This window comes from Coptis chinensis, chromosome 8 (assembly GCF_015680905.1).
Source record: "Coptis chinensis isolate HL-2020 chromosome 8, ASM1568090v1, whole genome shotgun sequence".
Taxonomy (NCBI): domain Eukaryota; kingdom Viridiplantae; phylum Streptophyta; class Magnoliopsida; order Ranunculales; family Ranunculaceae; genus Coptis; species Coptis chinensis.
This window is the reverse complement of record NC_141463.1, coordinates 89,863,729-89,986,295: the sequence shown is the minus strand read 5'-3', so window position 1 is coordinate 89,986,295 and position 122,567 is coordinate 89,863,729. Positions and strand designations below refer to the sequence as shown.

General features: G+C 36.6%; 8 protein-coding genes and 5 long non-coding RNA genes across 24 annotated transcripts; 4 read left to right on the top strand and 9 right to left on the bottom strand.

Moving 5' to 3' along the window:
• Positions 1 to 4,748: 4,748 nt before the first annotated feature.
• LOC147484185 (uncharacterized) lies at positions 4,749 to 28,931 on the bottom strand. The gene is made up of 11 exons (XM_086576383.1): positions 26,497 to 28,931; positions 26,092 to 26,331; positions 25,596 to 25,725; positions 24,731 to 24,883; positions 24,358 to 24,581; positions 24,187 to 24,256; positions 23,390 to 23,596; positions 22,118 to 22,353; positions 5,389 to 5,460; positions 5,166 to 5,303; positions 4,749 to 4,885 (listed from the first exon to the last, which is right to left on the bottom strand). The coding sequence occupies exons 1-10, from the start codon at positions 28,854 to 28,856 to the stop codon at positions 5,204 to 5,206; spliced, it is 3,792 nt and encodes a 1,263-aa protein (XP_086432509.1). The 5' UTR covers positions 28,857 to 28,931; the 3' UTR covers positions 4,749 to 4,885; positions 5,166 to 5,203.
• A 4,303-nt stretch (positions 28,932 to 33,234) lies between these two features.
• On the top strand, positions 33,235 to 35,557 carry LOC147484184 (uncharacterized). Its single transcript, XM_086575673.1, has 3 exons — positions 33,235 to 33,415; positions 33,865 to 33,950; positions 34,939 to 35,557. The coding sequence occupies exons 2-3, from the start codon at positions 33,920 to 33,922 to the stop codon at positions 35,376 to 35,378; spliced, it is 471 nt and encodes a 156-aa protein (XP_086431799.1). The 5' UTR covers positions 33,235 to 33,415; positions 33,865 to 33,919; the 3' UTR covers positions 35,379 to 35,557.
• Positions 35,558 to 36,025: 468 nt separating this feature from the next.
• LOC147484183 (cytokinin dehydrogenase 1-like) lies at positions 36,026 to 39,537 on the bottom strand. The gene is made up of 5 exons (XM_086575672.1): positions 37,687 to 39,537; positions 37,451 to 37,578; positions 37,081 to 37,341; positions 36,708 to 36,970; positions 36,026 to 36,627 (listed from the first exon to the last, which is right to left on the bottom strand). Exons 1-5 carry the CDS (start codon positions 38,342 to 38,344, stop codon positions 36,306 to 36,308), a joined length of 1,632 nt encoding a protein of 543 aa, XP_086431798.1. The 5' UTR covers positions 38,345 to 39,537; the 3' UTR covers positions 36,026 to 36,305.
• Positions 39,538 to 44,718: 5,181 nt separating this feature from the next.
• Positions 44,719 to 52,684, bottom strand: NADK1 (NAD kinase 1). Of its 3 annotated transcripts, none has more exons than XM_086576759.1 (11): positions 52,469 to 52,684; positions 52,258 to 52,377; positions 51,900 to 52,066; positions 51,597 to 51,704; positions 51,286 to 51,380; positions 49,399 to 49,505; positions 48,470 to 48,543; positions 47,352 to 47,430; positions 45,925 to 46,232; positions 45,222 to 45,547; positions 44,719 to 45,114 (listed from the first exon to the last, which is right to left on the bottom strand). In XM_086576759.1, exons 1-10 carry the CDS (start codon positions 52,614 to 52,616, stop codon positions 45,239 to 45,241), a joined length of 1,515 nt encoding a protein of 504 aa, XP_086432885.1. In that variant the 5' UTR covers positions 52,617 to 52,684; the 3' UTR covers positions 44,719 to 45,114; positions 45,222 to 45,238. The 3 variants fall into 3 exon arrangements, with proteins under 3 accessions (XP_086432885.1, XP_086432884.1, XP_086432886.1); XM_086576758.1 differs by having other exon boundaries at positions 44,719 to 45,093; XM_086576760.1 differs by lacking the exon at positions 52,469 to 52,684 and having other exon boundaries at positions 44,719 to 45,093; positions 52,208 to 52,377.
• A 5,665-nt stretch (positions 52,685 to 58,349) lies between these two features.
• LOC147484181 (uncharacterized) lies at positions 58,350 to 59,229 on the top strand. The gene is made up of 3 exons (XR_015204238.1): positions 58,350 to 58,422; positions 58,908 to 58,978; positions 59,093 to 59,229. It is a non-coding gene; the product is annotated as an uncharacterized LOC147484181 (long non-coding RNA).
• Positions 59,230 to 67,266: 8,037 nt separating this feature from the next.
• LOC147484180 (uncharacterized) lies at positions 67,267 to 67,683 on the top strand. Its single transcript, XR_015203890.1, has 2 exons — positions 67,267 to 67,420; positions 67,526 to 67,683. It is a non-coding gene; the product is annotated as an uncharacterized LOC147484180 (long non-coding RNA).
• A 1,078-nt stretch (positions 67,684 to 68,761) lies between these two features.
• LOC147484179 (uncharacterized) lies at positions 68,762 to 71,640 on the bottom strand. Of its 2 annotated transcripts, XR_015204200.1 has the most exons (5): positions 70,576 to 71,640; positions 70,334 to 70,486; positions 70,094 to 70,153; positions 69,524 to 69,926; positions 68,762 to 69,426 (listed from the first exon to the last, which is right to left on the bottom strand). It is a non-coding gene; the product is annotated as an uncharacterized LOC147484179 (long non-coding RNA). The 2 variants fall into 2 exon arrangements; XR_015204199.1 differs by lacking the exons at positions 70,094 to 70,153; positions 70,334 to 70,486; positions 70,576 to 71,640 and having other exon boundaries at positions 69,524 to 69,977.
• An 8-nt stretch (positions 71,641 to 71,648) lies between these two features.
• On the bottom strand, positions 71,649 to 78,102 carry LOC147484178 (uncharacterized). Its single transcript, XR_015204201.1, has 4 exons — positions 77,964 to 78,102; positions 76,829 to 76,866; positions 76,641 to 76,667; positions 71,649 to 71,674 (listed from the first exon to the last, which is right to left on the bottom strand). It is a non-coding gene; the product is annotated as an uncharacterized LOC147484178 (long non-coding RNA).
• Positions 78,103 to 86,199: 8,097 nt separating this feature from the next.
• LOC147484177 (uncharacterized) lies at positions 86,200 to 88,465 on the bottom strand. Its single transcript, XR_015206655.1, has 2 exons — positions 87,421 to 88,465; positions 86,200 to 86,460 (listed from the first exon to the last, which is right to left on the bottom strand). It is a non-coding gene; the product is annotated as an uncharacterized LOC147484177 (long non-coding RNA).
• A 4,806-nt stretch (positions 88,466 to 93,271) lies between these two features.
• Positions 93,272 to 95,008, bottom strand: LOC147484176 (UPF0481 protein At3g47200-like). The gene is made up of 2 exons (XM_086577074.1): positions 94,769 to 95,008; positions 93,272 to 94,659 (listed from the first exon to the last, which is right to left on the bottom strand). The coding sequence occupies exon 2, from the start codon at positions 94,633 to 94,635 to the stop codon at positions 93,355 to 93,357; it is 1,281 nt and encodes a 426-aa protein (XP_086433200.1). The 5' UTR covers positions 94,636 to 94,659; positions 94,769 to 95,008; the 3' UTR covers positions 93,272 to 93,354.
• Positions 95,009 to 99,077: 4,069 nt separating this feature from the next.
• LOC147484175 (protein PLASTID MOVEMENT IMPAIRED 2-like) lies at positions 99,078 to 105,375 on the top strand. 9 transcript variants are annotated; one of them, XM_086579993.1, is made up of 8 exons: positions 99,078 to 100,725; positions 100,846 to 100,986; positions 101,492 to 101,662; positions 101,885 to 101,986; positions 102,807 to 102,932; positions 103,974 to 104,241; positions 104,771 to 104,898; positions 105,022 to 105,375. In XM_086579993.1, exon 1 carries the CDS (start codon positions 99,828 to 99,830, stop codon positions 100,551 to 100,553), a length of 726 nt encoding a protein of 241 aa, XP_086436119.1. In that variant the 5' UTR covers positions 99,078 to 99,827; the 3' UTR covers positions 100,554 to 100,725; positions 100,846 to 100,986; positions 101,492 to 101,662; positions 101,885 to 101,986; positions 102,807 to 102,932; positions 103,974 to 104,241; positions 104,771 to 104,898; positions 105,022 to 105,375. The 9 variants fall into 9 exon arrangements, 8 of the variants coding, with proteins under 8 accessions (XP_086436119.1, XP_086436118.1, XP_086436113.1 ...); XM_086579992.1 differs by having other exon boundaries at positions 104,771 to 104,944; XM_086579987.1 differs by having other exon boundaries at positions 100,846 to 100,975; positions 104,771 to 105,375.
• An 11,437-nt stretch (positions 105,376 to 116,812) lies between these two features.
• LOC147484174 (uncharacterized) lies at positions 116,813 to 117,607 on the bottom strand. The gene has a single exon (XM_086579721.1). It carries the CDS (start codon positions 117,605 to 117,607, stop codon positions 116,813 to 116,815), a length of 795 nt encoding a protein of 264 aa, XP_086435847.1.
• A 345-nt stretch (positions 117,608 to 117,952) lies between these two features.
• On the bottom strand, positions 117,953 to 118,507 carry LOC147484173 (uncharacterized). Its single transcript, XM_086579720.1, has one exon. The coding sequence runs from the start codon at positions 118,505 to 118,507 to the stop codon at positions 117,953 to 117,955; it is 555 nt and encodes a 184-aa protein (XP_086435846.1).
• Between the last annotated feature and the right edge of the window lie 4,060 nt (positions 118,508 to 122,567).

Genomic DNA, 122,567 nt, shown 5'->3' with positions numbered 1-122,567 from the left:
TTTCCACGTCTCTGTAAATATTGGTGCAACAATGGAATTTACGCAAACAATTATCCCAGAGCATCCATGCAATGGATTCCATACCTTATTTGAGGTGCAAGTGAGAAGCGTAGAAGTTAGTTACAAATATTTGTTTTATAGAAAAGAGAATCTGGAGTGATTTTTTGCTCCCAGTGGGATTTGCTCCAAGTGAAACAGGAACCAACCACGTGTCCACTAAAAAGAGATGGACCGTTATCAAATTCCTTACTTAGAACAAACTTCCTGATTTGCCCCCACCAAAAATAGAAATAAAAAAAAAATTAAAAATTAAAAAATCTCATTGTAAAATATACAGGAGTTCTTTCCATCATTAGCTAAAGATTTTTTTTTTATCTTTTTTAGTTTGAAAGAAGTGTCACTAGTTCAGCACTTCAAATTTTTTACTCCTTTTTTTTCCCAACAATTAAGACCAAAAACTAGATTTTGTAACTCGTAAGTTTCTTTCTTTTATTTTTTTTATAATTGGGGGTAAATCAGGAAACATATATTAAGGTGGAAATTTGATAACTGTTGACCCTTTTTCAGTGGACAGTTGGTTGGTTCTTGTTTCCCTTGGAGCTCTTGGAGCACATCCCGTTGGGAGCAAAAAATCACTCTAACATCTGGACCAAATGTTATAGCGCTAGTCTTGAATCCTTCTCAAATTTACCTCGACCTATCAAAAAGTTTAACAGTGTCAGATTTGTTGGCACAAGAGGAGATATTAGTAGCACTACTACTGACTACTCAGACGTTGTGAAGATTGTCATGCGACATGAAGATAAGTTGTTTTATTATGATTTGAAGAGTCATGAGTGCAAGAATATTGCACACTTAAACAACAAGGTAAAGCTTCGTACTGCAGACATAAACAACCAATGTGCACATTTCTATTGAATCACAAAACTTGTGGATGAATAATAAAAAATGCTAGAGAATGAGGTTGTAGGTGATTATGCAGTCAACCCGTATGGAAATATTGTTACTGTATAGTAGTGAGTTCGATAGAAGAAGATCCGAGAAAGATATTAGATTTGAAATTGAATGCAATGGCATATCAGTAACAATTTCATGCTTTGCGAGAAAATATGTGAATCAGAATTGGTTGAAGGTGACAACTTTGTTATCACTTTGAATAGAGAAGAACTTCAAAAGCCAAGAACATTGGGTTCCTATGCCATAGAAAATGGGGATCTCTTGCAAGTGGTGATGTAAGAGTTTGGTAATAAGGATGATTAGTTTTGTGTGGTCTTTTTATTTCTTGCCTTAAAGTCTTCTTATGTTTTTGGCTTAAGATCGAGTCCTATTATCTTTCTTGCTTAAGAGTTCAATTATGTTATGTTATCTCCAATTTGCTTAAGAGTTCAATTATCTCCAATTATATTAAGAGTTCAATTATGTTAAGAACAAGATGATTATCCACAAATAGCAATAATATTATTTCCCAACAAAATTATTAAGAAAAAATAATAAAACAAAAAAGAATAAATACCAATTGCAAAGTGTCCACAGCAAAAGAAAAGCTAACTCAAATTTATATATGATTCCACTCTATTTCTATAGTTAGCTTGATTTATTTGGGCAGAAGTACATAACATAATTGATGACTGTTTATTGAAACATAACATAATTGGAGATAATTTAACTCTTAAGCAAATTGTAAATAACATAACATAATTCAACTCGACTCTTAACTTCTTTAACCAAGAAACATAAGAGAAATCTTAGGACAGAAAAAAGTAAAAACCACACAAATAAAACTAATGTGTCACCACCCATTTCCTATACCATAGAACTCCACTCCTAAGAGAGCCCCATCCCCTATACCATAGAACTACAAAGTTCTTGCCATCTCAAGTTTTTCTCCGTTCCAAGTCACAAAGAAGTTGTCACCATCAACTCTTCCTGATTCACGGATTTTCTCGTGAAGCAGGAAAATGCTGTCATTCTTGGACATAGTGATGTCTTCTGTTATACCATAACATTCAATTTCAAACCTAATTATATCTATTAGATTTCCTTCGACCGAAGATATCATAGTAACAATATCGCCATGCACATTGACAATATAATCACTTAAGAAATCCTGATTAAACATTTTTTTATCATGGATCCACAAGGTTTATGTGTGATGGGAATGTTCACATTTGCATGATTGCTTCTTTCAAATCTCCCACAGTAACATTAGTCGCAATTTCGAGACTGAACTCTATATTATCATATATTACAGTGATCTCAACTTGTATTGAGAAGAGCTTTGTGTACACTTGCATGTCATATCCCATGAAAATATTTGTGGCATCCGAATCTTCCATGATTTGATCATTTTGAATAATTATTTGTTGATCGAAAAAAAGAGAGTATTCATTGTGAATAAAGGTCTTTAAGGCTCCAATGGTGTTGAATTCATTTACCAATTCATGTGTTTCATTATTACTCATAGATCTAATGGTGATATTGGCCATTGTGAAAGTGTTAGTGGCTTTGGACTGATAATGGTCTATGTTTATATACTCGGCCATCAAGACTGAAAATCCTAATTTGTTTATAGTTTGCTTGTTAGGAATGGTTATTTTGTGAGAGATCATACTAACATTATGTGTGCTTGTGTGGAATAGTTATGTAGAGCCAAGTGTGTTTGTGTATAATATTCAATAACGCCTAGTGCAGGGACGGAGCTAGGAGATTGTGTACACACCCCACTCCACAAAAAAAAAATTATATATCTATATATATATATATATATATATATATATATATATATATATATATATATATACAGCCCTCCTAAAAGGACCTTAAATAAGTACCAAGTCTAAAAACACCCACAACTTCACCTACAAAATGATTTAAACCCTAATCTTTTTGTGCATATGATCTACTAACCATAAAGAACATCTCTACAAAAAATTCAACTCGTTTGATATCCTCTAACTTAGATAAAATTGTTTTCCACTTTTGAATATATATATAAAGGTCCGTAAATGTCTAGTTTTTGCATTCATCTTTTTGCCGGTGTTAAAAATTGTCAAACGAGTTGAATTTTTGTAGAGATGTTCTTTATGGTTAGCAGATCATATGCACAAAAGATTAGGGTTTAAATCATTTTGTAGGTGAAGTTGTGGGTGTTTTAGACTTGGTACTTATTTAAGGTCCTTATTTAAGGTCCTTTTAGGAGCCGGGCTGTATATATATATATATATATATATATATAATTTATTTATTTATTTTTTGTCATAAGGTCTAAACAATAAAAATCAACAAAATTATATTTATTTCAATTCACAAAATTAGAGTGCTTTGACTACTAAGAATTTAATATGGACTGATGAAGTTAATTACTTAAGCACTTAAGCCATTAATTGATACTACTATGTCTATATATATCTACATAATATAATCCATAAGTCTACAATAATTCAACAAATTGTTAACTTTCCTATAATGTTATAAGTCTATATAACCCTACTATTATGTTGATAAAACTATAAAAGATTAACATTGAAAGTTAAAAAATTACTTTGTTTTGTTTTGTTTTTTGTTAAGTGAAAATTTTATTGATAATGATAACAAATTTTACAAATAATTACTATAACAAACGTGCAACAAGCTGCGCCACAAGTTCTTTCTGAATTTGTTTTTTATTTTTTTGTTTTTTTTAGGTTGAGGTCTGATGCTTGTTTAAGAATTAAGAGTGAAAAAAAAGAGAAAGAGCTTACGAGTTTGTTATGGGTGATTAGAAACTGACCGGTTAGGCTTTGGATCTTTGGCTATTTGTTTTAGTTTCATCAATCCATCAAACATTCAAATTTCCTTTTCCACCCTAGTGTATATCCACCCTAGTGTATGTGTATAGTTGTATATATTGCCGTCAACACTGAAAATCGTAATTTGCATTAAATTTCCTTTATACAATTGTTGTTGACATTTCAAACTAATATTATGTGTCTGTTTAGTATGTTTCACCAGACTAAAAATCGTTATTTGCATGAAAATTTGCTTTATACATATTATGTTTCTGTTTGGAATGTGCATTTGGGAGCCAAGGGGGTTTGTATGTTTCGCTTGTTGAGAGAACAAATCGCCCAGTTTACTCGACATAAAATATTGAACTACAGCTCGCTGGACTTGTCGGATTTCGGACGTCAAATTATTCACATAGATTCTGCATTGCGCATAGCTTCAAATTGTTTTTCTATATTACTCAACAAAAATAAAATGAAAAATCTCAAATTGGTTTAGTACTAATAAATAAGAATTGCCCCCTTCAGCCATAGACACTGTATTCTGTTAATTGACGGTGATCACAGATGAACCAAACTTGGTCACAATAATATAACAGAACTCCTTTCTTCCACGATATATAAAAAGACATGGTCTAAACTCGAACTCGGCCTTGACCATTAAAACCTCACGACAGAAACTTCTGCCCAAATGTATATACACACAGCTTTTAAAATCCTTTAAAACCTTGCGTTTGTTCAAACACATCAACAGATTCATCCTTTTCAGTTGTTGCTCTCGCACTCTGTCTTGCAAAGGTTCAATGGCTTCCCTTTGGCTGAACTCTGAAAAGAATGGTGCTTCTTATCTTTTGGCAGCACAAACAAACCACAAGGCTGTATAGCCTTAGGCAATTTTCAACACCTGTGAGCCTTCCATATTGTTTTCAAAAATACCTATTTGAACGAGAAGTTTCTGACCACTGCGAATATTGGTTTCTATATGACCTCCGCACCTCCTGCCATTGTTTCCTGTTGCCATTTCTCTCGAAGGGATAGCTGTGAACATCTGAAGCTCTGGAGGTGCTGCATACATTGTCCTTCTTAGTATACCTAATCTCTTCATCATCATACTGGGAGCGCTGCATGCATAATTAGTAAATTAGTACAACCATATCCCTGAAGAAATACAATAAACAAAGTACCATTACCAATGAAAGACAAGGAAATCATCAATTGTCAAATCCTTATTCATGAAAGAGTGGAGACAATAATTCAAAGCACAAAAAGAATAAATGCTTTTAAAATCAAGTGCCTGAATTTTGGCTTAAAGATCAGACAACGTCAATATGGTTAAACATCGGAATCACAAAAATCCAAGTCACATCACAAGATCAGATACACTTAAAATTAGCTGCAGACCTTAACAGGGTCCGAAATTACGGCATATGCTTCACCAATCATTTTAAAAAGCCGGTCTGCATCTTTGTGGACCTCTTCAGCAACTTCTTTCCACACCCCATCATTTCCATTCTCACTTCTTGGCAAGATCTGACCAGCCTATACCAAGACAAAGCGTGTTAGCGGGTGAACCAGCATAACACTTGGAACATCAACAATATAAGTGTATCTGAGGACTAAATACCGATGATGTCTAAGTGCTGCTCTGCGGTATGCTTTCTTGATGTCTGAGGCCATGACTGATGATTCAATCCCCCTGCATTAGAAATTGATACCTGAATATTTAAGACAATCCCATAAAACCACTTTCATCCTCACTGATTTATTCTGCCCTCTTTTCCCTGTGTAAGACTTTAATTTAGTATCTTCTCACCCTTATAATCTATTATCCCACGCTCGTTCTTTCACATCTTCCCTTATAGTCTATTATCCCACGTTCGTTCTTTCACATCTTGCGCCGCCAAAAGATAAATAAAGATAATGGAACTACAGAGTACAGACTACTATTTCTTGTCGCAAACTCCTAGTACCCCACTATTCAGCTAAGCCAATCCTTAACAGAGATCAATTCACTACTAGTGAAAAATAATAGGTAACCAATGAGTTATTCCTCAAGGATTCATCTGATCATTTAACGTCAGCAAACGAATTAGTAACAGCAATTTTGGATTTAATTAATTATAAGCTGTAAAGTAAAAATGGTGGCAGTATAGTGATAAAGGAAGCAATGGGAGGATAATTGGGCAAGGAAAAATATGACCACCAAAGCATCAGTGCATGTGTGCAGATAATCAGTTGTACGTATAAAAGAGTGCCATGCGACTGTGTGAGCATATTAGCCTGACTATCACACTTTTGCAAAATTTAGAAACACAATCTTAGGAGTTTGCAAAATTTAGAAACACAATCTTAGGAGTTTGCAAAATTTAGAAACACAATCTTAATTAGGAGTTAGGAGTTATAGGTGAGGTATGAGTCTATGACTCTTTACATAAGATCTTTTTTTTCGATAATAAGATCAAACTGTTCAATCCATTGAGAAGAATAATTGCTATATCGACACATCAAGTTTTATTTCCTTCCTAAGGTAAATACTATTATGTTCTTATCATGATTGTCTTCGTTGTTCTTGTAAATATGAAGTATAATTGTTTGTAGGAATTATTAGGAAGTATAATCATATCGTTCTTCTTCGTTGTTATTAGGGATTATTCCTGCAAAGGATCTTAAACTTATACTTTAACACTATTGCCTTGTACAAATTGATACTGTAACTTTCACAGCTAATACTATGTGCCTATGTAATATGTCACAGGTGTGAATTCCCAATGGTTATATATTTCTCTCAAGATATAATCTTTGAGATATTGGTAAAAGTTCCTGCAAAGGATCTCTTAAGAGCAAAGGTTGTATGCAAGCTATGGCACTCAATTATCTCTGATCCTAATTTTGTGAATTCCCAGCTTGCTCATTCTCGTTCCCAACCTGCAGAGATAATCTTCAAAATATACTCGGAGGAACTTGGTGATGATTATTTCGAGAGGTTAACAATCACCACGCAAAAACATGGTATTATGCAAGTGGAAAAAATCTGTGATATGAAGTTCCCTTCTCTTCAGTTTCCTTGCACAGAATCAACAGTGAAAGCTTCCTGTAATGGATTGTTGTTGATCTTCCACGGCAAACACCCATTTGAGACGCTCTATGTCTATAATCCTGTCACCCGTCAATACGTGGCTCTCCCTTCTATGACTGAACCACTCGGTATGAGTTGCAATCCACCTAGGCGTTATTACTCCTGGACTTTGTTTTACAACGACTCTGTTGGAAAATATGTTGTGTTTGGAACGTTTCATTCGAGGTGGGTTGTGCTTACTGTTGGTGACAAGGAGTGGAGCAGATATCAAAATCCCTATCCATGCGGTTCCTATCGTTCACCTTATTCCCAATTGATATATGTAGAGAAGAAAGTGCAATGGCTGAGAAGTGAAACTGAAAATGGTTGTAGTATTAATCCTCTCGAGTGTTTCCACGACTCAGTAAATATTGGTGCAACAATGGAATTTACGAGAACCATTCTCCCAGAACATCAATGCAATGGATTCCATACCTTATTTGAGGCGAAAGGATCTCTATGCTTTGCAAGTCAGAAGCGATATTGGTTACAAATATTTGTTTTTGAGAAAAGAAAAGGTAATACTAACTGGAACAAATGTTATAGCACTAATCTTGAATCCTTGCCAAATTTACCTCAACCTATCAGAAGGTTGAACAGCTACATATTTGTTGGCACGAGAGGAGATATTGATAGCAGGACTACTGACTACTCAGACGTTGTGAAGATTGTCATGCAACATGAAGATAAGTTGTTCTATTATGATTTGAAGCGTCTTGAGTATATTGCACTCGTAAGCAACGAGGTGAAGCTTCATTTTGCAGACTACAACCAGGTATGGCTTGATATTTATCCTCTTTTTTATGCAAGTAGTCTTGTGAAGCCGGAACAAGACATTGTAATAGGTTAGTATTTGCTTTGGTCACTAGCTTATGTCATGTGGTATTCATAATTATTTTCTTGTGTTCTTCAAATTGGCACTGCAGTTGTACCAAGCATGTACAAATTTTGTGAAGGATAGAAATCCTTCAAATTTGACGAGTTATTTATGAAAGCACATAGATTCGCTCTCTAACACACAGTTTAAGTGCGTAGCAGTCTTTGATAGTTGAGATTTATTATCTGCAAAATAAAGTTTAATGTAAGCTAGTAACTGCAATTTTGGCCTTATAGGTTGAATGTAAAAGAGGTGGCAGTATAAAACTGTTGTAAATGGCATCTATCATAGAAAATTTGAGGCTAACAAAAGCATATAAAGAGGTTAAAAATACTGTTTTCATGTCTAACAATTACCACCAAACCCTAGATTTTCTTTGTTGTTTACTCCTTTCTAACTTAAGGCAGTAAGGCACCGTGTTCGCGAATCAAGCTTGGAAGGGCTACAACGTGCACTACAGTAGGTATAGGTAACCAATGAGTTATTCCTCAAGGATTCATCTGATTATTTAACGTCAGGAAACGAATTAGTAACAACAATTTTGGGTTTAATTAATTATAAGCTGTAAAGTAAAAATGGTGGCAGTATAGTGATAAAGGAAGCAATGTGTGTACCATGAGTTAATCAGTTGTACGTATAAAAGAGTGCCATGCGACTATGTGAGCACATTAGCCTGACTATCACACGTTAATTATTCGCCTGACTATCACACGTTAATTATTCGAGTAGTTGACGTATGAGTTATGACTCTTTACATAAAATCCTTTTTTTTTTCGATAATAAGATCAAACGGTTCAATCCATTGAGAAGAATAATTGCATATATCGACACACATCAAGTTTCCTTCCATAGGTAAATACTATTGTGTTCTTATTATGAAGCATGATTGTCTTCGTTGTTCTTGTAAATATGAAAAATATGAAGTATAATTGTTTGTAGGAATTATTAGGAAGTATAATCGTTCTTCGTCGTTGTTATTAGGAATTATTTATTATCTTCTTATTGTTTGATAGTTGAGATTTATTATCTGCAAAATATAAAGTTTAATGTAAGCTAGACTTTGGGACATTTCACGTAGTCAGACGTAGTCCACCAACACAATACTAACTAACACAGTTTGAGACTTTGAGTTGTGTGCTTGTGTTACATGATGTATGTGACATATTCTTAGTGTAATTCTTACTAAGAAATAAATTAGATGCATTTAGTCAGTACCAACCATTTTTTTATTTTACTTACAAACAGGGGCTATATGCTATAGCATCCCTTTTTTTTTTCGATGTAAACTTTCTACCCTTTCATTAGAGCCACCTAAAGGTGAGCAGGAAAACAAAAGTTGTCCAACATACACTTCGGAAGATCAGAATTTCCCAGCTGATGGTTAGCCCATTTTGCTAGGGAATCTGCATCCCCATTGTAAATCCTACTAATCCAAAAGAACATGCAAGAACTAAAAGTCTGAGATAAAGAGTTAATATGTGTCTTCAGCACCTCCAGGGTCCAAGGACATGCTGCCCCTTGAAGTGCCTTAATAACATCCAGATTATCCCCCTCGAACACATAGCTATCGTGTTTAAGCTGCCTTCCCAGCAAGACTGCCACCTCAGCTGCTCCCATTTCTGCTGCTCCAATATCCTGGGCCTTGAACCTCCGCACTGCTGCTCCAACCATATCCCCTTCACTATTACTAGCAATAGCTGCAGCTCCAGTCCACCCTGTATTCCTGTCATAAGAAGCATCAAACCTAATCACAATGCTATCAATTGGGATTTCAGGGAACAGCTTTTCTAAAGAATTCCTTGAAAGATTAGAAGGTAATTGAGATGATAAGGAATCTTCTCTGAAGGCATCCAAGCATTTGTCTGCCATGACTCTACTCTGTCTGATGATACGATCTCTGTTAGCATTCCTTTTGTCGAATTTCAGCTCATTTCTAGCTCTCCATATGTAATGGAGCAGGTACATGATATGGGTCCCAGCCATGCATTGGTCCCTGTCCTTGCTAGTGCACCAAGATAGGTAGAGTTCTATTCTGTTCCTCAATCCATGCGGCTGCTGAGTTGTGTTGATTCTTAGCCCCACTTGGGAGCAAAACCAAACAGCTCGAGTCCAATCACATGTGAAGAAAAGGTGCTCTGCTGTTTCCATTTCTCTATTGCAAAAAGGGCAAGAGAAATCTCCTTTCATGTTCTTTTCAGCTAACCTATCCCCCAGAGGGAGCACATGCATGTATAGTTTCCATAGAAACATCTGTAAATAAGAAGGCAGGGGAGCTGCCCACAGATGCTTGAGAGCTATATAGTTGACACTGGAACTTTGTCCCATCTCCTTTTCATTGTTTTTGAGGTAGGCATAAACTGTCTTAACAGTTAGCTTGCCAAATCTTTCCATGGCCCAAATCATTTTATCAGCTGGAGCAGTAGCAGGCCTAACTACAATCTCCTGCATCAGCTGGCTTAAGAAGGGGTGGAACCAATGATTAAGCTTAATCAGTATCCAAACCCCGCCATCGGCAAAAAGAGATCAGATACATGAAGGTTATTCAGGGAGTTGTCCACCACCCCCAGCTCTGCCAGAGTCATAGGTTTGTTAAGACACTTGATCCAGGGATCCTTAAGGATGGAGGTGGTAGTTCCTTTCCCAATTCTCCACATCATCCCCCACTAATGGAGTTAAACACTTTATGAATGCCTTTCCAGAAGTAGGAGGCTTGATCTGGTGGCTTAAGGACATCTCCTATCCAGTGTTTTCCATAAATACTAAACATAGTCTGAGTCCACAGAGAGTGGACATCAGTAGCTGCCTTCCATGGGAGTTTTGCTAACATAGCCTTGTTCATATCTCTAGTTTTCCTGAGGCCCAGCCCTCCTTCTTGTTTACTTTTGCAAATTTGTTCCCACCCAATGGTGTGAACACTTTTTGATTGTTCTGTTCCATTCCACCAGAAATCCCTACATGCCTTATCCATCTTGTTGCAAGTTGCCATTGGCAACAAATATGTCGACATGACATATAGGGGGGTAGCTTGTATCACAGCTTGGATAAGAGTGGTTCTCCCAGCCTGTGATAAAGCCTTAGCTTTCCACCCTTTAACTTTTCTATGGATTCGATCCACTAGATAGTCAAAATCTTCAGCTTTCTTCCGAGAAAGCATAATAGGTACTCCCAGATATTTTTCTTTGGGCTGAAAATTCTTCATCCTCCAGAATCTTTTTAACTTGATTTTTTGTCTATAGCTAACATTCCTACTGAAGAAAACACTAGATTTCTCATAGTTTATTTTCTGCCCAGAAGCCCTACAATAACACTCCAGGATATGTTTGAGCTGGCCACTTTCAGCAAGGTTGGCTTTAATGAACAGAATCAAGTCATCCGCGTAGAGCAGATGGGTAAGAGCAGGAGAATTCCTCCTTATTTTGACCCCATGCAGCTCCTCCTTAGCCTCAGCTTGAGCAATCAATCTGGAGAGGGCTTCTGAGACCAAGATGAAGAGATATGGGGATAAGGGGTCCCCTTGTCTCAGCCCTCTCTCAGGGTTAATTTTCTCCAACGGAGAACCATTAAGCATGATCTGGAACGAGACAGTGGATAGACATTGGTGGATCATATGTCTCCACTTATTGCTGAAGCCAAGCTTTTCAAAAATATTATCAACAAAAGCCCATTCCACCCTGTCATACGCCTTTGCCATGTCCATCTTGAGGGCACACCAGCCCTCCTTTTTTGACTTCATATTCTTCATATTATGAAACACCTCACAAGCAAGCCCCACATTATCCCCAATGCTTCTCCCCTTAATAAAAGCCCCTTGAAACGGGGAAATAATCCTGTTCATGAGACCTTTCAATCTGTTTGCAAGAATTTTTGATACGACTTTGTACCCAAAATTGCAGAGACTGATAGGTCGAAATTTAGACGCATGGTCAGGATTCACCACTTTGGGAATAAGGGCAATGTAGGTCTCATTGAATTTGGGGTTAAGGTACCCCGTGTTAAAAAAATCTTGGACAAAGGAGACCACAGCAGGCCCAACTATGTCCCAGCATTTCTTATAAAACACCCCTTGAAACCCATCAGGACCAGGGGACTTGAGACTGCCCATCTTCTTAACCACTTTCCAGATATCCTCCTGGTCCGGGGTGCTTATGAGAATCTCATTTTCCCTATCACTCACAATACTTTTAAACAAGTCCATAATCTGGTTGTCCCTTACAGGAGAATCAGTAGTGAAAATGTCAGTAAAGTATTGATTGAGAGAGGTACCCACATCAGTTCTACCTTCTCTCCACTCTCCATCATCATCTTTAATTTTATCTATCTTATTTTTCCTTCTTCTATAGATGGTGGAGAGATGGTAGAATCTGGTGTTTTTCCCCCCGTCCTTAATCCAATCAAAGGTTGATTTTTGTTTCCAAAAATCCTCCTCCTTTTCATACCAACCCAACAAATTAGCCTTAATATCTTTCGCTTTATTGTAGTTCTTAGTGGAGAAAGGTTTAGCTAGAACAGTATCCAGGTCTTTTTGGGCAGCCTTGATGTTTGTAAAGATGTTCCCAAAAACAAACTTATTCCATACAGATAGGTCAGTTCTGGTCTTGTGCAGCTTATGTATGAGATTGTGGTCAGGGAGGTCGTGGGTAATGGCATTCCAGGCCTTCTCAATCACAGGTTTGCAAGCATCATTAGCAAGCCACATATTAAAGAATTTAAAAGGTCTAGGGTTCCTTTCTTCCTGATTGTCCAGATTGATGATTAAAGAGATATGGTCCGAGGAAGCATTAGCCACAGTTTGAACAAGAGCATGTGGGAACAGAGCTATCCACTCAGTAGATGCCATAGCTCTGTCCAACCTTTCAAGCACATGATCCCCTATTCTGCGGTTATTGCTCCAGGTGAACTTTGGGCCTTTAAAACCCAAGTCCACCAGCCCCAGATCATTGATCAGGTTATTAAACTCGTGCATACTTTTAGAAATAGTGCTTTTTCCTCCAATTTTTTCATTTAGTTGGGCTATAGCATTGAAATCACCAAACAAACACCATGGTCCAGGAATCAGAGGAGCTAATCCCCTCAACTCATTCCAGACTTTATTTCTATTGTGGGCAGCCGGCTCCCCATAAACAAAAGAGAAGAACCAATCATCAGTGCTAAAATAATTCGCAAGTTTACCTGTGATTTGGTTCTTTGAGGCCCCAAGGATCTCCAGTTCCACACCTTCTTTCCAAAGCACAACCAACCCTCCACTCTGTCCTTGTGCTGGAACCGCAAAATGTCCCTCTAACTTGAGCTTTTTACTGAGATAGCCGATTTTCTCTTTATTTGCTTTAGTTTCTGCCAAGCACATAATATCTACATTAAACCTACCTATCAGGTCCTTTAGTTGTTGAATTGCCGTGGTGGTGCCTATCCCCCGGCAATTCCAGGCGTGAATCGTCATGGGTACCAAGGCAGCTGTGATGGGACAGCTACCGCTGGAGGAGCAGACAGACCCCCACTGTAGTCATCACCCTTCTCTTGGCCCCTTATAGTAGACTCATCATCCATCTTCTGACTCTGGTCTACTGAGCTTTGCCCTTCCTGCATCTGAGCCTTCTTCTCTGTTTGTCCCCATTGAGAGCTTCTCCTATCCACACTTGAGTCATCCATTGCCAGAGGTTGTGGTTGGCTTGTAAGTTGTTCCCCATCCGCTTCGTAACCCACCCTCTCATTACTAAGCTGCTTTTCTGTATCATGCACCATCCTATCTTCATCATCATCTGAGAAATATACCTCCATAGGAGCCTGATGTTCTACCATAATTTCTTCTGAGACCCCTGATTCATATGATGTTACTGAGTCATGTGTACCCTCAGACTCAGTTGGGCTTGGATCTGTTGTAGAATCAATATCAATCAGTTCCTCCGATGTAGTTGGTGTTGCTGAGTCACTGGATAGTTGCACTATATTTGCGTTCCTTGGTATCAGGAGATGTCCTTTTCCTTGACTCCTTAGGTCAGTTGCCCTTTGTTTTGCTTTCTTTGATCTCTGCTCCCCTATGCGTTTGCTTCTTCTTATCCATCCATCTCCTCCATTCATAACCATATCGTCTTCCTCTTCTTCACTCAGACTGTGTTTCCTTTTTGGGTTTTTTCCTTGATTTTGTGCTTTTGGCTCTCTAACAATACTACCCAGCCTGGATTTATTCTCTGATTTAGACACCTTTTCTCTTCTGCCTCGGGAAGCCATGATTTTGTATCCTCTGCCACGTGTGGATCTGTTATAGCTTTGTAGCTTAGGCTTTTCTTGGAACTCTCTCTGAGATTCACAGCTTGTGCGGCTCGAGACTCCATGGGAACCAGGTATTTCTTCTGTAATTGCTTGAAAACAGATCTGAGTCCTAGCCTGGTCATAACTGCTGGTAGCCTCTAACCCACTAGGTTGGCACCTGTCAATCATTCCTTCCTCCTGAGTTAATATCTGGTAGTTTTGCAAAGAGTCTATGTAGGGATCCTGATATCTACCCCTCTCTTCTGTATTTATCTTTTCAAACACCACTAGGCCCAGTACATCCTTATGCTCCTCCATAGCCAGGTCGCAGCCCTGCTCCTTCTCGTTCACTGTCTCTATTGGGCTTTGATATATCGTTAGCCCATGATCCTTTGCCAGCACTAGCCCATACCTCGTCCCATCTGGGCCTTGGGCCTGATTAGCAGTCTCTTGTGCATTCTTTTGATTCGGTAGTCCCATCTCAAAGCCCTTGTGGAAAGTGACCGTTGAAGTAGCCGTTGTGCCTGATTCCTTGATTCCATCTCCAGGCCCCACCTCTCCTCCCTTGGTTTTGTCCTTTTGCTGTCCTTGCTCTGTTGACGTGGACCCTTCCCATCTGTTCTGTCTTACTCGTAGTTGCGCTTTCCAGTTTCCGGTCGACCTTCTCTCCCTTTCCGGTGCCGGAGTTTCCTCAAACCGAAGTTTTGATGGTGTTCCTTCTATGGTATACACTTGTTTTCCAGTGAAGGCCACCCCATTGTAGAATTTATTAGCTTTTATTTGACTTGTGAAGTTTGGCTTGATATCCTTTATGCTTCCTCCACATTTCAACAACTCATATCTGTATTGGTTTCTAATCCGGCACCTCAGGTGTTCGTGGCCAATCACTCCACAAAAGTAGCAGAATGTCTCCAGCTTTTCATACTTGAGCCTCACCGTTAACTCTTCCCCAGTCTCTAGCTTGAGCTGTTGTTCTTTTGTTAGTCTTTCTGTTACATCCATTTCTACTCGAACCCGCGCTACCGGATGGTTAAATTCAGGTGGACAGGAAGTATCAGCTTCTATGACCAGCCCTAATTCCTCACCAATTTTCCAAACGTTTACTTTATTGATTCTGTCTTTTGGGAGGTCCCAAATCTGGACCCAGAAGCTGACCAGCTCGAAGTTATACTCATCCAGTCTTCGATCTCTCTCCCATTCCTTTATAGACAAGATAAATCCTCCCACCATCCAGGGTCCATTTGTCTTCACATGCTTGCATTCTTGACTATTTTCAAATCTAAACTTGACATGGTCTCTATCAATCCGTTCCAGCTCTATATTCCCTGTTGTCTGCCAAATTCTATGTACTTCCTTTCCAACTTCCTCTAGATTTGGAGAAAGCCCTCCATGTAGCTTCCCAATTAGTGTAAGAGCATCGTTGGCCAAAGCTTCGGCATTTAGACAGTTGATCTCTATAATATGCTGTTTTTTTTTTTCAAAGAGAAGCTTTTTCATTTTTTGTTGTAGTTCCTCTATCTGGTTCTTACTACTACTGTCTTCTTGTTGGTGGGGTATAACTAACACTGTTGATTTTTGCATATTTCCTTTGCTTGGGTAAAAGCATAGCTGTATAATAGAGGGATGGGATTGTTGGTGTTGGATGAGAGATAGAGGGGGGGGGGGGGAAGGGTTGGTGATGGAGAGGAGGGGGGATCAAGATCGAGGTTTTATTTGGGGTATTAGGATCTCAAACTAAGGTGGAGAAGCAAGGAGAGAGGGGGAAGCTCTGCTATCGCCCGCAGGAGAGGGTTGCATCCAGATGCATAGCATCCCTTGAATGAACATTCATGATGCATATATTAAGGGCATCTCCAATGGAGGGTGTAAACCGTATAGAGTGTAAGATTTATACTCCAAATATCAAAAAAATATTTTCAATAGGAGTGGTATACCGTAGATAATAGAGTATTAGTTGATAGAGGAGGTGAGAAATTCTCCATCTCGCTATCAGTTGATAAATAACTCGGGCGACACTTTAACCAACGTCCCAACAAAAAAAAATTCGGACGTCATTTTTGTTGGAGTTATCCCTCACACGAGGAGAGAAACGGAGCTGATTCGGCGTTGGAGATGTCAGAGCGCGCCTGCGCTCAGATGGGGCGCACCTGCGCTCATGGCTCCAGTGTTTGGGCGCAACCCACACTCATAGCTCAGTGTTGTTTAGGCGACCAGCTCAAAGGCGCACCCGTGTCTAACTTTCGTGGGCTTCGCTATAGTAACCGCGAAATTTGGTTTTTGGAGATAAAAACCAAAATCAAGGTTTTGGAAAACCTAACCTAACCAAGTCAGAAGACTAAGAACCAAACAAAAACAAAGAGTGAGAAACCCAATCTTGAAAGCTATCAAGATTGAGAGATAACCTTTACAGAGATACAACCCTGTAAAGAGATAAGAGTGATCTAGTAAAGTAAAAGACTGAAAGGAGATATTGTAATCTTCCTTCCCACTTTATAAAGAACTGGCTCTTGTGGAAGTAGGCATCATTGGCCGAACCACGGTAAATCTTTGTGTTGTGGTTTGCCTTTACTGCTTTACATTATTATTTGTTGTTAATAGTTGTTTAACGAGTAGGGCATGTTAGTATAAGTAGTTGGTGATATTTAGAATTTGTCTGGAGTTGAAGTGTGTTCAAATACAAGTTATCTGTGTAATGGGGGAATCGATTGGTATTGGTATAATCCCCAACAATTTTAAGTAACGTCCCTTTCTAATTCTATTAACTCGGACGAAATGACGTCTCAGTTTAAATTAAAGAGGGACGTCACTTAAAGTGACGTCCGAGTTTAAAATCTAATTTTTTTTACACTTCACCATTGGGGAGTATAGAGTGTGGATATTTATAGGCTATACAATAGTATACAATTAGAAGTGTAAAATCCTAATGGCACCTATGTAGAGCCTAAGTGGAGGTGTAATTTTACACCCCCCATTGGAGATGCCCTAACAAATTATGTCTCATGCTTGTTTGCCTTTTGCTAGTTGCTACATTCATCATACATATATTGCTTGCCGTTGGAACCTTCAGTCCTTCACAACCTTGTGGAAGCTCCACTTGACTCAGGCACTCACCCGTCAATTACGTGGTACCTTCATTCAAATATCATCGCAACACACTTAAGGGTCTGTTTGTTAAAATTTAACTAATGGAAATGAAAGGAAATAAGTGGTCTACTATGGAAAGGAAAGGAATGGAATGGAAACAGTTTTAAAATTGTGTCTGTTTGGTAAATTGTGGAAAGAAAAGCAAATTGTGCCTTTCTTTTTTTTTCCTTTCCTTTCCCTAAAATTTTTAGGTCTGGACCATGGACTCAAAACCATTTCCATTTCCCTAGTTTTGTTTCCGCACGGAAAGCAGCCTTTTCTTTCCATGGGTAAACAAACAACAAAAAAACTATGGAAAAGGTGGACCACACCTCTTTTCCTTTCCTTTCCCTAGCATTTCCTCCAGAACAAACAGGCCCTAAGTCATGAGTGCGGATTTCCTGTCCAAAGACTTTTGCGCTTAGCTACCAAGCCAATCAAATTTCAAGAAATAAAGATTGCCTTTGTAAAACGTAACTGTATGGAAATCTTTGAATTTGGTTGCAGATAATAACTTCGTAAAAATGGATACAATTTACAAAGTTTAATTTGTTTGTTTTTCTTTTGCTAGTTTACAAAAAGAAACCAGAGTGTTAGCTGAATGACTAATATGTTCAGGTCTAGTGAAAAGCTACCAACTAAGAAGTGAAGAGAAAAGCTTCGATCCTCAGCGCTTAGGACCGAGGTGCGTCCAAAGCACCTCGACACCACACATTTGTTGTCCACATCAGTAATTTCACACATAAATCATCAACAAATAAAAAAAAAAACAAACAAAAAAAAACGAAATATGTGGTGTCGAGGTGCTTTGGACGCACCTCGGTCCTAAGCGCTGAGGACCGAAGTCTTTTTCAACTAAGAAGTGTTAATTAAGTAGCTACAAATTGTATTTGTTGTATTATTTTTTTCCAATTATGTACTTGTTATGTACTTCTGCCCAAATAAATCAAGCTAACTATAGAAATATAGTGGAATCATACATAAATTTGAGTTAGCTTTTCTTTTGTTGTGGACACGTTGCCATTTGTATTTATTCTTTTTTGTTTTATTATTTTTTCTTAATAATTTTGTTGGGAAATAATATTATTGCTATTTTTGGATAACCATCTTGTTCTTAACATAATTGAACTCTTAAGCAAATTGGAGATAATATAACATAATTGAACTCTTAAGCAAGAAAGAAAACCCACATAATAGGACTCTTAAGCAAGAAAGATAATAGGACTCGATCTTAATTGAACTCTTAATCTCTAGCATTTTTTTTTATTCATCCACAAATTTTGTGATTCAATAGAAATGTGCATTTTTTTTTATTCATCCACAAATTTTGTGATTCAATAGAAATGTGCACATGCTGCATGATGGTTTCTTTTAAATCTCGCACAGTATCATCAGTTGCAATTTAGATACTAGAGTCTCCCTGTGAACTATTACCACACTTTACAGTGATCTCAACTTGTGTTGAGATGAGCTTTGGGTACACTAGTATGTCGTGTTGTTCCGTGAAACAATTTGTGCCATCCAAATCTTCCATGATTTGACTCTTTTGCATAATGATTTGTTGATTGAAAGGAATAGAGTATTCATTTTGAATAAAGGTCTTTAAGTCTCTAATAGTGTTGAATTCATTTACCAATTCATGTGTTTCATTATTACTCATAAATCTAATTGTGATATTGGCCATTGTGAAAGTGTTAGTAGCTTTGGACTGATAATGCTTGTGTTTATATACTCGGCCATCAAGACTGAAAATCCTAATTTGTTTATAGTTTGTTTGTTATGAATGGTTATTTTGTGAGAGATCATACTAACATTATGTGTGCTTGTGTGGAATAGTTATGTAAAGCCAAGTGTGTTTGTGTATAGTATTCTATAACACCCAATGCAGGGACAGAGCTAGGAGATTATGTACACACCCGACCCACCCAAAAAATAATAATAATAAAAATCAACAAAATTTTTGTCATAAGGTCTAAACAATAAAAATAAACAAAGTTTTTTTTTTTTTTTTTTTTTTTTATAAGGTCTAAACAATAAAAATCAACAAAATTATACATTTATTTCAATTTACAAAACTAGAGTACTTTGACTACTAAGAATTTAATATGGACTGATGAAGTTAACTACTTAAGCACTTAAGCCATTAATTGATACTATTATGTCTATATATATCTACATAATCTAATCCATAAGTCTACAATAATTCAACAAATTGTTAACTTTCTTATAATGTTATAAGTCTATTTAACTCTACTATTATGTGGAGAAAACTATAAAAGATTAACATTGAAAGTAAAAAAAATTATTTTGTTTTGTTTTGTTTTTTTTAAGTAGAAATTTTATTGATAATGATAACAAGTTTTACAAATAATTATTAGGACAAACGTGCAACAAGCTGCGCCACACTTCCTTTCTGAATTTGTTTTTTTTTTGGGTGAGGTCTGATGCTTGTTTAAGACCAATTAAGCTCTTTAATGGTTTTGGACTCAAAATAAATGATAAATAATAATTTTGTAATGGCAAAAAGAAAAATAGAAAAATCTCCCAGTTTACTCGACATAAAATATTGAACTACAGCTCGCTGGACTTGTCGGATTTCGGACGTCAAATTATTCACATAGATTCTGCATCGCGCATAGCTTCAAATTGTTTTTCTATATTACTCAACAAAAATAAAATGAAAAATCTCAAATTGGTTTAGTACTAATAAATAAGAATTGCCCCCTTCAGGCATAGACACTGTATTCTGTTAGGTGATTACAGATGAACCAAACTTGGTCACAATAATATAACGGAACTCCTTTCTTCCACGATATATAAAAAGGCATGGTCTAAACTCGAACTCGGCCTTGACCATTAAAACCTCACGACAGAAACTTCTGCCCGAATGTATATACACACATACGTTTTAGGAACGACCTTTTGAAGGTTTGCTAGCTTTTAAAATCCTTTAAAACCTTGCGTTTGTTCAAACACATCAACAGATTCATCCTTTTCAGTTGTTGCTCTCGCACCCTGTCTTGCAAAGGTTCAATTGGCTTCCCTTTGGCTGAACTCTGAAAAGAATGGTGCTTCTTATCTTTTGGCGGCACAAACAAACCACAAGGCTGTATAGCCTGAGGCAATTTTCAACACCTGTGAGCCTTCCATATCGTTTTCAAAAGTACCTATTTGAACGAGAAGTTTCTGACCACTGTGAATATTGGTTTCTATATGACCTCCGCACCTCCTGCCACTGTTTCCTGCTGCCATTTCTCTCGAAGGGATAGCTGTGAACATCTGAAGCTCTGGAGGTGCTGCATACATTGTCCTTCTTAGTATACCTAATCTCTTCATCATCATACTGGGAGCGCTGCATGCATAATTAATAAATTAGTACAACCATATCCCTGAAGAAATACAATAAACAAAGTACTATTACCAATGAAAGACAAGGAAATCATCAATTGTCAAATCCTTATTCATGAAAGAGTGGAGAATATAATTCAAAGCACTAAAAGAATAAATGTTTTAAAATCAAGTGCCTGAATTTTTATTCTTTTTAAAATCAAGTGCCTGAATTTTGGCTTAAAGATCAGACAATGTCAATATGGTTAAACATCGAATCACAAAAATCCAAGTCACGCCTCAATCAGATCAGATACACTTAAAATTAGCTGCAGACCTTAACAGGGTCCGAAAGTGCGGTATTATGCTTCACCAATCATTTTAAAAAAGCCGGGTCTGCATCTTTGTGGACCTCTTCAGCAACTTCTTTCCACACCCCATCATTTCCATTCTCACTTCTTGGCAAGATCTGACCAGCCTATACCAAGACAAAGCGTGTTAGTGGGTGAACCAGTATAACACTTGGAACATCAACAATATAAGTGTATCTGAGGGACTAAATACCTTGTCTGGATGATGTCTAAGTGCTGCTCATGTATGCTTTCTTGATGTCTGAGGCCATGCCTGATGATTCAATCCCCCTGCATTAGAAATTGATACCTGAGTATTTAAGACAATCCCATAAAACCACTTTCATCCTCACTGATTTATTCTACCCTCTTTTCCCTGTGTAAGACTTTAATTTAGTATCTTCTCACCCTTATAATCTATTATCCCACTCTCGTTCTTTCACATCTTCCCTTATAGTCTATTATCCCACGTTCGTTCTTTCACATCTTGCGCCGCCAAAAGATAAATAAAGATAATGGAACTACAGACTACTATTTCTTGTCGCAAACTCCTAGTACCCCACTATTCAGCTAAGCCAATCCTTAACAGAGATCAATTCACTACTAGTGAAAAATAATAGATAATGATGCTCACAAACAGTTTGAAAGGGTCACCTAGGCCAATTTCTTTCATTTGGCTATGATTTAGGCTATCAGTCAACAAAACTAGTAATCTTTTCTTGAAGGAATGCAAGAACTTAAAAGATAAGGTGATTCATCCAAAAAGAAAAATATATAAAGAGACAACTTTAAAAGAAAGAGATGGTTTGTCAGGGAAAAAACTAAGTAAAAAAAAAATGAAAAAAATACAAACAAAATATGGCTTATCCAAAAAAAAAAGGGATTAAGCAAAAGAGAAGCTGATTTATCCAAAACAAATGCAACAAACTTAAATAGGAAGCTGGTTTATCCAAAAGGACAAATTCAACAGAAGCTTGTCTATTCTACATTTGTTGTAGAAAAAACCTGGTTTACCCAAGACAAAACACACACACCGGGGAGGGATTATCTAAGTATTCTTTTTTCAAATAATGTAATTGGACGGAAAGATCAGTTTAAAATTGTCACTTCAAGCATTTTTAGTAAATCCACCATCAAAATTGCTCCAAGGCTAGGAAAGATTCAGGCTAAAGGCAAAACCGTATGTAACACTAAACGTACCTTTTCAAATTTCCTTAAGACTTTTATTCACAAGAAAATCAATAGTCTTCGGTATTCTAGGTGGTTGGAATGATACAAATTTAGTAGCTACTGTTGTAGTGAACAGAATACTTACAAGATGAGATACAAATCCAATGGAATTCCTTTTCTTGCTTCTTCTTCCATGGTTGATAATCGAGAATGAGCTTGTCTTAAATCAATGATTCCGCTAGTTGATCTGCCTAACTTTCCAGATTGATTGGATTTCTCCTCTGTTTGTCTTTCAAGAAGAGATGCAAGTCTCTCAAGATCAATAGCTGCTTGACCATAATCTCTAATCATCTCATGTAGAGTGGCTCGTCTAGAAATTGCCTGTAAAAGTAAAAAGGCGCTTAGGAGAAACAAAATAATGATATGACAGCCTTAAAAAAAAGGATCCCATAATGGTGGATACAATACAGTGAATACACAGAGACTTCCAATGGGAAAGAAGCTAATGAATGAAATATCCTACAATTTAAGTTCTGAAAGATTCCAAGTTAGTCTATTTAAAAGACAACACTTATTGGAATAATAATCATTTTCAGCCAAAACAACTACTACACCAAGAGGACACAGGAAACTAAAAGAGCTAACTTTAACTCGAGAATTAATGCATCAATAACTTGCAAGGACAACATTCAGTGACTATTTTAACAATTTAACTTTATTGTTCTTGTGTGTAGTTTAAAAAGACGTGCATAGATAGACCATAATTCATGACAAGCATACTTCGGATTTGTTAATGATCCCCATATAATTGCCACCCAAATAGTCATACATGTTAGTATGCATAGACTGCCAATAGTACTCTCGACCGGAACTAAAAAAGGATTTAACTATTTGAATAATATTAACTTTGAATACTGAAGTCTATATGATAGACATTATAACTTATATTTTTATAAATTCACACTGAACCACGTACCTAAGAAGCAAATTGTGAATTTGTAAGGAGTATGATGTTTAAATAGTTAGAGCAGAGTATAAACTTGAATCCTGGATTAATTGATCTGAATTGATCTGGAATAACACCTAGAATCTAATAAAGATAGATATTTTTCATATGGTCACAATCAATGGTTTTTCATAATTGACTTCCTTTCCAGAATTGACTTCCTTAAAACACTGTATAATCAGGAGAACCATTTCTACTTTCTTCTTTACTGACAGTTGAAACTTAACAATTTATAATCAAGACAGTTATCGTGGCAGCTCCAGCAAACCAACATTCTTCACATGTTCGATGGATTAATCACGATTATTTAACTTAGCGTTAACATGTTTTTAAGAGCAAAAGAAGACAACAAACTAAATTCTACCCCGTATACCAACGTATCTCAATCATGACTACTATGAAATTGCATACCTTTGGATAATTTCCATCAAGAGCTATTGCTAGGCTACAATCGGCAATGGCATCAGTAATTTGGCCTAAAGCTTGGTGTGCAGCAGCACGATTACAAAAACATATTGCAGCAAAAGGACGTGACTCAAGATTGCATGATAAGGCAGATGTGTAATGTTCAATTGCTTCAGAATGCCTTCCTGATTGAAATGCTTCATTTCCTGCTGCCTGCAGTTAATAGTAGTGTCACTACAACTAATACCAAGAAGTCATAAAGGTATTAGGTAATCCATACGGTAGGCTACATCTTCAGTTTAATGAACTACACTCATGCTTACACTAGCAAAATGGACATTAATAAACTCAAGGAGAAAGTCAATGTTAATCAGTTGAACTAACTGCCATCACACAAACAAGACACCTACCTATGAATTAAAGCCCTGAAGCGAAAGATACAAGATTAATTTTAATATTTTACGTTATGTTTGTCAGTACAACTACCATTTTACTCTACAACCATGAGAAGGAAGTTCCATGTCCAATTATCTTACTCCTCCCTACATGTATCATGCCATTGATAACAACAGATGCTGCTTAAATCCATTGATAAGAGCAAAAGTAGGTTGAGAACTCCATGGTGTACTATATCTTTGTTACCTTCTCTTATATCTATTTCCAATTCTCGACTATAAATAGTTAAATACAAGTGAAATTCATTAAGAAGACCCATGAGTTATCCATATAAAAAATCAATAGACCAAATAAGTTTCTAGTCATGCAAGTCGCTTAAAAAAATAACTTATAGTGAATGACCAGACCTTGTGGCGCAATAGCTCCCGCACAGTAACAGCTAATTTACTCCATGGTTCTGTAATCTTGTTTCCAATCCTATAACCGAATATGTGAGAAATACATACTGGCATCAATAAGAATACCATGATTGTAAATAGTAATAGTAAAATGTTAGTATATACAAAAAACAAGATTACCGTTGTGCTTCAGATTCTGCTCTTTCTAGCTTCTCCATCAAAGTAAGAGTCTCCTCAAGCCTTCCTAGGTAAAAATAGGACTTGGCCATCAGATGCCACCTCCATAACCTTGCAGGACAGTTCTTTATGCTTTCAGAACGATCTGCACTTGTTGAAGAAGAATTTTTATCTGCAGAATCAAGAGACTGCTCACATAGCTGAATCACCTCTTCATACTTCCGTAGCTATTAGATACAGTAAAAAAATATGACAGTGCTGCAAATTGATATACTTGGTGTAAAACAGATATGATTAGCAGGCTAATGAATTCCAAGAGTAAATGTATACTGATTTCTCATTTAGAATCTGAGTAGTGAATGAAATATGAACACACCGTCAGAAAAGCTTCTGCCTTCATTTCAATCAGTCTCTCTGAATAAGGACTTATTAAAAGCGCCTTGGCAATTAGTTGCAAAGCACCTTCCGCATCATCCAATGTTCTTCTGTGCAAAAGCTCAGCACAACGATTAAGACACTGACCTACTTGCTGCCAGTTAAAAAGGAAGAAACCAAAGACGTGTCACTACATTTGTACACAAAAGATACGATCAGGTAAACTATACAGCAAGCAAAATAAAGTATGAAAAGCCTGATGCAGAACAGGTGATTCTATATGTTTTGATGTGCAGATAGTACAATAGGTTCTTAGTCTTCTTCTACTTTATTGCCTCCAGCTTCTTGCTCAAAGACTAAACCTTCATTCAGTTTAACTGAGACTCGTCAAGCCTCCGCAACGTGAAAACGGAAATCAGATAAAAGCTTATCATAACTGTCAGTATAACAGGGTGAGTTATTATAGAGTGAAAATGCTTGCTAACTTGAATTGTGCAATATGATCTATGACTTGGTCAAGATATTCATTCTTTACAAAAGAAAAGATTTCAAAGAAAAATTTATTAAGTGACACTGTTGTATGTTAAGATATCCAAGTAGTAGAATGAGCTCTGATGATCACTTCTTGTATTAAAAAAATTCAAAGAAAAATTGCTGAAGAAGCATAATTGCTTTGCAATTGCACTTTATGTTTCAATGTTCATTTGTTCATTTGTTCTGCTATTCTGTTTTTATTTCATACTCAAGAAAGTAGCCTCCCTAGATATTAGAAGATCAAAAGTTTTTATCTAGTTAAAAATTTGGATGTCAGCATTGCAAATATATGAAAATGAAAGATTAAACTCACGAAAAACGGGTGCAAATACCTGCGCTTTCTGCAGACCGTTAGAAGCTTCTATTACCAATTTACGATCCAAGCACAGATCAGCTCCTGGTGGTAAAGAATCCTTGAAATATTTCAATGCGTCTTCAACTTCACCAAGCAACAGATGACAACTGGACGAAAGCATCAAGTGATTTAGGGAAGAAAGACATGCCATCACTGTGATATCTTAATAGCAAAGAATTCAGTAACAGGTGCAATGACACAACTATATTAGAAAGCTACTGCAAATATGACAAACAAGAAAAGATCAGGTGTCATCTAGTAACAAGATACAACAAAGTTTGGCAGATGACAAGCAAGAATTATATGACCTGTTCACAGATTTCCCATTATATTCATGTTAACAACAAAACAAGTTTCAAACTTGCCACTAACTATAGCTGAGATATAAGAGTTCTCTTAATACATTTTTACACATTGAAGAATGAGCAAGTCTATCACGATTAAATAAGAGAATGTCCGAGGGAAATCCTTACTTTGCAGCTCTAACTTGAACCTTGCGGAAATCTGGATTTATTTCAGCAGCCTTTTTACAGTCATCTAGTGCTTCTCTCGTTCTTCCAGATGACATCCTTGTGGCTGCACGATTGCTATAGCATAACATCAGAGCAGTGAGGCAGCTTTCAGATGTCTCATTCTCAGGCACACAATTCAATCCACGTGTGTAATAATCCTCAGCATTGGATAGCTCCCCATTAGCATAAGCTTGGTTTCCCCTGATACAGATAAAAATGGACTGACTTTAAACAAGAATGATGAAAACAATGATCAAACATGGCAATGGATACCCTACCACAGACACATGAAGAGCAAACATCAGCCACCGAAAAGTCGATAAGCACAGGAGAAATAATAAGAGGCAATTTGATTGAAAAAAACACCTGAGTCGCCATTTCTCGCAGGCTTCATGAGCAACTCTGGCAACTGATTCAGCTCGATTCTCTCCTATGCTTTGAGAAATCGATGGGTCTCCTTTTCTATTCATGTCAACTACAGAACCACCAGGAAGTGGGAAAAATGGCTTATCTGGAGAAGCAAACTGTAGTTTTGCATTTAAAGTGGACGTATAAGAATCTTGACCAACTTTCAACCAATTTTTCTTTTTATAGTGACGCTTTGCTGCTGATGTATGTCCGTGGGTAGTAGTTGCAGCTGCAAAGGTGAAGTTAGTACCACTGGCATCTTGAGAATTTGATGCAAAGCAAAATGGTATCCTTCCATCATCTCCTTTACTCTCTACATGTGTATGAAGATCCCTGTCAGTTCCTTTTGCAGCGACACTAGCATCAGTTTTACTCCCAGTCTCAGTTTTGGATCTCGGACGTCCACCTTTTAGCCCTGAGACAAACTCATCTGAATGACATTCAGCACTGACATCTTTTTCTTTATCTGGATTTCCACAATTTGACGTATCTTCGTTAATATTCAAACTCTCTTCGGCAGTGATCCAATCCGCATCTATTGCATCTACACCAACAGAAGAGTGTGCATCAGCTAAGGGACGATCTGCATCAAGTGGGAAGAAATCATCTGATGCCATAGAAGCGTCTCCGTGACTCTTATCCACTGCTAAGGTTTCTGGATAGGGAGAAACATCCATGGGGGAATAACATCCAGAGGATTCTAGGCTTTCTTTGTAACTGTTTTCACTTGATATATTGTGCTCTCCGGCCCACAGGTGAATTTTCACAGGCTCCCTCGTCTTTCCTTTCTTTTTCTTTGTCCTTAAGTCCTTAACTGCTCCCTTCTTTGCACTGAACTCCAACTTTTGGTTCATACCAGTGAATAGTTTCTCTGTAGAAGAACGTGAAGAATCCTGGGGTGGTGTTCTCAAATCTGCACGAGGTGCACCAAACGCAAACTCAGCCTTATTTACAGCACTATCCACAGTATTTACAGCACTATCCGCAGTAGACTCTTCAAAAGCACTTCCAGACGATTGAAAGCTAACTCCAGCCGTGTGAAATGAATACGATGATGTGGAAGCTTCACTTGATTTGGAATCATCATTCGGTTGGAGAGGATGATCAGACCCTACCGACGAACTTCTACTTGGCTTTGCCGCCTGGAAGGAGAATGATCCATGCATAGTATTGCCAATGCCAGGATCATTTGAAACCCTTTCAGTTGACTTATTAGCTTGGGCATCAAAAGAAGAGGTAGAGGCTGTATCTGCGAATGCATTAGAATCTCCACTTTTGCTACCCACATTCAATTTATTCATCTCATCAGGCAACATATTGACTGCGCTACTGCTGAAAGAGCCAGTCTCTTTCTTATCACTCCCAAAACCAAAAACATTCGTCCCATTAACCTTATCGTAGCCATCATTGGACTCTTCAACTTTGTCACCACCCTTAAGGCCATCTATATTCAACTTCTTCATCTCATTCGGCAAAACAGACAATTCACTAGCTCCAAAAGAACCAGCATCATTCCTATTCTTTCGTAACACAAAGCTTTTCTTCTCACTCCCTTTAGCTTTAAACTTAACATAACCTGCATCCTTAACATTACCAACACTCCCAGTGTCTCCTATATTCAACTTTCTCAGCTCACCGGGCAACAAAGACGATTCACCAACTCCAAACGAACTAGCCTCATTCTTATTCTTCCGAAACACAGACCTTCTCTCATCACTCCCCTTTGCTTTAAACTCAACATTCCCAGTAGTATCTCCTATATTCAAATTCTTCATCTGATGAGGCAACTTAAAATCCACACTTCCACTTTGACCAAAAACAAATGTGTGGGCTGCATTGCTACCTATATTCAAATTCTTCATTTCATATGGTAACTTCATATCCACACTTGAACTATTACTAGTTCCAAATACAAACACACCACCACTATTAAAAAAACAATCTTTTGAAGTTTGTGGATCAATTTTCAAATTCCTCATTTCATTATCAACTAATTTCTCCATATTAACATGAGATGAAGATGAAGAAAACTTACCCAACTCGAATGAATCCACATCACTATGATTGTTGTACTGATTATACAATTCACGGAATCTACTATCATCGTTTACATGAATTGAGCCTTCTTCTTTTGAAATTTTACGAAATGGATTGAAATTGAAATTGAAATTTTCTTCTTGTTGTTGTGAATTTGAATTTGAGGATGATGATTTTTTTTTATTAGAAGAAACAAATTTCCGAACTTTCACTAATCTCGGTTGTGCCGAACGTCGATATTTCGGTTCGAAATTTGGGAATGTTTCATTTGCATTTCGCATCGATAATGAGGATGTGCAAATTTTTAGGGTTGTGAAAGAGAGAAGAAGAAAGAAAGGTGGTGTGTTTTTTTTTTTCTTAATAATGATTGTTTTTTAATTAAAGTAAGTTAGATCTACGGTTGATAATGAGTATTGAGTTTTTTGTTTAGTAATTCGATGAGATTGGACGGTGGAAGAACGTTGGATGTTTTAAAAAGCAACAGAAAGTTCTCGTGAAAATCACGTTTTTATTTTAAACAAAGCCACGTCACCTATGTAATTGGTGGTGCTGTTAACGAAAGTTATTATTATATATTAATTGGCTGGAGCTAGTTTCTATGTGGATTGGGAATTGAAGAAAAAAGAAACAAGATGTTCAGTGAACTAGTACTAGTGTACTACTACATAACTGCTAATAGTGATGGTTCGAACATCAACATCTGGACGGAATCTTGGGTTCCTAAATATGGAGGTGTGGTATGCATTTAGGGCCCTAGGCCTAAGATGGCGCCTGAGAGAGTCTATGAACTATTTCTGCCAAACACAAAGTCCTAAAACATCCACCTGTTAGAAACTCTTTTCCCTATCTTTATCGTCCAGTATATCATGAATGTTTATGTCAAAGACGATGCTACTGATGCATCTTTGTTTTGGGGGTACGAAAAATAGGTATTTTAGTATTAAATCCTTCTACGAGTACCTCAGTCATGCCAAGCTGAGCAAACCCATTGTAGATATTCCAAGTTTTTTTCTCCAAATATGGAAATCAAATGGGAATCTATGGACTGAGCTTTTCGCATGGAAAAGCATTCATGATATTGTCCCGACTAGAGAGCATATCAATCGCATCTTTGCTATCAAAGATCAGCGTTGTGTTTTCTGTAGAACATCGGTTGAAACTTTACACCATCTGCTCATAGAGTGCATGTTCACTAGGGCAGTCTGGTTTGTGTCTAGATGGCATTTCAGGCTTGATTTTTACAAACATTTAGCTGTTAAAGATTTTGTTGGTCTCTGGTTTAAACCACCCCCTGAATGCCCGGTGGCGGTAGAGGAGTGAAAATTAACATGCTTGTATACCTACTGGACCATTTGGAATGAAAGATGTGCCCACATTTTCACGGGGGAAACTTTTCCTTTACCTATTGATATAGCCAAGACTGCAAACCACCTCACTTCTCAACACCTCTGTAAACATCATAAAAAACCAGCACAACCGTCCACCCATTTACCTATAACCAAAACTTGGCTTGCTCCACCATCATCCTTTGTCAAAATTAATATGGATATAGCTTTTTATTCGGAATTTAAACCTGTTGGTATTGGTTATGTTATGCAAGATGACAATGGAATTTTCTTAGCAAACAGTACCAGAGAGCATGTGGAAGAAATGCTTAGGGAGGGAGAGAGCCGAGGGCTCAAATCGCCATCCAATGAGCGTATGTCTTAGGCTACAACAAGATTATCATTGAAACGGATTGCAAAACAGTAACTGAGTTTTGGAATCATCAGGCTACTAACATCGGGAGGATAGCCGCTAATATAATTATAGATGCACAATACTACATCTCCTCTTTTGCTTTCCTAAGTGTAACACATGTAGATAAAACGTGTAATAAGGTCGCACATCTGTTAGCGACCAATGCTCATCATCTTAGAGACTGTTTTTGGGAGATGGAAGCACCCACTTGGTTACTAGGACTTTTGTAGGAGGAACTTATAACATGTAATAGTCAGGTGTCCTGACGCACTTTAGTTCATATTTATATATATATAAAGTGGTTTTACCAAAAAAAAAATAAAAAATAAAAATAATTGCTAAGCAGTGGGGGTGTGAGCAGAGGGTGGAGAAGAGAGAGAGGGAGAAATGGGTTTGTAGGCGGGGAAAGAGAGAGAGTTAAGGTTTGGTTGAGAGAGAGAGGAGATGGGAAAGAGGAAAAGAGAGAGGATAGGTGAGACAGATGCATTTAAATCTACCAACAGGGGCCACCTGAAAAAAAGCATGTGAGGCGACCGCACATGGCCCCTAATATATAAGGCCTAAAAAAATAGTTTTAGCGGAAAATGCTTATTTCGCAAATCAAAAGCCCAAACCCATGAAAAACCCAAAAAACCGAAAATTTCACAGTAAACAGTCGATGATTTTCATATTCTCTTTCCTCATTAATTATGTTTATAAAAAAAAATCAAATAATAATAGAAATAAATCAAATAATAGATGAGGAGATATTCTCAATGACTAGATCTCTCTCTTCCTAATTAATAACGTTTTCTTTTGGAAAATCACTCCAATTAATTGCTTGAGTTGTCCTCAATTACTCAAATACAAAAAAAAAAATAGTAAAAAAAAAAAAAAAAACCCTCATTCACATTATGACCATCTAGTATCTTCTTATTCTCAATAATTTATTTCTTTTCAATTGTGGATTTGTATTAATGTTCACTTCGATCAATCTCAATTATTTATTTACCTAAATTTTGATTATTTTTCAAGTAAGTTAGAGATTAAAATCAAATTTTACTTTTCTTAAATATTATTCCAATAACTCAATTTAATTCCAAAGTAATCTAGTCTAATATTAATCACCTAACTTGATTTCTTGAATCGACATGATTGTTTTCCTAATACATTTATAGCTTATAGAATTTTGTTGATTGTTCCCATTACTGTCACGTATGCAGAAAGAAATTTTATAAAATTAAAATTATTGAAATCATATCTTAGATCGATTATGTCACAAGAAAATCTAAATAGGCTAGCGTTAATATCTATTGAAAATGAATTTTTAAATAAAATTAACTTTGAAAGTTTCATTGATGATTTTGCAGCAAAAAATGCGATAAAGGAAATATTTCGATGATCCAATTTGTATTGATGGAAGATTGGAAGAGGGCCACATTTCGCCATTTGTACAGGCCTTCCTACCAAACTACCTTTTGTACCACGTACCCCCATCCCTCCCAAAAACGTTCGCTCCGCTCACTTCACCATATTAAGACTACCAGTTAAATCTTTGACGGTTTCACTGGCGTATCAAAGCGTGGAAAGCGTTAGTGAGTGATCATGGTTTTATCGACGTGCACTTGAGACATACGGAAGAGAATAAGAACAATGCGATACTTATGTTGGGAAGGTATTATGACCAGCCACTAGATGAAGAGTTATGGGATGATTTTGATAGTGAACGAATTGGTTATGTACTGAAGTCTGAAGGTTCAGATACTGCTCCTATAGGAAAAAAAATTCTATGCCGTGGATTTGGTTTGGTTTTGGTTACAATACTTCTTCTAAGGACTGTGAAATCGTCAGAGTTGTGATGTATTTTGATGGAGATAGTTCATGTCTACTCACTATGTTATAATTCGTGGAGAAGGATCCAAGACATTCCTTACCAAATATTCCAATAATCAGCAGAAAACGTTAATGGTGCACTTTATTGGTCAGTGGTTCACCATGCTAAACAAAATCTTTGTGTCCTTGGTTTTGACTTGGGGGATGAAAAGTTCCAAGAGGTGCCATTGCCTGTGTTTGAGGATGAATATTGACGTTGCCAAATTAGATGAATACCTTTGTATGGTCTGCTACAATTGGTGTTTTGAGGCATAGGTGATGACAGAATATGGGGTGCCTAATTCTTGGACAATGTTGTTTAAAATAGAAGGTTGGAAAGATATATGTGTGTTCAATGTGAACGTCTTACTTTCGACAAAGGAAGGTGCGCTTTTTGACATGCGCAATAACGAAGTTAGAAGTCCTAGAAATCTTATGAATAAATATGGACTCAGATGTCGAGTTCAAGAACTGATGCATGGCTAAGGCTAGAGGGAAAAGGAAAGATTGAACAAAACTAATTTAAGGGAACTACGTATTCCTTTTCTTGGTGATGTGAGATACAAGTTGGTGACTCATAGTGAATATTGACTGGAGAGCAGCAGCAGTAGCAGTCCAAATGTGTGGTGCTAAGCTAAGTTTGGTGCATTGCACAAAGTTAAACAAAACTAAGCAGCGTGTAGTGGCACTTTTATGATTCTACGCGCTATTGTAACACATTGACTAAGAGAGTTTTAGTTACTTTTAAGCCAGCCACTTTTTTTCTTTTCTTTTCTTTTAGCATTCAAAGTTTTCAAACGATACTTATGAAAATGATGTGATTCTTTGTTGAGAATGTTTTCAAAGTCGTGGTCTATTTCCACTTTTGTTGAAAAATTTGATACCCTATGACAATTGACAAGCAGACCTTATCATGGTTTTGTATCTCTCCACAATTTATAACCATATTCATTTCAAACTAAAGAATAAAATCACCAACATGGCTACACTCCAACAAGTCAACTTTCCGAGAAGGAGAGGTTGGAACCTTCGAATATGATGTATCTATGGCAGTATATGGCCCATGATGTATATTTAGTTTTAGTGCACCAATACTCGAAAAGACTGAAACTTTCGTCGAAATTTCGGTCACCGTTTCCATGCTGGATCCTAACTGTGCTCCCTGGACTAGCTGATTCTAACTCAAGCTTCACTTGTACTTGACTATGCTTTGTAAACAGGAGTCATCAGTTTCTTAACTTAGTACCAGGTAAGTAGTACTGTTTTTTGTCTGATTATTTACTTGTACCAATGACTAGTGTATCATCATGTTATATTTTCAGTATAGTTTTGTTTCTGTTATGGTACTATTATGTTACTGTGTGTGTGTGTGTGTGTGTGTGTGTGTGTGTGTGTTTTTTTTTTTTTTTAATCCAATATTGAAGAAGTTGGGGTTGCTTAATTTGTTGTTTAGAATAGTAACTTTGAAGAAGTGGGTGTGGCTGAATATGCATGCTCAATTATGTTGCTTATGGTTTGTTTATATAATTTGTACTGAGGACTACATTTTGCCTAATTTTTATATACTGAGAATATTGGATTAGAGGAAATAGAATGTCTGTTGAAGGTGAAATTATTTGATTGAAATTTTGGCATAATGCAATTAAAATGTTTTTTCTATGGTTATGCAAATTGCTAATTCGTTTAGTTATTTTCTAGGTTTGTTTGGAAGAGATCAGATCAGTTTCAATTGGGGATTTATTTTGATCTTTCAATGGAACGTAAAACGGTGGAACATTTGCATGGTACTAGCATTTTATCAGTCGATTAACTAACCATGAGTTTAAAGTTTTGCATATCTTCCTTGAAAACTTCCTGGTTTCAGGGCTTTGGTATTTGAACTTCTTACTGGCTTTTTAAGATTTTTTTTCTTGAAACCAAAGACACTCCAATACCTAGTTGTCTTGCTAAGAATAATTTTTGCACTGCTCATCCTAAGATTATATTTGTATACACATAGAAAGTCAATCTTGTGTCCTTGTTTTTAAAGTATATTTGATGGTTACAAATGAATCCTCAAGACACTTTACACGGAAAAATTTCACATGTACGGACTTTGGAGTTGTGGCCATCCAGATTTTAGTGCAAGCATGAGTACTTTTTACAATTTGCTCATAAAAAATGATGATTCTCCACAGTCCTCTAATGCTTAGGAATGTATGGAAAACAATCGTATTGATAGTAGTTCCATCGGCATGTCCCATATTTGACCAAGAAGCTGAATAAGAGTTGCATAATCTGTAATGCTCCTATTGCCAACTTTTTTATTAGGGTAAGGTTTTCACCTGATTCCTTCTTTCCAATTCCGCGCTTCACCCCCCGGGAGCTTTCACGTATATGAACAAATCACATGCTTATTAGTTATGCACATACTGTTGATACCCAATTTTAACATTCTAAAAAAACATATATACAAATGAGTTTCAACTATAGGTATCATTAGTTCACTATATCCTTGGTGTCCTTAGTTGAAAATACAGTTATTATTGAGCTATAAAAGAAGAAGAAAAATTGGCTGGGAATTTTGTATTTTAATACCATAGAAAAAATTTCTAACTGGTGACTACAAGTTATAACAGTGGAACTCTCTTCTTCTAATCCTTTTTTTTCCTCGCATATTCACTGGAGATTGTGTCTGATTCTGTTTCTTGTTGACGGGGAAATCTATGTTCAATATGCTCTTTTGTGCATTACTGCTTGCACTGAGGTATGTGTGTGTCTTGATTGGATCAGATAAGAATGGAGACGGAAGGATGAGTGGATCAGCAGAATTTAATAGTCCGGAAGGGTATGCCAAAGATGTGGGACAGATTTCTGAGACCGGAGAAAAAGTAGATGACAAGAATGAAGGTATCAAAGGTGGAGAAAGCAGGCCTCAAGCTTCTGGTGTTAGTCATATACAGATCACAGGAGAAGTGAACATGGAAGCCGCTATAACATCTGACGATGTTGTACGAGCTGGTGGCTTTGGAGCTAGAGATGATATAGGTAGTTTTCTTCCTGTTGCAATTGATTCAACTGACTTTGAGGCTTCTCTTCGTGATGCTAGAGATTATGAGGAACCACAAGGAGAAACAAACAGGCCAGGTCTTGGCTGGGACGGAAACTTTGGAGTTGGAAAAACGTTGACCTTGTTACTTCATCCTGAGTTCTTGCAGTTGTTACTGCTGTAGAGGAAATAATCACTTTACATATTCTAGTGTTCTGAAGTTGGTTCTACCACTTGTTGCTTTTATGGCTTGATGCAACAGTGTAATCCTTGATTTGTTGATATCTTGCCGTTTATACTTATATAGAGCAGACAGTCAACTCATTATAAGTTAATCTTACTTCTTTGAAGTGGCTTCTGAAATTTGTCGGTGCTGATGCAAGGTACGCTTGTTGTACATTTTCTTAATACTTCTCATATTCATGTTGTGTTTAGGCCCTGCTTTACAAAGAAAAAAGTTACATAGCAAATCAGCGTCTTACATTTCACACCAGTGTTTTGAGGTCTGACTGTAATAAACACCCCACATCAATATCATGGAGTGTCTCTGGAAAAGTTTTTGCATCTAATTGTAACTGCAAAGTTTGGATGAAATTTGCTTCCATAACTGAATGATTTCATTCGGGAAAGGGGATTTTTTTTTTCTTTTCGTTCTTCTGTAAACTCCATTATCTAACATTACCTGGAGCTTACTTCTAACATTACACACCGCTTACCTACAGATTCTAATCCATAGTGTTTTTGCTTTCACCAACTAGGGCCTTATATGTATTTCAAATTCCAAGTCTTATTATCTTTAAACCACTTGATTGTAATGATGCTTCTCATTCCTTTTACTAGTAAAACCACAAAATTGTAAGTTGATTCAGTTTCATGTACTCGACAAAGCGTCATTTAGCATGTTATTTACACTTGATATCCCCTTGGAGATGGAAGAAAGTATTGAATGCATCTACTACTAACAGTATTTGACGAAATGATGAGTCAGCCCGCCATGAGCCTCCTGTTATGCTTAAGATTGTTTGAACGTTGATTTTAGTTATAGTCAAATTGTCGATCTGCCTCTTTCACTGTCCCTTTTTGTGGCATGTGCTTAATGTGGAGATTAATGTCATGAGAAAGGTATTGCCTTTTGAAAAATTCTTTGGCCAGGAGCAAGGATTGCAAGAGGGTCATAAGTGGCTTTTCTCTTCATAAAAGTTTCCCATCGAGGGCCAAAATGGGCTTGCCAGTCTTCGCGAGTCGTATAGTGGGCCAGATATTGCTTCATCCCAATGTGGTTCGTTTTGCAGAACTGTAGAATTTCTTGGTTCTTGTCTAGTATGTGTCCAATGCCATCAGTTCCTGTGGAAGTGGGCATTGCAGATGAAAGGAACGCAACTAGGTAGAAAATCTCTTCTTCAGGAATAACTGCAGAAGTTCTATTGTCCCACCTGCCAAAGGAGGACAAGAATGTTACTCGTGATGGCTTGAAGAAATTTTTATCAAGTAATGGTTCAAGATGATAAAATACTTGGATCTGTTAACTGGGTAGATAAGGACGGGACCATTGCTAGTGTCTGTAAGAATGTTGCCGAAGACTTCCTCCGCAAATTCATGAATTTTGGTTCTGGGAATGAGAAGATTTAGCCATGGGTGTGGAACATCCCACAAGCCTTTGGACCGAAGCTTTATCTCGGACATATGTACTCTATCCAGGAAATCCAGGTATGAGACTTCTGAAAGGAACAGTGTTGAACGAATATAATTCAATTGAGACAAAAGGTTCTCCACTTCCTGCAACCAAACAAGGGGAGCATAAGGGATAAGGATGAGAGTTAAAAGAAGCTTTGTATACATGCTTTGGGAGGCAGGATGTGAGGTATGTGGGTCATGGCTTATCTCACCTGGTCTACCCTATCGGCTTCGTCTGGGTTGAAGCTTTTAGTCATTTCCAGACAGTATAGAGTTTTTCCTTCTGAGTTGAACCGCCTGGCTTGAACTGGGTCTTGGGGATTAAATGATGACCTCCAGTTGTTAAGGAGACCTGTTCTGTTAATTATAACAAAGCCTTCAATATAGTCGAACGTCTTCTTGTATGATATCAAATGTTCTTGGTCGTTGGTAAATGAGAGGAAGTCTGAGTATAGAACTCTAATCCATTTTACCTGTCAACAAAGTAGGGACGTGTTTATAAGGATGAGGAATTGGTTCTGCTAAAATATAAATCAGAACTTCTTGAAAAGTTTACTGTTGATGCAGGATATTTATTATTACCATTTTGGGTGCTGGTTCAAGAGCAATTCTGGCTCGGGTGATGATACCAAACTGTCCCAGTCCTCCAAGAACACTATAGAAAAGGTCAGCATTCTGTTTCTCTGAACAGTTCACCACCTCTCCTTTTCCTGCACTCAATATTATATTCCACACGAATGTACTGTGTCAATATACATATAATCACAGGGTGAGAAAGTAGTCGTCACTCTTCAACTTGTGGTTTTGATATAGCATACCTGTAACAACTTCGAGCTCATAGACATTACTGATTTGGGGGCCATGGCGGAATGCCTGCCCACTAACTCCGGCGTTAGACAAAGTGCCACCAACCGTAAGATGAAGGTAGTCTGTCCAAGATTTTGGTGCAAGCCCGTATTTCAGGCTCTTGCGCAGGATATTTATCCATAACTCACCGCCAGAGACATCTATGTAAGGAAGCTTCTCAGTGTAAATCTGAATGTCCGGTCTCTGTAATGATTCCATGCTGATGACTACTCCTCCATGAACTTGTGCCTGGCCTTGGGTTGAGTGACCATGTCCTCTAGCAGCAACCGTGAGCTTTGAAGCTGGACCCATTTGAAATATATGTTTTATAGTAGTGGAAATATCCGAAACTGACTTTGGACGTAAAATTGCCAACGGATAATATTGGTATTGATTTCCAAAGTCTTTGGCTGCATGGTGAACATCATCAAAGCTGAAATGCCCGTGGAGATTCAATGTTCTTAATGTAGAAGGACCATCAAGAGGATTGAAGTCTAATATATCAGAATTGGTATAGGGGAGTTTTGAACCAAGGTTGATTCTAGCTGTCATACAACTCAGGAACATGACTATGAAGTATCTAAGGAATTTGTTGTTTTGTTTTAGAAAGCTAATGGGTGGTGATCCCATTTTGGTTTTCTATTCTTCTGAAGGGGTGGGACAATTTTTGGAAGAGAGCTGTAACTCTTTTCTTATGTTCTTTCTTAGGTGAAGTAAGAAAAGAGAGGATGTATAGAAGAGTCGAGGAAATGAAGGGAAGTGAATGAAATTTAAAGGTGAAGTTTGGGTGGCATAGTCAACCCCATCTTCAGTGGTGAGAATCCGTATGGAGACTGGCTACTTTGTGTAGGATTGTTTAAGATATGTTTTAGTTCAACTTTTTGGCTTCTTTGTTTAAGGAACCATTCGTTCCAAGTTGAAGAGAAAAAAAAGTTCAAGAGAAAAGATTTTGCATATCCTCCCCACTTTTTAACTGTTTCAACTTCCAATGATAGTTACAACTTTTTCATTAAAGCCATGCGAGTCCCAAATATGTTTCTTAGCTACTGGTGGAGCAGAGGTTGTTAGGGACCCTATCCCTAAGTATGCATGCTCATTAACACCTTGAGGTTTCTCTGTGGTAGGGTTGCTACTTGCTACAGTTTCCGAAGAACCAATATGGCTGAATCTTTCTTTGGAATTACGGATATGCCCTGATTTGTCAGTTATATGTTTCTGTTGTCAAAAAGTAGTGTACAAGTTTCAGAATCCAAGGGAAAGGTGGCCAAGGACCCCCAGCCCCCTACTGATTTTCTTGTGAGGATGTTAACGTGGGTGAAGGTCTGGATGGAGCGGGTCCGCATTACACGTGAACATCAGGTGGGTGTTTTTGGTTGGGGCTCGGAAGGGGGTCCAGACTCTGGGGCCTAGCAAGGAAGAGAAGCGGACTTGGAGATGGCACACACTAAAAGGTAACTCTGCTTCTTCTGCACTGGCTGGCTTGGAGCCTTATTTAGTTCCCAGCACTGGGACAAGCTCACAAGCCTCAGAATACTACTGCTGGAATGATTGCGCCTGTTTATTTTTAATTAATTTGAGGAGCAGATTTTTAAAACCTTCTTTAGCTGCATTTTACATTGCTGAGGAGTGAAGAATTTAAGTGGGAAAAGGTAAAGTGGTATCTAGAATGTTTTGTTTAAGTTGGGATTTATTTATTTAAATGTGTCCTATAAATGTCTACTGAGAGACTCCGTTTACAGAAGGTGAAATACTTGAGTAACTGGAAATATGATTCCACCTTTGTTGGATTATATCACAGTTTAGCAGATGCCACCACCTTTTTTATGAACAATTCTCGCACTGTACGTCGATCTGGACTTCTCAAGTCCTTAGGTAGAAGTTATCTTTAAACTGCTTTGCCATATGTATAAATAAGCAACCATTGATCCAGTTGGAATAAAAAACTTTGAACATTCTGATTTCAGTTTCAGCAAGTGGATTTCAACTTTTAGTTGTTCAGTAAAGGATAGATAGTGTTTTGGTAGCCTAGGTTCTAACTTTTTTAGCTTATATATGCTAGTAAAGATTGTCATGATTTAAATTTAGATTTTGCACTCGAATCCTTCTATTAAGAACTCAAAAAGTGGACTATGTGTACTCATTGTGCAAAATACCAAATTAAAATGTTTTCTTGAATGAGACCGACAATAATAAAATAAAACTGAAAGCTTAGGCCAATTGGGTGCTTTGTAACTGTGGCCAACACATCAGCTGCTTTCATGGTTCCTTAATTGTTGCTCGTGGCGCTTGGTAAACGACCTACCGAAGCTACCATAGAGTTGCAACTTGCAAGTGGGCAATTGCCCAATAGGTTGTAGGGACCAGTATCAGAAGCATCAACGATTCACCGACCCATTGTTACTATAAGTTGAACTTACCTATCAATCGTTCTCTTTAGAAACAGGTATGAAATGCTGATAAATTGCTGCGTCGCAATTTCCACATGTTTACTTTTAATTTGGTTTTAATTTGTTGATTAGAGTCATTGGCTGAGCTCTTTATTTAGTGGGACTCAGAAGTGAAAACCAAAATATTTGGCCTAAAAGATCACCGATACTAAAACTTAAGAAGCCACGAACAAGAACTTTCTGTATTATTTTAGCAGCAATGTCCCCATATTCTTTTGGCACAGTTGTTCTCAATGGACTTACGTATATCAGGGGCCAAATCAAGTTCTGTGAGAGAATGCCACGTCATGATTTTCATCATCATGGTGTGGGGAATTAAGCAAACAATTAGGGGTGTATAGAGTGGCTGGTTGGGCACACATTGGATCCTCAACCCAGTTAGATCGATTACTAATCCATTATTCTTATCATGTCTCCTGAACCATATACATTCCAGTTCTATTATGTCTCCTTGTCTCTTTAAACCACTTCTTTCCTTTATTTCTTCTCTTTGTCATGATCATCTGGAGTTGATGCTTTAACTGTTTGCTTAATTTTTAATAAACCATATGATAGGAAAGGAAAAAGAGAGACCTGTACCACTTATACCATACAACACATTTGATTGCCTATGTTTAGAGCGTACAAGTGTCGTAATGTCCGATAATCAGCTTAGGGGGGGCTTTATATTATTTGTCTCGTGACCTTAAACTAATTCATTATATCCTGATGCATAAATGTATTGAGCTTCATGAAGCCTAGCTGGGAAATAGTGAGCATCGATCTCCTAAGCAGTTTCTAAAATTGCGTTGGGATATACTTAGGAAAATCTCCAGTACCTAGAGCTGCAGTTGGTAGTTTCACTATGCCTCTTCAACGCAAAATGCACCAAGCTGCAACTGCTGAGTCGTCTGACATATTTTCATTACCAACTATGAGAAAAAGTATAATTGCATATTCCCGTGTTGGAATTGGTGGTACCAAAACCTTTGGCATCAACAAATCTTGCCTTATTGTTACATGTTTTAATTTAAAACCAATACACTACTGCATTACCTTGAAGACATAGTAAAATATATTAGTATTTTATCCCCGTTACAAGCTAATATATCCTTTACATTATCGGTACATATCTTCCTATATATCAATGGAGATAGATGATACTGGGAGCTTTTGAAAAATAATAACAAAATATTTAGAAAGTATAGCGGCAGAGTCTTCCAACATTTTAATGTTGATAACTGCACAAATTCAAGCTGCGTGCTTCTTCAACTTTGCTACAAGCTGGTAAAACAAGAATTCTGCAAGATATTCTTTAGCTTTGTTTATGACAAAAATACTTAAATATACTTGACGTGTAGAGGTCCAAAGATCTAAGATATGAGAAGTAGAGCAACAAAACTCTCTACGGTGAGGTTTACGTGTAAAGAATTTTTCATGTGAATCGTCATCACATGTAAAGCACAGAAATGATTAGGTAGGAAGTTGGAAGTACGATTTACAACAACAGCAAAAACAGCGAAAGAGTTCGATCTCCCAAATTTTTCAGGATTAATACGTGTAGGCATTACACCTGATTCTTCAAAGAAAATGGCACATGATCGAAAAACTGTAGGGAACATATTTTAATTTTGGACAATAAGACAACTGTGATGACAACCAAGAAACGATATGGGAATGAGCATATACACTAGTCACTAGCTCATACGTAGCTAAATCCTTCCATCCCTACGTCACTTTCATGCAAAAGTTAGGAATAATGTACTATTTTAGATCTCAGAACTTATTTTCTCAACATGGGCATCTAAAAATAGATCTTTCTCACTTGCCTTCTTTGAACATTCAACGTGTAAGAACCCGTGAGAGTAAATGACAAGTTATTTGAAATTGCTTCTATCCATATCCAATAACTACTACAAAGTCAGAAGTCAGAATTTGTTTATTGTACTACACTACTACGGATTCTCTTTAACTACCACATATCTTTGGCATATTATTGAGCATCATCTTTAGGATCTGTCGTTCTCCTTGGAGAAATGGAGAGGGACTTAATGACTTATGCCATATATATATATGCATCTTTAAAGTGAAATGGAGAGGGACTTAATAACTTATGCCATATATATATATGCATCTTTAAAGTGAAATGGAGAGGGACTTAATAACTTATGCCATATATATGCATCTCTAAAGTTAGCTCTAGAAGTTTTTCCTTTCTTCTCATTGATGTGGTCATGTGCCTTAATAGAAATGCTTCCCAAATTTATAGGGAATGTTGGTTGGTTTCTTTTTTGGTTGAAACTTTACCAAATTCATATTTGACGTGCAGTATACTAGTATCTGAATAGAAGATATTTTGATTGAGTTGGTCATTTCCTAGAAAAGAAAGATATGCTATCCAATTATCCAATTAACATTGCTAGCCATTTTAAAAGAAGTCAATCAACACGTGATTTACATATATAGTGTATGATTGGTGAAGAATTATGGTGGTGTTATATACAAGTTCTTAAATCTGAGATTATATATTATGTTCTAAAATTATTGCAGGTTTGATTTTCGGTCATGTATGAGTTTACTAGTGTCCGTACACTCCGTTCAAATCATTATAGTGCTATGGATCCTTGGGGCGATGGGATCTAGAAATTGGAATTTCTGTCACCCCGACCAAATTTGTTGTTACTCAAAAAAAAAAAAAAAAAAAAAAATTGAGAAAACAAAATATTAATCAAAACGACAAAAGCAAAGACTCCCACAGCACTGAAGTCACTTCTTCGTTCACAAATTTTCTGACACATACATGTTCACTGATGACATACATGTTTTATTGACTTTGTTAATACACTTTTGAGTGGATGAGGATGACATTTCCATGCTTAGAAAAGGGAAATTTTCTGTTCATTATACTTGGCGGATGTCGACCTAATTTCTAGTTTATGTGAAAATGATGTCCACCTATGGAAAAGAAATACTCAAAAACGATCACTTCCTTATAATCATATCTGTAGTTCAATTATTTGTATAGATGGAGAAGTTTATGAAGAAATTAAACTCTCTGATCAGGAAAATTGGCATTCCTATTAACTGAAAATTTAGATTTTCTATGACACCACCAGTAATGGATGACAACGAAATAGCAGAAACACCATGTTCACATATGCATGACAGCAGGAGATGTGGATGTGCATATGATTGACATGGTAACATCATGGTTTCATTCTTATTTTTTTCGTGCCGTCTACGGTAGTGAATGTATTGATTTGGGTCAGGTTTTGAAAAATCTGAATCCGAACCGATAATATATATTGTAAATCGAAACCGAATCGAAAACTATATAATCAATCACACAATTGATAAATATATATAAAATTAATAGTAAATATTACATATTACTAAAATATTATCTTTTCGGGTCGGTTATCGAAACCCATTGACAGCCCTACCTATATATGATTGAGTGGCGGAGTCAGGAATTTGTTACAGGGTGAGCCGGCGGTGAACTCCAACTCATATCAAATAGTGTGTACATGTGATTATTAGTTGGTTTTATTTTGGTTAAACAATTGCATATCAAATTGTTTGACAAATTGTTAATTTCTCTAGTTAAATTAATATTTTGAAAATCAAAAGTATATATATATTTTAGATAACAGACATTTCCTTATTTTGAAAGTGTTGGATGACAAATCGAACCTACTAGTTTGGTTAATTAGACTAAATAAAAAATTTAATATATTTTTGGCTTTAAATAAGGTGTTTAACTAGTAGTCTTATATTGCCCATAATATGTTTTTTTTTCCCTCTTCATTTGTGAATAAATAATATCACTTGGGCGTAATGCAAAATACGCTTGTGTAATGCGGCAACAAAGAAAAGTTCACTTGTAAATTTGTCATGTCAGCTGTTCTAAATTCTAACGGCAAAATAAGCTTGCGTAATGCAGCAACAAAAAAAAGTTCACTTGTTCTAAATTCTAACTACCAAGATGTTTTGTAGTAATTTAGTTTATACATGAATATAAAACAAAGCAACCGAAAAATACCTTTTGACCCAGCAGACTAAAGCCTTTATCTATAGGCAAAATAGGCAATTCATGAATATAAAAGAAAGCAACCCAAAAATATTTATGCCAAAATCCAAAATTCAGGGTGAGCCAGGGCGTACTCTGGGCCCCCCTGGCTCCGCCACTTTGACTATTCCCCCACTCACAAACTGGTGGGTATATGCAGGGCAATGCACCCTTCCACATGTGCTTCGCTAAAAGCCTAAAACACAACTCCAAATTAGTTGTTTGTTCTAAGTTTACCTTATTCTGAAATGTGTAGAACTGTAGGAGTTTTCAGGCGTGAGATCCGCCTATAATAGTTACGTTGATATGACCTGTAGGAACTGTTACCATCCCCCATTCACCCCTATCAAAATATACAACCACACACAAACAAAGGGAACTGAGAAAGAGCGTTTTTTTTTTTAATTTTTTTCGATAAGAAGCGAGAGATAACGTTACTCTACACTTCTGTGTGCCTAAAACACACTCGCAAACATTAAAAAAATATATATAGAGGTAGAATCCACATCTAAGCCAATAATCATTTTATATCAAGTACATATTTTGCCCAGCGATTCACATGATTTGCATTTACCATGTCAAGATAACACCTCAACCAACATAATTTTACATTAAATACATTAAATACATTTAACTGATAACAACTGCCCCTACTTTCTTTTTGAGCCAAAAAATGTTGTTTGCGTTAGATGTTCATACTTCATACACACTGTACTGCAACAGTATGTTATAACACATTTGCTAAAGTTTTTCAATGCTACACTCCTGTGATGTGACTCCGAGTTTTACAATTTCCACGATCCATAGAGAATGCAGGACTGGAAGACCCAGACTATGATCTGGAGCAGCTTGTACATAACTTCTTGATCAGTTGCAGATCAACTCTGCAGACCAATTTTACCAAACTATCATACGGCATAAGTGATTATGTTACAGGCGAGATAAATTGCAGCATAGAATAAATAGTCGCAGACACGGAAATGATATATTATCCCATGGAAACTTGCTTTACCTCACTGGTTTTGCATATTACGATTCTCGAGGACCATCAAATGATTGATTCTTTCTCAAGTTCCAATGAAGGCCTTCATGGATGCTCCGCAAAAAATCATTTGTGGAATCAACTTGGCACGCCGTTGGAACAGGCCAAGGGGCCATGCTGCAAACAAGTGCATCACCAGCTCCCAGTTTTTTCCTGTCCTTTCCATCAAAAGATGCCCATGCTTGCCCCCTGCTATTGAAAGGTACTTGCACCCGTACTGTCACATACTCGGGTAATATCAAAGGTCTAAAGGATAGAGAGTGTGGACAAATTGGGGTAAAGAGGATGCCAGGAACCTGCATTTAAATAAACACATGGAAATATAAGCACAGAAACTTGAGCATTTACAGTTATATACTACTGAGAATTTATCAGTTGTCACTAACACATGGAAAGGTTTGTTGAGTTTATATCTTTTTTGTAAATAAATACTTTAAAATTAAACAAGCATTTCAATGGCCATATGATGACACAGAAGATAATCAAGTCAATGGAGCTGAATCATATAGCTATTTCGTTTGACCTTATGTCTCCTACATATATCTTGTCCATAAAATTAACAGTACTAGGAAGGTCCAACTAATCGCTTCAGAATAAGAAAGATAAGGAAAACGCAAGGGCAGTGATAACCAAGTAGCTGTACAAAGTAAATACATATGGTATCAAAACATGCCTGAGGATGGACCATTGACCCTCCAGCTGCCAATGAATATGCAGTGCTTCCTGATGTTGTTGATAAGATCAACCCATCCCCTTGTACAGAAGTCACAAAAGACGAGTCGCAATAACATTCCAGATTAGTCAGGTAAGATGACATACCACGATCAATCGTCACCTCGTTCAGGACAAGAATAGGTTCTTCTATCTCTAGTTCATCCTTCGCTGCATCTCTAACAACATAGCACTGCAGCCGGTGACGCAATGTGATACTAACGGGACCCTTTAGGACTGAATTGAGGCACTCCCTATAATGCTCACATTCTGAAGCTTATTAAAGATCACTTTGGCACAATTCCATCAAAGCACAGTTGATTTTACATATTCAGGAATAATACCTAACCAGCAATAGTAAACTCATGCATGGTAGGAAAAAGTTAAAAAAGTTGATGTTAGCCTAAATGTCACAGGATCCCAACTTCAGTTGAACCTTCAGAAAACATCTTTTATAGTATGGTTTTACCCTTTTGTGAAACAAAATCTTTAAAAAGGACAACCTCATTGAGAGTTGATCGGAACTAATCATGGGAATGGGATAAAACAAGTTAAATTAGTATCGATAGAATCAATTGGTAAAAGATTCCCTGCAAGTACGGGTGACTTCAGTCTTCGGATCGAATCAAGGGATTTTGGAAAAATTTCCGATTTTTTTTTTTTTTGAAGACAAGATGCTTTCCGGTTCTAATCCAATTATTTTCTCAAAATTCGGAAAAAAAATGGCAAATAATCAAAGATTTCAAAATTGGACAAAAATTCGGCAAAAATAATAAAAAAATTGGAAAATCTTTTTTTCGCAACCATTTTGTACATGTTAATACATTCATTCAGCAACCACTTTGAACTTGTTAATACACTGATTCGGTAAGCATTTTCAACATGTTAATACATTCATGTTCATCTTGTCAAAAACAGATACAACCCAAGTAAAATTCCAAACATGTTAATGAAGTAATAACTAAAACATAACATAACATAAAAGACCGGCCAAACTAGACTTATGTTGTATATGTTGCAACTTATAAGTTGGATCGGATTTGAAAACTCATCCAATTCCGATCCAATTTTTTTTTTCAGAAAATCAGAACATCAGAACAAAAATATCAGTGCCAATTCGGAAAATTATCGAATCAGTTTTCGGAAAAATGGGAATTTCGGAAAAAAAAAGTGGTACCCCTATCTGTAAGGCAAGAGTGAAACCAAATCACTATTGAGCCTTATTTTAATCTCTCACTAAGACCAGCCCCTAATCTGAAGAACCACACAGAATGGTCTTACTCACTAGGCAAATCTCCACAATGATATATCACATACTGGAAAGAGGAATCGAGATCTATATAAATCTATTAAACAGTAGCGACATTTTCAAGCAAATATGAAGGATACGAAATGAGGTCATAAAGCCCAGAGACCCAAGAGAAAATGGGACGACAGGAGGAACTGGTCCTTTGAACATTGATGCTGCCTGTAATGAAGAAACAAATAGTCAGTACTCTTACTATATTCACAATAAAAACAATATAATTTGAGTAACAAGAATACAAATTCAAAATGGTACTAATCACATTGGAGCACATGAGATGAATTCCCAGGATTGTGTAGTGCGGTAATCATTATGACTGACAAATTTCCACTGAAAGACTAATAGGAGCCCAAGATGCAAAAAACAATACCACACAAAAGCACTTGCAGAACAGAATAACTTTTATCTCCTGTGGACTCCAGTTACTACTGGTCTTCTTTCACTTTAATTTTCTCCACAAGAATTTGAAGTTTTCTGAAGCAATATTGAAAAGACTCAAAGGAGCATCATTCTAATTTTCTAGCACAAATCAACTTTGATTACCTCTTTCAGCTGGGATGATAAAGCATGGCAACATCCACTTCTAATTGCTAGTAAGTACATTGTGAAAGCCTTAATATATGTATTTTTCTCATATGACAGACAATGAGTAGTTTATTAGCTTTCCTATTTTCCTGCATATTTTAGCTGATCAAGTTTAGCACCAGCTTGGTTTCTTCAAGAACTGTTGTTATTACTTATTACCCATAATTTCAAGATTTTGTTTTCAGAACCACTAAATGTATGGGTTAATCAGTTGCATATAACTATTTCCTTTAGAAATCAAGACGGCCAACGCTTATTACATCAACTGCATCACCTGGCTCTAACGCCAACTTATTTGCAGGATTTAGTTGAAGTAAGAGGTCCAAGGACTACAATACAACCAAGATGGTGAAGGTTTAAGAACCTTTTCCATCTCTGTAATTTCAAAATTGTGCTCACTGTCTTCATATTTCTAATGGTCAACAGTTAATACTCAAAATTTCTTAATACAAGTTGAAAAAACAGCTCCATATGCATGTGTTTCTTAGCACTTTAAGGAACCACAGTGATGCAGTGCATTCTTTCTATCTAAAAGAGAAAATTATATTGTATATGTTTCTGATATGCAGGACATACACTAGTAGGCCAGTCATTGTACAAAAAACAATACACGTACCCAAAGCACCGTTCCATCTCCCCCGAGAGTTACAACAAGATCAACTTTCGTATGGAGAAGAAATATTTCCTTCTCTGCAAAATAATAGAAAAATAACAAATACTTAGAATTCATAACCATGACTACAATATAGTGACACTAATATTGAAAATTTATAATGTATCAAGTGGTGACATACCATGAAAGAGCCATTTTTTTTAATCATTTCGTACACCTATAAGCATGAAGTACTGATATTAAAGCAACAAAGATGAGATACACTTGTATCTTACAATACATTCCTCTGAGGGCAGCTAATTATGGAACACACCACCATTTGCAATCATGTGGGGTATTGGATTGCAGAGGAGCTGAAGACACTTCAAGGACCAATCTCTGCCTAAGCACAGTGTTGTGGAAAATTCATATTCCTCAATCTCCGAAAAGTTCACATTCATACAGGCATCTAGTCTCTTCTGAGATTTATCTCCATATGTGAGAACTTATATTGAGAAGTGAAGATTTCTACAACCTTTTTGTATGTGCAGGTGTGATCATGTGGAGATTGGTGGGCCAAAAATAGAGACAGTAAAATCACCTTAAAACCCATGTCAAATTCCTCTTAAAGTTTCATACTTTTCTGGTGTACCTTCGTAGTTCCTCTTAATCTTTCTTAAACTACCTATTCCAATAGTTGTACCGAATGAATCATCGATTGAATTTCTTGATAGTTTATAGAAAGTCTCTTCTTGTATACATAGTAACTCTAACAGATAACCTTTTTCCAAAGAAAGCATATGAAAAATCAGGATAACAGCTCGGAGAGGTTTATTAGCAAATAAAAAAGTAAGTGAAGACTGAAGAATCACAGTTGTAAGAAGTGTATTGACTATTGAGTCTACAAATTCCTACTTAAAACAAATTAGGAAATAAAGCATCTTATTTTTTACCATCTTCCCAAGATTTTACAAAGCTGAAGTAAGAAGACTCCGTTAGAAGTTCAGTTCTCACACGTGGTTCCACAAAAATGTCTATTTTCTTCTGATCTTTCAGCCATCTGATGAAATAATTCAGTAAATGTAGATACTAATTAGATTTGATATTGACGAGAAATTAATCAAAAGTTGGACACAAGTATTGAATCTTTAAAATACGCTACAGGGAATAATTATGAAGAGGGTCTATATATAAGCTCCAGCATGGCTCATGCAAAAGACAAACATGAAAACTTGTCTGGGAATAGAAAGCCTTATAAGCATAAAGGCACAAGCATGACCCAGAAAATTTATACTGAATTTGTTATTTCTTTTAGACAACAATTCATAGAAAACATAGGGAACACTAGTTGCTTATAAAACCAACAGCCTCAGAAAGCCCAATTATAACCAATCTAATGACAAAGCATAAATGGGACTGGATATTGTATTTCATAATGGTAATCTCTTTCTTCTTGACAAAAGTCCTTAAATCTATAAACAAGGTGCTTATACCTGTTAGAGTTCTACGAGGACATATCCCGAGGTGCGGACTTGCCCCCGACCCAAATATTTGAGGAATATTTGAGGCTGGCAGTTTCTATTATTGTAAACCCTTATTTTTCCTATATATATTGAAGTGATACAAGGCCAAAACTAATAAGGCCGTATCCTCTTTTTCTCCAACTTCTTCTCCATTAACAACAATAAATGAGTGATATCCACTCCAAACTGGAACTATTAACTCTGGCTCCAAAACTGGTAACCAGGACTGCATCCTTTTAATGTAATAGAAGTAGTACTGAATAGATTTGTCTTCTGATGAAAACAAAATTGCTAAAACCTGAAAGAGCCAGACACCCATAGGCCCAAGTCCATGAAGTAATCAGTTCCTCATCTCATAAGAGAGCAGCGTTTAATTTGGTGTACTGATAAGGAACAACATTCTTAACTATTTACAGATGAAGTAGGTACACTTAGACTTGATAATTATTTTATATACACATGAATGCAGAACCATATTACCCACACAGAGATGAACTTCAGGATACTCAATGGGTGCATCCTAAATGGTAAAGACGCATAATCCTCCTTTAAATAGACTTAGAAGTTAAAGAGATGTCTGATACAGAGTGTCAATAATCTCCATTATATAAGACTATCCGCTATCCGGACTCATCTTCATGTAGTTCAGAACCCCCAAGTTCCCAACACATGCACATGTACAAGTCAGGCCATTTTGTCTCTTAAGTATCTTAAGCAATTGAACTAAAACAATATTTGACATCATGTTCTGACTCAAGTAATCAACTAGGGGGTTGAAGAACATTATGAAGCCATTTTTTCACAATATATCCATCACTTCAGAAAATTAAGCAATATTTCACACTGTCGAGATACTACAGTTTCTACTTTCTACAGCATTACAATTGGCATGATATTTCATATGAAATCTTTCTTAGGATCATATTTATTGTTGTGAATAATAAAATAAAATGCCTCCAACAAAACCAAATAATTGTTTCATTTACTCTTCTGGGTTAGAACAGATGGGAAGGTAATAGCTCTCCCTTGGACTGAGGGTACATTTGAAATAAAAGCAGTTGCATGTTCCCATTATTGATTCTAGCACCAGAAACCACAAGTCCACAAGTATCTTTTATTTGGATTTTTGGTCAATGTGAACATCCTATCAAACAAAGTAGGACACCCACGGCATATTGATTAGTTTTTTATTTAGAAAGATACTATAAGACTCTTAAAATCTATCACTAAACACTAGCATAAAATTGATAATTGACTCCTGAATAGGTCATATGGAATGTGCAAATTAAGTAACAATGAGTACTTCAACAGCCACACCTGACCATTTCTGCACAAAGGATTCGAACAGAATTTGAGTTCGGTTTGGTCAACACAAGCACAGTCTGTGGGGGTGATTCCCACTTCAAGGAAATCTGAAATGGAGAGGTGATTTTAATTAAAGGCGCATAAATTTAGATAACAAAACAAAAAGAAAGAACGAAAGTTGGGTAACCGATGGGAGAAGTAGAAGTATTCATGAAACTGTTACTGATTCAATTAGACGGGTAACAATTAAGAAGCCTCCTGACATATAACCTAAGCTAGTAAGTTCTATGCTGTCAATTGAAACCAATGATTGTTATGATTACCTGCTTACTGCTGCGCTCTGCGGTTGTTATGTTTCCTCTTTCGAAAGAGACAATGTCATGCTTGTGCTGGCCGCTACCATTGCATCCCCATGAAAGCCTAAACGATGCCTGCCAAAAAAAAAAAAATTAAAGATTGTCCTAACATCTAATGGTAGTTGTACATTGTTGCAATTAAGATTTAAGACTGTTATGCTGTTCATATCAACTTAAATACCCACAAGAAAAATGGCAATTTAAAACGAAATACTTCAGCTGAAAAATCATATGTGAACATCATATCAGAGACAAACAAATTGAATGTACCTTTTTCCTTAACCTACTGTCCACGACAATGGAATTAGACTCTGTTTCTTCTCCATCCCGAAGAACCTCGTGGGAGCAGATACCATGCTGTCCACAGCACTTCTCAGAAACCAGATACGGCAGCACTGTCCTTTTTACCTCAGTATCATAGTCCTGATATAATGCTTCTGTAGTATATAAGCCAATACAAATCTAGATTATCTAGATGCAGTTGTAAATTCCAAACCAGAATCCAAGACAAAATGAATGCAAAGTTGGTTCTTAAGTCCTTGTGTGTATTTTGATTTGGTAATCTTTGGGCCATGTACCTGTAAAATGAAGCATTTAACGAACTTGTAACTTAGATCACTTGTCAAACCTTTACGTTCCAGTTGCAAATTTCGAGCCCTCTCTAATTCATATTTACGCTTCCATTCAGCTGCTTCAGCTTGAGCAGAAGCCTTTCCTTCAGCCACCCTTCTTAATGCCTTTGCAACAGCTATACCAAATAATAAATAATAATAATAATAATGTAAGCAACAGACATCAAAACTAGCCCCGTAAAAAAAAAAAAAAAAAACAATCTTTACTTCGCATAGCTTCTGAGAATTCAATAAGATGGTCATCAGCTTCCTTTGCAGGTAGTTGTAGAAGCAAATCTTGCATTGCCTTGTCAGAATCCAAGGAAGAAAGTGAGTCGTCCATGTAACCATTCTCTGGCTGCGAGATTGAATTCATAACGAGTCGATGATTGAATCAATGAATGTTATGTTTGTTTGTTTGTTTTTAGGCTGGGAATTGGGACCCACGTTTTTAAACGTGTCAGCAATATTGCAACTAGTCTTTACATCAAACTTCACTAAAAGATGTCAGATCTCTCGACTCGCGACCTCTCTCTCTACGTTGACTTCGACCGACCTCACGTGTTTATAAAAATATACATATATTATATTTGATGCAACACAAAATTAATAGGTAAAATTTCAATCACATTATTTTATATCTTTTATTTTATTCAACCTTAATAACTACTTTGCAATATTGAATAGATTTATGTAAATAAATGTGAAATCATATTTAAAAGTTTCGTGACTATTATATAAATACTAATATTTAGCTTTCTAAGTACTAATATAAAATACACGCAATATATATTTATTTGTTTTTCTAAGTATTTAAATGTAATAATAATCAACAACCAAATGATGGAAATTAACTAGTTAGTGAGGTCTACTCATTTATTGTTGTTGCCATCGAAAGAGCAATTATAGAAAATAAATCCACGCCATATAAAATTTATATCACCGAGCAATAAAAAATACTCTATTTCTTATTTCTTATTTATTATTTTTTTTTTCTCTCATTTTTTTCCCCTTTTTCTCCTAAGCAAACTATATGTTTTAGATTTAAGAAAATGAAATAGTATTCCATAATTATAAAATCTCTATACCCATTCGCTCCCATATTATCTCACCTTAATAAAGAAAATATTCATTCTAGCTCAAAAAAATTCTATGTTAATAAAATCCCCAAAACTTAAAAACTTTTTTATTAAACCCTTTTCAAACTAAACAAATTATTTTATCTCGTTTTCAAAAAGTCAAACAAAACACGCATCTTAATACTAAATTACCACAATATAGATCCGGATCTAAAAGAATATTCTCGACGTTGATGTAGTTCTATTGAGCAAATACTTCCGAAAAATATTTTAAAATAATTTGCATTTAAGGGATACAGTTGTTTTCCATTATTTTGGAAGAAATTATGTTCGGAGTTGCCGAAATTATCGAATACTATTTTATAAAGCTAAAAAAAATCAAATGAACTAGCTACCCAAATGAAAACATCCAATTAAAAAACTCGTAGGCCGGTTACTTCATCAACTTTGTAAGAATGATCTCTCTAATACACATGTCATTTTCATTTTTCCATTGTTATTCATATTAATATACCATTCACAATATCTTACATTAACTTATACATCAAATCCATATTCATGAATTTTTTAGCACAAAACAACAAACAAAGTATTTATTTCATAATATTAATATTATATTTGATGCAACACAAAATTAATAGGTAAAATTTCAATCACATTATTTTATATCTTTTACATTATTCAACCTTAATAACTACTTCGCAATATTGATTAGATTCATGTAAATAAATGTGAAATCATATTTAAAAGTTTCATGACCATTATATAAATATTAATATTTAGCATTCCAAGTACCAACATAAAATACACGTAATATATATTTATTTGTTTTTCTAAGTATTTAAACGTAATAAGAATCAATAGCCAAATAATTGAAATTAACTAGTTAGTGAAGTCTACTCATTTATTGTTGTTGCCATCGAAAGAGCAATCATAGGAAATAAATCTACGCCACATAAAATTTATATCACCAAGCAATAAAAAATACTCTATTTCTTATTTCCTATTTATTCTTTTTAATCTTATTTTGTTTTTTTGTTTTCTTTTTCTCCTAAGCAAACCATATGTTTTAGATCTAAGAAAACTAAATAGTATTCCATGATTATAAAAATCTCTATACCCATTTGTTCCCATATTATCTCACCTTACTAAATACAATATTTATTCTAGCTCAAAAAAAATTCTATGTTAATAAAATCCCTACACCATATTTTAAAACTTAAAAACTTTTTTTATTAAACCCTTTTCAAACTAAACAATTTATTTCATCTCATTTTCAAAAAGTCAAACATATTGCACTCAAATCAATTGACTATTTAAGACATAATAAATAATATATTACAAATTATAAAATAAATTATTTTGGATATTAATATACCATTCACAATATCTTACATTGACTTATACATCAAATACATATTCATGTATTTATTAGCACAAAACAACAAACAAAGTATTTATTTCATAAATATGAATATTATATTTGATGTAACACAAAATTAATAGGTAAAATTTCAATCACATTATTTTACAACTTTTACGTTATTCAACCTTAATAACTACTTCGCAATATTGAATAGATGCATGTAAATAAATGTGAAATCATATTTAAAAGTTTCATGACCATTATATAAACACTAATATTTAGCGTTCCAAGTACCAATATAAAATACACACAATATATATTTATTTGTTTTTCTAAGTATTTAAATGTAACTAGCCAATTAGCCCACCCGCGGTTGGGTCTACTACATTAATAGTTCAATAGCTTGTCCGTAACCGATCCATAGTCATCTCAATCTAAAATTGTGGAGTTTCATGAAATTCTAGCTTAATTACGAACCATTATTATGAAATTCTAGCTTATGGACCATCCAATTGTGAATTACCATAATTAACCACTTCAATTCTTTGCCAATGGTAGATAATGCTACATTGGTAGTTTACAATTTAAAAGCCCAAAATCCACTTGAATAAATAATATATGCATATTGATAGCTAATGATTCAATAGCCCCATGTCCACTTGAATAAATAATAGAAACGGAAGTCCTAGTGAATTCACAATAGATACGTACTCTAATTCTTTGTCAAGAAAAAGAAACAAAAATAAATAAATATATATATAATAAATAAATAAAACAAAAGAAAACGAAATCATGCCTCGTTAAAACAATTAATGAAGTTTGAACTTGAACATAAAAACAATATCTTGGATAATCTACATTAATAGTAAGGATCAAATTGTTTTGTTCAAAGAAAAATTCCATTTAATGTTAATGTGATTTTCCACATGCTATTATTATACCGAACACATACTTTTACATTTTCAGTGATAGAGTGTCCCTAAAAATTTCAGATAATTTTCCTCCATATCGACATTTCCAGAGTTATAAAGAACACAACTCTGCACGGTATGTACACTTCCAGAGACATCCATAACATAGAGCTTCTGCTATCGTCATATAACTGTGTGTATATAGTTGTTAGACATCTGCAGGCACTACCATCTCCAGGCATCGAAAAGTTCCACGTTAATGGATTTTCTCAATCATCTCCAGCTTCTTGTAATTAGCATTCAGAGCCACTGGCTGCTTTCTTGCCAGTTTCTCCTTTTTAGTTGAACCTACAAAAGGACCAGTCCAATTATTGTCTAAAAATTGAAATACCAGCTAAGAAAATAGAAATCCAAGAGAACCCATGCATTGGAAATATCATTTGTATATTTGCCTGCCCTTACTTGCCATTTGTTTTTTTAAAGTGGAAATGGAAAATAAACATTCTATATACCTTAAGTTGGCTGGATTCTTTGCATGAGGGAGACCAAAAGCCCCTGCTGCGCTGCGTAGACATATTCAAATCATCAAAATGACATTTAGGAGGTACTAAGGATGGATAACTCCGGCAAGCATACAACTAGTTTTGCAGTAAGCAGGTGTATAAACGTGACCCTGTTCCGAATAACAAACTCTTAGAATCCAACTGAAATGAAAAAGGACATATATACCTTTTAAGTATGATTGATAACATCTACATCATTAGCTAATCAAATAGTAGAATCATACCACCTACTACAATGCCAAGCTTGTTTGTCATTTGTTGGCTCAAGACTTGTGTTCTTATCGCTCATTGCTATGCAGCCATACCAAATGTCATTGAAGGGGTGTTCTTTATATATATATATACCACTATTGCCGACATTAAAAGAAAATCAACTTAATCAGATATTAGATTTCAAGTAGTAAGATATCATATAGATATTACACTAAAGAAAGACTAATAATTTGATCAGATTCCAATTAAACATGTTGTTGATACATTGGAAATGTACATCCCTACTATAAAACAAATTTTCTACATGCTTGGCTTCATATTATTTATTCACGTCGGAACTTAAACCCCAGTTGATCAAATCTATGGCATGCTCAGCATGAGGCTTCAAAGATCAACATGACCCTATTTGATAAAAACTGGGTTAAGCTCAAATATTTATTAAATGTTTCATGTAAATAAAAACTATTACCGATAAAAACTACTTCGCAATATTGAATAGATTCATATAAATAAATGTGGAATCATATTTAAAAGTTTCATGACCATTATATAAACACTAATATTTAGTGTTCCAAGTACCAATATAGAACACACGCAATATATATTTATTTGTTTTTCTAAGTATTTAAACGTAATAAGAATCAACAACAAAATAATTGAAATTAACTAGTTAGTGAGGTCTACTCACCTATTGTTGTTGCCATCGAAAGAGCAATCATAGAAAATAAATCCACGCCACATAAAATTTATAATACAAAGCAATAAAAAAAATACTCTATTTCTTATTTCTTATTTTTAATCTTCTTTTGTTTGTTTTTTTCTCTCATTCTTTTTTTTTTTTTTTTTTTTTTTCTCCTAAGCAAACCATATGTTTTAGATCTAAGAAAACTAAATAATATTCCATAATTATAAAATCTCTATACCCATTTGCTCCCATATTATATCACATTAATAAAGAAAATATTCATTCTAGCTCAAAAAAAGTCTATGTTAATAAAATCTCTACACCATATTTTAAAACTTAAAAACTTTTTTTTATTAAACCCTTTTCAAACTAAACAAATTATTTTCTCCCGTTTTCAAAAAGTCAAACATATTGCACTCAAATCAATTAACTATTTAAGACATAATAAATAATATATTATAAATTATAAAATAAATGATTTTGGATATTAAATAAAAATAGGAATATTACAAATACTCTAAATTAAATCTCTCTCCCCCACAAAAATTATGAAAACTGAAACTATATCTCTTTTTTAAAAAAAATCTACCCAACTCTAAACCCTATTTTGTTTCAATATTTCCTCTCTCAAGAAAATAGTTCACCCAAAGTAGTCACGAATCATTTTCAATCTCTCGATTACTCGATACCAAAGCCTTCCCTAAAAACAACAGCAAATTCCGCAACTCAAACAAAACATGAATCTGTTATAAGCTCTCTAAACCAAATATTTCTATTTCAAAATAAAGTGTTTACTTAAGTTAGTGCTAATTAGGCCCAACATTGTTAGCGCCTGGTTGGATCATGGGCTGGGCCCTAACTGGATCATGGGATGGGCCGGACCTTTTTGTCTTAGTTGTTCTATATAAACCCAAACCCAAACACGGCATTTATCTTTTGTTTAAATTTTTTTTTTGCATGTAATCACCTTTAGGATTTAGCACTATCCATGCAACAAAAAGGGAAGAAGGTGTTCAATCTGAATCACTATTGGGGAAGGTCAATTTGAAGCGCCCTTAGTCGGCTCATATACTTGTCAGATGCTCAAAACCATCCATCTCACTTGTTCAGGACTTCAGGCAACATGCTTATTGATGCAAATCATAGTTATTTCTCTTAATACCAGTTCTCTTAAGCACTATCCACCTATTGTTCGTCCACCATTCACGCCTATATGTTAATAGTCCCGTATAAATGTTTCTATTACTTTGCGTGGATTATGGTTTTTATTTAAAACGTTATATCCTTTCATTCAGGTTGCGAAATTTTTCCAGAAAATTCAAGAGATGGTGGAGGAAGAAAACAGCCTGGTATTCGTTCTGATTGGTGATGAGCTTAGTTTGTAAATGATTGAACATGCTTTCCATTTGGCTTCTAACTGTTACTCCCTTCCTATGTGGACTACTATTTTTTCATCCATCGATCATTGTCATACATTACGTACGGTAGCAAATAAACTATTCTTGGGTGATCACTTCATCTATATATATTGGTTTATATGAGAAATCATACAAAAGAGTAAAAGTTCCAACATTTTCATTTTGGGACCAGACACTGAGGATTTACAAAGTCCAAAATTGGTAAAAACTGAAATTAAGACTGCAAATCTATGTGTTTGTGAGCAAGTAGTACACAGATAGCTATACATTTATGCAAGTAATTTATCCTTAAGCTCTAGTTGTTTTGATTGTGGGACCTTAATACGGAGATATCCGAAAATTTGTTTAATTGTCATCTTGTCTTCATGGAAAACTGAAACAACTGTACATAAACATAGATTGATATTTATCCTCAATGAAATACTGCTACAGATGAAGTTGAAAGCCTTGCTGCTGCAAGGAAGGCGGCCTTGTCTGGATCTGAGCCTTCTGACTCTATTCGGGTATTACGTAACGTAGTTGCGCTACTGCATATATCTAACATGTTGTAGTCCTTTCACATAAAAACTTGACCTAGAAGGTTAATGCTTCCTGAATATATCCTCGTGTCTTTTCAGGTCGTGAACGCTCTACTTACTCAGATGGACAAGTTAAAATCCTCACCTAATGTGATCATCTTAACAACGTCAAATATAACAGCTGCAATTGGTATGCGTAAGATATTACACTGTTTTGGTATTGCACTATAGTAACGTTTTTCTTCAATTATATAATTTAGTTTGTATGAGTGCATGGGCTTTGAAAGTTTGAAGTCAGATTTTTCTTAGGAATATACACTACACCAGATCTGTTGAAAAAAGACATGACAGATGCGATGTTTTCCGAAAAAAAAACACTTTTGGGTGTCGTATGGTGACCCCTTTTTTTTGCATTCATTTTTTTTCTACGACATTTGACATGCGTCGTTTTTCATTTTTTCACTTTTTTTTTAAAAAAGTCGAATCAAGATAAAAAGCCCATAGCCCAAAATCTACTGAATCATGACCAAAAAAAGCCCACCCAGTATAGGGTAATTGGATCCATTCTTCCCTGACCCAAAATCTCTTTAGAAACACAGCCATACCCAAATATACCTTCCATAAAATACAAATAAACTACACAAAGTGAATAATGGGTCCATACTCCCACAACCACTTAACAAGCCCAAAAGGCAAAATATTACTATTTCTAGGAACATATTTATCACAATGCATTGAAGAAAACCAAAACAGATAAACCTTTTCAGCGTGTCTCTTTATAATCATTCTCAAAATAACCTTTGTCATGGTCAGTTGTCTTCTCCTTGTAGTCATCCCTCAGATGATGTCTGGCCTCATCATTGCGATCCGCTTCACTGCTCGACTCGGCTCACTAGCTCGTCTACTGGTCCCTTTCAGCCTTCATTTTGTTCTTCTTTTCGGTTAACATTTGAAATGCGCTTGACAAACTCATTTGCCCTAAATTAGGGTAGCGGTGTCCCGAACGGGAGTTTGGACAAATTTTTGCGGTTCCTCCAGTTGAGTAATCAATGGGAACCAAGGGCCTCATTTTCTTGTCTTTACCCCCATCATCTTCATCTTCATCTTCATCTTCTTCATGAAATATAGAAGGTATAGCCGTTTCGTTTACCCGAACCCACCGCATCAATCCCAGTTTCTTAGTAGGAGCATTACTACTCGCTTGTGGCCGCCCTAGGCCTATGCCGCCTAAGCCCTTGCATAGGGCCCCCAAATTAAACCAAACTAAAGGCCCCATTAAGTTATACAAAGCCCACTATGGTATTAAAACCCCAAACAATAGCCCAGAAAAGTAAAACAAATATGCCCCATGTTCATGGACTTTGCATTGGGCCTTTGAAACTTAGGGCCGCCCCGACTCGCCTCGGTATCCGTAAAGGAACCGGCATGACGGTTTGAATCACCCCCAACGTTGTTTTTCATTATCACATCATCGTGAAAAGTAAAGTTGAGATTATAAAACAAAATCATACGCTCGTGATAGCTTCCGAGAATTCAATAAGATGGTCATCGCCTTCCTTTTGCGTAGTAGTTAGAAGCAAATCTTGCATTGCCTTGTCAGAATCCAAGGAAGAAAGTGAGTCGTCCATGTAACCATTCTCTGGATGCGAGATTGAATTCATAACTAGTCGATGATTGAATCAATGAATGTTTGTTTGTTTGTTTTAGCCACTTTTTAAAACGCGTCAGCAATATTGCAACTAGTCTTTACCTCAAACTACACTAAAAGATGTCAGATCTCTCAACTCGCGACCTCTCTCTACATTGACTTCGACCGACCTCACGTGTTTATAAAAAGATATATATATTATAGTTTATAGGGAGTGACTCTCAAATACAAAAATGCATACAATTTTTTATTTTTGTAACTCTCAAACACCGAATATATTAAAGTTCAAATATACTCTTGATACGAAATAAAAAACGGATTGGATAAATGAAATATCAAGTATACTCCTGACGCGAAATAATTAACAGCCCGGCCCAGACGAAACGACCTGGTGTATTTAGTATGAACATTGAATGTTCATAATCTTTGGGTATGAACATTCAATGTTCATACATCAATATATTGTATAAAGTACATTCACCTATTTGGATATGAACAATCATTGTTCATACACCAGCAGAAAATATGAACACTCGTTGTTCATAGTAAAATGACATAAAGGGTAAAATTGGAAAATATTTATTTTAAATCCAGATCATTTGTCCTTGAGGGTTATTTTCATGAAATGGTATACTGGCATTTAAAAAAAGTAAAATGGTCGGGCCAACTTATTTTGTCCTTGAGGGTTACAAAATTTGAAATCGTGGATTCGTAAGTTATTAATTGCTAGAATTTGTCCTTGTGAGTTACTCATCAAAAACCGTGTCCTCTAGACTCCATTTTCTCTAAAATTAGGTGTTAGGGGCAATTTCTTGTATAGTTTAACTATTGAAGGAGTCAAATTTAAGTATTCCCCAAGGAGTGGATGAATAAACACTTGGGATAATGGACATTTGCGTTTGTCCAAGATTTTGCTTTTGATTCCTGTTTGAATTTTTTTTTATGAAGGGTTGTTGGAGGGCCTCTACCACAAACCCATAATAAAAGTTGGAATACTATTTTATAAAGCGGAAAAAGTCAAATGAACTAGGCCCGGTTACTACATCAACTTTGTAAGAATGAGCTCTCTAATAACATTTTCATTTTTCCATTGTTTTTCATATTAATATACCATTCACAATATCTTACATTAACTTATATATCAAATCTATATTTATGTATTTATTAATTAGCACAAAACAACAAACAAAGTATTTATTTCATAATATAAATATTATATTTGATGCAACACAAAATTAATAGGTAAAATTTCAATTATTTTATATCTTTTATTTTATTCAACCTTAATAACTACTTCGCAATATTGAATAGATTCATGTAAATAAATGTGAAATCATATTTAAAAGTTTCATGACCATTATATAAACACTAATATTTAGCGTTCCAAGTACCAATATAAAATACACGCAATATATATTTATTTGTTTTTTTTAAGTATTTAAATGTAATAAGAATCAACAACCAAATAATTGAAATTAACTAATTAGTGAGGTCTACTCACCTATTGTTGTTGCCATCAAAAGAGCAATCATAGAAAATAAATCCACGCCACATAAAATTTATATCACCAAGCAATAAAAAATACTCTATTTCTTATTTCTTATTTATTCTTTTTAATTTTCTTTTTTTTTTCCCTTATTTTTTTTTTCCTTTTTCTCCTAAGCAAACCATATGTTTTAGATCTAAGAAAAATAAATAGTATTCCATAATTATAAAATCTTTATACCCATTTGCTCCCATATTATCTCACCTTAATAAATAAAATATTCATTCTAGCTCAAAAAAAATCTATGTTAATAAAATCCCTCAAACTTAAAAACTTTTTTATTAAACCCTTTTCAAACTAAACAAATTATTTTCTCTCGTTTTCAAAAAGTCAAACAAAACACGCATCTTAATACTAAATTGCCACAATATAGATCCGGATCCAAAAGAATATTCTCGGCGTTGATGTAGTTCTATTGAGCAAATACTTCTGAAAAATATTTTAAAATAATTTGCATTTAAGGGATACAGTTTTTTTTTTATTATTTTGGAATAAATTATGTTTATAGTTATCGAAATTATCGAATACTATTTTATAAAGCTGAAAAAATTAAAATGAACTAGCTGTCCAAATGAAAACATCCAATTAAAAAACTCGTAGGCCGGTTACTTCATCAACTTTGTAAGAATGAGCTCTCTAATACATATGTCATATTCATTTTTCCATTGTTATTCATACTAATATAGCATTCACAATATCTTACATTAACTTATACATCAAATCCATATTCATGTATTTATTAATTAGCACAAACAACAAACAAAGTATTTATTTCATAATATGAATATTATATTTGATGCAACACAAAATTAATAGGTAAAATTTCAATCACATTAATTTATATATTTTACGTTATTCAACCTTAATAACTACTTCGCAATATTGAATAGATTCATATAAATAAATGTGAAATCATATTTAAAAGTTTTATAACCATTATATAAACACTAATATTTAGCGTTCCAAGTACCAATATAAAATACACGCAATATATATTTATTTATTTTTATAAGTATTTAATAATAATCAACAACCAAATAATTGAAATTAACTAGTTAGTGAGGTCTACTCATTTATTGTTGTTGTCATCGAAAGAGCAATCATGGAAAATAAATCCACGCCACATAAAATTTATATTACCAAACAATAAAAAATATTCTATTTCTTATGTATTATTTATTATTTTTAATCTTATTTTGTTTTTTTTTCACTCATTATTATTTTTTTCTTGTTCTCCTAAGCAAACCGTATGTTTTAGATCTAAGAAAACTAAACAGTATTCCATAATTAAAAAATCTCTATACCCATTTGCTCCCATATTATCTCACCTTAATAAATAAAATATTCATTCTAACTCAAAAAAATTCTATGTTAATAAAATCCCTACACCATATTTTAAAACTTAATTTTTTTTTTTATTAAACCCTTTTCAAACTAAACAAATTATTTTCTCTAGTTTTCAAAAAGTCAAACATATTGCACTCAAATCAATTGACTGTTTAAGACATAATAAATAATATATTACAAATTATAAAATAAATAATTTTGGATATTAATATACCATTCACAATATCTTACATTAACTTATTCATCAAATCCATATTTATGTATTTATTAGCACTAAACAACAAACAAAGTATTTATCTCATAAATGTGAAAATTATATTTGATGTAACACAAAATTAATAGGTAAAATTTCAATCACATTATTTTATATCTTTTACGTTATTCAACTTTAATAACTACTTCGCAATATTGAATAGATGCATGTAAATAAATGTGAAATCATATTTAAAAGTTTCATGACCATTATATAAACACTAATATTTAGCGTTCCAAGTACCAATATAAAATATACGCAATATATATTTATTTGTTTTTTTAAGTATTTAAATGTAACTAGCCAATTAGCCCACCTGCAGCTAGGCCTACTACATTGATAGTTCATTAGTTTGTCTGTAACCGATCCATAATCATTTCAATCTAAAATTGTGGAGTTTCATGAAATTCTAGCTTACGAACCATTATTATGAAATTCTACCTCATGGACCATCCAATTGTGAATTACCATAATTAACCACTTCAATTCTCTGCCAATGGTAGATAATGCTACATTGGTAGTTTACAATTCAAAAGCCCAAAATCCACTTGAATAAATAATATATGCACATTGATAGCTAATGATTCAATAGCCCCAGGTCCACTTGAATAAATAATAGAAACGGAAGTCCTAGTGAATTCACAACAGATACGTACTCTAATTCTTTGTGAAGAAAAAGAAAAAAAAAAAAAAATAATAAAAAAAAAATATATATATATATATATATATATATATATATATATATATATATATATATATATATATATATATATATATATATATATATATATATAATAAATAAAACAAAAAAAAATGAAATCATGCCTCGTTAAAACAATTAATGAAGTTTGAACTTGAACATAAAAACAATATCTTGGATAATCTACATTAATAGTAAGGATCAAATTGTTTTGTTCAAAGAAAAATTCCATTTAATGTTAATGTGATTTTCCACATGCTATTATTATACCGAACACATACTTTTACATTTTCAGTGATAGAGCCTAAAAATTTCAGATAATTTTCCTCCATATCGACATTTCCAGAGTTATAAAGAACACACAACACAAACTCTGCACGGTATGTACACTTCCAGAGACATCCATAACATAGAGCTTTTGCTATCGTCATATAACTGTGTGTATATAGTTGTTAGACATCTACAGGCACTACCATCTCCAGGCATCGAAAAGTTCCACGTCAATGGATTTTCTCAATCATCTCCAGCTTTTTGTAATTAGCATTCAGAGCCACTGCCTGCTTTCTTGCCAGTTTCTCCTTTTTAGTTAAACCTACAAAAGGACCAGTCCAATTATTGTCTAAAAATTGAAAGACCAGCTAAGAAAATATAAATCCAAGAGAACCCATGCATTGGAAATATCATTTGTATATTTGTCTGCCCTTACTTGCCATTTGTTTTTTTAAAGTGGAAATGGAAAATAAACATTCTATATACCTTAAGTTGGCTGGATTCTTTGCATGAGGGAGACCAAAAGCCCCTGCTGCGCTGCGTGGACATATTCAATTCATCAAAATGACATTAATTTAGGAGGTACTAAGGATGGATAACTCCGGCAAGCATACAACTAGTTTTGCTGTAAGCAGGTGTATAAATGTGACCCTGTTCTGAATAACAAACTCTTAGAATCCAACTGAAATGAAAAAGGACATATATACCTTTTAAGTATGATTGATGACATCTACATCATTAGCTAATCAAATAGTAGAATCATACCACCTACTACAATGCCAAGTTTGTTTGTCATTTGCTGGCGCAAGACTTGTGTTCTTATCGCTCATTGCTATGCAGCCATACCAAATGTCATTGAAGGGGTGTTCTATATATATATATATATATATATATATATATATATATATAAACCACTATTACCGACATTAAAAGAAAATCAACTTAATCAGATATCAGATTTCAAGTAGTAAGATATCATATAGATATTACACTAAAGAAAGATTAATAATTTGATCAGATTCCAATTAAACATGTTGTTGATACATTGGAAATGTACATCCCTACTATAAAACAAATTTTCTACATGCTTGGCTTCATATTATTTATTCATGTCGGAACTTAAACCCCAGTTGATCAAATCTATGGCATGCTCAACATGAGGCTTCAAAGATCAACATGACCCTACTTGATAAAAACTGCGCTTAAGCTAAAATGTTTCATGTAAATAAAAACTATTACCGATAAAAACTACTTCGCAATATTGAATAGATTCATATAAATAAATGTGGAACCATATTTAAAAGTTTCATGACCATTATATAAACACTAATATTTAGTGTTCCAACTTCCAAGTACCAATATAAAATACACGCAATATATATTTATTTGTTTTTCTAAGTATTTAAACGTAATAAGAATCAACAACAAAATAATTGAAATTAACTAGTTAGTGAGGTCTACTCACCTATTGTTGTTGCCATCGAAAGAGCAATCATAGAAAATAAATCCACGCCACATAAAATTTATAATACAAAGCAATAAAAAAATACTCTATTTCTTATTTCTTATTTTTAATCTTCTTTTGTTTGTTTTTTTTTCTCTCATTCTTTTTTTTTTTTTTTCTCCTAAGCAAACCGTATGTTTTAGATCTAAGAAAACTAAATAATATTCCATAATTATAAAATCTCTATACCCATTTGCTCCCATATTATATCACATTAATAAAGAAAATATTCATTCTAGCTCAAAAAAAGTCTATGTTAATAAAATCCCTACACCATATTTTAAAACTTAAAAACTTTTTTTATTAAACCCTTTTCAAACTAAACAAATTATTTTCTCCCGTTTTCAAAAAGTCAAACATATTGCACTCAAATCAATTAACTATTTAAGACATAATAAATAATATATTATAAATTATAAAATAAATAATTTTGGATATTAAATAAAAACAGGGATATTACAAATAAATACTCTAAAACTGAAACTATATCTCTTTTTTTTTTTAAAAATTCGAACTCTAAACCCTATTTTGTTTCAATATTTCCTCTCTCAAGAAAATAATTCACCCAAAGTAGTCACGAATCATTTTCAACCTCTCGATTACTCTGTACCAAAGCTTTCCCTAAAAACAACAACAACTTCCGCAACTCAAACAAAACATGAATCTGTTATATAAGCTCTCTAAACCAAATATTTCTATTTCAAAATAAAGTGTTTACTTAAGTTAGTGCTAATTAGGCCCAACATTGTTAGCGCCTGGTTGGATCATGGGCTGGGCCCTAACTGGATCATGGGATGGGCCGGACCTTTTTGTCTTATTTGTTCTATATAAACCCAAACCCAAACACGGCATTTATCTTTTGTTTAAAAAAAATTGCATGTATTCACCTTTAGGATTTAGCGCTATCCTGTTTACGTCATTCAGACTTGGTGAATGGACCACGTAAAAAGCACACTCCACTTAGGCTCCTTTGACTTGAGTATTTCCAATTATCCATGCAACAAAAAGGGAAGAAGGTGTTCAATCTGAATCACTATTGGGGAAGGTCAATTTGAAGCGCCCTTAGTCGGCTCATATACTTGTCAGATGCTCAAAACCATCCATCTCACTTGTTCAGGACTTCAGGCAACATGCTTATCTTAAGCACTATCCACCTATTGTTCGTCCACCATTCACGCCTATATGTTAATAGTCCCATATAAATGTTTCTATTACTTTGCGTGGATTATGGTTTTTATTTAAAACGTTATATCCTTTCATTCAGGTTGCGAAACTTTTCCAGAAAATTCAAGAGATGGTGGAGGAAGAAAACAGCCTGGTATTCGTTCTGATTGGTGAGCTTAGTTTGTAAATGATTGAACATGCTTTCCATTTGGCTTCTAACTGTTACTCCCTTCCTATGTGGACTACTATTTTTTCATCCATCGATCATTGTCATACATTACGTACGGTAGCAAATAAACTATTCTTGGGTGATCACTTCATCTATATATATTGGTTTATATGAGAAATCATACAAAAGAGTAAAAGTTCCAACATTTTCATTTTGGGACCAGACACTGAGGATTTACAAAGTCCAAAATTGGTAAAAACTGAAATTAAGACTGCAAATCTATGTGTTTGTGAGCAAGTAGTACACAGATAGCTATACATTTATGCAAGTAATTTATCCTTAAGCTCTAGTTGTTTTGATTGTGGGACCTTAATACGGAGATATCTGAAAATTTGTTTAATTGTCATCTTGTCTTCATGGAAATTAAACTGAAACAACTGTACATAAACATAGATTGATATTTATCCTCAATGAAATACTGCTACAGATGAAGTTGAAAGCCTTGCTGCTGCAAGGAAGGCGGCCTTGTCTTCTGACTCTATTCGGGTATTACGTAACGTAGTTGCGCTACTGCATATATCTAACATGTTGTAGTCCTTTCACATAAAAACTTGACCTAGAAGGTTAATGCTTCCTGAATATATCCTCGTGTCTTTTCAGGTCGTGAACGCTCTACTTACTCAGATGGACAAGTTAAAATCCTCACCTAATGTGATCATCTTAACAACGTCAAATATAACAGCTGCAATTGGTATGCCTAAGATATTACACTGTTTTGGTATTGCACTATAGTAACGTTTTTCTTCAATCATAATTTAGTTTGTATGAGTGCATGGGCTTTGAAAGTTTGAAGTCAGATTTTTCTTAGGAATATACACTACACCAAATCTGTTGAAAAAAGACATGACAGATGCGATGTTTTCCGAAAAAAAACACTTTTGGATGTCGTATGGTGACCCCTTTTTTTTGCATTCATTTTTTTTCTACGACATTTGACATGTGTCATTTTTCATTTTTTCACTTTTTTTTTAAAAAAAAGGCCGAATCAGAATAAAAAAAGCCACTAGCCCAAAATCTACTGAATCATGGCCAAAAAAAGCCCACCCAGTATAGGGTAATTGGATCCATTTTCCCTGGCCCAAAATCTCTTTAGAAACACAGCCATATCCAAATATACTTTCCATAAAAAAAGAAATAAACTACACAAAGTGAATAATGGTCCATGCTCCCACAACCACTTAACAAGCCCAAAAGGCAAAATATTACTGTTTCTAGGAACATATTTATCACAATGCATTGAAGAAAATCAAAAAAGATAAACCTTTAATTTTCAGCGTGTCTCTTTATAATCATTCTCAAAATAACCTTTGTCACGGTCAGTTGTCTTCTCCTTATAGTCATCCCTCAGACGATGTCTAGCCTCATCATTGCGATCCCGCTCACGCTGGCTCGACCTGTCACTAGCTCGTCTACTTCTGTCCCTTTCAGCTTCATTTTGTTCTTCTTTTCAGTTAACATTTGAAATGCGGTTGGCAAACTCCGCTACCGCAGCCAAATTATGTAGTGGTGTCCTCGAACTGGGAGTTTGGACTCAGCTTGCAATTCCTCCGTTGAGTAATCAATGGGAACCAAGGGCCTCATTTTCTTGTCTTTATCCCCATCATCTTCATCTTCTTCATGGAATATAGAAGGTATAGCCGTTCGTTTACGTTTACGAACCCACCGCATCAATCGGTTTCTTAGTAGGAGCATTACTACTCTGCCGGTATCACGGTAAAGGAACGGCAAGACAGTTGAATCACCCCCAACGTTGTTTTTCATTATCACACCATCTCGTGAAAAGTAAAGTTGAGATTATAAAACAAATAAGAAAAACAAAAGAGCAAGGAATGTAGAGCAAATAAAATAATTAAGGTAATCAGAACTAACCCGAATGATTCAGTAACTCGAGACGCTCTCATAAGACCTGTTTCAAAGAATAAAGATGGATCTAAAATCAGCGGTAGCTTCTTCTAGCAATGCTGATTTTTCATCTTCGTTAATCGTTCTCCGCACATTTATCAAGTAAAGATACTATACATATTCCACTCCCTTCTCAAACTTTGACCGGTTATCAATTGGAACTCATGCATCACATAACAAAGAAAAATTAGAACACAACTATGAAAGACCAAAAATACAGTTGAAATAAAAGCCCCCCTACTTATTCAAATAAATGAGTCCAGAAGAATGACATAATAGAATAACACTCAAGTCGCTTACATGAAAGGATAAAATATAGTACTTCTTCTGGGAAAAGAAAGGGGGGAAGAAGGGGCAAGGCATCTTACAACTGCATCAAAAGTAGAATCAAAGTCATCAACAGCAAAATAGATATATGGATATGCAGTGTATCGCGTCTCTACTTCCTTCGAACATATAATAATAGATGTTTTAGGGAGGAAATAAAGAAATCAAATTGAAGATGGATCATTGTTTACAATCGACGAGGTAATCGACCTTTTTCGAGTCCGGATGAAAATTGATACGACTTGGAGATGCATAGACGATCTTTACAACCTGCAAGTATATAAAACAAGATCATCTCAGATCCGCAATCTTGTCGGGTCAACTTGCAACTAAGTACTTAATGGATACTGCATTATTCCTGAAGGATAATTCCCTAGCCCATGTGTATAGCATAAAATAATATAGCACAATGTAACATAGAAAGTAAAACCAATAAATAGTCCAGCCTACCACCAACTCTTGCCCATCAATGTTAAATTTATTTCGCATGCGTAATGCACGAAGAAGACCTTTGGCGGACTCAAACTCACAAAACCCAAAGCCTCTTGGAGCTTCATTGCTTGGATCTTGGGCACGTTTCCAACTCTTTACAGGTCCACAAAGCTACATGAGAAATAAAACAATAATATTTAACGGCAAAAATCTTCATTACATCCGGAGACATAAAATAAAATAAAAAAGTAAACACCTACCCTGAGAAGAGTGAGTATAAAGTCATTTTACAGATTGAAGCTATCTTGCCAACATAGACCGTAGTTTGTGGTTTCTCTCGTTGGAGCAACAATAGGAATGACAGCCTAACAACAGTCCCCGGAATAGGAGGGCGGACCGATTGGTGAAGCATACCAATTGCTCCGGGCATACGAGGTGGATAGGCAGGCTTAACCATAGGCGATAAGTAGTAGGATAGCGGTATTCCCGCACCAATTCAAATAAAACCTAGCAAACTTGTCGGAAAAAGGCTAAAAACCAAGTAATAGAGTATCGAAAACAATTCAAGGCAAAATATTTTTACCCATAAAGTAAAGTACTTAAAGTAAATAACTTGATGGTGTTACCACAATATAACCATATCAGCAAAGGCATGGAAACTAGCACCAGATGCATAGACAACCTGAAGCGACATGGAGAAAATAACATCTAAAATTGGAAAACGTCGATATGTAAATCAACTTACCTTATATCTTGTTAACAAGTCTTTGCAAGGTAACCACTAACCAGGCACTGAATTGTGAAATGGAGCAACAAAAGGCTTGCAACGTCTCACTCACATAATTTAATGGTACAACACTACATTTTACGATGTTGAATTATCTTTATAAACCTTGCGGTGTTCTAAAAGACAACCTTAGCATTTTTACAGGATAACAAGAAAGAACTGAAAAGGTATGGCAAAGATAGGGAAGACTTGCAAAAAAAAATAAGTAGTAATACCTTGGGATAAAAGCGCAATGAGCAATCGCTAGTTCGCTTACATAGGTTCTGCTGTTGTGCAAGTTCGAGAACAAATGAAAACCAAAATGTAAAGTACCCATTCATCTACCAATCCATGGAACAACAACTAAAACTTTAAAACCTTTGGAAATTTACAATGGGAGAGTTAAAAATAAAGGTGGGTGGACTTGTTAAATTTACGGAGATATGTCTTTCTTATGCAAAATTTAATAAAACTAGGAGAAAATATATGCATACGAACTAGCTGTTGAAAAGCACATCTTTTAAGAACTGCGCCTTCGCATCTTTTTCACCGTGATCAATCAAGAGTTCAAGACAACTGTAGGAGAAAACATCCTGTCATGGATACCATATGCATCCTGTCACAGTCGTTTATGGTCACACTTGTATTATCTACCTCGTTTATGGTCCTGCCAGATACTTCGTCTTATCTACCTCGTATTATTAAAAATTGTCCCACTCCAAATTTTCAGAAAAATTAAAACTGATATTCAATTATTTGGAAATTCAGCCCAAATTTCCAGAAAAATTAAAACTGATATTCAATTATCTGGAAATTCGGAGTGAAACAAAACCTACTAACATATTATCAACTACGATATTAAACTCTGAGATCAAATTAAAACTGAAAGAACAACGCTTCATTTACAAATAAATTTTTTACTAACCAACTCTATTACATTTGTTTCAATTCAAAACCGTACATTTTCGAAAAACTTAAACCAGAAGACTCCAAGAGCAAATCCAAGTCACGTGTCTTCATCCACTGCACTCTACCATCTATGTTCCCAAGAACACACCCACGTTGTAAAATAAAGCAAACATGGGTCAACAAATTGAATTTGTTGGTATGAGTAGACTAACAACAAAATATATATAATAATCTTTCAAATGAATAAATATAACATTACCAACAATTTCAACTTGGAAGACAATATAGTTCCGTTTTCCCAAAAACGGCGTTTAGTTTCTTCCCAAGTAAGATTTCACCCCCAACATACAAATTCCAAGAATCCCATATAACAGTACTCGTCATTCCCACTTTCCAAAATAACTCACAATACAATACCACTTACATTCCATTTATTAACTGCACATATGATAACCTAATTAAATATGAGTTTGGTATACCTTACCTTTAAGCCAACACGTCGTCTTAGGGTAGGATATTTACGTCCCTACAGAAAAGATTAATAGATCCTACCCTCCTGCAAAACAGAGTTAGACATCACAATAAAATGATTTATCTCAACCAGTCAAATTTCCATTCATAACCAAATCTCATTTAAGACATTTAAGTCTAATTGATATAACCTGGTTCGTCCCGCATATTCGGGGAATACCACTTATCATAATACCTATATCAAGGGTAGTCATTCATATGACATCATTACATCATAAAGTTTCTGCGTGCATAACCATAGATCTCAGACTATCACAAGTCATTAATAGTTTCGTAATAACATATCAAGTTATAGTCAATTCATAGTCACATAGAAATCACAATCATTTACTAATATTATTCACCGTCACATTTCATATCCATAACATCACACAATTCATATACTTTTACTTTAGTATCACTCGTCTACTTATAAGAATGAGAAAAAGTCACAACCTAGGGAGTATATTCATCCCTTGTGAGTATCAACTCACACAAACCACGTAAACATTTCTCATAAGAAATCATATACATCATATGCAATAACTCCATCACACGTAAAATCAATATTTTACTTTGCTTATTAATTATCTCGTTGACTCATTTATTCAAAGACACAGCCCAACCTTTAGTTCCTACTCTACGATTTGCACTACACACATTTGCCAAATCACACATATCCGTGTGCCTCACTCACACCGAGTACCACCACAAGACATATGTCCCAAGCGGGATATAGCCTCCAGGAAACATACTTTCATCTTGTAAACTCAGAACTTGTGAGTCATACAGACCATCTCACGGGCTTTCCATACACATAATCACAAAGCCTCTTTTGGGCATAACAAAATATCAGGTCATTCATGGCACATTCAATGAATACCTTAGGTCATTCCCGCCACATTCAAGGAATACCCATCATAACACTAACGGGCCATTCATGGCACATTCAATGAATGCCCTGAGTCATTCCCGCCATATTCAAGGAATTCCCAAACCTACATTCCCGTACATTCAAGGAATACGACCAACCCGCAAGGCGAATACCTTAGTTCCTCTTTAGGGCAGTCCAAACTATTGGGTCATTCATGGCACATTCAATGAATAGCCATCTATCACATGACATCACAAGTCATAATATCTCATTACCAAATCCTGAGGCGTAGAGAGTTCTAAAGATGTGGGCGACACATTAAAACATTATTATCACTAATAATTATACTAGCATTACTCATGTCAAAACATACCACACATGCAGAGAGTCATTTTCACGCGTTAAGGCAAATCAAGCACTTAAATATCATTGAATGTAAACAAACTTATAATCAAACAAATACAATTTACATAACCACACTCATGTACATAATATCGTAAACAAATAGTTCATTAGCCCAAATTCAAGTCCACACACACTAATGTCCAAAACAGATTCACATATACTAAAGTCTATATTCATATACAACTTCTATCTCACACATATATATTTATGTAGTCTCAAAACAATAGTAATTTCTAACACAATCACATAGTTATCACACAAACTAATATATATATTATAGATATAGTGGCTGCACTTTTGTTCAAAGCTGCCTACGTATCCAAATCTTTCAGGATTGGAATCAAGCCTTCGTAGTTCTTAACAGCCACATAGTCAATGCTATAGTTTTTCCTACATTCATTCAAATGACATGTAACTTAATTATTTAGAAACTAAGTTATGTATATACTTTTTCATATAGAACTCGAAGTCCCAACCTCAGCCTATCTAGAAGAAAACTTAAGTTGAAAACGGTAAAAATCCTAATTTTTCAGCAAACTAGAATTCTGACGGACTATCTTCCGAATGATACAACTCTTTCCACAGGTATCCAAATATATCGAGGCTTTTTGTTTTGAAAAGATAACACACAGAACTTATTTTTTTTTATGTTTTACAAAAATACTCAATCTCATTCTAAGTGTACGAAAACTAGGTTAGAACACAATTACGTAAACCGATTTCTCGACGACCTTGTTTTTCTGCCAGTCAAACTTCCAGACGTCATAATTAATTCCACCGGCCTTGGAATGCGATGAGGCCAATTGGAATAGAAAGAAGACTTCCAAATATTACTCTTTTATGTTTTATAAAAATCTAACTCTCAACCTAACTATTTTAAAACTGGATTTAAACACAGTGCACAGAAACTGATTTCTAACGCACTGTTTTCTGTCAACTAAACTTCCAAACATTATATCTACCACTACAGACCTCAGAATGCGACGAGGCCAATTGGATTGGAAAGCAGATTTCCAAACCTTACTTTTTCGTTTTTTCTAAAAAAAACTAGTTCAAACTTTATAACACTCAAACCGGCCCAAACTCTTTTATTTGAATTCTAACTATATAGTTGACTTGTTACCCAATGCAAGTTTACATCTTACTGAATTTTAACTTGGACAAAACTCTCACGGTTTACCTTAATGAATTCGTTTCTTTCTTTCTTTTTTTTGTACACAGGTACAGTGCCGGGGATAACAGAAAACGATATCAAGAATTTCTTGGAGGGCCTATCTCGAAAGAAGGTTGATATTCATTTACCATCGATTGACTTTTCACTTTTCGACTAAAAAGCTGACTTTTCCATTAAAGGGAAGATGTTTGATCTTGGAAACGCTGTCTCCCACTATTTATGGCCAAGCATTACATGTTCTTGGACGATATATAAGTTGGAAATGAAACAAGCTGTCTCTTGGATGACCCGATGCTTAAGGACGGGAGGGCTGATAACTTTGTAAGAAAAAAAAAGAATGACATGGACACATTGAATCTTTCGCTACAATATTTGAATCACAGCAATGGCCACAAGCCAATAGACTCTCATTAATCTACATCTTCTGTTTAAAGATAATATAATTCAATGTTATGGAAACCATATCGCATAAAAATTCCTGTTCAAAAAAGGTTACATAATATCACCCTTCTTTTGTCTATCAACATAGTATATGAAGCGGTCTTCAATAGGAAGAATGGCTTTAGTCTAGAGCATGACCTGGTTGTGGCCTATCACCACCAAGTCCACACCAAGAGATAATTGGAAACCAAATGAATTATGTTTCTTTTCTTTTTTTTTAACAGGAAAGATAATAAATTAAGACTGAAAATAATTCCCCTCAACGCGGAACTTAGCACAAAACAACCAAAAACAGGCACAATAATATCCACTGTCCAACATAACAATCAAATTGCAGCAAAGACAAAACACATAAATCAAGGTGTTACAAGGACTGCAACTGCCACGCAGTACCTATATTTCAAGTATCTAATGTGACACTTTATAATAAAGTTAGTTATTCGAAACGTGCCTCGAGAGAATCAGCCTTTAAGTTTAAGAAGGGGCTAGCTCCCATATTCATATATAGATCACGAAAAAAAACACTCCTACAGCTTAACACTACAAATGCCTTACGTATTATCATGCACATCGATTCATAAAAAAAAACAATGAGAAAGATGGATCATATATTTTGAAATCCCAACGAATAATCCATACAGTTTAAATCACGTTTCAATCCGTATATATAAGATCTACTCACCCGTGATACGCTCCTGTTGCCAGCAAATCCCCCAGCAAGAAACTTCCATTTCTTCTTTGAGTAAAACTCTCTCTCTCTCCACTCAAGCACTCTCCCCCAGTAAACACTCCTTCTCCTTTTCTCCTTTTCTCTTTTATTTTTTTTTTTTTTTAAACCCTAATAAATAGGAAAAACAAAGAAAATAAACGGGGTGTTATAAAAATGGTTCAATCATGTTTCTAATATAGGTCACTTTGTTGTTTGTAACAAAGTCCAACATACATCATTTTCCCGTGCATCCAAGAGACATGCAATTTTTAAATGATATGTAATTTTAAACGATATCTAAATGTATATAATTCATGATTTCAACACCATGCCACCAACGTTTATATCATTTACAAACAGAAGTAAATTTAGATAAAGGAACTAATATAAAGGGATAACAGTATCAAACACAGTATCAATGAGCACAGGTAAACACAATACCTGTATCTAACTCTTCTTAATTCTTCCATCAAGCACAGATTTAATGAAACTAGCATATTCAATGAAACTTATATAGAATAAATTATTAAAGTATACCTCTATCATCTGAAGGTCTGCCATATCCTAAAGAAAACAAAAAAAATCACTTAGATACCACACAATGATATAGGACTAAAGAAAAAGTGAGATAGAACACTTTGCCAACCTATACTCCATTAGATAAGTAATCAGCCACAATAGTCGCAAAAATGATAATTATGGGTTGGTAAGGACATGGAACAAACCTCCACAAGAAGATCAACAGCCCAGGCTCTGCATTGTGCTGCAACATTGTAAACCAAATATAAGTACATCATTGTAATAGCTAGACGTCTGTGTTGAAGGACAAAGAACTCATGATTATATCAACAAATATAACATCAAGGAAACTGTGCTAGACATTCAAAAACCCTGAAAGCCTACATGAATTAGGAGCCACGCCTTCATACTAAAAGAAACGATTTGTATCACAAGTCATCTACTGCCTTTCTAAAGCTACCAAATACAGGGGGAGTGATCCTCATCAACTGATCCCACATTACTAAGGCAATTTATCAAAAAAATACTCCAACTTTACAAAGAAATACAAATGCCTTCTGTTGATGGAGTATGATAAAGATAATTCTCGCTGTTAAAATCAACTGATTAAAAGTTACCAAACACAAAACTTTCACTTAATTTTTTTATTATTTAAAATAGATATTCCCCAAAGCTCCTAAGTCAAGACACCAAACAAAAAAAAATTCCAACACTAAACATCATCAATAGCATTACAACATTACGCAACATGATTGCCTAACAAATAATACTCAGCAATAGGGCAGGGAATCGGGTCGAGTAGACTCGACCTGATTACCGAATATATCGGGTTCGGGTTGATTTTTGTATCCGTTTATATATTCGGTTCGGATTTGGATTCGGGTATGTCGGGTTCGGGTTCGGATATAATTTTTGGGCTTTTTTTGAATTTTTAGTGTTATCCGATCGGGTTAGTCGGATTCGGATATTAAATTTCGGATATAATCGGGTTCGGATTCGGATTCGGATACTGTGAAATTATTCGGATTCGGATTCGGATATAGCCATATCCGACCCGATTCCTGCCCTACTCAGCAATAGCATCACAATGTTGAATTTGGTAATTTTTAATTTCTAAACTTTTAATTATACATCTAGGTTTCATTACCAAACGCAAAACCAACTGACAAATCAATGAATCACTAATTTCGAATTTGATTACAATACTACTCTGTTTAAATAATTTTGAATATGATTACATGTTTGAAGATTATATGAATTAATTATTGACAGATTAAAAAGCGTCAAAATCTAAACCAAATCGCTTAACCAGGACAGTTGAAATCAAATAATTGAAATTACCTGAAGAGATTGTAGATTTGATAAAGAGAGTGATTTGCTAAAGATAGCGATTTGAGCATCGATCAAATGTTACGAAGATTTTGAGAGTGATTTTGAGAGCGAGGGGTTTTTCTTATTTTTGTGAGAGAGAACGAAAGAGTGAAGAAACGGTTATTTTTTCGGGCCCTTTTTTTTTTTCTATGGGTTGTGATAATGTGATCCGACGCTTACGGGGAGTTCAACGACGCGTGGTGGGTGTGCTCACAAAAGGACAAAACAAGAGCGTCTGTAGTCTTGTCTTTTCTTTTTAAATCTGGTGTAGTGATAGCTTTCTTCTCGGTAGACATACAAGGCAGTGGGGGCGTGAGCGGAAGTGGAGAAGAGAGAGGGAGAGATGAGTTTGTGGTGGGGAGAGAGAGAGTTGGGTTTGGTTGAGAAAGAAGGAGGGAGAGGAAGACTGAAGGAGGGAGATTGAGACTATGTAAATCACTCTTAGATTGTGAGAACAGTTTGGAGGAGAGATTGGGAGAAGTTGGAGGCGAAGACAGGAGAAAATGAGAGAAGGGGGTACGGTCAGACACAAAATAAGGGTTATTTGGGGGTACGGACAGACACCTGGAAAAGTGACACGTATGAAGTGGTTTTTTGTGAGAGTGTTAAATAGTAATCTCAAGAGTTTGCTCACGCTCACGGATAATACTCAGTTCCTACAAACACCACATTCTCCATAGGTAGTTAAGAATTTAGATATACTAATTTGAAAGCTTGCTGTCTCTAACTCTCTATATATCGTGTCATAAGCTTTTACCGAGGAGAGTTGTTGCTTAAAAATCCAAGCATCTCTTCTTTTAAGCTTAAGTCTTCACATGTATCGAGTAGGATCATGAGTCACGCTTAATTTATTTCTTTCGATTTTGACACTCACCATCTTGCATACCGCAGATGTTGCTTTTGTTGATCGAAAGCGATATTAAAGCCGTATGTGGGCCCCCCATCGCCAAGCACGTTATGAAATATTGAGGTCGTATATAGGAACTTATACTTAACCGGAATTCTCGTTGGGGTACTTTTACCTCTTCGATGTTCAAGCACTTTTTAGTTCTCCGGGTCAATGAATAGTGGAGGTTTTAAGGGATTACCTAGGTTGAAATCCTAATATACGTTGCTTGAAATCCTGCATTTATAGGATCGCCTATGCCTCCCAAATTATGAAAGCTTGAGACAAGAACTAAATGTTTGTGATAGACAAGAGCCTAACACTGCCCTTCATCTGCCTAAGCAATTACTTGAAGCAGCGGAAATTTGTGAGGTTAGAAACAGAGAACCTTAACAGCCTAACACTCTTTAAAGTTATGATTGTCACTCACCTCTTTTCGTCATGTGTTTGAATTATTATCCAGTGGTGAGTGGAAGGACTTTGAGAAAGCTTCCATTCTTAGCTCATGCAGCCATGCCCAACCCTTGGGTTGTGATGCTAGCAAGTTCATGCACACGTTGATACATACGACAAGAAGGGAGCTATCGAATTAGTTAGTTGAGCTCAGGTTTTTCTGATTTAGAAACCTCTCCAATGTAAGCAACACTTCAACCTTCACCACCACAAGTTTTACCGCTTTTTTTGCAAATTAGAAGAGTATGTTGTAATCATCTTTGGGAATTCTCAATTGTGTAAAGCAAGCTTCGAAAGTACATATTTCGTGTAAATTTAGTGGGTAAAACAATATCATGTCCACATATACAAAGAAAATACAACCTCAACACCACATGGACACACCGAAACCATGTAGGAGAAGTGTTGCTTGCATTCAATGGAAGCAACTTCGGTAAATGCATACTCACTCGGGGAGCTATTGGCTATCAAACCGGATGGAAGGATGCATTATGAAAGGATTCAAGAAAGTGGTGGTGGCCTCAGACTCTTTACATGCAGTCAAGTGCATTAACAAGATTGAAGCCCCCCCTTGGTACTGCCTCAATCTTGTTTTGAGCATTCAATGCTTGTGTCCTCTTTTTGAGATTATCTCTTTTATACATGTTTATAGGGAGACAAATAGGCTTGCAGATCATCTAGCTACAGTAGGTAAGTGTTTAGAAGAGAATGTAGTGTATTTCGTACCTCCTCTTGATCTTCAAAGTGATATTATTGTAAAAGAGGAGGTAGCCAATAGGCTGTACACTAGGTTGGTTTCTTAATACAGGTGAGGATCTGCCTAACCCTAGCTTAACCTTAAAAAAAAAATACAACCTCAACACCACATGGACACACCAGTCACGAGTTGAAGTATATCAAGAGTAGAGCAAACACTTGTCACTCGTGGTGTAATAGTTGGTCCTTTTGAGTTGTTTAGTGAAAGGAACTCCCCAAATCCTAATATATCAGGATTAGGGTCCTAGGGATTAGTCTCTTAGACGCAAGAAGCTTTTGAAAGGTTTCCTCTGTTGGTAATTTTCTGCAGTAGAATCATGTAAGACCATAGATCCCGATTGGGCTTTAAAGGCCACTCGATACAGCAATTGTATTTGGCCTCTTTGGAGAGGTTTCTTTGACGTTTTTTCCTCCGAACTACTTAAAGATTTTAGAAATGTGATTCAAGTGGTGTAGAGATCAACTACGACAATGGAAAACATTCTTTACATCAAAATAATTATTTGATATGTTCATTTAGGATTTTGCTGGTGACTTTGTTTTTGCCAATACTAATATCCATATTATCGGTTTGGCCTCTACTATATATATATATATATATATATATATATATATATATATTTTTTTTTGATGAACAGCCCGGCTCTTAAACGGACGTCTGTTTACGGACTTGTTATATAGTGTCTTGCGCAGCTTATATAATGACTTGTACAGCTTATATAGTGTCATATATAAACATAAATTAAAAAGTTAATAAGTGTAAATTTAAAAAGTTATTCAAGACACTATATAAGTTGTTCAGGACACTATAAAGCTGTTCAAGAGACAAGTCCTATATAAATTGTTCACGACACTATAAAGCTGTTCAAGACACAAGTCCGTAAACGGACGTCCATTTAAGAGCCAGGCTGTATTGATGAAATCCTTCATTTCATAAATTTAAGTCATAAAATTAATCCAAGTCATAATATTAATATCTATCCATTGGCGACTTCTGCTTGTATGAGTTTATCTCCAATTTTTGTGATATTAATGCATCTTCAGTCAGTTGTACACCGAGGAAATGTATATTTTCTTTTTTAAAGTAGTTATTTGATTTAGAATCTATAGAAATCTTGGAGCACTCGTGAGATTTTGAGCTAAAGACCTCTGGTGTCTGCTTACATCTGGATAATTCTAAGCACAACTGAATAATTTATAAGAAAATGTAATAAGTTATTTGATTCCTATATCAAGGCAATTTTTATCCTGAAAATATTGAGAACTTCTTAGTAAGCACCCTCTTTACACCCAAAAAAGCACTACAAGATGGTATTACACAAAACCACTCATATCTGCTAGAGAAGGTAAAAGGAGAAAAAAAAAAAGTGAAGAAGCTACAAGCTTGATTCTATTCAGAAGGTAGATCTACAGAGAGGGCAGGTACTGTGTTTGTGATCCAGCCACTTCTCCAGACAACCTTTGTGAAAGAAATGCTTGCATGACAATTCACTCACTTCTTGGTGAGCTTCAAATTTATGAAGACAGACGCAACACTCCATTGGACACCAATGACTACAACTTCCTTGATCACCACTAGCACTTCTAGCACCAATCCTAGACCCATTGTTACAAAGAGATTTGAATAGAGTACTTGATATTCTCCTTTTTCTACAGCTTTCTGCGCATCCTTCGATTGAAGTATCTGGCTCAAAATCCGATGTGTTTTCGGCACAGCCCATTACTTGAAGCACCCAACGCACCATGTTCTTTATTATAGTGAGATTACTGTGTTCATTACTAGTACTGGAATCTTTCTACAAAACAATCCAACAATTTTGTAACTCTCTAACACTGTAAGGAAGGAAAGAAGTAGTTGTCCTTTTTAGGCATCCACTTACAAGGTTGGGAGCCAACAACTTGCCAGCGGAAAATAAATATAGGCACTGAAACTTAACCAGGAGTCTTAGGAGTTGTTTGTTTTTTTTGAATTCAGCATTCAGAGCCTCTTAAACTTAAGTTTTAAACATTCAGAGGCTCAAAACTTGTTTGTTTTTTTTTTAAGTAGTTTAAGCATTCAGTGGTACTTTTAGATTCAAAGATTCAAAGACCAAAATTTCTTCTGAATGCTGAATTCTAATACTTGAAACAAGAAAGTCCCTTCTTGCCATTTCTTAAGAACCCAATCTTAAGAACCCATCTACTTTCCTATCTTGACTTTTATGGCTTCAAAATAGGTTCTTCAAAAATTTGATGTCAAGTCCACGAAGTTTTTTTTCATTTTTGGGTGAATGATATCCACTTTGTTAAAAATAGAATTATATATATATATATATATATATATATATATATATATATATATATATATATATATTCTGAAAATAAACAAAATATAAAAATAAACCGTTAAAACATATTTGTGAAATCATATTTTAAATAAATTTATTTATCATTTATTTTTTTCGATAATCCATCTCTTTTCCTCAAATATAATATATATTTTGTTTAACAAGAAATCAAGTTAGTGTTTAAAATATATAGCATGAGTAAAATTGTCCGAATGATTTATATTCAGCCTTCAGAGCCAGGTTATTCTAACAGAAAACAAATATGTTTTTTAGAATTTAGCAATCAGCATTTAACATTCAGAATATGAGCCATTCAGTATTCAGTATTCATAGGCTTAGAAAAACAAACGACCCCTTAGTGACCGAGGATAAGAAGCTAACGATGGTTGAGTTGGAGTCCCACGTATTGACACGTGTAGTAGTATTATGACTTGTGAGCTCCTGAATTGAAAAGGATAAATTCACTAGACCACATGTAAGTTAGCAAGTTGGCTTGATTACAATAAAGTGATGACACGTGGCAGGTGAAATGACCTTTCAGTGTCTAAGGAAGTTTCTTGATTCCTGAAGCGCGTAAGGGCATCTCCAATGGAGGGTGTAAACCGTATAGAGTGGATATTTTACACCCTAAATATAAAAAAAACTCTCTCCAATGGGGGTGCTATACCGTAGGTAATAGTGTATTAGCTAATAGAGAGGGTGGGGAATTCTCTCTCTCGCTATTAGTTAATAAAAAGCCCGGACGTCACTTAAAATAACGTCTGTTTAACTTAAAAACTCGGACGTCACTTCAACTCACGTTTGTAGCTTTATTTTTCTGTTTGCAATGGTCTAAGTCCGTCGCTCAGTGATTTATAACTATTAAAAACACGGACGTTGCTTTGAATGACGTTTGAAAGTGGACCACTATTTGTTTTAAGCTTTTGCGACAGACCAAATCCGTCATTTTTCATTATTTTGAATGGGCTGTGACAGTTTAAGTCCGTTGCTATCTATTTTTACACATTTGCCTCTACCTACCATTGGAATAGCCACAAATAATAAATATACACTTTATGTATTTGGGATTTCTCTAGAGTGTATAATCCTAATGGCGCCTATGTGGAGGTGGATTTTTCCACTCTCCATTGGAGATGCCCTAAGGTCACGAATTCATATTGGTGTTTGTTGAGCTGTACATACGTGGCATTCGTATAGATGACTATGCAGTTGATGTCCCATCTTGATGACAACTTCTTAGGATGTCTTTCTCCTATTCTTCTCTTCCTAGAAGTTCTCCCCGGAGGAAAAACTACCTTTCGTCACTTCTACTAATTGTTCCAAGCTGCTACGACTATTATTAGTCCACTTGAAAGTTCAAACTAGTTATCTCCAAAAACTAAAATATCACCGATATATCCGATATATTGTTGATATTTTGATACACCGATATTGATATTTTCAATATATATCCACCGAATATAGAATTCTTTTTTTCCAAATATATATTAGAATTTATGGTATACAATTTTATATTGCCGATATAATCGATATATTTGATATTTACGATATATATATCAGTTGACTTTTTTATTATTTTTAAATATAAATCCAATATTTTTAATATATTTTTAATATATTTTTGATATTTTTGATATTATATTTCCAATATATCTGATATTTTAAATAGTTTGGACTGGTCACTAAAAAAATAGATATATCCGATATATATTGGTTTTTGAATACACCAATATATTCATCGATATCAATATTTTGGGCCTTGGTTAGCTCAAATTTACAAGAAAGTCTTCTAGGCGAAAAATACAATCCTAAAATGTAAACATCTTAGTCCGACTTTCAACCAGTTTGTTTTCTATTTTTATTGTATCATATTCTACTACCACAATTGGAGCATAGAACAAAACAGGAAAATGATATGTGACTGGGACACTGGGTACGAATTATTAAATGTGTAATGTGTTCCTTATGCTCTATAAAGAAATGTGGACCGATTAGACTGATGCTTCAAAACAGCTCATCCGATTTGACCCGTTGATTCTTATTTAATTTTTAATTATACAAGTAATAACCTAAAAGTGATTCTTATTTGATTAGACAAGTAATAATACTTTATTTTATTAAAAAAAAAATAATAATAATAATACAACATTAACCGTGTGTACAATTGTACAAATAGCACAAAAGCCAATTATGGCCTTCATTTATGCCTTTGGTTACTAAACGTGGTCGTTCAGTTGCTAAGACATGCATTTGATGGTCAGCAAAAACTATGCAATTATTGGCGGCTCGGTGCCATGATCACCTCTAAATCACCAATCTGGCGTAAAATCAATAGAAGATTAGGCACTAAGCAATTTTTTTCCCTAAATGAATGGTTCTTGGTTTGAAGACTGTAATCACATTGTTGGATATAGACATTCAGACTTCAGAGGAAATAGTCTTTGTCAGTTTGTCTGAAGTGTTTGAGATGAACTGGTGAAAGCCGAGTCGTTAGGCTAACTCCAAAAGTAGGCTCACGCATACAAGATCTTTTTACTCAATAAGTACCTCATCCGAGCCTTTTTATTTTCGATGGGAACATATGCTCGCTATATATTAACTTTCAAAATAAGTTGTACTTAACCATACACAATGCCCATTGAGCAATTGAGCAAGCCTCTCCATTCAAAGTTGTACTTAACCATACACAAAATACAGAACTTTGCAGAGAGCTTAGAATAGTTCTAGAGTTGCTAAGAATAGATGCGTTGATCCAATTCATTGATGCTTGGTCTTCATAGGGTTGAGCTGCCTGTAGGTATTGAATAACATATTTGTTATCACCTGACAATCTTGCATAGGCAGGCGCATAATTGGCTGCCAATTCAGCAGCTAGAAACTCTGCTTGCTGTGCATTGTATGCACTGAACTTTGTAAAAGCTGCACCAAGTATGTTGCCGTCTTCATTCTTGCATAAGACCCCCCCCTGCTGCACCCTTTAGATTGCACCTGTCAAAGGCAGCGTCAAAGTGAAAATTGGCCATATGTCAGAATGAGAAAGAGTATTGTTAGTTAGTTGGAGAAGCTGCCATTTCTCTGATTTGGTCTTCCTCCTTATAAGCATCCAGAATATGGTGCCAAGAGGAAACGACATTTTTCCATACTTCCCTGTGAGATGCAGTACCATTTGAGAATTTGATATGATTTATGTGTTTCCAGATTTCATAAATGAGGACTATAGAATACAATCTTCTTTGAGATAGATCAGGATCACTATCTGAAAACCAGGCTATGAAGTAATCAATCCATTCTCTGCAACTGTATGCTAGTCATACATCAAGAATCTAATAAAGAGGATTTTCGATAATGGATGCAGACCATAAGAATATTGACATAAGAGGTCGGAGAATATCCCTTAATTCAGGTCTATTTCTCATAGCCATCATGAAGTTACTACAAGAAAAAAGGCTTTATATCACTGTTAAAAACAGTGACACAAAGTCTTTTGTCACTGTTTTTTTTTTTTCCAAAACCGTGACGGAGTGGGAGTCATTTTTTTTTCCCAAAACCGTCACAAATATTCCTTCAATAGTAGCCTTCTAACAACACTTAACACCGTGACAAATAGTAAAAAACAGTCACTAAAAAACATGGTTTCCGTGACTGTTTTGGTGAAACAGTTACAAATTGAATTGTAAACTGTCATAAAAGAGCTGTTATTTACATCAGTTTTCTTAATATCGTCATAAAATCATTCTATTTTATTAAAAAAAAAATCTCATTCTACACTAATTCCACACTCATAAGCAGCTAAATACATACCCTTCATATAACTTCATAAACTCATATAATTCGTTACATTCCAAAAAATATTTCATTACAAACACTATTTCCACTTGAACATCTCAATCTCTGTACATAGACAAAAAAATAAAGAAACATTTAAATTCAATAGCAAAAAAGATGTGTGAGATATAGCCACATGCATTTCCTGCCGCCCATGATGAATCTTGGTGGTAGTTCGACAAAATTCATAGTTGTACAATCTCAATTCAAAAGATTCTTCCTGGCATTGTACAAAAAACAACATAGTTAATATTCGGCCAATCAAATTTATTAAAAGTAAAATCGTTATGACATAGTTGCTTTTCTAAACTGTGTCATACTCGTGCTTACTAATGGAGTGTCATACCCTTCTTTTAGAAAAAGTGTCGGCCCTTTCATGGTGCAGCGAATGGAATGCCCTGTCACTAACTGAATTCCTTAAAGCATGCATTCGCATATGCTGCAAAGTAATCAATATGCACAAGAAGACTATTCATCTTACTTAAGTTTAATTATTACATGGTACAGTGCAGATCCTAGCAAGCTAATCAAACAAGTTCCCTGTATTAGCAAAACTAGATTAACAGGTAACACTTTAACTTTGCTTGATGTAGCCCAAGTTTATGAACTTGTGCATCAGCAGGAGCTGAGTGGTTGCAGGTCAATACTTTAACTATGGATGCACGCAATTAACTACCTATGAAGAGAATGGATATAGCAGTTCCATATAATTGCACCCTCCATACTGCTTAACCCCTAACTCTTGCAATTTCTGACAAAAACCCCTTACAAATTACTAAGTACACCTCCAATACCCAGTGGTGAGTGAACAAATATCCATACTGTACAATCCCCAATTCATCGCAAGGCAAAAGTTTCAACACCAAAATCGTGCATAAAAACAACCAATTAATCACAAACAACCCCATTGAAGATTATCCAAAAATAACTAAAAATACAGAAACTTGAATATATAAATGAAAAAAAAAATTTAATAAGAGGTACATTAAAATGTATTTATATGTTGCTTTTAGAGCAGAAGGAAGAGAGAGCTGAAATTTCTTCAGGTGACTCTTAAAGTAATATGTGCACAACAAACAGAGTGAACATATGCGCCAAAAGCAAATCTATCCTTGCCGAAAGCAAGTTAAAAACCAAATTTCAAAAAAATGAAACCCTCAAACCCAATACAGTGTCTTACCTTGCCAAAAGAACAACCTTCTTGAGTAGATCGAGCAAATATTGTGCTAAATTAAGTACCAAACAACTTCTCAAAACACCCTAAATAGTCGAAACAAAAATCAAACATTGTTACGAATTGAAAGGAGGAAGGAAGGAGAAATGGGAGGAAGAAGAAAATAGAAAAAGATAAGTTGATGAGCGGCAGCAACAAAGTTTATCATTTTCCCTCTGTTTGATTTTTCTTCGTTCTGTTAAGGGTTTGCGTGAGATGCGCACGACAATAAAAATAGTCCCCCTTATAATTTCATGGTTTTTTAATTTTTCACATGTTCATTTTACCATTGGTAAATGTTTCTGTAAGCGTCACCTAATATCTAAATATACGTTACAAAGAAATTCTATTATTGTACAAAAATTAAGTGGCAGTTACAATCGTTTCTAACGGAATACAACTGTTCAAAATATCCTAACGGCTGTATAAGTTACTAATGAAAATTGTGAAATGTTGCAAAATCACCCGAATGGTGTAGTGCTAATCCTTATACCAGCAAGAAGTTGCATAAGTATTTGACCAAGCAGATGGCTTCAAAGCGGGAACAAAATCCACATTTATTGAACTAGTTGTATTTTGCAACTTGGATAAGGACCACAAGGTAAATGTGTCTTAATCAATAGAATCCTACGCTCTATGGTCGAATCTTGTTTGAACTATCACATTATGGGAGAGAGTCCAAAAGCTAACGAAGTATATGTATATACATGTCTCCGCACAAAACGGACCAAACAATCAAATTTCTTGGTCATAACACATATAAATAGTGCATACATTCTATAGATCATTGGAGGTTCCATCTATCTCAACCATCAATGTATAGGGGTAGTGTAGATTCTATTCTTAACGAGCCACTGGATAGTGGAAACTCAAATATTACATATGTAATAAGCTAATTCATCATTTAAGGAGTCTAATTGGGTTACTTATCAGCTTGGACCAAGTCAATTCTAGTCCATCTCATTCCCACAACCCCATTTCATCAATAATTGGAAAGCCCTTAAACAATTAATGTTTTATCTACTCTACTAATTAATGTGAGAAAAAAAAAATTACCAGCTGTAAGGCTGGTTCTCTTCAATCCTTGTGGCTAGTGCTAGACAAGCTATCCAAAGACTCACTCCTTGCATGCATTTGATTCCTACTTGCAATCAAACACCAAATCACCAATAAGTATTTTGATCACAGAAGAAACCTCAAAGTAACAAGCCCATTAATGCCTACTCATTGATAAAAAAAAAAAAAAAAAAAAAGACTAAATGTGAACAACTGAGTAAATAAATTTGAAGTGTATTTTCAGTAGGGAATCTTTAGTTCAACCCAATATCAAAGATTAAGACAAACAGTCAGTTTGGATTTTACTATGCAATGGGACATCAATGAAAGAGACCCCTTGAGTTCCTTAAAGTCAAAGCAATAACTTTATAACTTTGCTTCTAAAACAAACAGTCAGACTATCCAATGGCGGAAAATTAAAGCACAATTATGTGTTCCTTATTTGTTGAAAACAAAGACATTTTTCTAATGTTCATCTCAGGGAAATTAGGATCAAACTAACTTGTGACAAGGCCATGACGAAGAAACAAAACACCAAGCCCATACTAACAGTAAAAACTCTTTAATTATATAGGAGAAAGGAAAACAATAGTACCTAAACAAAACGAATAAAAATTGCTGGCCATGACTGTCGGAGGCAGTTGAGCTTTCCAAACATCCACGCAAACAATTGCTCACCAAGATAGATGACAAGCAAAACTATTACCTAGCAAATGCAATAAAAAATAACTAATTAAGCCAGTTTTCATTCTTGTAAGGATTCAGTTTTTTATTTTATTACCTCGCAAATGCAAACAATTTCACAAGTTTTCATTCTTGTACGGATCGAGTGAGCAATTCTAGTTACACGCTAGTACTCACTTCTAACGATGCAATATAGACACGGGATAAATACTCCATCCGACAATGATGAGCCAATACTTGAACGGGTTCGGAGAAAAAGCTCATGTTCAAGTGATAATGCCCAAAGCAAGAGTAGAGGATGAAAACTTCTTGTTTTCCATGAAACTCCATGTAGGGGCAAGCCTTACGGATCGACAATCATTCTCTCACGGTGATGGAACTTGATTTCTTACTATAGGGGAAATGCCACACGACTTTATCGGTTTGATATACATTGGGATGCTGTGAAAGTTCTAGATGATTCGGTTTTCCCTTCTAAAGAAGATGTCGAGGAAAGTGCATGGGTTGTAGTAATGAATCGAGAAAGTAGGAGTCCGGGCAATACCCCGAAGGTAGTTCTACTTGGTGGAGTTGAGCCTCCGAACGAAGCTTGTCACGAAAGGAAGCTCAAATGAAGGAGCTGGCCAAGAAGAAAAACTGAACCTTGCATTTGAGGCGCCTTGCTCCTAGAAGGGCTAGATTGAAGCATGGGATCTTTGGGGATAGATGAAGAGTGTTGTCAATCTGGGATACCTTTTCATTCTTGTGCAATTGAACGAAGGATTAAGCGAAATCCGCCAAAAGCAAAAGCTCAATATAAAGGGGAAAAAACTTTAATTAAAGCTAGCAAATTAAAAAGGGTAAAAAAAAAAGAAACCCTATAATAACTAACTTGGTTCGATTGGCGAAGCAAAGAAATCGACTTGGACGGTTCTCTTTACCCTTCTCTCATCGCCCACCTCGAAGTTAGAGCAAAGAACGCCAGTAAAGGTTTCACTTTCAAATCAGATACTTCTCTTATCCCTTTCTCGTTCTCCATCTTTATCATCTTCTCAACTATTTCGTAACCGAGATCGGAACACCGTTTGTAATCCACTTTCTTCCTGGTCTCGATTTGGTGGATTTGAATAGAAACACATAACTTACGAGGAGGGAGAGAGAGAAGACCAAAAGTGCAGATGTGTAGAGGTGGAAATTTAGTGCGTGGAGAGTTTCTTTTGAGTCGTGGCCAGAGTTGCTTCGGTGCAACTTAGGCACCCAAACTCTAACATATATGACTTGTTCAATTATCTGCGAAATGAAGTGGATTTATAGTATGAAGTATGAACTGAATTCGGGGTTGATTTCGAGTGAAATAAGTCTTCACATAAATTAAAAGTTGTTTTGATATTAAAAAAATTGGACCATACTGTTAAATAAAATCACAACATTCTAAACAATTTTTTATGAGGACTGACAATTTGCCAATCTGACTCTGAAATGTTCTTATCGAAACAACTTGAAGATTATAGAAAATGCAATAGTCGCTTCAGCTTGTTCCACTATGTCTGCTCTTATTCTTTTCTGACTAAATAGTGAAACCAAGGACGTGAAGACACCTTCATGGGGTCCATCTTTTGGTACAACCCCTGCGAAGTTACGTATAGGTGTATCAACAATCCTCCAAAACACAAGACAAATTGAGAAAAAATAACAAATTTTGAGCAGGTACTTAGAGTTTGAAGGAAGTGGAGACAAAGGGAGGTGAGAGTGAGCGTTGGTGTGTCGTGTTTCGAATTTAGTTGTTTTTTAGTGGAGTTGTAGGCGTGCTGGACTAAAAACTAGTTGGATCAAATAATAGGTCAAACGGTCACTTAAAGTCTGATAATATGTAACTATTTTAGTAAAATAGTCACAAATAGTTCTCCACACATATACACCTTTTTTAGGGGAAAAAAAAACATTTGTGACCGTTTCGGAAACGCACGTCACCAAAAACTTTTTAAAACAAATCCACAAAACCATTTTTTTCGCCATTTGTGACCGTTTTGAATAGAACAGTCACAAATAACATTTTAAAACAGTCACAAAAAGCCTTTTTTCTACTAGTGCTCTCTCCACACATTTTTTACCACTTATTAGTAGCAGACTAGCAGGTGATCTGGAACCAAGTGACAAAACTAAGGGGCTATTTGTTTTTTTGTGTTAAGTTATAAGAGGGTCTTATAAGACCATGTGTTATAAGAGGGTCTTATAAGATGGTCTTATAAAGTGGTTTGTTTTTTATTTTAAGTTCCTCTTATAAGCACTTGTAAAAATAGAAAAAACAAATACATGACATCTTATAGATGGTTATTTGACAAATATAACCCTACTTTACATCACATTTAACTTGAATATATTAATTTGAAACAAACGTATAGTTTGATTTTCGGTTTCAAATCAATTTTAATAATTAGAATATCGATTTTAGAAAACTACCTTAATTGGCAGTGGTGGTGGTAGTGGAGGTGATGATATTGGTTTTAATAGCACGGTGATGGTAGTGGTAGTAGAAATGGTGGATGTCTTAATAGCACGGTGGTGGTGGTGGTGATAGTCTTAATAGTACGGTGGTGGTGGTGGTGATAGTACGGTGGTGGTGGTGGTGATAGTCTTAATAGTATGGTGGTAGTGGTGGTGGAGGTAATGATGGTGGTGGTGATGGTGGTGGTAGTGGTGGTGGTGATGGTGGTGGTAGTGGTGGTGGTGATGGTGGTGGTAGTAGTGGCAGCAGTGGTGGTGGTGGTGATGGTGGTGGTGGTGGTAGTCAGTGGTGGTTAGGGTAATGAAGTTATTTGAAAAATAAGATAATGAAAAGGAAAGAAGAGAGAAATGAGGCTAGGGGTATATGGATGAGGGTGTTTGTGTCATTTTTCAAGGTGGTACTTATAGAATTGGAGCCTCTTATAAGACATTTCTAGTAGAATGCCTCTTATAAGAGGTAAAAAACAAACCAAAAAAATGTCTAAAATCACTGGGCCACATCTTATAAGAGGTTATAAGACCTCAAAGTCTTATAAGAGGCAAAAACAAATGCCCCTAAGTCCACATATATTAAGTCATACGGCGTGCTCATTCAAATCCAAATCTGCGCAAAAAAGATAGAGTTGCAAACTTGCAACATGACATATCAAACATGTTGTACGTAACCATTGAAGTTCAACATGCCAAAAGCTAAGGATCTAACCATATAGAGCGAGGGTTGCCTTCTCTTCAACAACCATAATATGCATCATCTACATGGTACTTGTGCAAGCAGTAGTTCAGAACAGTCACAATGACACACCGTTGCCTGAACAAAAGCACTTGCCACCTTAAACTCTGAAAACATTTCAACCTAAAACCATGAAAAAAGCCAAGGAAATTCTGGCTTCTCTCAGACTTACTGACTCATTCCATCTGACTCCCTCTTCCCCAGCTCGGTCTCTTCACTCCCAGGTGACTCATTACACTCATCTTCGCAAAAAGTTTGTGTGTGTGTGTGGTCGGGGGGAGCTAACCCGCATTTTATCAATTTTTGAATACTTTTGGTTGTGTTTTCAAATTTTCCCAACGTTACAAAATTTTCATTAAATTTTCTTAGTCCTCATCGGAAACATTGATCGAAAACGATATTTAGTTCCTTCAGTATAGGTTCCATAGAACAAATGAAAAATTTGTTCGTTGGCATTGTATTTGTTGAAATTTTGCCAGCATCAATTTTTTTCATTTCTTTCTAGTCGGCCCATACAATCGCTGGTATATTAAAAGTATATGCCAAGATTTCAACGGTTGGTTTTGAGACATGAATGTCCACGAACTCTGGTCCTACTCATCTAGAGTGTAACTTAAGGGGATCTGGGGTGGATCATCTGGAGAGAATCAGATCAAGTCAAGCTCGATCACTAGACAGATTGGTTAACAGCTCCGACTGAACTTGTTCCATTCTCAAAGACTCAAAAGTAAAGCTTTCCTTTCTCTCCCTTCTAGGCTTCTAGCAGTATGGTGTGGTTATCTAGACCACCACCCTATCTGTGTAAATGTACATCACAACTATTGTTGGGCTATGTAATAAATTAGTTTTCTTACCAACCAAAAACACAAACAAAACATATTAAATTAGTTTTCTTACCAACCAAAAACACAAACAAAACATATTAGGAGATTTACAGTATCACAATATTAACGCCTCACAGAAATGACCAAACACACGGTCTGTATCAATGTGCAAACGAGAAGAAAAAAGGCAGCACATAATGATATAATCGTCCAAGGATTGTTGAAGTAATCCCTCCTCAGTTTTGCCTTCCATTGATGCCATGGTCTGCTGTAGTAATCATTTAGATCTTGCATAAGCGCACCGTAATAATTGCGATCTATTCTTGCTACTACCCCGTTTTCGATATTGTTAATCATTTGCGCTACTTCCTCATTGCTGCCAAGATAATTTTCAATAATTCCATTGGATTGGAGAAATGCAACATCATTGGCAGTATTGACGAGGGAATCCAATATATAGAAATAGTCACCTATGAAAGTAGTAGTATCTTCTTGAGATTGCTCCATGGCGATCAAATTTCGGAACACCAATTCTGTTCTGTCCTCAACTATCATGGTTGGGATGTTTATCACCCCCTTTGTAAATGTTATGTCTAAAAAGCAATTGGTTGTACCCATATTAAATTTGACACCAGACTCATGAAGTGTAGTTGCACTCGGTATTCTTCTAACTTTTGCAGTTTCCTTGGTCAGTATTCTGGTTGTTGAGGGCACGAAAAAAACTCGCAATATATCCAGGAGATGCTTTATATCGTCGCATGAGCTTCTGATGAAGTGATCTGGTTGACCCATTATCAACAAATAGTTCAAGCGATGTAACGTGATCTGATGGAAGGAGACTCTCGAGCAACGTTTTTCAGGACCATTTACTAGGTTATATAAATTATTAAGAACAAAATATGGAAGCTGATTTTCCAGTAGCAATATATCTCGAGCAACGCTATTCCAGAGCGAATGTGACTTCTTGACCGGGTCATATTCATTTTCTTCTTCAAGGAAAAACTCAATTATGAAGCAACCGTCCAATAACATCATTCTAACAAATTCGTCACTGCTATAGCACCAACTAAATTGATCTTCAAAATAAAAATTACGAGCCCTTTCTTCACATCCCCTCAAAAGTTTCACACAATCTTCCAAGCTTATGTTTGAATTTCTTTGAAGAAAGGAACTTAGATACCTTTTTTTGTGAGCTTCAAAGGGCTGCAATTTTTTTTCCTCGTGGTGTAGAGGCCCAATTGATATTACTATGGGCGTGAAGGCTTCCTCATTTACACTTCGCAAACACTCTGGAACCTTAAAAATACAACACTCTTTTGGCAACGGAGGCACTTTTCCTAACATCTCAAACACGGTAGTTGCCAATTGACTGTCTGCGCCAACTTGAATGCTTGGATCGGCCATTGTCTCTTTTCTTTGACTTGATCACTAAAAGAAATAAATAGACAAGTACATTAAGTGATTAGTGACGGGACATAATATTAACTAAAATTTAAATTTTACTCGGCAGAATAAAATTTAGCAGGAAGGCACGTACCTTGGAAAACAGAGAGTTGTTAGAGATATCGAACACCGTATTCTGCCTTTTTACTTAGTTTATCCAACCCCAGGGAAGAAGCTCAAGTTTGTAAGTCCGGTAGAAAATAATAGCGTGAAATTTGTGCAGTAGGAGATCAGGCCGTCCAACCACCATTTGTCAGCCTCATGTTTCTTAACAAGGGGACAAGTTCAAGTTGGGCAATTTAGGAGTCGATCGATACACACATACATATATACCAGATTGAATTGAATTGAATTGTGTTGAAAATTTGTGTATACTCTAATTGAATTGTGTTGAAAATTTGTAGTGCTAATTGGCTCACCTTGGAATAAATTCCTTGCTTCGCCACTGACTACCATAAGATAACATAATATATGTCTTATACCATTGATACTTTATTAGACATTAAAACCTTGACTTTATTTGGTTTAGATACTGTGATAACTTAAATTGTTTTTTGGTAGTTCTATTTTATTTTATTTTTTTGGAAAAAGTTGACATGCTATACGAATAATCTGGACTTTATCGGGTTTATTAGTTATTGTGTTTACTCGGTCTGTTTTTTGCAAGTCTTTTGGTGACGCCCAACAAAATATAGTCTCAAAACCAAACAATGTTTTGGCCTTTTTGGTAATAACGCGGATGTTTGTAGTGACCCGACACCTGTCTTACTCTAAACACGTGTGACAGGTTTGTGTCTTGACTGTCTTCTCCCCTATGTCACATTCTCACCTCTCTGCTCTCTTCACACATAAACGTTGGACTATTCTTCGGCATTGCAGAGCAATCGAACAGCGTATCAAAAACTCAATGTTAATTCTTTGCAATTCAACAAAAAAACCAATTAAACATAAGAAATTCGATCTGCTCCCTCCATCAAAGCAATTAATACCGTACTTCAATTCGACATATGCTTCCCAGACAAACAATTTAGTGCTTCCTTCGGATGCAGTACGTGGCTTAACGTCTTTAAAGGAATGAGAGTGGGAGAGTGAAAATGAGAAATCAAAATTTGAGTCAAGGGGAGTCGGTGAGACAAGAAGATAGATCTGTAAAAAGTATATAAATAGGGCTAAATTTGTAAATAAACAAAAATTATAGGGGCAAAATAGTCATGAGAAAAAGTGACGAAGTGATTGAGAGATACATTAAAAAAACAATATTTCACTATTGCCTGACTGTAGCTAGGGGTGTAAAAACGGCCCTCAAGCCCTTGGCCCGCCCCGGCCCATGGGCAAAAAAAGCCCTCAAATTTAAGCTCGTATGTAATTTGAGGGCAGGGCCGGCCCGACCCTCATGTTTTGAGGGGAGGGTAAGGGCCTAGATATGGAAATATGAGGGCGGCCCTTGGCTCAACCATCTAAAGCCCTCACAAAGCCTGCATTAAGGCCCTCATTGGTATTTAGATTGTCTAAACAAAAATACATATAATACTCTTAGGGTTTTAAGTTTCACTTATTATAACATAGGGTCGAAATGTAAATTTAAAGTATAGTGGTTGATATAAATTCAACCAAATGATACAGCAGCATTATATGGATATATCTCTATCCTATAAAATATAATAATATATTCTATTGTAAATTATATTCTATTGTATATGTTAATGAAGTTTGATAGGTTGTTTTCAAGAATTTTTGTAATGAATATGTTAATCAGTTAATGAAATCTGATAAAAACCAAATATGTTAATGAAGTCCAAACAAGTTGTATTCAAGAGTTTCGAATAATTGACAAGTTAGATAAACCGCGGACGCACCGCCCTCATACCCACCTACGGTTTTTAAAAATGGGGTGAGGTGAGGGCAAGGGCTGTATAATTCTAGTGTTGTCCCTCACAGGCCCAACCCTCATAGCATAAGGGGGCTAGGCCAGCCCGGCCCATTTTACATCCCTAACTGTAGTTGAGGGTTGCGATTATTAAATTAGTTTAGATATTATAATGGTGCACGTTTTTCTCTCTCCCCTTGTCTTGCCGAGGCCGCAATTATTAAAGTATTTTAGATATAAGTCGCCATGAATAGTTTGGGCACATCTTTACCTTGTAAACAAAACTCCCCCCGTAATAGTAGCTTTTTCCATCGACCGGATTTTTTTTTCTCGAATTTGTCCCTTACCAAATACCGATATTACTGTTCATGCCATCTTTGTTTTATCCTTGCCAAATAACGATATTACGGTTCATGCCATCACATCAGAATTTTTTAGACAAGTCTGACCCAATTAAGACAGTTGACCCGGTTTGGACAGTTGACCAAGTTTGACAAAAAAAAATAACATTCCAAAAACTTTCCAAAAAACACCAATAATATAGTTCCTGCCATTTTTTTGTTTTATTTATTTATTTTTATTTTTTTTTACAGTCCCAGCAAATTTAATACAATTAGTCTAAATTAGTGTGTTAGTAGGACCTATTTACATCTATATCAACAAATCGGGTCGGAAATTTAGATTTTTATGTTTGATTCGAAATTAAATTTTGGACTCGGAGTTTTTTATTATCCTGATTGATTTCGGTTTCGAAAATGTAGCATAAAATAATAGTGAAAAAAAACATAATCATATATTTTTTTTTTTTTAATTTTATTTTAATCTCGACAAATTTAACATATTCAGTCTAAATTAGTGTGTTAGTGAGATCTCTTTACATCTAGAGCAACAAATCGGGTCGGAAATTTAAATTTTTATGATCGATTCAAATTGAAAAAAAAAAAAAAAAAAAAAAAAAAATTATGCGGTGCCGTAATAAATTTCACGCTCATCGTTTCGGATAGGTATTATAAAATAAGCACGAAAAACAAACATGCACATCGCGTGTGCGTACCAGAATAAATTTCACGCTCATAGAGCATGCCCAAAATGCTAGTGGGTTGTAAAAGAAAGCATATGGTACATGGGCAGTGCTGTGGCCATGGCGCTCATATCGTTCCCACTCCCACTCGACCGCTTTGACTAGACAAGGTTTTCGGTTAATATTTGGCAAGGACTTGTGAAACAACTGAAATTTGGTTATTTGGCAAACTTAGAAGTGAGATAATGCAATTAAGCTCTATCAATCAACCTATAGTAAGAATAAACTGTCATTAAAACATCTAAAGCTTCATGGGTGGCTATAATATTTTCAATTTTCATATTAAAACAGCTAAACTTCAAATGAATTTGATCCATTAGAGTATCATCAACGCAACACACTGCTAAAAATCATTTCTAATGTGATAGGTAGTAATTTTTTTGGCAATTTGGGTCACCAACATGCTTCTACAACCACGTTTTCATCTCAACAATTGTTAAATTCACAATCAAAATACTCACAATTATACAACGAGTCGGACGGGACAAATTTTTCCGTCCCACACTATGGGACGGGTCAAGTTTTCCCATCTAAGAGTGTCAAAATGGTCCTCAAACCCTTAGCCCGCTCGCCCTGACCTGGCCCATGAGCCAAAAAAGCCTTCAAGATGAATCCCTCACACCTGCGTTGGGCCGACCAGGCCCTCAAATTTTTGAGAGGAGGTAAGGGCCTTAAAGTTTAGGCCATTCCCTAAGCCTAACCCTCGTAGGCCCTACTTGATCCCTCATTAGGCCCTCAACATTTATCACATATATTTTAATAAATCTTATTGTAATATATTTCATTTTAATATTAATAAACTAAACATCACTTAAAATAATGTTTATCATTGAAGTTTGCCAACCTTATAATTTCATAATAATATTTTATGAAATGAATTTAGTTGATTTTAATTTACTAGTACAACTTTAACAAATTTTTTAGTATTTTGAAGTTTTAATTGTGAAGTGTGTACATTTTTATCTCTTCTCTATTAGTAAAATACACCATAATTAACCTGGCCTTTTAAATTAGACCAGCCTTTTTTCTACCACCTAATACCCCTGATTAAATACAAAAAAATATTATTCAATGTCTTTAAAAAGGACTATTTCGTCATTTAATATTTTGTTTCTATTTATACCCTTCAATTACAACACACAGACAAAGGAGTTTTATGTCAATTTAGGGCAAAAACCCAAATCCACGCCTATATTGACATGTACGCGGTGTTGCCTTCCCATTCATACCCACTTAAATACCATTAATACCCACTTAACTTCCAATTAATACTGAGTTCTTTCAACTTCCCCTCCTTTCTTCATTAACTCTTTCCAGTACTGGTTAGATGCAACTCCTCATCTCTCAATTATGATTAATATTAATCCAGGTTTATCCCATCGAACTTCTTATCTTTTCTTTGACAAATTTTTTCCATTAACGATCTGCGGGCTAGCTCAAGGTAATTTTTCCTATTTCATTTTTGGTTTTATGTATTTTGACAATGTCGATCATCTATGCCGAATCGCTTCGAGTCGTCCTATGGTCTGTTCTTTGGCCATTTAGAATTCTTTTAATTCTTTGAACAATCGATTTTTTCTATCATATTAAGTGTGGCGTCTTGAGATACAAATACTTTAGGCCTAACATCAATTTAGGCCTATATCTAAGTTCTAAACAGTCCTTTTTTATGCAATTGATCTGGCATTTGATTGTGCTATATAGAGATGTTGGGTATGTTTTCTTGAATGCGAAAAGTTCATGTAGCATATATACAGAAACGCTTAAATATAATTTAACGAAATCATAGAACTATTGCATGTGTAATTCAAGAATATTTTTTCTATTAAATTTATATTTATAATTAAAGCAAGGTAAATAAAGGGTGATGGTATATATACATTTTGTATTATTTGGTTCAAAATCCCAACTAACGCAATTTTGGCTCATTGAGGCGAACATTGTTAATTTTATTTTTTTTAAAGTGCTAATTCAGTGACATCTTATGTAAATTGAGTCACAGAAGCAAAACATATTCCTCAAATCCAGTCCAATGTAATCTTATTGAGAAGTTAACAAGTTCAATATATAAGCATATTTCAAATCCAGTCGACATACTATTATTGTTTGTTTTTATTTTCCAAATTTATTTTGCTATTGCAAGCTAATTATTTCTGCACTAAGTTGAACTTGTAGAAGCCATCTTCAAGGGCAAGAGAACTCCATATGGCGAAGAAAGACATCAGACAGTACAGTGAGGACATTAAAGTTGCAGAAGACATGAGATTCCAGGCAGAGTCAGAGCTCTTTAGTGCAAATAAGACAGTGAAAGATCTGAATCGTAGAATAGAAGAATCAAAATTCAGAGCTAGAACACGAAAAAAGGAGCTTGAAACACTTAAAAGACCAGAAAGAATTGAAGGTGGACGAGCATTGGCTGTAGCAGAAGGGGAAAATTATCAGTATGCTCAAGTTATGAGAGAATTGGAATCTGTGAAACAGGATTTGAGTAAGCTTAAGCTTGATATGGCGTGTCTTTTAGAAAATAAATCGCGGGTTGAGAAAGAAACCGAAGCTTCAACTTCGAGACTGAGGTCTCATTCAAATTCCATTGAGGGTCTAAAGCAGGAGATCGAGGAAGCCAATGAAGAGCAAGTACTGGTCGAATTAGCTAGGATGGAGGCTGTTAAAGAGTTTGAAGCCATTGAAGCGGAAAGGGAAGCCAAAGAAACCAAGTTCACATCCACCATGGAGAAAACCAGAAAGAAAATAAAGGAACTTATGCGTGATATTGACCGCACAAAGGAGCTTGAAGCGAAACTGGCAAAAACAGCTTATGATGCTGATGTCCTACAGAATGAGTTAAGGCCTGTTAGAGCAATGAGTGGAAGCTTCAGCTCCGAGAGAAATGAAACTTCATGGGAATCAGCAAAAGGTAAGCAACGGACGTAGACTATTGCATATTGTTTGGCTCTCTAGAACAATATTTGAAGCTTTTACTGAAAACCCACATTGGTTTCTTGAACTTGGTGTTGGAAATCGTGTTGAAATTGGAGATGAAAGAATAGGTGATTGACCGTTTGGAAAAATCTGAAGCAGAAAAGGTTCAACGTCTGAGGCTTTGGTATAATACTGATGATCTTACCCTTTTTGTTTTGTTGTTAATATTTTTCTCTTTCTTCCTGTCTCGATAGATTCTAAGCTTTGTGAAATTGTTGACATATTTGCAAAATGGACCTTGAAGCTAGGAGTTTGCAGCAAAATGTGAAGGTTATGCCACTAGCAAAACAATTTGAAAATTGAAGTTAAAAGGATGACATCAGCTAATTTCAATCAAGCTGCAAGAAATGACTTCCTGGAAGCCGGACTGGCTGGTAAGAAGATGGTATGTCTAGACCAACATCTCGCTCACTGATTATATTCTTATTGCTTCTATATTTGGGAATACTTACGTCCTAGACAGGAGGTCTATAAATACAAGTGTTAGCATTGATATTTTCCCAATATTATCCTGGTTTTATGAGAAGGTTGGCCTGCAGTTAGTCTTAATTTCAAAATCTTTTACTTATATTCATATCATATTTTGTGGCTTTCTGTTTCTCGGTTCTTTGCTCTTCTCATCAGTGGTTTATTAAGCTGGTTATAAGCAATTGAATAATTGGAGTAGTATGTGCTTTTTGTTAGCTTTGATGCATTTATTGTGATTCACTTCATGGAAGGCTTGGACAAAGAACTTTAGTTACCCCGATCTTGGGGAGCGTTTATCTTAGCATCTCTCTCATACCCAAAAATGAAAAAATGAATTGATTGCTAGAGATTGAGTTAACAAAGCGGGACACCTAGACTGGTTTTTTTTTTACTACTAATGATATTGTAGATGTTTTCTACAGGCGGTTGCAGCCCAGAGAGGAAATTTGGTGGCGGCTGCAGCAAAATTAAAGCAATCCAGTGAAAGAATCAAGGAGAGTAGGCCAACCATGTTGGACACTGAAGTACGTGCTGTTTCAGTCCTTCAAGATCTGTGAAGACAGCGCCAATCTCTTCTAAATACCCAGGAAGTTGTATGTATTTTCTTGCCACTTTGTTGTCCATGATCGTTGATCCAATTGCTCTTGTGTTTATACAAAAGGCATACTTCCAATACGTAAACCATAATATTATCTAAATTCAAGGGCACTTAATATTTTCTCTCAAACGACATAGTCGCACCCTTCCAAATAAGCCAAGTTTCTATTCGAGACTAATTCACTCCAAACTGTTTTTCCATCTGTCTAACCGTCCAGGATATGAAAATGGAAATTCCAAGCCAACGATTTCTTACATTTCAATGACTTCTCGCCGTTTTACGATACTCATTTGGGAACTGTTTTCGTTCTAACTCAAAGGTACGATCTTCTCTCTTCCCCCGCCCTCAAGATTCGTACCGCATAGTAGTATAGATGTTCAATTTCACATTCATGTCAAATGCAAGTTGAATTCATCAATTTGGTGGTTCCTTTGCAACCAATTTTTTTTGGTTGTGCGCCAATTTGTAATGTAACTAACTGACTATTTTTTTTTTCTTCCTTTGTACTTCGTTTTCGTACACAATGTTGTAGTTTACCGGAATTACCGCTATATATCCGTGGCTTTCAGTTTTTTAGTAACTACTACTGGTGAGAATAGTCCTAGGATCCCAATGCATTAATCACTACTGTCTATTGAGTGCTTAATTGGTTCAATTTTATTATTATTATTGTTGTACATTCGAATTTTTCCAGTTCAATCTTTGTTCCGATAATAGTTGTCCGAAATAGATCTATATATTATGGAGATTGTGCTTTGAATTTCAGATCATATTAAATAGCTGCACTGAGAATTGGGAATCATCTCTTTTGACACACCTTGATCAGAGATTTAATATGTTTTAAAACGTGTTGCACTACATGGTCGGGCAATTAACGTTTAATATTTTTTAATTTGTACAGTTTTTAGTTGTTTAGATATTTCGTACTTAATTACATTGAGTGTGATCACTTTCAGTTTTTGCAGATTTTTCTGTTTACCAAAATATTATTTAAACCATTACATTTTTCAAAATAATAATAATAATAATATGTTCATCTAAATCTTTGTTCCCAAACCATAGTTGTGACAATTTATTTAAAAAAACTTTGATTGGTTGTAACAGAAGTTTGACTACCTTTAACTTCTCTGTTGTAACAGTCTCCAAACTCTGAGTTTGTATTTGGCAATCAGGCCCCTAATTTGGACAAACCAATCAGGATCAAGGCATAAATGTGGTTATGCACGTCTTTCTTCAAATGTGAGAAGAGGAGTCTACTTTTAACTGTAAGTTTTTTTTTTTATCTGAAGTTATTCTAGGTGTCTATTTTCTATAGCTTCGTCTCATCTGTTAACTGTTTAATTATCGTGAACGCTACTAAACAATACCAATAGTTATGCTTGACACAGATGAATCAAACTCACCCTATTATTAGGTTTTGAAATGATTAGTATGTATCTGTAGAGCATCTGTAATAGTGCCTTAGATTGGTGGGTTAAGGTGAATTGCCTTAATCTAAAATAGTCAGTACAATGCACCTTGAAATAAAATTTACACAGTAGCTTATGAAATCTAATGTCTATGCCATGTACTATCATAATAGGGATTTGGTTCATTCAACAACAAATCAATCCATTTTCTGCATTTCCTTTTCATTTTTATGCACTATTGATTTCTATCGCTATGCTTTATTTTGTATCAAATTCATACAATAATATGTTTTACTATATACATTGTATTGTTTATCAATGCTTTCTTAGAATTCAAGTCAAGCATCATCATTATCCTGTGAATGTGTAATGAAGATGTAGTCGTCAATGAGGATTTCAGTCAATGTACACAATATTCTTCCAAGTTAGACTTCATGTCTGAAATAAAAGGTACTTAAGGAGCTCAAATGCAACCATTGTCGTCACTTTCTTTTTTTCCCCAAAGAAAATTGTACCTTTTTTAAATCTATTATTTGTTATGTTCAATCTTGGTCTTCTTCGTCTAATCAGTATGAATTTCGGTTTAGGATTAAAACTCGGTATGTTTATCACAATCATAATTCCATTAAACATAAATGTTTAGTGGAATAAGCACATTTCTGCAAAATAAATTTGCTGAAAGAGTTAGAAATTCCTTAGTAGGGATCCTAATTCCTTATCTCAGTCGTTAGTGCTTGACTCTTGAATCCTGATCTCACCCGTGGTTGGTTTACATGCTTTTCTACCATTGGTTCATCTCATAATGTTTAATTTGGATTTCATTACTATACTAAGTATGAGAAAATTGATGTATGATTTAAATGATGTCTTACTGGGATCAGACTTTGCTATCTACAGGAAAGGAGTACAACGCAGGTAACTACAAAGTAGATTTACTATGTTGTATTGAAACGAAAGTAGAGTGCAATGTCAGGATACAACTGACAAAATCATGCAAGAGAACCCTTCGACATATTTACTTTGCTGGTCTGAAACAAAGGAAATTGAGAACACGAGCTACACAATTGATTCACTTTCATAGATGGAATATCTGGAAACAACAGAAAGAGTGCTCAAAATAATATACAGGAATGGGAATGCCACATCAAGTTGACGAAAATGGCATGTAAGTTATGCCCTGCTTTTGAAATTGATCTTTCTAATGGCTATTGTTTGTCACGCTTGGGCTTTTTTGTTATCAAATATATGCAAGGGGTGCAAGCACATGAATTATTTGCATTATGTTGTAACATATTCACTAGGTTTGTATGTTGGAAGTTGTTGAGAGTAAGAATCCACAACTGAACATAAGCAAGATATGTTCATAGTGATCTTGAAGAAAAGTCCACTTCATTGAAATCGTTTATTACTTTATCATATCATGTTATTTAAGCCAATACAATCTTAGTGTCATTTTGTCACAGTCGAACCTTTTAGTGTACTACACCAGTCTCATTTTTAGTGGACTTAATTGGAATGGGGTACATAGAGAGAATATTATTGGTTTCTTATTTCATTTCTTTGCTTCTTTGGATGGTTTCGTGATCTCATAGCATCTTAGTGGATATGTTGATTCTTCATCGTTTTCTTTGATAGGTTTTGTCACACTTATTATGCGTTGAAAATTTCTCATCTAAGCGAACTTTGTTTTGCAGAGTTTTAATGCTTTGAATTAAAGGGTTGTTATAGTGGTAGTGGACCAATTCATAGGGATATAAGGTTGTTTTATTCATGCTTTTTGCTTGATCCACCCACGAACCATGACACTCAGCCAAGAACCAAGGTAGACAACCTCCAGTCTTGGACATCTAAAAAATTCCTCCATTCAAGTCAGTACATCATTCTAAAAGCTTATATCTGAATGCAAACCCATTATTGTACATTGATGCATGAGCTCCTCTGTTAGGCATTCATTCATGAGCTGAACAGGCAGTACTACTCAATAGCAATCAATTACATGAATGAACTTGAGGAAAAGATGTTGCTCGAGATACATAAGAAGTAGAGAACTGATGGGCTGGGCTGACGTCTCGGGGATTTGATCCATTCCAAAAGCAACCCAGCAGAGCGTCCATATTATTGAATATTTAATCTCATTAATAAAGAGTATTTTGTCAGTAGTTTGATAAAGCGCAAGCAGTCTTATGTAAATCCTAAATAGAAATATTGTTTCTATTCACTAAGCTTACAACAACTAATACTTTTCCTGAAAGTTTAAATTTAACCATGAAATATGGTAGTATATGATTGTATTGCTAGCTGGTTCATTGTGTTCCAAATCCCACTTTTTCATTCTTTTCATTACTTTTGCTTTTCATATCCCTTTGCGACAACAAATTTATTGCATGCAATCTGTTTTCCTTCGTATTTAAAGATTAGTTCTTGTGCAGGCGCATCGCGCGTGCAATTTTGCTAGTTTAACTAATGTTTCTAAATTCATTTTGTAAATCATAGTATACGACCCTAAAACTTAGCCCTCAAGCCTAGTCCTTAAAGTCCTCTTGAGAGGGGCAGGTAAGGGCTTCGAGATTTAAGCATTGGCTTGACCCGACCCCCCCATTTGACACCTTTATTCATGTAGGACTGTTTTTGTTTGTTTTTTTAATAAAAAAATCAAATTTCAGCCCAGTAAGTGTAAGTGGATGGTTTTGTCAAGAACCAAACATGAAAATAAATGTGACCATTTATACGTTTTTTTTTTTGGTAAAAGTGACCAGTGATAGGACAAATCATTAAACGCATTCCTTACTGAGAAAATGCCAACGATGGGTGAAATTAAACGAGTAATACTATAAGAGCAATCCCAATGCAGGTGGTTTTGGGGGGTTTGTGAAAATAGTCACCATTTTTGGTTCAAAATCGTTGTCCAATGCAGAGGTGAATATGTGGTGACTATTTTCCCAAGTCAAAACCAAGGTGAAACCTGAGACCGAGATAGTGGCTGACTTGTGAACTTCGGACGGGATGTTGGATTCCTTCTTGTGTATTTTTTTTGATTTTTTTTTCGGACGGAATGTTTCATTCCGTCTCGTGTGTTTTTTCAATTTTTTTTCGGTATTTTTTAACTTCAGACAAAATACCGGACGAGATGTTACATTTTGTCTCGATCAAAAAGCCTCCAGACGGAATCTAACATCCCGTTCGAGATTTTTTTTTTCACCTTTGCATTGGGCAGCTTCACCTTGTTTTTCATCAAAAGGGGAAATATTGCCTACGTGGAGGTGATAAAAGGGAGAATATATTGACTTGCATTGGGAATGCTCTGAGTACTAAGAAAATGCACCAACAAGTTCTACCAAAGACGTGGCAAGCCTTTTTTTTTTTTTGACAAAGTCAAATTGACTTGGGTTGTAGTGTGATGTTGTCCTGCCTGTTGACTTGGGTTGATTTTGCATGTCGACTTGTGCACGTAGTGTGATGTTGTCTTGCCTGAGCAGTGTGATCTGTTCATTCATCGTGCCTAACTGACCGGCTAAGCTCTGGATTTGAGCTTCGAGGCTTGCCATGCTTCGTGGGCTTGAGAGGTTGTTTTTATGGTTTTGGGATTTGTTTTAGTGGTTTCTCAAGAAATCGAGACCACAGACGGCGCCAATGTAAAAGTGTGTTTGATTCTTCCTTTACATACAAGGTAAGGAGGGGAGAGGGTATTGATTATTGGAAAGACCGAAGTTCGTTGAAGAGCTTAACCGCGCCACGATCTTTACTCTCAATTCTGGGGGGAGAGAAGAATCAGGTCTGGCGTAGTTCATATGGGAGGTATTTATAGGGGGTGGAAGTGAATCTTAGCCCAACACGTGTAAAGTTCACCACCAATGTAGGGTGGAAATGGTGAAGGCGTGTGAGAACTGTGCTCATAGGCCTGTCGCAATGATGAGGATTGGAAGCTGGCGTTAGTAGCTTGCGGCAGTAGTTAGTACCTTGCGGCAGTGATTTGTGTAAGTGCAGCTTTGGTCATGATTGCTTCTAGAAGATAGGCTGAATCATGTTATGGAACGATCCGAAAGTAGTGATAACGATCCCGTTTCTAGAGTGATCTCGTGAAGCTTCACGGTGCACGAAGCTAGTGGCGAGGTCGAGAAGTAAGTCGAGGTCGGTGTAGTATTTCCACCATCTTCGAAGCACGCGCTTGATATTCCTTTTAAAGTCGGAAGGAAAGAGAATATCACTCCCTCACACAACCCCTTCTCGATGAGAGGCCCTTGGTCATTGAGGCTTATCTGCCGAGAGAAACAAGATGTGGCGTGTTGAGCATGTATGAATTGCTAAGGAAATTTCTAGATCGATACGTACTGTATGGTGAACTAGTGTGCGGTAAAAGTTAGCACGTGTATGGCACGTGAGCAAATCTGAGCAGTTGCAGAGAAAACGTGTCGCCCCATATTTTCAGGATTTGAAAAGACAAGACAGCTTGTTGGAATACGTGCGTGGCTAGGGCTAGGGTGTAATCATAACGCTTTGGAAACTGGAGGGGCGGTTATTCAAAACAACGCTGGCTATCTGAACCGCCACTTTTTGCTTCTCTTTGCAGAAAAACTCACTACCCCAAGAGTCTTCAGGTTAGTTTTATGCCATTGTTGATTTTCTACTCTCAGCTTCGTTCTTGCGTTTGTTATTGAGTTGTTAGGTCGTTCGCTTTGTTATCTGTTGTTAGAGTTGTGAGTGACAAGAGAAGGATGTCTGACTCAGACGATACGCGATCTAATGAGATTCACGAAGTTTCTCTTGGTTGGGATGACGCGGAGGAAGAGAAGGAAGAGTCAGTTTGTGGGGTGAGTGAGGGTGACGATGAAGATGATGATGTTGATGAGGCGAAAGGTGGAGAGGATGATGCCCAATCTGCATCTGCGGTTGCTGTGACTAGCACCTCAGGTCGCGATGAGAGGTCGTCGTCTAGTGGGCTGCCGCCTAGGGCTGTCGACAAACATGCTTTGAGGGCATTCCCCTACCTAAGAAAGACTTATGGGATAACTATAAGCGGTCTGGAGATCCATGAGCCCGAACAGGACGCACTGGTCTTTAGTGATAGGTACAATCCACCAAACTCCGGGGTTATAATCTGTGAGGGGCAGTTGAGGGTGCATATGATGATACCGTTCTCTAAACTAGTTTGTGCGTTCTTGAACTTTTGTGGCAAAGCGCCTTGCCAGTTTGTGGGTAGCACATGGCAGTTGTTTAAGGTGTTTGACCTGTTGAACACCAGCGGTGAGTACCGGATAGGGGTCGCTGATATTATTGAGCACTTCTCAGTAAAGCGATCTCATGCTCTAAACTTTAGTCTGCAAACACGAGATAAAAAGGTCGAGCGTCATGGACGGTGTGAGTAACGAGTCTTGGGACAAAAGGTCGTTCCTGTTTGTAGGAAACTTCTGTGCCAGAGGGTATGGTGTAGAAAATAGGATATGTGACCTTACTGGTGGGTACCAGTACGCTATTTGAGTGTTTCGATATTGCATCCATTGATCTTGTATTGACATTGCTATTTTGTTGTCTGTGCAGAGCTTACTATAGAGAGGGAAACTGATCGGCAGGTGATTGAGAAGTTCACGAGGCTAACTCGAGCGTAGAAACTGGCAAAACTTCCTGAGGTTGCGCATTTCTTTAGGGAACGGGGAGGGCCTGCAATTAGGGAGAAGAGGAGGGTACAAAAAAGAGAGGGCTCATGGTGAGGTGATTGGTGAAGCGTCTAGTAGACCTGTGATGGAAAAGCGCAAGAGTGACTTGGTGACACGGGAAGATAAGAACCGAAGTCGCACCGGTCCGAAGCGACCCTCTGGAGGTGCTGGTGCTTCCGGGGCTGGGGTGGATAAGGGTCTGGAGGGCGCACCATACGACCTGGATGAAATCGACTTTAACATTCCTGAGCGAAGTCACTTGCCAAAGAGGAGGGGCGACGAACCTGAGGCCCGGTCTGCCAAGGTTGCTAAAATAGCTGACACTGTGTGTGGGGGTGGCCTGGGGGGCGGTGTCGGGTGAATTGGGGGGAGGGCGGCTCGCAGACGAAGTCTAGGTCGTTGGTCGACTTCAGCGTGCTGGGTGAAGAGACCACGGAGGTCGTTCCGACCAAGGTCACTGGGGATACTTCTGGTAAGATGAAAGGGAAGGCTGCTGTTAAAGAAACTGACAAAGGTCACTCTAGTGATGGGAAAGATAAGCTGGAGCGCAACCTGATGTACATAGACGAGGTGTCAGGCAAGAAACGCTATGTGAAGAGGTCGGATTGTAGCTACAGATCTGCACCTATAGCTGTTTGTTTGCTGGAGGGGATGACGCTGGATGGTGATAGGAAAGATTTGGATTCCAAAGATCTGGATGCGAACCTAAGGGGGACGGACAAGGCATGGTGTTTGGTAAGTACCCCTTGTGTTATGCTTTGTTTGCATTGTTGTGCCTCGTGTTATTGACTGATACTGACGCGGTGTAATGTGCGTACTATTGTAGCTTATTGCTGGGTACCAAAAATTGAGAACGGCTGCTCAGTTCGCAGAGATAGAAAAAACTGAGGTCGAAGTTCTAAAGGACGAGCTCTCGACTCTCCGCGAAGTGGAGCAATCTAAGAAGAAAGAACTGGAAGATGTGAAGACGCAACTCACATCATTGACTTTGGAGAAGATGATAGCTGTTAACGAGTTGGTTGAGCTGAGGCATGAGGTGGACAACCTGAAGAAAAAGCTAGCCGCCGCAAATGCCTTTGCTAAACGGTGCAAAACTGCCACGCTACAGGCGAAGGATGCCTATTTTGCCATTTGCGCTGAGGTAGAGGAGCTGGAGAAGAAATGTGATGAGCTATAGGAGGAACATGAACGTGGGGCTTTGGGTGATCATAGGAACGAGACACTCGAAGATGCTAGTAATGCTCCTGAGGTCGTGCCTCCTTTTACTACTAGTGCACATTAGCTGATCCCTCGGAGGTTCCGATGGACCTGGACGTGGGTGCTACTAATGCGGCTATGGAGGCGTCCGACGAACCGAGCTCTTCTCCAATGTTGGATGTTCTCCTTACTGAAAGTCTGAATCGATTTGTTTAGGAACGGTGATTTAAATCTATGTTATTGTGTGGTCTTGGGCCTGAAACAATAGAGCTGGTTTCCTAGGTTAACCCAGGCAGTTCACTTTAAGTAGTAATTTTGTTTGAACGGTACTTGAACGACCTGGACCTTCGGATTGTTTTGGAGAGTTCGGGAAGTGATAACTGGTAACTAAGCGAGCTGGATTTCCTAAGTAAACTCAGCAGCCCAGTTGGTCTATTTAACCTGGGTCCTGGCGAGGACATTCGCTATTTTACTTGTCTTGAATGCATGCAATGGCCCTCCTTTTCTTAATTAGTTGGTGATTTGCATGTGATATGTCTGAGTACGCTTTGTAAATGTGTAGCTGTTGTTGCTACCTGTGGTAAGAATGAGATAGGCTAAATGGCCTGTAAGCTAGTTTACGCGTTATGCTTGTTATTCGTCTTTAGTATTAGAGGTCGCACGTATCTTAAGGACGCATGAGGCGTTCCCAGTTTGAGAGCAGTATTGGCTACCGTGCGTGCGTTGCACGTGTAGGAATGTGGGCGGTCAAGAGATATGCAATGATGGCTGCCAGGTGGCCTGACGTTTGGCGTCTCGATGTAATTATGATATGCCTTGGGAAGGAACGTTACTTGATGATAAATAGAATTGTTCCCCGAAGTCCAAAGGTATTTGCTCGTCTTCTTCTTCAAGCCTCTTTATCCTTTTCCAAGGCTCTTTCATTCACTCCTTTGTTGATCGTCTCAGGTATGCGTTATGTAATAACTGGTTTTACGTTTGAGCAAGAGATTGTTGTCCCTGTTTTAGGTTGCTGATCGTTGGTTTCTTTTGCAGATTTTATTATGGCTAGGCGACATGGAAATCTTTCTTTGGGGGCCGGGACGAAGCGAAACGCCTCTTGTGATGGAAGAGATTGAGTTTCACTCCTATTGTCATGGTGATCGTGGCAAGAGGAAGGTTGTTGCTGCTAAGGCCAAGAGCAACAAGTGATCCAAAAGGGTAGGTCGCTCAATTGGAGGCATTGTGTTTAGGTCTCCTGAACAGAGGGAGGAGCCCGACCTGGGTGCTGAGGAGCGCAGCGACTGGGGTCCGGACTACACTGCTGCTGGTGGTAGCTAGTCTAAGCGAGCTGAAGATGTAGAGAGTGAGTTCTTCTATGTGGGGAAGACGGGTAAGAAACGTGGTGTCAAACGGTCTAACTGTAGCTTCCACTCGGCACCCATAGCGACCAGTCTGCTAGAAGGTATAGTATTGGACGGTGACAAGGCAGAGGTCGATGATGAAGATATGGGGACGCTGCTAGATACCATGGATATGGCCTGCTGTCTGGTGAGTGCATCTGCTCTTATGCGTTCCTTTTGTTTGATGGGCGACTCTAACCTTGGTATTTCACTTGTAGTTCCTTGCTGGGTACGACAAGTTGAAGAGTACCATTAAGCGTTCTGACAACGATGACAGCGTTAAAGTCGAGCTGGGATGCATGCGAGCGGCTTGGGGAGCTGATAAGCAGAAACTGCAAGCGATGACGAAAAAGTATCGGGATGTTGCTGATGAGAAGTCGGTGTTGGTGAGTTCGATGAAAGATTTGCAAGGCAAGCTGGCTGAAGTGACTGAGTACACCAAGCGTTGCTAGGGGGTTGCTTACAAGGCTCAAGATGCATACACCGTGGCGTGTGCTGAATATGCCGAGCTGAATGAGAAATACCTACAACTGAAGGAGGCATGTGATCGTGGCACTTTGGGTACGAGTACGCGTGTCGTACCCAGAAATATGAGGCAAACTCCCTCAACTAGTGCTGCCCCTAAGGATAAACACGTTGCTACCGATCCTGGACAATAATTGTTGGTCTTGTGTGCTTGTAAGTGATGAAATCTTTTGTTTGTTTTGTTTGTTCTTCTCTGTGTAAGAGAGTTAAACACTAGAGCTGGTTTCTCAGGCCTGCCTGAGCAGTTCACCTTTTTGGTGTTGATACAAAATGAACTGATTTCTAGGAAAGTGGCAGTTTGATATTTTGCACACGTTGTAAGCCATACCGATCTGGATTTCCTAGGTAGACCCAGCAGATCGGTGGATTCGCGAACTGGTTTCCTAACTCTTGTTCAGGCAGTTCTTTTGATGAATGTGTATGGAATGCATGTGTTTTGCTTATTCTTGATTGTTTGTAGCTGGTGTTTTGTTTACGATGCTTATGGCGTGTAGATGCTAATAAGCCTGAGACTTAGCGTAAGGACGCGTTTTTGCCCGTAGATAACGTTCTCATATGTGCGTTGCCCACCGGGAAGAACTATATAGGTTGTGGAGTCTGGTAGTTTGGGTGAGCATGTTAGGCTAATATATTGTAGTGCTTGCGGAGAGCGTGTTCACTGAGTTGATCATGGAGAGGCTCTGGGCCAGTAAGCTCGAGAGAGCGTTCTGCTCGCGGAGAGTATGTTAGCTTATGAAAAAGTATTGCTCGTGGAAAGCGTTCCCACTGAGTTGATCCTAGATGTATAGGTCCTCAACTAGTGAGGATTGGAGAGCCTCTGGGCCTGTAAGCTCGAGAGAGCGTTCTGCTCGCAGAGAGCATGTTAGCTTATGAAAGTGTATTGCTCATGGAGAGCATTCCCACTGAGTTTATCCTAGAGGTATAGGTCCTCAACTAGTGAGAATTGGAGAGGCTCTGGGCCTGTAAGCTTGAGAGAGCGTTCTGCTCGTGGAGAGCGTGTTAGCTTATGAAAGCATATTGCTCATGGAGAGCGTTCCCACTGAGTTGATCCTAGAGGTATAGGTCCTCAACTAGTGAGAATTGGAGAGGCTCTGGGCCTATAAGCTCGAGAGAGCGTTCTGCTCGCGGAGAGCATATTAGCTTATGAAAGCGTATTGCTCATGGAGAGCGTTCCCACTAAGTTGATCCTAGAGGTATAGGTCCTCAACTAGTGAGAATTGGAGAGGCTCTGGGCATGTAAGCTTGAGAGAGCGTTCTACTCGCGGAGAGCGTGTTAGCTTATGAAAGCGTATTGCCCATGGAGAGCGTTGAAACTCATGGGAGTGTTGGAAGTGTGCGTATACCGGTGTTGCTTTCAGTGCAAGTTCAGTGTTTTGTTGGTAAGATTAAACGGAGAAGGTTGTACTGACAGCATAAGCAAACTAAACCTGAATAAAATAAAGAAAAACATGGAGTATACAATAATGCATTTTTATTGATAAAACTTCTTTAACAGATAAGTATTCCAGGGGCGTGGTAACGATTTTCTTTCTTGGGTCTTGATCCAGTACGCTCCATTGCCAACAACTCGTTCCACTATATACGGTCCTTCCCATGTTGGTGCTAGCTTGGAGTCATCTTGAGTCTTTTTCAGAACTAGGTCACAAAGTTGAAAAGATCGAGGATCTACTCTCTTGTTGTAGGACTTTTTCAGAGTTTGCTGATAAGATGCCACTCTGATGGCTGCTAGGTCGCGGCGTTCTTCCAGCAAGTCGACCTCTCGAGTTAGGACGGAGTCATTGCGTCCAGACTCGACGAGCTCTGATCGAGTCGTAGTGACTGTCAGCTCGGTAGGAATAACGGCTTCTGTGCCATAGCATAAGGAGAATGGCGACTCGCCTGTGCTGGAGCGAGCTGTGGTGCGATGAGCCCACAGAATGTTCTCTAACTTATTTGGCCATTGGCTCTTGCTCTTTTCAATCTTTTTCTTTAAATTTTCTAAGATTGTTTTGTTGCTGGCCTCTGCTTGGCCATTGCTTTGAGCGTATTGAGGAGTGGAGAACACATGGACGATCTTCCACTTGGCTAGAAATTCCTTGACTGTTTTTCCCTTGAACTGGGAACCATTGTCCATGACCAATGTATGTGGTAATCCAAATCTGGTAATGATGTGAGTCCATATGAAGTTTTTGACGTGTGATTCCTTGACATGAGCTAAAGGAATTGCTTCGACCCACTTAGTGAAGTAATCGGTTGCAGCTAAGATAAAATGGAAGCCGATACTTTTTTGTGGGATGAACGGTCCCATGATGTCCATGCCCCACATGTGAAATGGCCAAGGGCTCGCAATGCTGATCAACTCGCGAGCTGGTTGGATGATGTTGTGGCCATAGGTCTGGCATTTGATGCATTTGAGGACATATGTTTTGGCGTCGGTCTGCATTCGAGGCCAAAAGTATCCTTGGGAAATCACCTTGTGTGCCAAAGAGCGACCTCCAGCATGGTTCCCACATTCTCCCTTATGAATTTCAGCAAAAATTTGTTGACCTTGTTCTGGGCTTATGCACCTTAAGTGAGGTTCGCCAGTGGATTTTCTGAATAACTTGTTATTGACCAGGCAGTAACGGCGTGCCTGATATGGGACTTGTCTTGCTTTGGCACGCTCCTCTGGGAGTGTATCGTGCTGGATGTACTCTATAATGGGCCGCATCCATGTTTGGCTCATCTGATCATCAGAGAGTGGGCACAGGTCGCGGATTTCTAGGACGTGTTCGACTTGACCGACCTGCTAAACTGTCCGCATGACGATTCTCGTCGCGCAAAAAATAATGTACTGTGGCTTTCATGAAAGACGGAAGTAACTGATAAACAACTTGAAGGTATTTAGAAAGGTTACCTTCATGGGTAGTGTACTCTTTAGCAATCTGGTGAACGACCAGTTACGAGTCACTAAAGACCTGAAGTTCTTGTACACCGAGCTGTAACGCCATTCGAACCCCCATGATTAATGCCTCGTACTCCGCCTCGTTGTTAGAGGTCACAAAATCTATGCGAACATACTTCTCCAACATGGATCCATCTGGAGCTACTAAGATGACTCCAAGTCCACTCCCTCCCGTCTACAAAGAGAGACCAGACTGTCTTGTCTTACTTCATTATGGATGGGGTATCAGTTTCTGGTTCCCAGCTGGGGTCGTCAACTAGAAAGTCTGCTAGAAAATCTACGACGACCTGTCCTTTCTAAGAGGTGCGTGGGGCGAACTCGATGTGGTGCTCCCCTAGTTCTTCGGCCCATACTGCCATGCGAGTTGTCTTGTTCTCCTTGAGAAGGATTTTCTTCAATGGGAGGTCGGTGAGTACCTTGATTGGATGTGCTTGAAAGTAAAGCCTGAACTTCCTTGCAGAGTATAGTAATGCGAGTACTGCTCGTTTAATGTAAGAGTAGTTCTTTTCAGCTGGAGTTAATGTCTTGCTTGTAAAGTAGATCGGCTTCTTGGAGTTGTTGTCTTCTTTGAAGAGAACCGAATTGATAGCAAAATTTGAGACCGCTAGGTAAACCCCCAGCGTTTCTCCATCGGTTGGCTTTGCGAGGACGGGTGGTGTTGTCAGGTACTCCTTGAGGGTGGAAAATGCTTGGTGGCACTGGTCGTTCCATGAGAACTGCTCACCTTTTTTGAGAAGTTGCAGGAACGGTCGGCACTTGTCAGATGCTCGTGATATGAATCGGTTGAGCCCAGCAACCATTCCTGATAGCTTTTGTATTTGTTTCTTTGTCTTTGGATCGGGCATGTCCAGGAACGCTCGAATTTGGTCTGGGTTGGCTTCGATCCCTCGTTGTCATACTTGGTATCCTAGGAACTTCCCTGAGGACGCTCCAAAAAGACATTTTTCTGGATTTAGCTTCATCTGAGTTTGGCGTAATCTGTAGAACGCCTGCTCGAGGTGAGTAAGGTGGTCGCCTGCTTTCTTGCTCTTGGCGACCATGTCATCGATATAGACCTCCTGGTATCCCCTAGCATGTCCTGGAATATGTCAGTGACGAGCCGTTGATAAGTCGCTCCAGCATTCTTGAGGCCAAACGGGAGGACGTTGTAGCAGTAAATTCTTTGCTCTGTGATGAAGGATGTTTTCTCTTGGTCTTCTTCAGCGAGTGGAATCTGGTTGTATCCACTGTACGCATCCATAAATGACAGGAGCTCGTGGCCACAGGTCTGGTCCACAAGTCGGTCGATTCTAGGCAAGGGAAAACTGTCCTTGGGTGTTTCTTGGTTGACATTGGTGAAGTCAACACAAAGGCGAACTGTGCCATTCTTCTTTGGAACTACTACTGTATATGTTGGCGACCCAGTCTGGGTAATCGACTTTCCGGATGAAGACGACTTGTTTGAGCTTGTCGACCTCATCGTTAATTGCCTTTTGGAATCTTAAGGATAATCTCCTAGGTCGCTGACGAACTGGTCTAGCATTAGGATTGACGTTTAATCTATGGCATGCAACATTAGGGTCAATACCAGGCACATTGATATATGACCAAGCAAAAACATCTTTATTCATGGATAAAAAGTTTACAAGTTTGGTCTTAAGTGTAGGGTCAAGGTTAGCCCTTACATAGACGAACTTGGGATCGTCGTCTGTTCCTAAGTTCACTCGCTCCCTTTCGGTAGTCTGAACTACTGCGGGTGATGATGATGCGTCCTTAGGAGAACTGATCTCAGGTGGTGCTTGCTTGGTCGGAGGAGTGTAGGTCGTACCAACTGGAGTCGGAGTGGCCTCTATGGTTACAACAACAGGGGCTGGAGTGACCTCTGTGGTCATGACAACAAGGGCTGGAATGACCTCTGGATTATGTACTGATTGGCTAACACATGGTGGAGCAACCTCTGGGGTCATGACTGGTGGAGTGACAACTGCTGGAGTGGCCTCGGGGGTCCTAATTGACAGAGCGACCTCTGGGGTCTTTTTCAGACGAACAAACTTTCTTGCGAGAGCCCCCAGCATTCTATTATGATGTTTTGGCTCTGACTTCGTCGACTAAGTCTTTGGCCATTGTGTAGCTGGTGGGTTCGTTCCTTGTGCTAATGAGTGAATCAACGGTCTTGTTCGCTGACAGGATTTGGTTACAAGGATAAGCTTCGATCTGGTTGCTTCGAAGCTCCATCATTCCCCTAGGGACTGGAAATCGAAGAACTTGATGTAGTGTTGACAGTACAACTTGCATCTGATGAATCCAATGCCGTTCTAGGATGGCATTGTAGGACAATTTGATGTCCAAGACGCTGAAACGTGTATTGAAGCTGACCTTGTCTTCTCTGGATCCCATAGAAACTGGGAGTATGATATCCCCAATTGGGTCGGCTCTGGAGCCATTAAACCCGTAGAGGGGAGCGATTGGGTCTATGAAGACTGACTTGGGCAAGTTCATTTCTTGGATGGTATGGTAGAACACAATGTCGCACGAACTACCAGGATCTATCAGAATGCGCTTGACTGTCCAGTTGCTGATCTTGACATGGACTACTAGTGCGTCATTGTGTGGGAGGCAAACCTTGTTGAGGTCGGCCTCCGTGAAAGTGATGTCACCTGAGTTGCGACCTGAATTTCGCGGGGCAGGTGCTGCCTGTGAAGAAAATTGATAAACTTCTTGAAGGGCGCCAACGCGCCTTCTTTTCTCTCTGGAAGATGTCACTGAATCATCTGGGAAAGTGATCATGTGAATGGTTCTGGCGTTGTCCCGACCGGATGAGTTCTGACGTCGCTCATGGTGAGGTAGGGATCTACTGCGCTCTCTGCGAGCCATGAGTTTATGGCGCAAGTCGCCATCGGCAATGTTAGTGTACTGTTTGATGTGTCCTGCTTCGATGAGGTCTTGGAGGTAGTGTTTTAGCCCCCAGCATGCATCAGTCTCATGACACTTGGCGCGGTGAAAGGCGCAGTATAGTTGGTCAGGTCGGTCTGTTGGTTGTCGCACGTCGGGTCGGTAATATGTAACTCGCTTGATCTTCTCCAATATGTAACTGGGAGATCGTGTGAGAATAGCGAACTCTCTGTTGTTGTTTGCTCTGTTCCCCGACCTCTGTTCCTGCGGTCTGGGCCGCTTATTAGTAGGTGGGGCGGCGTCGGAGACCGCTGCTACTTCCTGTTCTTATGGTAGGCCTTGACACTTCAGGCCTTCCTGTAACTTAATGTACTTATCGACGCGAGCGTATAGCTCGAATAATGTCTCGGGGTGTTCCTTCATCAGTGACCTGGCGAGTGCCGTGTTGCGCACGCGGCAGACGTTGGAGAATGCCAAGGTGGCAAATGACTCTTTGAGACCAGTTTCCATGCATAGTAGTTCGGCTTTGAACCGACCTAGAAACTCGCAAATAGTTTTGTCTTCGCCAATTGAGAGTTGGAATAGCGAATCAAGATCAGCTTTTTTACGTCTGTTATGGACATACTGACTAGCAAACAGATCGGTGAGTTGCTCGAAGGTCTTTATCGAGTTTGGCTCAAGTGAAAAGAACCAATTGAGTGCGCCATCTTTGAGACTGGCGGGAAACAAACGACAATGAAGATGATCAATCTCCGGTGCACTATAGAGTGCAAGACTTTGAACGTAACGAGCATCGTGCTGACCAGGACACGTGGTGCCATCATACAGCGGAAAACGCGGTTGGACGAAATCTGAAGGGGAAGCTCTACTCAGTACATCCATAGTGAACGGTGACGTGCGGTATGTCTTCAACATTTTCTAGATGATCTGAGTAGCGTCCTTCTTAACTGCGCTTTGGTCAATCCGTTGTGACAGCTCGTTGATCTGTTGGTTAACTTCATTGATGACATCTTCTGGTAAGGTTCCTAGTTGATTTTGCATGTCGACTTGTGCACGTAGTGTGATGTTGTCCTGCCTGAGCAGTGTGATATGTTCACTCATCGTGCCTAACTGACCGGCTAAGCTCTAGATTTAAGCTTTGAGGCTTGCCATGCTTCGTGGGCTTAAGAGGTTGTTTTTATGGTTTTTGGATTTGTTTTAGTGGTTTCTCAAGAAATCGAGACCACAGACGGCACCAATGTAAAGGTGCGTTTGATTCTTCCTTTACATACAAGTTAAGGAGGGGAGAGGGTATTGATTATTGGAAAGACCGAGTTCGTTTGAAGAGCGAATTGCCTACGTATCTTTACTCTCGATTATGGGGGGAGAGAAGAATCAGGTCTGGCGTAGTTCATAGGAGATGTATTTATAGGTGGTAGAAGTGAATCTTAATTAACCCAACACGTGTAAAGTTCAACACTAATGTAGGGTGGAGATGGTGAAGACGTGTGAGAACTGTGCTCATAGGCCTGTCGCAATGATGAGGATTAGAAGCTGGGGTTAGTAGCTTGCGGCAGTAGTTAGTAGCTTGCGGCAATGATTTGTGTAAGTGTAGCTTTGGTCATGATTGCTTCTACAAGATAGGCTGAGTCATGTTATGAAACGATCTGAGTAGTGATACGATCTGTTCTAGAGCGATCTCGTAGCTCGTGTGCGCGAGCTAGTGACGTAGGTCGAAGAAGTAAGTCAGAAGTCGATGTAGTATTTCCACCATGTTGAGCACGTACTTGATATTCCTTTTAATCTAAAGGAAAGAGAATATCACTCCCTCACAGAAAACAAAGATTCAAGTTTAATAACTCAAAATCTTACAAAATCCAATAACCCCTATCAAATTTCAACAAATAACCAAAAAGTCCAGCTTCAATCTTTATCAATCAGTCACAAATATCAATAAATATGTTTGGAGCATGTCTTCTCAATTCAATTTTATGAATGGTGAATAAAAAGACTTTGCAACTGATTCGGATGGAGAAAGAGGGAAAGTAGAAGGGGCTGATTGCGATTTGGGAAAGTTATTGAGCAAAGAGTCACAATTTGACTTTGTCAAAAAACAGGCTTGCCATGTCGTTTGGTAGAATTTGCTGGTGCATGTTCTTAGTACGCATAGTATTACTCGAAATTAAACACCAATCAGTGATAGGACAAATCATTAAACGTGTTCTTTATTGAGAAAATGCCAATGATGGTTGTTGGGTGAAATTAAACACCGGTCATTTACACCATTTCCGAACATGAAAAGAGCCAAGGGAATTTTAGCTTCTCTCAGACTTGCTCACTCATATGGAGTGGGTGAAGACTGAAGAAACACTTGGGATAATGGACATTTGCGTTTGTCCAAGATTTTGCTTTTGATTCCTGTCCGAATTTTTTTTTATGAAGGTTTTAAAACATATAAAGTGAATTTAGAGAGAGAATTGAATAGATACCCGACCCATCAGCACCCTTAACGGAAGCTCTAGCATTGAAAGTTATTTAAATTCATGTTTGATGAAGATTTCTTAGATCTTACATGTTTGAACGATAATGAGACTATATTTTTATGAAAATTATTTATTTTTAAAACAGTTTTTGAATAAACATATTTAGTTGTGATTTTTCTTAAAAGCCTATTTTATCAAACTATATTTCGCACTATATTTCTCGACATATTTTGATATATCTCGGCATAAGATACTAAAGTCTAAAACGTCCGGGCAGTTCATTTGCCTTGAGCGCCCAAAGTGTTTCCATAAAAGAAAAATAGTTTTTTAACTTGAAAAACAAGTTTTACCTAATTATCATAAACAAGTTTTTTTTAGACCAAAAAGTGTTTTTTGGATGAAAAACTTTTTTTTTTAAAATAGAGAACAAACGCATTTATTTTTTTAAAAAATATTTTTTCACTAATAGACACTTTTTAGCACTAAATAAATAGGATCCAAACACCCCCTAATGTTAACCGCCCCGTATATCATAAATGGGATGTAGGACAATTATGATACGGATCTTAGTGCGGCTCTAGAGAGAATCATAAATTATAAACTTCACACAAATCAAACAAAACACGCATCTTAATACTAAATTGCCACAATATAGATCCGGATCCAAAAGAATATTCTTGACGACGTTGATGCAGCTCTATTGAGCAAACACTTCCGAAAAATCTTTAATATATAGAAAAATATGGGGTTGAGTGAACAGTAATGGTGTGTGGACGTAGGGGGATTTTTTGTCATTTTATAGGGGCAAAACCGTAATATTATAGTTTTTTTAGATTAATTTCTAATTATAGTGGGCCCTAAAGAGAGAGAGAGAGGGAAAAAAAGATATGAGAGAGAGCATAAAAGAAGAGAGAGAGAGAGATCATGTGGGAACCACGTGCTTCTAGCTAGTATAAAAAAAAATTGAAAACTCATAAAACTCACACTCCCGCACATTTTTTTCATTTTGTTTTCCCTCTTTTCTCGTCTGCGCAAAAAATGTCGTTCTTTGGTTTCCTTCAACACCTATTCCCGTTCCTCAATAGAGGCGATGGATTAACTAAGTTGTTTAGTAAAAAGCAAATTTCCGTTTCAATTATTCCAAAAATTGTCGGAAACAGCCCACCACCACCACAACAAACCAAATCAAATAAATTTTCTAAGGGAAATTTTATCAATTCATGTGGAAATGGTTTTGGTTTTGCTATTGGGTTAGGTCTTTTGTGTCTGGCTTTCAATTGGGTTAAAGAGCAACAAGCCAAAGCTAAATCTAAATCTCATATCGAGGATAAAGATGAAAAACCTAATTCGGATCGATTCTAATAATCCTCGGATCTATCTCGAATTACCGTGATTTGATTGTTAATTTTCGCTCATTCAATTTTAATACAGGTATTTTTAATTTTTTAGGGTTTCTTTATTTGTTTATTTAATTTTTCCTGAAAAATTGTGGTAATTGTTTCTAGGGAGTGGTGATGGATCCGATTCAAGCTCTGGACAACCATCGACTGTTAGAGTTGCCGAGGTTAGATTGATTATGACTTCTCATTGCGTTACTACCCCTGTTCGCTCTCTTTTTTTTGAATAAACCATTGTATCTTCTGTAAGTATGATGTTTTGAGTCTGCATGGAGTAGTTTTTTTATCATCTTTTGTATAATTGAGCATCCTATTTAGTGTATTTGACTGCAGGAACCAATTTCAAATGTCAGGTCAATAGGTCATCCACCTTTCACATTTTGCAATTATAAAATGTTGTCATTTTTAACCAGTGGCGTTTCTAACTGCTTACAGATATAGAGTCTTGCCCAGCAATTCGCAGCATCTTCTGATGTGGTGGCTTTTCTTGATGCTTTGAAGGTGCACCTTTTGAGTATTCTAATAATTGCAAATGGAAATGTTAAATTTTACTTATGAAACTCAGGTCCTCAGTTCTCGTATTTTAAAATAATTTGCATTTAAGGGATACAGTTGTTTTTCATTATTTTGGAATAAATTATGTTTGGAGTTACCGAAATTTTGAAATTATGTTGGAGCGACCTCTACCACAAACACACAATAAAGTAAATTACGAGGTTCAAATACTATTTTATAAAGCTGAAAAAAGTCAAATGAACTAGCTGCCCAAATGAAAACATCCAATTAAAAAAGTCATAGGCCGGTTACTTAATCAACTTTGTAAGAATGAGCTTTCTAATACATATGTCATCTTCATTTTTCCATTGTTATATATATATATATATTTTATTGGTAAGCCTGTTTTAAATGAGATCAGTAGCTCTTTGATGCTGGCGGGGTTCGAGCCCCAAACCTTTGGTATCATCACCCAAAGGTTTTACCAACTTTGCTAGTTGGCACCTGATATACCATTCACAATATCTTACATTAACTTATACATCAAATCCATATTCATGTATTTATTAGCACAAAACAACAAACAAA

Bases quoted from the DNA above. Each gene is read 5' to 3' on its own strand.
- LOC147484175 (XM_086579987.1), top strand. From the start codon at position 99,828: ATGGCGAAGAAAGACATCAGACAGTACAGTGAGGACATTAAAGTTGCA.
- LOC147484185 (XM_086576383.1), bottom strand. From the start codon at position 28,856: ATGCGAAATGCAAATGAAACATTCCCAAATTTCGAACCGAAATATCGA. The intron at 24,884-25,595 runs GTATTTGCACCC...TTTAACTGGCAG, and splicing joins ACGGTCTGCAGAAAGCGCAG to CAAGTAGGTCAGTGTCTTAA. The intron at 24,257-24,357 runs GTAATCTTGTTT...ATTCGGTTATAG, and splicing joins GCAGAATCTGAAGCACAACG to GATTGGAAACAAGATTACAG.
- LOC147484184 (XM_086575673.1), top strand. From the start codon at position 33,920: ATGGAACGTAAAACGGTGGAACATTTGCATG. The intron at 33,951-34,938 runs GTACTAGCATTT...TGATTGGATCAG, and splicing joins AACGGTGGAACATTTGCATG to ATAAGAATGGAGACGGAAGG.
- LOC147484183 (XM_086575672.1), bottom strand. From the start codon at position 38,344: ATGGGATCACCACCCATTAGCTTTCTAAAACAAAACAACAAATTCCTT. The intron at 36,971-37,080 runs GTGAGATAAGCC...GTTTGGTTGCAG, and splicing joins AAGCCGATAGGGTAGACCAG to GAAGTGGAGAACCTTTTGTC. The intron at 36,628-36,707 runs GTATTTTATCAT...CTCCTTTGGCAG, and splicing joins TACCCAGTTAACAGATCCAA to GTGGGACAATAGAACTTCTG.
- LOC147484174 (XM_086579721.1), bottom strand. From the start codon at position 117,607: ATGGCTCGCAGAGAGCGCAGTAGATCCCTACCTCACCATGAGCGACGT.
- LOC147484176 (XM_086577074.1), bottom strand. From the start codon at position 94,635: ATGGCCGATCCAAGCATTCAAGTTGGCGCAGACAGTCAATTGGCAACT.
- NADK1 (XM_086576759.1), bottom strand. From the start codon at position 52,616: ATGAATTCAATCTCGCAGCCAGAGAATGGTTACATGGACGACTCACTT. The intron at 51,705-51,899 runs GTACATTCAATT...TTTTTTTGGCAG, and splicing joins ACAGTAGGTTAAGGAAAAAG to GCATCGTTTAGGCTTTCATG. The intron at 46,233-47,351 runs GTATCCTTCATA...AATAAGCTTCAG, and splicing joins GGGCTTTATGACCTCATTTC to AATGTGAGCATTATAGGGAG.
- LOC147484173 (XM_086579720.1), bottom strand. From the start codon at position 118,507: ATGGATGTACTGAGTAGAGCTTCCCCTTCAGATTTCGTCCAACCGCGT.